Raw genomic sequence first — 144,179 nt, forward strand, 5'->3', positions numbered from 1 at the left:
ACTGCTCTATATTTCTTTCTTATAGAGTACTTGTCCAATTCTTTTATTTTATTTTTGAGATTACAATTACATCATTTACCCCAATTCTTTTTGTTGTAGAATGGGTGTGGGTTCACAAGGCTCTGTGGAAAGAAGACACAGGACACTTTAAGGATGATTTTAATCCTTTCCAGCTGCAATAGTGCTCAGCCTCTCCAGATTGAGACCTAGGACTAAGCCACTTTCCCATAGCCAAGGCCTTTTTAATTGTTCTCCAACTTACACCTTTTTAGGTTGATTTCCATTTCCCCTAAACATCCTAACTGAATTTCAAAAGGGACAATGCCAAATGCAAATTCTCAATCAAAAAATATCACAGTGTGCTGCATTTTTCCCAATCAGGTTTTGCATAGGATTTGTACCCTTGGGAAACTCTCAAACAGGACTCGCATATGTTAAACTAAAGGTACTGTAGACAAAGTGCAGATTAAAGCTACATGCCATTCCAGACACAGTTGTAAGTATGTAGGAGTTCTCCATATACCTTTCCTCTCTTCAAACCCTTCCACATATCCCTCTCCACTTTCCTTCAAATTCATGGTCTCTTTTTTTTTTTTTTCCAACTGAAGTATAATTTTAATGTGTGTTTCTCTGGTGGCTGCAGGTATTGAGGGTTTTTTCCTCCAAGACACTTCCCAGCCATTTGTATAACTTCTTTTATTTATTTATTTATTTATTTATTTATTTATTTATTTATTTATTTATTTATTTATTAAGGATTTCTGCCTCCTCCCCGCAACCGCCGCCCATTTCCCTCCCCCTCCCCCGATCAAGTCACCCTCCCTAATCTGCTCGAAGAGCAATCAGGGTTCCCTGACCTGTGGGAAGCCCAAGGACTGCCCACCTCTATCCAGGTCTCCTAAGGTGAGCATCCAAACTGCCTAGGCTCCCCCAAAGCCAGTACGTGCAGTAGGATCAAAAACCCTCTGCGATTGTTCTTGAGTTCTCAGTATTCCTCATTGTCCTCTATATTCAGCCAGTCCGGATTTATCCCATGCTTTTTCAGACCCAGGCCAGCTGGCCTTGGTGAGTTCCGGATAGAACATCCCCATTGTCTCAGTGTGTGGGTGCACCCCTCGCGGTCCTGAGTTCCTTGCTCGTGCTCCGTCTCCTTCTGCTCCTGATTTGGACCTTGAGATTTCTGTCCCGTGCTCCTCTGTCTCTGTCTCCTTTCATCGCCTGATGAAGGTTAATATTTATGAGGATGTCATGGTCTCTTTTTACATTAATTGTTGTTCTATAAATACATGTATATGTATTTGTATATGTAGTATACACACACACACACACACACACACACATACACACATTCCTAAATATAATCTAGTCAGTCTGTATGCTGTTACTTGTATGAATGACATCATTTACTTTTTCCTTTTCCTCTCTCCGTACCATCCCATATACCACTTTCCACTTCTCTTAAAATTCATGGTCTCTTTTTATACAGATTGTAATATATATATATATATATATATATATATATATATATATATATATATATATATTTCTAACTATAACCTATTCAGTTTGTATAATGTCACTTGCTTGTATGTTTTTACGATTGATTGCTTAGTATTGGTTAATCAATTGCTGTACTCTTTTCTTGGAAGTCTATTTCTTCTTCTCCCATTACTCCATAACTGCCTGCAGTTCTTTGTGTAGGGTTGAGGCCTCATAGGCTTTCCCTTGTTCACTTTGGCATGTCTATTTTTATTGATCAGTTTATGTTTAGGCAGTCATTTTGGATGTGACCTTACGGGTGTAGCTTCTGACATTAGTGGAAATCACAATTCCTCAGCAAAATTCCTGAGTTTCTGACTCTTACAATCTGTCTCATTCCTCTTCCACAGTGTTCCTTGAGCTTCATGTATGGGAGTGTTTTGTACATGTATCTATCTATTGGGACGTGGCTCCTCAACCCTACACTTTGGTTATGTTTCTCTGTACTGCTTTTGGTCTACTGCAAAGAGAAGCTTCTTTGATAAAAGATAGGTATTGCCCTTATCTGTTGGTATAAAAGCAAATGTTTAAATTTTTGCTAGGAATTATGTTGGTTTAGTAAAGTAGTGGTTATTGGTTCTCCTCAAATAACCATGCCTTCACTAGCCCTGAGAGTCATAAGCTAGATTTCTAGGACCAATAATGGTTTTCTATTATTGAGCAGGTGTTAAGTCCAACTAGAGAGCTGTTGGTTACTGTAGTAATATGGGCGGCGGGGCTGCGTCCCCAACACCCCAGCTGCCTGCTCGGCTAGTTTATGCCCCGAAATAACAACACACAAACTGTATTCATTTCATCACTGCCTGGCCCTTTAGCTTTTGCCCTTACTGGCTAATTCTGATATCCCGATCAACCCATCTCTAATAATCTGTGAGCACCGGTCTTACCGGGAAGATTCTAGGTCGGAGCTTCATCGCGTGTGTCTGTCCTGGAGTGGGGCATGGCGTCTCTCTGAGGTGTCTGCTCCGGAGAGGAGAGCTGTCGAGTCTGACCTCACTTCCTCTTCCTCCCGGCATTCTGTTCTGTTTACTCCACCTACCTATGTCCTAACCAATAATATGGGCCAAGGCAGTTCCTTTATTAGCCAATGACCTTCCTCCATCATTTCCCCTTTTTCGGTTTAAAAAAAAAAAGGCTTTAACTTTAACATAGCAAAATTACATATAACAAAACAGTTATCAAGTAAAAGTTACAATAATCTTTATCATAACTAAGGAAAACTATAACTATAGCTAACTATTCTTAACTCCATCAAAGACTCCAGAAAGATACAATACTACATAAGCAAACAAGAAAAAAGCAACTTTTAAAACTCTAGAAATGACAGAGACATCTCACTGCCTGGACAGTCACCCAAAGTTCCTCTGTACCGTTGGGGCATCCATCTTCAGCCTTCAGGCCCATGGTATCCAGCAGACATTTCCATAAAGCAGGAAAATTCAAAGTCAGTTCAGTCACTATCTGTTGTGTCCTGCAGAATGTCTCGCAGACTCTTTCATGAATCAGGAACCCCGAAAGATCATCTCACCTTAGGCAAGTTCAGTAGTCCTCTCTCTGCGGGTTCTCTGTGTCTAGTTTATGCAATAGTCCAGGCAAGAGCAGTTTCTTGCCCAAATGGCTATCAAACTCCATAACGGGCCTCTTTGATGCCCATCTTCCTTTTGAAGTAGATTGGTGCTGCCAGGAGCAGAGTGTCTCATTGTCATGAAAAGTTCTAAGTTATTAAAACATTAAATGTCCTATTCTGTAATCTTTGAAAGACATGAAGAATGTCTATCTAAAATATATCTCTATATATCTAGAAAATCCAACTAACATGACTACAAGCTTTACTATTATCGATGATTATCCATTAACAACCTATATTTCTTAATTATACAGTACATATTTAAATGAACTACACAATCACAATACCTTAATCAAAATCAGAAACACTTATACATATAACAAAATTGACCTTAAATCTCTATCAATAAAGCAAAATCTATACTAATGCAAATTATTCATATCTATATCATATCCCCCTTTAAATGTAAAAGAACATTTATAAACCATAATTGGGAACATGGACGCAGTTTTTTCTCTCCAAACTGCTTCCTGCTGAATGGGGGCGTTGTTAATTAGGTCTTTCATGGTATAACCTGTGTGCTAGTTTCATGTCAGTTGGCAGTTGAGCGAAGCAATTTTCTGAAGGTGTTCACACCAACCCTTCAGGAGGGCGTGGTCCATCATACCAAATCGGGATAAATGCAATCCACAAGGTCTGATCCTCTGTGAAAACAAAAGAAGACCCTCTCCAAAGCATCATATCCTTAGACCCAAATTCCGAAGTCAAGATTCCTTTAGAACATATGTGTAGGTTCAGCTTAGCCGCCCATATAATGAAATGTCTCTCTGTACTTAGCTCCTTCACAGTCAAAAAATTTAAAGAAAACACAATGTACATAATCCAGACTCTCTGTGAATTTTCCATTTTTACGTGGCTTATTTTTCTTTATTTCTTTTAATCTCTTAACTATCTGTACTCTGTCTCTTTAAAGACTTTACCTTTTTTTTAACATTAACTTTATTTTCTATATTCTTTTTCTTCTCTCTCCCAAGCCTACGTACATTCATCCAACAGTGTGACTCATTTAGTGGTCTGAATCTGTCCTATTGTGAATCTGCAATTTTTTACTATCCAGGAGCACTTTTGATTTGCGCCTTTAAATCACTAGGCGCTTAAGAATCTAAGCTGTGACATTCCTAGCTTAACTTTTTGCTTTTTGAGCGTATATCTTTGACCTGGAATAGCTCTGTAGACCAGTCTGTCTTTGAACTCTCAGAGATCCGCCTGTCTCTGCCTCCCAGGCATTGGGATTAAAGGTGTTTGCTACTACACCTTGAACTCACAGAGATCTGTTTGTCTCTGCCTTTTAGGCACTGGGATTAAAGGCGTGTGCTACCACACCTTGAAGTCACAGAGGTCTATCTCCCTCTGCCTCCCAAGTGTTGGGATTAAAGGTGTGTACTACGACACACAACAACTCTCTTCCTTTTTTTGTTTTTTGCTTTAAGAACTTCAACTTTCAGCTTGCATATATTTTTAACACACTTTAAACCATTCACAAATTTTCTCTGTCTTTGAATCTCTCTTTACTGTATATCTCTCTTTTTCTGACCACATGAGTCTTTAATTTACCAAGCAATCTCAGTAGGACTAAAGGCGTGGCTTTGACGGCTAGATGTAGCCCATTCCTTAGCTTTCCAGCCTCATGGCTGAGGTACTGGCTGTAGCCATGTTTATACCCACAACTGGCGTTTCAAGGTCCCTGCCAGCCAGCAAGCTACGACAGACAACACTCAAGTCCTCTCTCGGTAGCCGGCCCTCCTGCCTCAAACAGTCAGAGTTTGCCTTGGCAGGATGGCCCAGAAAGCCGGCATTTTTAAATGGCGCAGCTTTTTCCTGCTACGGCTGAAAACTGAAAAGCATGCTTTCAGCTTTTCGTCAACACCGTTTAAGTGTTTCGTGGCAGGACCTCTTAATGAGCTGCAGGGTTTTGCAGCTGAAGCTGAGTCAGGAAGCCTCTCTTATATGAGAGCGCTTGCTTGCCTCTAGCAAGAAGAGCAGACCCAAGAAATTGCCATAAGAAACATGCTTTACTCTATTCTTTTCCAAGCTTTCTCAGGCTTTCTGTGGACTCAGTTAGCCACACGTCTGGGCGTCATTTGTAGTAATATGAGTGGCGGCGGGGCTGCATCCCCAACACCCCAGCCGCCTGCTCGGCTAGCTTTACCCAAAATAATTACACGGAAACTGTATTCATTTAATCACTGCCTGGCCCTTTAGCTTTTGCCCTTACTGGCTAATTCTGATATCCCAATCAATCCATCTCTAATAATCTGTGAGCACCAGTCTTACCGGGAAGATTCTAGGTCGGAGCTTCATCACGTGTGTCTGCCTGGGAGTGGGGCATGGCGTCTCTCTGAGGCGTCTGCTCCGGAGAGGAGAGCTGTCGAGTCTGACCTCACTTCCTCTTCCTCCCGGCATTCTGTTCTGTTTACTCCACCTACCTATGTCCTAACCAATAATATGGGCCAAGGCAGTTCCTTTATTAGCCAATGACCTTCCTCCATCAGGTTACTACCAAGGTATGAATGGCACTTCTGCACCCTTAGGGTTATTGCGCATGACTGTTGATGTGGTTCATAGGAATCACCACTGGGTAGGACCATTGGTTGCCTTCTGCCTTTGGAAGCTTGCATGATGTCTTCTGATACCATGAAATCTAGTTGTCAGGTAAAGGGCATTGGGGTTAGCCCAAGGTCAGGATCTTTGGGCCCTGCTTCCTAAGTGCATGGTGTTCAGCAACAGGGATTTGTCTTCTACCTCTGAGGGGCAACTAAAAGCAACAGATGGCATGTTTGGGAGTCTTTTGACAACCTTGATCAGCAAATCATAAAAGCCTTCTCATGCTTAGTGTTAGAGATTTCATTAGGTGGTCTTTGACTTTGGAGGGAGCATTGTCAGCCCAGTTGAGAAAAGCTACATGAAACTATATATTATATTTATACAAATAACTACATGCATTATAGGTGTCTTCTTAGTAATATGGTGCCTTGTGACTTTTCCAGACATCCTTATTGTTGTTTTTCCCCTCCCAACTTCTTCTGCATGTACGACTTCCCTCTTCATCAAGAGTTCCATTTACCTGATTAGGTGACTTTTGTTTCACTATACCCCTTTCTACTGTTCTACAAACTCCATTTCCTATCAATGATCTTATATTACTATCCTAGTTTCTGCTGTTACCCCAGGATATTTCTCACATTTGAAGATTTGCAACTAGGAGCCTCTGATGAGAGAGGACATATGACATTAGTCTTTCTGAGTCTAGGTTACCTCATTCAGTAAATCTTTTCTAGTTCCACATAGAATTTGCCTACAGATTTTACGATTTCATTTCTTTTACAGGTAAATAGCATTCTGTAATGTATATGTACTACATTTTCAATATCCATCCATTGGTTGAAAGGCATTTATGTTGTTTCTGCTCCTTAGCTATTGTGAATAGAGCATCAGTGAACATAGCTGTGTACCAATTCTCAAAAGAAAAATCTTGGCCATCCAAGATTTCAAGTAAGTTGTAATTCTCTTGTCTAGGAAATAGAGCAAGGCTAGCCTTTTGTTGTTGAAGGTGTAGCTATCCGTAGGGTCTATCAGGGAGGATGAACTGGAAACCTGATCCTATTCCACTTAGCGAGTGCTTAACATTTCTAATTGCATATCTATTTATCTATTTCTGTTGTGCATGTCCACGGGCACACATGGCATTGCACATGTGTGGAAGTCGGAGGACAACTAGCAGCATCAGTTCTCTCTTCTGATCATGTGCATCCGTGACTGAACTCAGATCCTTCACTTCACAGCCGATGCCTTTACCCTTGAGACCCTTCAATAGCAAGTACTGCTCTATAAAGCACAAAACTGGCTGTGATGTAGCACCTTCTTTATCAGTTAGTTGCTAGGTATTGGAAGTGATTCATTCTACTGTTCTTTTAATTTTTTTTAAATTTTTTTTATTGATAAAAGGAGAATAAAGAAAAGAAAAAAAAACATATTTCCACCTCCTCCCATGCCTCCCATTTCCCTCCCCCTCCTCCCACTGTTCTCCCCCTCCTCCCACTCTTCTCCCCCTCCTCCCACCCCTCTCCCCTTCCCCCCACCCCTCTCCCCCCCCTTTCCAGTCCAAAGAGCTGTCAGGGTTCCCTGCCCTGTGGTAAGTCCTAGGTCCTCCCCCCTCCATCCATATCTAGGAAGGTGAACATCCAGACTGGCTAGGCTCCCACCAAGCCAGCACATTAAGTAGGATCAAAACTGCGTGTCATTGTCCTTGGCTTCTCATCAGCCCTCATTGCTCGCCATGTTCAGAGAGTCTGGTTTTATCCCATGCTTTTTCAGTCCCAGTCCAGCTGGCCTTGGTGAGCTCCCAGTAGATCAGCTCCACTGTCTCAGTGGGTGGGTGCACTCCTCGTGGTCCTGACATCTTTGCTCATGTTCTCCCTCCTTCTGCTCCTCATTGGGACCTTGGGAGCTCAGTCCAGTGCTCCAGTGTGGGTCTCTGTCTCTATCTCCATCCATCGCCAGAGGAAGGTTTTAGGATGATTTGCAAGATATTCGTCAGTATTGCTCTAGGGTAGGGTCATTTCAGGTTCCCTATCCTCAGCTGCCCAGGGAACTAACTGGGGACCTCAGCTTGGGCACCTGGGAGCCCCTCTAGGGTCAAGTCTCCTGCCCACCCTAAAGTGGGTCCCTTAACTAAGAATTGTGCTTCCGTGCTCCCCTATCCAACCTTCCTTTATCCCGATCCTCCTGTTGTCCCAAGTCCCCCCTCCTTCCCTTCTACCTTTTCTCTCCCCATCTCCCCTAACCCCCATCCCACCCCACCCCCAACATCCCACTTTTCTCCCCGGCAATTTTGTCTACTTCCCTTATCCAAGAGGATAACTATATGTTTTTCCTTGGGTTCACCTTCTTACTTAGCTTCTTTAGATTCACCTATTGTAGACTCCGTGAACCCTATTTATGGCTAGAAACCAATTATGAGTGAGTACATCCCATGTTCATCTTTTTGGGTCTGGGATACCTCACTCAGGATAGTGTTTTCTATTTCCATCCATTTGCATGCAAAATTCGAGAAGTCATTGTTTTTTTACCGCAGCATAGTACTCTAGTGTGTATATATTCCATACTTTCTTCATCCATTCTTCCATTGAAGGGCATCTAGGTTGTTTTCAGGTTCTGGCTATTACAAATAATACTGCTATGAACATAGTTGAACAAATGCTTTTGACATGTGTTAGAGCATCTCTTGGGTAAATTCCCAAGAGTGGTATTGCTGGGTCCAGGGGTAGGTTGATCCCGAATTTCCTGAGAAACCGAAACACTGACTTCCACAGTGGTTGCACAAGATTGCATTCCCACCAGCAATGGATGAGGGTACCCCTTCCTCCACAGCCTCTCCAGCAAAGGCTATCCTTGGTGTTTTTGACTTTAACCAATCTGACAGGTCTAAGATGATATCTCAAAGTTGTTTTGATTTGCATTTCCCTGATCGCTAAGGAGGTTGAGCATGACCTTAAGTGTCTTTTGGCCATTTGAACTTCTTCTGTTGAGAATTCTCTGTTCAGTTCAGTGCCCCATTTTTTAATTGGGTTAATTAGCATTTTAAAGTCTAGTTTCTTGAGTTCTCTATATATTTTGGAGATCAGACCTTTGTCTGTTGCGGGGTTGGTGAAGATCTTCTCCCAGTCAGTAGGTTGCCTTTGTGTCTTAGTGACAGTGTCCTTTGCTTTACAGAAGCTTCTCAGTTTTAGTAGGTCCCATTTATTCAATGTTGCCCTTAATGTCTGTGCTTCTGGGGTTATACCTAAGAAGCGATCACCTGTGCCCATCTGTTGTAGGGTATTTCCCACTTTCTCTTCTATCAGGTTCAGTGTTTTCGGGCTGATATTGAGGTCTTTAATCCATTTGGACTTGAGTTTTGTGCACGGTGATAGATATGGGTCTATTTTCATTCTTCTACAGGTTGACATCCAGTTGTGCCAGCACCATTTGTTGAAGATGCTTTCTTTCTTCCAATGTATACTTTTAGCTCCTTTATCGAAAATGAGGTGTTCATAGGTTTGTGGGATAAAGTCCGGTTCTTCTATACGATTCCATTGGTCGACTTCTCTGTTTTTATGCCAGTACCACCCTGTTTTCATTACTGAAGCTCTGTAATAGAGTTTGAAGTCAGGGATGGTAATGCCTCCAGAAGATCCTTTATTGTATAGGATTGTTTTGGCTATCCTGGGTTTTTTGTTTTTCCATATAAAGTTGATTATTGTCCTCTCCAGATCTGTGAAGAATTTTGATGGGATCTTGATGGGGATTGCATTGAATCTATAAATTGCCTTTGGTAGAATTGCCATTTTTACTATGTTGATCCTCCCAATCCAAGAGCAAGGGATGTCCATCCATTTTTTGGTATCCTCTTCAATTTCTTTCTTCAATGCCTTAAAGTTCTTGTCAAATAGATCTTTCACTTCCTTGGTTAGATTTACTCCAAGATATTTTATGCTGTTTGTGGCTATCGTGAATGGAGAAGCTTCTCTGATTTCCCTCTCTGGTTCCATATCCTTTGAGTATAAGAGGGCGACTGATTTTTTGGAGTTGATCTTGTATCCTGCCACATTACTAAAGCTGTTTATCAGCTGTAAAAGTTCTTTGGTGGAATTTTGGAGGTCGCTTATGTACACTATCATATCATCTGCGAATAACGAAAGTTTAACTTCTTCCTTTCCAATTCGAATCCCCTTGATCCCATTATGCTGTCTTATTGCTATTGCTAGAACTTCCAGCACTATATTGAAGAGGTATGGCGAAAGTGGGCAGCCTTGTTGTGTTCCTGAGTTAAGCGGGATGGCTTTGAGTTTCTCTCCGTTTAATTTGATGTTAGCTGTCGGCTTGCTGTATATAGCTTTTATTATATTTAGGTATGACCCTTGTATCCCTAATCTCTCCAAGACTTTTAACATAAATGGATGTTGAATTTAGTCAAATGCTTTTTCAGCATCTAATGAAATGATCATATGGTTTTTTCTTTCAGTTTATTTATATGATGGATTACATTGATAGATTTTCGTATGTTGAACCAGCCCTGCATCTCAGGAATGAAGCATACTTGATCATAATGGATAATTTTTCGGATGTGTTCTTGGATTCGGTTTGCCAGTATTTTGTTGAGGATTTTTGCGTCGATATTCATGAGTAAGATCGGCCTGTAATTCTCTTTCCTGGTTGAGTCTTTGTGTGGTTTTGGTATCAGAGTAACTGTAGCTTCATAAAAGGAATTTGGTAATGACCCTTCTGTTTCTATATTGTGGAATACATTGAGGAGTATAGGTATTAGGTCTTCTTGGAAGTTCTGGTAGAATTCCGCATTGAAACCATCTGGCCCTGGGCGTTTTTTGGTAGGGAGGTTTTTGATAACAGCTTCTAGTTCTTCGCGACTGACAGGTCTGTTTAGATTGTTCACCTGGTCCTGATTTAATTTTGGTAAATAGTATTTATCTAAAAAAGTGTCCATTTCTTTTACATTTTCCAGTTTGGTGGCATACAAGCTTTTGTAGTAAGATCTAATGACTCTCTGAATTTCCTCTGTGTTTGTGGTTATGTCCCCCTTTTCATTTCTGATCTTATTAATTTGCAAATTTTCTCTCTGCCGTTTGATTAGTTTGGATAGGGGTTTGTCAATCTTGTTGATTTTCTCCAGGAACCAGCTTCTTGATTCATTGATTCTTTGGATTGTTTTCTGTGTTTCTATTTTGTTGATTTCAGCCCTCAGTTTGATTATTTCCAGTGTTCTACTCCTCCTAGGTGAGTCTGCTTCTTTTTTTTCTAGAGCTTTCAGGTGGGCTGTTAAGTCTCCAATATGTGCTTTCTCTGTTTTCTTTAAGTGGGCACTTAGTGCTATGAACTTTCCTCTTAGGACTGATTTCATAGTGTCCCATAAGTTCGAGTATGTTGTTTCCTTATTTTCATTGAATTCAAGGAAGACTTTAATTTCTTTCTTTATTTCTTCCTTAATCCAGGTATGGTTCAGTAGTTGACTGTTCAGTTTCCATGAGTTTGTAGGCTTTCTGGGGGTAGCATTGTTGTTGAATTCTAACTTTAATCCATGGTGGTCTGATAAGACACAGGTGGTTAGTAATATTTTTTTGTAGCTGTGTAAGTTAGCTTTGTTACCGAGTATGTGGTCAATTTTCGAGAAGGTTCCATGAGCTGCAGAGAAAAAGGTATATTCTTTCCTCTTTGGGTGGAATATTCTATAGATGTCTGTTAAGTCCATTTGCTTCATTACCTCCATTAATTCTCTAATTTCTCTGTCAGGTTTCTGTCTGATTGACCTGTCCATTGGTGAGAGAGGAGTGTTGAAGTCTCCTACTATTAGTGTGTGCGGTTTGATGGCTGCCTTGAATTTTAGCAATGTTTCTTTTACATACGTGGGTGCTTTTATATTAGGGGCATAGATATTCAGGATTGAGACTTCTTCCTGATGAATTGTTCCTGTTATGAGTATAAAATGCCCCTCTCCATCTCTTTTGATTGATTTAAGTTTGAAGTCAACTTTGTTAAAAATTAGTATGGCCACACCTGCTTGTTTCTTAGGTCCATTTGCTTGATAAGCCTTTTCCCAGCCCTTTACTCTGAGTAGGTGCCTGTCTTTGTGGTTGAGGTGTGTTTCTTGTAGACATCAGAATGTTGGATCCTGTTTTCGTATCCAGTCTTTTAACCTGTGCCTTTTTATAGGTGAGTTGAGCCCATTGACATTAAGTGATATTAATGACCAGTGGTTGTTAACTCTGGTCACTTTTTTAGTAGTAGAGTTTGTGTGTTTTCCTTCTTTTAGTTGCGCTGGTGAAGGGTCTCTAGATGTCTGAGTTATTGAGATCTTTGTTGGACTCCTTGGTTAGTGATTTTCCTTCTATTATTTTCTGTAAGGCTGGATTTGTGGCTACGTATTGCTTAAATTTGTTTTTATCCTGGAAAATTTTGTTTTCTCCATTTATGGTGAACGAAAGCTTGGCTGGATATAGTAGTCTGGGCTTGCATCCATGGTCTCTTAGTTTTTGCAGTACATCTATCCAGGACCTTCTGGCTTTCATGGTTTCCATAGAGAAGTCAGGTGTAAGTCTGATAGGTTTACCTTTATAAGCAAGTTGGCCTTTTTCCTTTGCGGCTCTTAATATTCTTTCTTTATTCTGTATATTTTGTGTTTTGATTATTATATGGCGAGGGGATGTTTTTTTTTGATCCAGCCTATTTGGGGTTCTGTATGCCTTTTGAACCTTCATAGGTACATCCTTCTTCAGCTTGGGAAAGTTTTCTTCTATAATTTTGTTAAGTATATTTTCTGGACCGTTGAGCTGCACTTCTTCTCCTTCTTCTACTCCAATTATTCTTAGGTTTGGTCTTTTTATTGTGTCCCATATTTCCTGAATGTTTTGTGATGAGAGTTTGTTGGACCTGCTGTTTTCTTTGATCAGTGCGTTTATTTTCTCTATGTTATCCTCAGACTCTGAGATTCTTTCTTCTATCTCTTGTATTCTGCTGGTTATGCTTGTTTCTGTAGTCTCTATTCGTTTACCTAGATTTTCCATGTCCAGCCGGCCCTCTGTTTGTGTTTTCTTCTTTGCCTCCATTTCATTTTTCAAATCATGAACTGTTTCCATTATCTGCTTGATTGTTTTTCCTTGCTTTCCTAGGGTATCATTCACTGATTTACTCAATTCCTCGAACTTTCTGTTATACTTTTCATCCATTTCTATAAGGGCGTTTTTTATATGCTGTTTAAGGGCGTCAATCCCTGTCATGGAGTCAGTTTTTTCTCCTTCTTCTTGATTAAGGTGTTCATGTCCTCCTGTTGTGAGGTCGCTGGCTTCTGGTGGTTTCGTGTTGTTTTTCAGATTGTTGGGTGAATTCTTGCATTGGCGTCTCCCCATCTCTTCCTCCCAATATTCTCCTATGAATCTTCTTTTACAGGATCAGGTCTTCTTGCCAACTGATGTACCTTCCCAGTGATGTCACTCCCCCGTGATGTTTCTCCTGGAGTCCAGTTCGGATCTCCTTGCTGCTTGGTTAGCTTGCAAACAAAGGGCCCACCCTGCTTGCTGCAGGCAGGTTGTGGAGACAAAGGAGCTACCGCCTTCCCCTTTGCACTCACCTTCGGGTTCAGTCCCAGCGCCCAGGCAGGCTGAGCAGGGAGGTACTCTGCCCCAAGAAGGGAGGGTTGGAGGGAGACAGGGGGTAGGGGGATCTGGATGTAAGCTGGATGGGATAGGAAGAGAGAGGAGGTACCGTATAGTCCCGTAGGTTGATCAGGAAGTGTAGGCGGGCTGTTCCCGGGTGCAGCAGCACTCACTCACCACAATGATGTTTCACTAGGTGCCCTGATCGAAACTCCTTGCTGCTTGGTTCGCTCGCAGACAAAGGGCCCACCCTGCTTGCTGCAGGGGGCTATGGGGACAAAGAAGCCCCCGAGCTCCCCTTTACCCTCCGTTTTGGGTTAGGACCCAGCGCCCAAGCAGGCAGAGCAGGGAGGCGCTCTGCCACCAAGGAAGGGAGGGGGGAGAGAAACAGCTGTTCTTTTAATTTTTATTATGATTATTTGCAACTGTATGATTAGTAGACATACATTTTCATCCTCATCTGTAGACATCTATCAGGATAACATGGCAAATAGAAGTTTAGTTTCAAATACTGATATGTGGTGTTTCCTTTTCTTTTTTTTTTGAAAATTTTCAACCTAATTTATTTATTGTTATCTTTGGTAATTTCACACCATGCACCCCAATTCTGCTCACCTCCAATCCCTCCATATCCTCCCTCCTGCAGCAGCCTTCCATATGAAAATTAAAAAGAACAAAACCAAACCAAAATAAGGAGACAAACAAGCAGAGAAAAACAAAACAAAATCCCAAAATAACAAAAACAAAAGAACAACAACAGTAAAATAACCCTCTTCCCTCCAACACCTCTTCATTAGTCCTGGTGCCACTGGGAGCCATGTCTGTCACACAGTCTACCACTTTGTCCAGTCAGCTTTACTTGCAAATGTTCATTGCAATGAGTCACTGGTTTGTTTTAAAGCCTCTGGTTTCTGGTACACCATCATCACAAGATCCTGTGACTGTACCAAGTCATGGGGAGTCTAAGGTTGTTGACTCACAGCAGGTCCTAGAGAAGGCAGACATTAGGATGGACCAACTCCAGGCCCATTGTGGGCCAGGGTGGTAGTTGAGTTGGTCAGTCCAGGCCACTGGGGCCTTTGGTGAAGGGCAGAGCCAGCTGCCCTCTGCCTATGCCATCAGGATCAGCAAACCCCTGCCTGTGGTGAGGGGTGGGGCCATGTCTCCCTAGTGCAAGGGGTCAGCTCTTTCCTGAGGGTTGGGGCAGCACTCTTGCTGCAGTGTCCAACAATGGCAGAACAAGTTATCCCAGGGTCAGGGCCAGAGAAGGGCAGGGCCTGCTCAGTAAAGTCCTCTCATTTCATCACTGAGTAGTTCCCATGGCCCAGTGAGGAAACCAGGGTCACTACCATCAGCACATATCCCAGTTGTAGCAGGACAACAGACCCAGACACGGCCCTCGGCAGCAGCTTGGGCCTGTATTTGTTGTTAAAAAGAAATCTGGAAAATGGAGAATGGTGACAGATCTTAGAGCTATGAACAAGGTTATTTGACCTATGGGCCCTCTACAATATGGCCCTCTGCCTTCTCTGTTACCAAAAGTATAGCCAGGCCACACAAATCAGCATGGCTCTGGTGTTGGCATAGCTCCCAGACACCAGCAAGACCACAGGTTGTGGCCTAGACCTCAGAGTTCCATGTTACCTTTGGTGGCAACGCAGACCCCATCTGTGGTGGGAACATAAACCCAGGCATGTTTCTCAGTAACAGCCTGGATCTGGATGCCACCATAGCCCCAGGTTGCCATGCAGGTCACTCAGATGGGCACAGCCTAGTGGCAGTGTGGTCTTCATACACTAATTTAGCCCTAGATCTTGGGCATCCATATGGTCTCTGTTGGTAACAGGAACCTTATACAGCAGCACTGACCCTGACTTAGTAGGAACATGAACCCAGACATGGCCCTCTGCTGTAGCTCTGGCCCTGATATTACCATGGCATCCAGTAGCAGTGCAGGCCTAGCAGGTCTGCATGCCCTGGATGTAGCTTGTCCCTTGGATACAAACATGGACTCAGGTGGCAACCTGACCCTGGGCATCCACATGGCCCTTGGTGGCAACATAGTCCACGGACTTCAACACAGACCCTGGCTATAATAGGACCACCCACTCAGACATGACTCTTGACAGCATCCCGGGTCTGGATGTCACCAGGTGGAGGCACAGGCCACTCAGATCTGTATGGCCCTGGCTGCAGCATAGGCCCCCAGACTCCTTCAAGGACATAGGACCTCCTTGTGGTCTCTTGTTGTAACATGGTCACGGACTTAAACACAGACTCCGACTGCGAAAGGACCACCGACCCAGACATGAACCTCGGCAGCAGCCTAGGTATGTATGTCACCATGGCCCCAGATAGCAGCACAGGGCACCCAGATCAGCATGACCCCAATGGCAGTGTGGCCCTCCCACACAAATAGAACTCCAGGTGGCAGCCCAGACTCCAGTAATCCACATGACCCTCTTGGCAACAGGAGCCATGGATATCAACACAGATCCTGGCTGCTGTAGGGCCACGGCCCTTGGCAGCAGCCTGGGTCTGGATGTCACCCAGTTTCCAGCTGGCAGTTTTCTTGTGACCTCACCATCTGCTGTTTTAACAGACTGTGCGTGAATTGGTCATCTGCCACCTGCTGGTACTAACTGGTAATGCTAGTCGTTTGACAGTATGCTATGATTTCACTTTGGGGTTTAATTTTTATTTTTGTGGGACCATATGATCTTTTTCATGCTCTTATTAATTTTTAATATCTATTCTATGAAATTCATTTTCAAATATTATATCTGTTTTCGTTTTTTTGTTTCTACTTTTGATTTTTCACATTTCTTTATGTATTTAAATCTTTGGCTAGATAACTTCAGGAAAACTTTCTCTTGATTTGTAGCTTGATATTTCCTTTTCTTAGTTGTTTTCTCACTGTATCAAATTTCATGCTTCAATTAAATATATTTAATAATTATTTAATTATTTGATTTAATTAACTAACTAAATATTTCTTGCCTAACCACTGCCATGCAGATGTTTTGGTATGATTTTCTAAGAAATCAGTAATTCTTCTTACAGTAAATCTATAACCTACTTTTCTTTAATATTTGCCTTTGTATGAGATGATAAGTATTCTCTTACTGCATATTTCAGCTAACTATTTTTCAAGCAACATTTATTGAAAATGTCTTTTATTTCCTACCAAAAATTTTTACCAAAAACTAATAACAGTTTTATTAATAAAATAAAAGATTATTTTTACCAAAAACTAATAACAGTTTTGTTATTAGTTAAGGATATGAATGAAGCTGTTTTGGGACTTCATTCTACTGTAAAACACTGCAAAGAGAAAAGAAAAGGAATCTAAATGAAAGAAGAGTTATTACATATTCAAGAATTGGAAAAAAGTGCTTTGAACTAAAAATGAAAATATCTATGCATTGATTTTAGTGCCAATGAAAATTCTAGCTTTTATAATTAATTTTATGTGGTTTTAAATTTTTCTTCAGAAGTGCAAAAAACCAGGAGTAGCTGAATAATTTCTTAAAGATGATAAAATGAGAGGAATCAAACTATCTACCTTCAAAACTTACTATAGAACTCTAGTAATCAACAGCATACATTTAGTTTTAAAGCTTACTTGTAAAATCAGTAGGGTAGTTTTGCAGGGTATGTAACTAGATTTCTATGATATTGCTGTCTGTCATAGCCACATTACTGTCGACTTCAATCTTTAAATTTCATCTCTCTCTTTTATTTCTTGTTCTTGTAGGACTGTGTTTACAGCAGGTTTGCTAAGTGATTTTATTTATTTATTTATTTATTTATTTATTTATTTATTTATTTGGTCTGTGACTACACATGAGCCCATTTTTAATTGTCATGGGCTTGGCAGTTTTAGAATGCTCATCAATTTTTTCACATGCTTTGATTCCATCTAGATTCGTGTGATGCTTATGTGGGAGCTATAAATTGCTAGAGAAAATCAAAGAGGTAAAGCAATAGTTTTAATTTGCAAGTTCATTACAGAAAAGTGATTTTATATAAAAAGAGGTAAAGTTATCTTTTAATGACTTTATTTTGAGTTGCAAGAAATCACAAAAGAGGGACTTGTTACAAATACTGACGTGGACTGCTTTGATTTTCCCTCTCAAAGTCCATCATATTATCTATACTATAATGCTACTTGATCTTTCCTAAATGAGCTTTGCCTAAACTTATTTTTCTGGATAATATTATCTTTCCAGTGAGTAGTGCACATACTTGAGAAAAGCCTATAGTATGGAAATTTATTTTTAAAGCTATGGTTAATATTTTATTCCTATAATGCCATAAGGACTCGACTTTTAGTTCTCTTCACTAAGCAAGTTTCTTTCTTTTAAAGCCAAAGAACAATGCAAACCCATCACAGTGAAGCTACCCTTTGGGTTTATCTACTCTCTATAACTATGCTACAAATGGACATTTCTTTCCGAAAACTCACCTGGGCTTTGTATTACTGGGCTTAGGGAACTCCTCAATGGTTTACAATGTAAGGTCAATGAAAGCGAAAATCTGAGCACAAACTGTATTCTCAATCATATCTACCATTATATGTTTTTCAGTTTTCAATGCTACCATTAGTGACAGAACTCCATTCCAACAGGGAAGAAAATTTTAACTGTTATATGCTAGGAATATGGATATTCCAGATGTAAAAATAATTTGTTATTTCACAATAAAGATGCTTATTGATAAATAAAATGTTATCAGCCTTAGCTGGCCAGTTATCTCAGTTAGTTAGAGTATGGTATAGATAGCAGTGTTTTTAAGAGTGAATATCTTAAATGCTTTATATAGCTTTATATTCCAGAATCCCAGTAGCTGTCAGTGGATAATAGCCCTGGTGCTTTGACAATAGAGCTAGTCTTCCACCATGTCCATAGGTGTGTGGATTTTTGTCTGGGTCTTCCATTTGATTCCATTGATCAACAGTGTGTTTTTATGCCAATACAGTGTTGTATTTATTACTATTCCTTTGTAGCACAGCTTGAAGTTGGAACTGGTGAAACCTCCAGGAGTTCTTTTCTTGTTCAGGTTTTGTTAGAGACATCTTTATCAGAGTTTAATAAGTGCAGAAGTTACATTACTGCTCCCAGTTGATCTAAGGATAGCAAACAAAATTACAGACAAATGGAATTAAACTATATTCACATGTTACTTTCAAAAATCTCTTGCAAATATTTGTTGTTAAATATTGCTTTCAACCTGACTGCAAATTATTGCCACAACATACACATACACACATGCATTATTCAGGATCACTATAAGAGTATATAACTTAAGATGGAGATGTATTTAGGGTTTTTTAAAAAAATATTTATTTATTTATTATGTATACAATATTCTGTCTGTGTGTATGACTTCAGGCCAGAAGAGGACACCAGACCTCATTACAGATGGTTGTGAGCCACCATGTGGTTGCTGGGAATTGAACACAGGACCTTTGGAAGAGCAGGCAATGCTCTTAACCTCTGAGCCATCTCTCCAGCCCTCTTTTAGGTTTTAAAAGCTGGTTACAACTCTTGGGAATATACCCAAGAGAGGCACTATCATACAACAAAAGTATATGCTCAACTATGTTCATGGCAGCATTGTTTGTAATAGCCAGAACCTGGAAACAACCTAGATGCCCTTCAACGGAAGAATGGATGAAGAAAGTATGGAATATATACATATTAGAGTATTACTCAGCAGTAAAAAACAAGGACTTCTTGAATTTTGCATACAAATGGATGGAAATAGAAAACACTATCCTGAGTGATAAGCCAGACCCAAAAAGAGGAACATGGGATGTACTCACTCATATTTGGTTTCTAGCCATAAATAAAGGACATTGAGCTTATAATTCATGTTCCTAGAGAAGCTAAATAAGAAGGTGAATCCAAAGACAAACACATAGGCATCCTCATGAATATTAACCTTCATCGGGCGATGAAAGGAGACAGAGACAGAGACCCACATTGGAGCACCAACAGAAATCTCAAGGTCCAAATCAGGAGCAGAAGGAGAGAGAGCACGAACAAGGAATTAGGACCGCGAGGGGTGCACCCACACACTGAGACAATGGGGATGTTCTATGGGGAACTCACCAAGGCCAGCTGGCCTGCGTCTGAAAAAGCATGGGATAAATTTGGACTAGCTGAACATAGCGGACAATGAGGAAGAATGGGAACTCAAGAACAATCGCAGTGGGTTTTTGATCCTACTGCATGTACTGCCTTTGTGGGAGCCTAGGCAGTTTGGATGCTCACCTTATGAGACCTGGATAGAGGTGGGCGGTCCTTGGGCTTCCCACAGGTCAGGGAACCCTGATTGCTCTTTGAGCAGATGAGGGAGGGTGACTTGATTGGGGGAGGGGGAGGGAAATGGGAGGCGGTGGCAGGGAGGAGACAGAAATCCTTAATAAATAAATAAATTAAAAAAAAGAGTTATCCCATAAAAAAAATAAAAGCTGGTTACATCGGAAATTCCAAGGAATACAAGTTTGGGTATATTAAAGTTTTCAATATTTTTAGATTATAATTATGTGACTTTCCATTTCCCTTTCATCCCTCCAACTATCATGCTCATATGTGTGTGTGTGCGCGTGTGTGTAGATGTATGTATTCCTAAATACATAAGTACAGCCTTTTACATCTATGTAATGTTACTTTCATGTATGTTTTCAGGGTGACCATTTTGTTTTGGATAGGCAATTGGTGTGCTCCCCCTGAGGAAGAGGATCTCTCCCTTTTCAGCATCCTTCATTGCCTATAGTTCTTCGGGTAGGTTTGAGACCTCCTTGGATTTCCCCTCTGACATTAGTGTGTCTACTGCTATTGCCCTTGTTCAGCTTATATGTAGGCAGTCGCGGTAGTGAGATTTTATGGGTGTAGCTTCTGACGTTCCCAGGAGATGCACTCTCACAGCAAACTCCTTGTTGCGTTAGATCTTCAATCTTTCTGCCCCATCTTCTTCAAGTATCCTTGAACCTAAGGTGTGGGAGTAGTCTATTGCTTTCTTAAAATCAGGTTAAACTTGAACAGGCTGAGTCCACAGAAAGCAGGCTAAGTACATAGATTTAAATGTTCTCAAAGCATATTACTAATTCGGTGACAAGGCCTGGAAAAAGTTCATTCTCTGTAAGATTTATTTTCAGACGTATACTACTACAGACTATAGGGAAAATTGTTTTCAAAACATAACAAGGCAGTTGTACATAGGAAGTTATAGCAGTTGTGACAGCAGACACTAGAACTCATGAGGTCAAACCAGACTGTCATGAAATGGAGAGGGGAGGTGGGCATGCAGTACTAATCTATGGGACACAATAAAAGCAGTGTTAAGAAGAAAGTTCATAGCACTAAATGCCTACATAAAGAAGCTGGAAAAAAACCCACACTAGTGAATTAACAAAAAATTTGAAAACTTTAGAACAAAAGGAAGCAATCTTAACCAAGAGAATTAGACAGAAGGAAATAATCAAATTGAGAGCGGAAATCAACAAAATAGAAACAAAGAAAACAATACAAATAATCAATGAGACAATGAGTTGGTTCTTCGAGAACAAAATAGACAAACTTTTATCCAAACTAACCATAAGGCAGAGAGAGACTATCCAAATTAACAAAATTAGAAATGAAAATGGGGACATTATAGGTGGGGAACCATACAGGAAGGAGAGGCAGGGCAATGAAACAGGAAAATTCTGGGAAGAGGAAGAATCATTATGCAGTTATGATCCAGCTGCAGATGAAGCAAGATGTGACTGCCTCACTGAATAAGGTACGAAGCCACATGGCTAGCATAGACAAGAATATGGGCTAATATAAGTTATAAGAATTAAAAAAAAAACCCTGAGTTACTGGGCCAATCAGTTTTATAATTAATGTAGACCTCAGTGTATTTCTTTGGAACTGAATGACTGCAGGATTGGGTGGGATACAAACCCCTGTCAACAGGACATAACACCAGACATGGAGGAAATACAAGAATATCAAATTTGGAGATATGCAAGATATTCATCAGTATGGCTATAGGATCGGGCCATTTCAGGCTCCCTCTCGTCAGCTGCGCAAGGAACTAGCTGGGGACATCTCCCTGGACACTTGGAAGCCCCTCTAGAGTCAATGCTCTTGCCAACCCTAAGATGGCTCCCTTAATTAAGATATATACTCCCCTACTCCATATCCACCCTTCCTTTATCCCAATCGTCCCATTCCCCCAAGCTCTCTCAAACCTCCTCTTCTTACTTGTCTCTCCCCATTTCCCCTTACCCCCATCCCACCCCACCCCCAAGTTCCCAATTTTTGCCAGGCAATCTTGTCTACTTCCAATATCCAGGAGGATAACTATATGTTTTTCTTTGGGTTCACCTTCTTATTTAGCTTCTCTAGGATCACAAATTATAGGCTCAATGTCCTTTATTTATGGCTAAAAACCAATTATGACTGAGTACAGCCCATGTTCATTGTCAGGAGCCAATTTCCTCCTAAAATCATTACAGGAACCATCACCCTGGGGAGTCTGCAGAGAACCCCACACCCATAATTGTGTTAGGAATCGTTCTATTGACAAAGCCTACCCCACACCCAAATTGGCTGTTAATGAGAGCTATCTGTTAACGGAACCCACCCCACATTCCAAACTATCTAGGGAACTAGGTGCGTCAACTTCCAGACCTACTGTGACTTGACCGAAGATAACCTCCTGCCTACGTGACCAACGAGGACCATGTGACCAACGTGAACCACGCGGCAAGAGCCCAGAACCCTGTGCCCATCCCCCCAACTCCTTACCCTATAAAAGGTTGTATCTCGTCCCTAATAAACGGAGGCTCTGACAAACCTTGCATGGCCTTCTTCCTGTCTCCTAGCCCATATCTTCCAGGTAGTGCCTCTCCGTGACCCTGGAATAACTGAACTGCCAGGCGGGCTACTAACCCTAGACTAAGTAGCTCGCCAAGGCAATCGACAGTTCATCTTATTGGGTCTGGGTTACCTCACTCAGGAGAGTGTTTTCTATTTCCATCCATTTTCACGCAAAATTCAAGATGTCATTGTTTTTTTTTTTTTGCCTCTGACTAGTACTCTAATATGAATATATTCCATACTTTATCCATTCTTCCATGGAAGGGCATCTAGGTTGTTTCCAGGTTCTGGCTATTACAAATAATGCTGCTATGAACATAGTTGAACAAATACTTTTGTAGTATGATAGGGCATCTCTTGGGTATATTCCCAAGAGTGGTATTGCTGGGTCCTGGGGTAGGTTGATCTCGAATTTCCTGAGAAACCACCACACAGCTTTCCAAAGTGGTTGCACAAGTTTGCATTCCCACCAGCAATGGATGAGTGTACCCCTTACTTTACATCCTCACCAGCAAAGGCTGTCATTGGTGTTTTTGATTTTAGCCATTCTGACAGGTATGAAATCAATATAGAACCTTCATCTGGCTATGGATGGAGATAGAGACAGAGACCCACATTGGAGCACCAGACTGAGCTCCCAAGGTCCAAGTGAGGAGCAGAAAGAGAGAGAGCATGAGCAAGGACGGGATCAACCTACCCCTGGACCCAGCAATACCACTCTTGGGAATATACCCAAGAGATGCCCTATCATATGACAAAAGCATTTGTTCAACTATGTTCATAGCAGTATTATTTGTAATAGCCAGAACCTGGAAACAACCTAGATGCCCTTCCATGGAAGAATGGATGAAGAAAGTATGGAATATATACACATTAGAGTACTACGCTGTGGTAAAAAAACAATGACTTCTCGAATTTTGCATGCAAATGGATGGAAATAGAAAACACTATACTGAGCGAGGTAACCCAGACCCAAAAAGATGAACATGGGATGTACTCACTCATAATTGGTTTCTAGCCATAAATAAGGGTCACGGAGTCTACAATTGGTGAACCTAAAGAAGCTAAATAAGAAGGTGAACCGAAGGAAAATCATATAGTTATCCTCTTGGCTATGGGAAGTAGACACAATTGCCGGGGAGAAAATTGGGATCTTGGGGGTGGGGTGGGATGGGGGTAAGGGGAGATGGGGAGAGAAAAGTGAGAAGGGGAGGATGGGGGGAACTTGGGGAAACAGGATGATTGGGATAAAGGAAGGTTGGATAGGGGAGCACGGAAGCACAATTCTTAGTTAAGGGAGCCACCTTAGGGTTGGCAAGAGACTTGAACCTAGAGTGGCTCCCAGGAGCCCAAGGCGATGTCCCCAGTTAGTACCTTGGGCAGCTGAGGATAGGGAACCTGAAATGACCCTACCCTATAGCAATACTGACGAATATCTTGCATATCACCATAGAACCTTCATCTGGTGATGGATGGAGATAGAGACAGAGACCCACACTGGAGCACTGGACTGAGCTCCCATTGTCCCAATGAGGAGCAGAAGGAGGGAGAACATGAGCAGGGAAGTCAGGACCACGAGGGGTACACCCACCCACTGAGACAGTGGAGCTGATCTACTGGGAGCTCACCAAGGCCAGCTGGACTGGGACTGAAAAAGCATGGGATAAAACCGGACTCTCTGAACATGGCGAGCAATGAGGGCTGATGAGAAGCCAAGGACAATGGCACGGGGTTTTGATCCTAGGTAATGTGCTGGCTTTGTGGGAGCTAGCCAGTTTGGATGTTCACTTTCCTAGACATGGACGGAGGGAGGAGGACCTTGGACTTTCCACAGGGCAGGGAACCCTGACTGCTCTTTGGACTGGAGAGGGAGGGGGAGAGGAGTGGAGAGAGGGAGAGAAGGGTGGGATGAGGGGAAGAAAAAGGGAGGCTGGGAGGAGGCGGAAACTTTCTTTTTTCCTTTTCTCAATAAAAAATAAAATAAAATAAAATAAAAAAAGGAAAAAAGATCGTTCAACAAGAAAAAAAACTTTGTCATTTTCTTTTGTGTCTCTCTTTCAAAAAATACACACACTATCAAATAAAATAAACAAAACAACAAAAATAATATATGAAAAGACCTCTAAAAATACAAGTGAAAATCAATACAAACAACTAAAAACCCAATAAGATAAAAATGCCCACATAAAACAAAATGAGACAAAAAGTTCACATCAATATCACTGAGTTTGATTGATTTTCATCAAATGCTCCTGGGTTTGGAGCCTGCCTGCAGTGGAGATAATACACCCAGCGGGACTCCATTGGGATGGAGCTTGCCTGCAGTGTAGATAATACACCCAATGGGACTCCATTGGAAAAAAAAATGATTTTCCTTGGACAGAAAGTATCAGTTGCAGACAGCTTCTTTTTTTATTGATTTTCATTGAGCTCCACATTTTTCTCTGCTCGCCTGCATGCCTCTCTCCTCCCCTTCAACCCTCTCCCATGGTCCCCATGGTCCTAATTTACTCAGATCTTGTCTTTTTCTACTTCCCATGTAGATTAGAACTATGTAAGTCTCTCTTAAAGTCCTCATTGTTGTCTAAATTCTCTGGGATTGTGATTTGTAGGTTGGTTTTCTTTGGTAGACAGCTTCTTAGTTTTGCTTGGGATACTGTGTCCAGTTTCCCCCTCAGGACTAGGACCCTGTCAGGCTTGACGCTGAATAGATCTTGTGTACAGCCACAGCCTCTGTGAGTTCTCATGTGCATCAGCCCTGTTATGTTTCTCAGGTATTCTTTCTTGGAGTTATGTTTCAACTCTAGATCTTACAATCTCTCAGCCTCCTCTTTAGCATAGCTCTGAGTCTCAATGAGAAGGATTTGATGAACATGTGCCATTTAGGACTGAGTGCTCTTAGATCTCTCCCTGTCTGCACTTTGTCCACTTGTAGGTCTCTGTGTTAATCCCCATGTACTATAGAAGAAGCTTCTCTGATGCAAGTTGAGTAAAGCACTGACCTATGTGAATAGCAATCATTTTATCACCATGTTTCTTTATTACAGTAGTGGTAATAGGTGTTCCAATAGGCCCAATTCCTATCTAATATCAGATTCTTGGCCTTTTCTTAGCAGTGTCAGGTATGGATCCACTCATGGAAAGGGTCTTAAACTCAATCATGAAGTGTTTGGTTAATCCTACAACATTTGTGGTATGATTGCAGCTGTACAACTTGCAGGCATGTCACTGTTACAGGTTATAGAGTTTGTAGCTGTGTACTCCAGGTTTCAATACTAATATTTGTGATTTGTATTTGTTTTTCAATGATCAACAGAAAAATACAAAGATATAATGGAAAAAGAGTAATAATATAATTTGAAAAATTTAGGTATTTTTTAAATTTTCCCCTTATTTGTGTGAAAATCTTTTCTGAATCCATGGCTTTGTTCTGAGCAAATGTGACTGATTTTTTCCAGAAGAGAGGCTATTTAAATTGCTCTACTTTGGCATCCTTAATAATTAATGAAGGTTGATACAATGAAAGTCAGCAAGGTTGTCCCATAACTAGAGTGGGTAAAAACATCTATTTAAACTAATTTAAGGTAGCATGTATTTGCTGGTTGAGTTTCCCACTCAGTTCTTCTAAAGGACTCTGTCACACCCAGAAATACTAGCATCTCCTCCTAATAACACTTTTCCCAAGTCACTAAATATTTAAACGCATATTAGAAATAATCAAGTATGAAACAGGTTTTCGTATGGTTACTGATTTTATCATACATTCTCATGCTTAGCACATTATGTTTAAGCCGAAGAAATCACAGGAGAAAAAGGGTTTTTTTAGAAGAAAATCTTCAAATATTGAGATGTTAATTAATTAGATTTTACTTATTTCATTTTAAAGGTAGAACCTTGAAGATGGTACCTAAATTGCCATTAGGCTAATGTGAAATTTGTGTGGCAGTGCTAGTGTTCTGTGTGTGGCAATTTATTTTTAATTTTTCAAGTCATCAAGTACTTCTTCCTTTGTGATTTTGGTCCATGAATCTGGAATAGTACCTAAAACTGTAAATTTTTTTCCGTATTTCTCTTCTAGCTCTGATCTGAAGTGACAGACAAACCATTTCCAATATGGCTGGACAGATGAGTCTGGGGTGATGCTCCATGTGGCAAAATTACCTCCTGCTGTCCGATATTTTTTATATGGGAACCAATCGACATCATTTAAAGTAAATGACCTATCACTTGCTACAGAAGTAGTACAGCAGTTAATGGTAAAGTAGTCTGTTTTATGATAATGCCATCCATTGACAGCTTGAGGACGGTGGAATTGCACACTGTGGTCTCCATCATGTTCGGGAATGGTGTTGGTACAAATTGCTTTACAAAAAGGACACTGTTTCCAGCAGCCACAGAGATGCTCAGAGAGAATTTTCTCAATGTCAGGAACCATTTCATCTATGGGCTTACTTGAGCAGTCCTTTTCAACTTTCCTCAGTGCAGGATCCAAAGCTGCACTCATGGCTTCTTTGAGAAACTCAGTGTCCTTTATCTCCAGGTGCTCGATGCTTATCAGGTCTCTTTTTGGAAAGATCAGGTGGCTCCCTAGATGACCACAGAACAAATCCAACCAGCGAGAAGCAGTGCTGCTTTCATTTGCTACTTCTGTGGTCTTATGAATGGCAGAGAGGATGGCCTTCTTTATGTCTCCTAAACTTATTTTTAAAAGAGTCTTTATTTTCTCACCATCTTTTTCTGAACAGTATCTTCTAATATGGTCTCTAATGTAATACCTGAAAAAGGATTCTGGATGATGAATGTACTGCCAATAATTATCAAAGTTTTCTTTTTCTGCCAGAGAAATGAGAACATGTCTCTCCAGGTTAGCTCTGTTTCCATTGAATGCAGGGCATGTGACTCCCATGTCCTCAGCTACTTTAAGGCCCATTTTTTCCCATATAGTGGCAGAGATAGCAGGAGTGAGCTTGAGCCACAGGAAGTCCACAAAAGATGTGATGGATGTGGCACCTTGGCAGGAGATCTTAAAACTCATGAAAAAATCGTCTTTCTTGCTCTCCAGATAATTCACAGGATCATTTGCTCTTTTAAATGCCTTATGCATTTCTTTGAAACTCTCAGATGCCCTTTGGAATAAGCACAAGGATAAGTCAATGGTGTAGTCTCTGGTAAATGTGTAGTTTTCCATAGGGGAAACAGATTTCAGTTCATTTTCTATTATCATCGGGATTTCATGAAAATCATGCTGGCTGTAATCACGCTTTTGCTTCCGAATATTTTTAATTATTTCATCAAATCTTAAATAAATTTTGTTGGTAGTTTCATTAATTGACTCTTTATGGCAAGTTTCTAACTTTTTTGAAAATATAAAACATCTTTTTTTCATTTGGACATGCTTGTCATAATTGATGTCAAACATTTCTCCATTGTTTTTCTTTAGTCTTTCTGTAATATTTTTGTCCTTTTTGAAACACTGTAGGAAAATGTTTTCAGCGTCTGAATCAATGTTAGGCTCAATGACAAGGGGTACATTAGAAGACACTTTGTAGATCCAACTTGTCCAAACTTGATCGAATTTCTCACGCAACTCTTCATCACTTAATTTTTTACCCTTCACATCTAAAGCCAACTCTCGGCTCCTCTCTAACAGTTCATTTTCATATTGTGACTTTTGGTTATCTAGTCTTTCTTGGCTTTGTTTAAGACTAATGAGCTCATTGCATTTCTTTCTGGTGTCTGAAATAAGTGCATCTTTAAGCATTTGTAGCTTATTTTCAAAATTTGCTTTCCATTGAACCAATGTTTCACTATCTGGGTCTTCTTGAAAATACTTGTCAAATTTTTGCTTGATGGTTTCATATTTTGTACTGACTGGACCCTCCAGTGCATTAGTTGTGATTGTCAGGATTTTCCCATTCTGAATCTGATTGTTCAACTGATTCTGTAAGTCCAGCACATGACTCCTCAGTTCCCAGGTCCAGTGGTTATACATGGTTTCCAGTTTACTCATGACTATGACCTCTTGGGTGTTCCTGAAACTGAAAATGAAGTTCTCACTGACCAGGGCTTTCCACAAATCCTGAACTCGAAATTTTACATCTGAGATCTTCATGATCCTTCCTCTGGATTCATGCTGAGCAGTCCTAAGAATCCCAGCCTTCAACTCCTGGACATTGTGGCTATAGTGAGGATTGGGAGGAGCCATAGGGGGATTGCCATCCCAGAGGTGAGCAAAGTAGTAGACATGACTATTGACATCAAATCTAATTACATCACTGAAGCGGGTTATGTCTGAGCACTCTTCCTGTTCTGCAGCTAATTCTGTCATCTCATCCAGTCTCTGCTCTAGTCTCCTTCGTCCTTCCATAGTTTGGTCTTTAGCTGAAACTTCTCCCACATTCTGATGGACAAAGAAACAACTGGGGGAGATTTTCACTTGTTTCATTCTCAGAAAGGCCTGGACAACAATTTGTAGGATATCCTGCATCTCTGATGGATTCTCCCCAAAAATATTGATCAGAGTCAAGTTTCCAAGGCCAATGACAAATGTAGCCAACTCATTGTCCCAATGGTGGGATTTGTTGTTGAGTTCTGGAGCCCGAAGCCCTTCTGTGTCTACAACAAGCACAAAATCAAAGCCAAGTTCTTTTGTGAATGTCTCTTCCACCTTCAGGAGCTGCATGTATGCCCCCTTGGTGCACCTGCCTGCACTGGCTGTGAACTCTAACCCAAACAGTGCATTCAGTAGGGTGGATTTCCCTGAGCTCTGTAGGCCAAGGACAGAGAGAACAAACAGTCTTTTGTCTCCAACTTTCTCTGAGATCTTGTCTAAAACAGCTGCCACCCATTTTAGAGGAACATATGAAGCATCTCCATCCATCAGCTCAATGGGAAGACCAGCTACCATCAAATCTGCAGCAATCTGGGGGAGGAAGCAAAAAAGACTATCTCTAGAGGAGAAAGTTTCTTTCAGAGCTTCATACATCTGGGCAACTTCTCGGAGAAAGTGCTCAAATCCTAAAGTGCAGTTGAGAATCTCAGTAGAGATGGCTTCTATCTGCTCCTGCCAGAGTGTCAGGGAGCTGCTCTTCTGTGCTTTCTGCTTTTCTGCCTGTACCTGTGACCACAAATATTGTTGTTTTCTATGTAAAATCTCCAAGTGTTCCATAGTTAGATTTTCCAAAACCACATTTAACCAGTATAAGAAGTAGAATTTGAGGTCATTTTCTGAGTCTTCTTCGAGAATTTGTAGGACAGATTTCATGAAACCATTGAGAGGGAAGGCCTTTTTAAACTGCTGCCACCGTATTTTTTGTTTTTCTTTCTGAATGTCACTCTTGTGTTGTTCAATGCTCCGATGCCCTTTTTCTCGCAGATGATAGAGTTCTTTGTCTTTCCTACACCAATGGTGCCACAGTTGTCCCTGAAGAGGCAGCAAGTTTTCTTTTATCTGAGATACCTTAGATTGCTCTAGGAGTTTCTTATTTGTCAGTGCTTTTTCTTTGGCCTCCTTCAATGCACTTTGGTATTCATCAATCATGAATCCTTGTGTCTGAGCCATATGTGAACAGTCTTCTATACTGAGAGCAGTGCCAAAGACTTCTAGTAAATGTTTAATGGCAGTCGTGAGTTCTTCTGTTAATTCTGCTTCATTTCTATTTCTAATTCCAATCCTCACCCTTCTGCCTGAATTCTTAGTCATGATTTTTTCTTTGTCATCAATCAGACAGATCACAGATTTTGATGACTGCCACAGGTCTCTGACAAGGTTTTTGTTTTCTTTATTGTCATCAGAAGCTGACATGAGAATCACAATGAGGGAAGAGATATCCTGCAGGAAGCTGAGTTGTTGCCTATGTTCTTTGGCATCTCCATGAAGATTAGTGAAGGCCACACACTTGTCAAATCTGTCCTCACCTTGACCTCCAGGACAGAACCAGCAGACCTCCACCACTCCTTCCATCAGTACACAGTGTTTGCTGCTTCCTCTGCAGTGTCTGTGAAAAAACACATCATGTTTATGTCTACTGAGGAGAGAGTTCATGATCTGAGATTTGGAAGCAGAGAAGTCATTTCCAACTCTAATGAAGGACACAATGGGGGTAGAGACACAGCACATCTGCTGATTCCTGTGACTGTAGCTCTTGTCCTGTGATGATTTACTTGACTCTTGCCAACTTTTCCTGATTTTTCTGAGAGACCAGAGAGAGAATTCCATCTGAGAAGTGTTGGGATTTGGCACCACAAGGGGGAGTGCAAATTGACAAATGGAAAGTTTGGACAAAATGTATTGCCTGGCAAGATCATCTGCACAGTGAAAAATGGCCATCTGGATGTCCATTGGGTGAATGTGGGGCCGGGACTCAGTGGGTGAAGAATTAGTGACTTCATCACTGTCATCAAACAGCTCTTCGTATGGATCAATAACATAATATTCCTGGTTTGAGGGAGTGTCAGAATCTTGGGCATCTGCATTTCCATCATTTTTGAAGATCAGATATCTGAACCCACAATCTAGCATCAGTAGCTTTTGTAGGAAATAGAAAGGAAGTTCCTGTTCAGATCTTGGCTGTGTATTATCCACAGAAGTCTTATAGATCAGATGGAAGTCTGCTCTACTCATCTTTTTTGGGTAGTGATGTTCTATACCCAGTCGTTGGAGTAAGTCTAGAAAGGGTCCTTTTTTAATCACCTCTTTTTCATTGCTATCATCATTTTGTTGTTCTTTCTTTTTAATCTGGAGACTTTGCAATTGCTTTTCTATCTCATCCATTTGCAAAGAAGAGATGGCATCTTCATAGTTCCCATCAATGAGTAATCTCAAATTATTCTCTAGATTCACCCAATCATGATTGGTTCCAAATTTTGTGAGGAGATGTGCAACTTTATTAGATAGTAAGTGTTCCATATGCTGCCTTGTTAATGTCAAGCGTTGTGCTTTTTCTTCTGGAGAAATGGCTGAGGGTCCAACTGTGGCCGTCAGTGCTTTGAGCACTAGGAATGCCTGTGCCCTGTCAGTGCAGATAGTTTTGAGCTCCTGATATCTGTGTTGGACAGTTTGTATTTCATCCAGTAGGAAGTTTATCTCAGCGCACCCCAGGAGAGGCTGGAAAACATTGCTTTCCAGCTGATAACCTACACCAGCTGCAATGCAGAGTAGTAGCAGCTGCATGTCTGGCTGCTCTGCTTCTCTGAGAGAGTTCAAGAAGGAGCTAAGAGCTGTGGTGACATCACAGGTAGCCTTTCTTTGAGCATCTTCCATTACTTTTGGGGACTCAGATGCGATGTTTGCTTCTGTGAGAGATACTTTGATTTCTTTTAAATTTTTAAAGAATTCAGAGAATTCAGTTATTTTGATTTGCTGTTCTTCTGACTCTGTCTGGTCCATCCACTGCATGATTGACTTCACCTGAGGAAAGTTTTTCACTTTATGTACATGGGGTTCTAAAAGGCAGCGGAATTGAGATTTAATAAACTGAGTATTTTTAATTGAAGATTTTTTGCAAAAGTTGACAGTGTTTATAAGAAAATTCTGTAGATTACAATTTGTAAGGCATGTATTAATCCAAACATCATAACCTTTTCTTTTGTTAGCCAGTGTTTGCATAAAATCCATCAGGTAGTTAAGCTGTTCTTCAGGGTCTGAGACCTCCCAGGATTTCACATCATTTAGGAAAAGTCCTGCTTCCTTTATGATACTCAGCATATCTTCTCCAGCCTGAATGTGGGCAGCAAGGCCTGTCAGAGCAGTATAGTTTTCTGCCAGGCAGTTAGCCACCAGAAAGGGATCTTTAAAATTGCTTCTGTGATTTGATAGGATGATGTCCCAAATGGGCACCAGCTGAAATTCTCTGTCAATGACATGCCAGGTTTTGTTGCTGGCAAGAAGGCCAGTTGTCCACTGAACAATTCCATTTGCTTCTGGTGGGCCACCTATCTGGGCCATAGATAATTGAACTTTGATTTGGAGCTGTTGATTAGTTGAATTTTTGTAGGAGTTTGCTGAATGTGCATCTGATGCAGTCGTCCCTCCCCCAACTTCAACTCCAAAGCTACTGTAGCTCCCTCTTACATAACTATCCAAGGCCTCTGCTGCCTGCTGCTTCACATAATCCAGATGGCCACTTTCGAAACCCTCTGAAATGGCCTTCCAGTAGAATATTCCCCCGAAATGCACAGGGCCTTGATTAGCATGAGAGCCAAATCTGTTGAAGAAGTTTTCAGTCCTTTTCCTCACTACAAGGAATCTGTCTGGTCCTTCTGTGTGTTCCAGTTGTTCCTCTATGATTTTCAGTTCCTTGAGAGCAGCAGTGGAGAGCTGGAGCTGATCTTTGCAAAAATGGAAGGAGGCTAGTGGGTTGTAGCTAAACTTCGATGAGCAGAAATAAGTGTGCTTAGAATGTGATTGATGGACTTCTTTGGATTCTAAATGCTTGACTTTATCCATTCCACCTTCAAAATTAAATCCCCAGCCTCCAGCCTTGGCTAAAAGTGTTAACCGGAAACCGAACTTCTCCACAGTTTCAGTGAACAGGGATTCTTCTTTAAAAGATGTGAATTCTTTTGTTTCCATCCGTTTTCCTTGCTCAGACCCAAAGAGGAACAATTCCCTGGGGACCCTGAGTAGTTCTTCTCTCCTTGTTGCCAAGTCCTTTTGGTGGCTGGTCTTATAAATTCCCTGCAGGACCAGTCCACCGGATGTGAATCTTAGCAGTTCTCTATCTGAGAAGTTTTGACATTTTATCATTGTTGCTTTTATGTGACTGAGATGTCTGTCCATTGTTTCAGTGATATCATTGAGGGGTACTTCTGGCCCTGGCCAGCACTCTTCGGGGATTTCCATTGCTTGCCTCAACTCTGCTTCTTTCATCCTTACTTCCTTTTCCTGTCTATGCTTCCCTTCTGACTGCAAGGCCCTCAGTTCCTGCAGTGCCTGTCCTGCCTGCTGCTTTCTGCTCTCTATCATCTCCCCTGGAGTATCCTGGAACTCTGCAACACTGTTTGGCTGTGAGAGGTCAAGCAGCTTCTCCAGAGCCTTTTCTTCCCATGTGTATTGTGTCTGGGACTTCAGCTTCTGGAGGTCTTGTTCTTCTAAGTGTTGTAAGGCCTGGGCACAGGTCACACCCATGTATTCCTGAAGCTTAGGCAGCCAGTAGTCAACAGACAACCCCACTTCTGTCAGCTTTTCCTGGAGATCTTGCTTTCTTCTGGTTCTGGATGGAGGCTCATCAGGGATGAACTTTGCTGTGTCCATTGCTCTGGAAAAATAGATATTTATTTATTCTGTGTCTCAACTGTAAGATATCTTATCCACATTATTCAATATGTAAGTGTTTTTAAGAGATGAGTCTCCAAGGTTTTTCATGCCTTCATCTAATTGCTTTATTTACACTCATGTAAAATCATTGCTGTATTATTTTCTGTTTTATGAATATAATTTATGTATCTAGCTATCATTAAGAACTTTAATGTAGTAGACTGATTTTATACCTTTCCTCCTACATTGACTCAACATCAGAACCATTAAGTTAATGATTAAATTTTAATACAAATTAGGTGACAACTAATTTTTTATCTTAAAATAACAGTGATTTCTATATCTTAATTAGCTTTTCTGTATTTGTTTCTGTGAAACCTATGTTTATTGCTTCCAATGAAATATCTCTGAATAAATCTTAAGTTGTGTAGTATTGATTTGACCTGCTATCATAAACAAATTTCTACTTTGTTTATACTGGTCGCTTACTTCTAACTTTTTCATTTTGTTCTAGGATACACTCTTAGAGTATTTTCTATTGAAATAAAACATTATGTCTAAGACAACTTTGTTTAATTTGAAGCTTATTATTTTAGATGGTTAGAGTCTATGATTATGTCAGGAGGCTTGGCAGCAGTCAGGTAGGCCTTGTACTGGAACAATAACTGAGAGCTCACATTTTGAAACACAAGAACAATTCAGAGAGAAAGCAAAATAGTCTTTGTGTCTGTGTGTGTATGAGAGAGTGATAGAGGAAGACAGAGACAGAGAAACACAGAGAAAGAGAGATGGGAGAAAGATGAGGGAGGGAAATGGAGGAAATGGAGGGAGAGATTAGAAAGAGAGAGAAATAGAGAGAAAGAGAAAAAGAGAGAGACTGGGAATGTCTTGAATCTTTTGAAGCCTCAAAGCCCACCTCTAGTGACATATTTCCTCCAACATGGCCATAGCTCCTAATCCTTCACGGGGAATTCCACCAACTGGGAATTAAGCATTCATAGATATGATCCTATTGTCTTTCTCATTAAAACCATGTAACCATGTTAGTGAAGACTGTTTGTTAGTTTCCTAGACCTGAATAATCACACAGAAGCTATATTAATTACAGCACCTCTTGACATATTATCTTAGGCTTCTTATTAACTAGCTCTAAAACTTAAACCAACCCATCACCATTAATCAATGTATCACCATGTGTGGGAACAGCCACCCCAATTTATGATATTCCTGCCCCCATTTGAGGTGTTTAACTGCAAAGAAAAACATGTTTGACATAAAAATAGCATCTGCTCCTGGAGAAGGGGAAGGACTCTTGAGTGCATGGTGACCGTTCCTTGAACCATGTCAGGCTCAGGTCATAGCCCCTTCAAGGCCCCGTACTCATTTGGCACCATGGTATGAAAGCCAGCCCTAGCAGAACAATTAAGAAGCTGTTCCACCTCAACCTCATGCTCTGTGCATTCATTCAACCTGAATTTTTGGTCTTCAGGACATGCAGGTGCGGCATTTGGAGGTCCCCGTCGAGATATTGGAAAGAGAGGTGAGTGGACAGGGTCATCCCTTTACCTGGCAGCGACGTATTGGGGAAGAAAAAAAGAAATATGGGAAATACCCCCAGTAAATCAGAGATAAATTTTCAATTAAAGAGATTATTGAAAGAGCAGGAAACAGCTGTAAAAACTAAGACTTTAGAAGATTTTCTCAAAACTATTGAGACGTGAAGTCCCTGGTTCATCACCAGTGGGGCTCTCAATATTTCTGAATTGTAACATGTCCGAGGGGATCTTCAAAAAACATTGAGAAAGGAGGGACCTGAGGTCCTGCCATTTGCCACGTTCTCCCTTTGGTGACTGATCAGGGATGCTCTGCTTACAGAGAAAGCCTGGGTTAAGTAGGCTTTGGAGGCAACAAAAGAGGTCTTGTCTGAAATTCAAGAAAATTAAACTGAGGGTTGGAGAGATGGCTCAGTGGTTAAGAGCACTGCCTGCTCTTCCAAAGGTCCTGAGTTCAATTCCCAGCAACCACGTGGTGGCTCACAACCATCTGTAATGGGGTCTGGTGCCCTCTTCTCTCCTGCAGGCATACACGCAGACAGAATATTGTATACATAATAAAAATAATTTTTTTTAAAAAAAGAAAATGAAACTAAGGCTTCGCTTTGTTCTGATATTGCCTCCGACACGGACGTGGAACCATTCTACCCGGTAAGGTAGAGGAGAGAAAAACTTATGAGACTATGAAGGGAAAACCTCCAGAGACCGGGGAGGGAAATAAATCCTGGGACCGAGTTTCCCCTCAGAGCTTAGGGGTTCATCCCAAGCAAAATTCTTCAGAGCAAACAGGCCTCTACCCTTCTTTGTCTGATTTTGAATAGGGCTTGGGGGAATCAACAGACTTAGAAGAGGAAACTCTGGAGGGAGAAATCGCAGCTCTGCAGTGAGAATTATGCAGGGCCTATTTAAAAGAAAAAACAAAAGGGACCTCTGGGGAGCAGAACAAGCCTCCTCTCTACCCTCTTTCTGACCCATTCAGGACCCCTCCGGCCCCTCCCACTTGGTTGGGCTAGGAGGAGGCTCCTTGGGGAGGCGTTAAGTGCTGCCCAGTGGTTGTCCCTGTTATGGAAATTCCCGACCCCAACAATCCAGGGCAGGTTATTCGTCTTCAAGAACCTCTGGCCTTTAAGGATTTAAAACAATTAAAGGAAGCTGCCAGCCAATACAGCATGCAAGCCCCATTTACATTGTCTCTGATGGAGTCCTTTCTGGCCCTCAATCTCACCCCAAGTGATTGGTAGCAGATCTGTGGCACAGCACTTAGTAGGGGAGACTTCCTTATAAGGAGAGGAGAGTTTGAGGATAGATGTACCCAGACTGCTGCTCAGAATGTACAGCATGGGCAACTCCAGAGAAATGCTGACATGCTGGCGGGGACAGGTGCTTTTGGGACCATCCAGCAACATCTTCAGTACGATCTGGCAGTGTATGCCCAGGTGGCAACTGTGGCCATCAGGGCTTGGAGGGCCCTCCCTCTAACTGACGGTGGAGATCACCTGTCTAAAATCCTTCAGGGACCTTCCAAACCATTTTCAGATTTTGTAGATTGACTCACACAAGTAGAAGAGCGACTTTTTGGAGGTGTAGGAAACACCATGCCTATAGTAAAGCAGATAGCCTATGAGAATGCCAATAGGTATTCCAATAGGTATTACCAATAGGTAAGGAAGTCCTCCGTCCCCACTGGAAGAAGGGTCTTAATGACTATATCCGGATATGTCGAGACATCGATGGGAATTTTATTCAGGGACAGGTCTTGGCCGCTGTACTAGGGCCCCAAAAAGGCCAAGGGACCGAGGACTTGCTTTGGTTGTGGCCAAATTGGACATTTTTTTCTCAAAGAGTGCCCCCAAAATTCAACTAAAAATCTTTGTTGCCCGGCACTGTGCCCCCGGTGCAAGCGAGGATACCATTGAGCCAATGATTGTCGCTCTAAGACAGATGTGGAGGGACAGCCTCTTCTTCCTCCTACCAATCAGGGAAACTGGAAGAGGGTCCAGTCCCAGGGCCCCAAATCCAGTGCGTATGGGGCCATGACCTCCCTTCCAGGGAGCGGCAGGATTCGTTTTGTCCCCCAGAGCAGCCCCTTCACATCTTAGACCTCGTCTGGGGAACCCCAGGGAGTGCCGGACTGGACCTCAGTCTTGCCGCCAGAACAGTTTTGACACCCAAAATGGGAATACAGGCCCTGTCTACAGGGGTGAGGGGACCCCCCACCTCCAGGTACTATGGGCTTACTGTTGGGACGTGCTAATGTGTTCCTTAGGGGCATCCGTATACATCCCGGACTGGTGAATCCTGACTCTGAAGGGGAAATTAGGATTATGGCCTCTGTGGAGAGGGGAGTGACAGTAGTGCCAGCTGGGGAATGAATCGCCCAATTAATCCTCATACCAGTGGTCCCCTATGACACCTCTGTGTTAAAAGAGAATTGGGAAAGGCAATGCTTAGGGGAAACTGGGGCATCTGCGTTTTGGGTAGCCACCTTGAATAAACGCCCTCAACTCACCTTAAAGGTAGAGGATAGACCCTTTATAGGAATTCTGGATACAGGGGCGGACGTCTCCATTCTGGCTGAAAAACATTGGCCTAAAGCATGGCCTAAGAAGGTGGGGACTGCCACCATTCGGGGGATTAGCCAGGCGATACCCCCCAAAAGTGCAAAAATTCTAAAATGGCAGGATCCAGAGGGATAGACAGGCTATTTCCAACCATATGTCCTCCTGGGACTCCCAGTTAATTTGTGGGGTATGGACATTTTGGAAAACATGGGGGTCATTCTCACAATGCAGGGCCCCTCATCATCCCAGAAAGCCACCAGAATAATGCAAAAGATGGGATGGACTCAGGGCAAAGGCACAGGAAAGTCAGAACAAGGTTTAATGTGCCCGATAGTGAACCTCCCGACTGATACCTATGCCCCCAAGGATAGAAGAGGCTTGGGTCATTTTTGATGAGGGTCACTGTTGCGCCACCAGCGCCCATACCAATTAAATGGCTTGATAACATTCCAGTGTGGGTAGAACAGTGGCCTTTGTCTAGAGAGAAGCTTCAGGCGGCCCATGAGTTAGTTGAAGAACAATTGTAGGCTGGACATCTCGTCTCCTCTACCTCTCCATGGAATGCTCTCATCTTTGTTATAAAAAAGTCCTCTGGCAAGTGGTGACTGTTACAGGATCTGTGTGCCATTAATGCCACCGTGCAACCTATGGGACCCCTTCAGCAGGGCTTGCCCTCCCCGGTGGCAATTCCCCAAAAATGGCACTTGGTTGTTATAGACCTTAAGGATTGTTTTTTTCTCTATACCCCTGAATATTCAGGATAGCGCTCGCTTTGCTTTTAGTCTTCCCTCCATTACTTTTCAAGAGCCTGTCCTGCACCATCAGTGGGTCGTTCTCCCCCAGGGCATGGTCACCAGTTCTTCAATTTGTTAAATGTATGTGGCAGCTTGTTTGGATCCACTTCAGAGTAAGTTTCCCTCATTCCATATTGTCCATTATATGGATGATATACTTCTGGCAACACCAATAAAAGAGGAAAGTTTATCAATGTTTGCAGAGTTACAGACCCTTCTGGAGGGACATGGGTTCATTTTGGCCCCAGAGAAGGTGCACATGCAGCCCCCCTATTCCTATCTGGGCTTTCAAATCCAATCCATTGGGCTTCATTCTCAGAGCCTGCAGCTGGATTGCTCCCATTTACAGACCCTCCATGACTGGCAGAGATTATTGAAAGATGTTCAGTGGATCCGTTCCTCCTTTTCCCTTCCTACGGGAACTCTTAAGCCCCTTTATGACATACTGCCTGGGGACCTTTCCCCTGCCTCCCCCAGGATCATGACTCCAGCAGCAAAAGAAGCCCTATATGCCTTGCTTAATGCTCTTGAGCAAGCACATCTTCGCTGCCTCGATTTTGCCCCCCCTTTTTATTTCATGGTCTTTTCTTCACAGATTTCACCGACCGGCATTTTTTGGCAAGGGGGACCCATTTATTGGCTACATTTACCCACTTCCCCCGAGAAGGTGGTGACCCCATATTATGAAATGGTGCTGCAGCTCCTATGGAAGGCATATGATTTTAGTTTACAAGTTTTTGGCAAGATTCTAAATAAATTTCTGATCCCTTATCAAAAGGAAGAAATAACAAGGCTACAGAGGGTTCAAGATGGATGAACCTTGTTTATCGCAACCACTGGAGCCATTTTTGATAACCATTATCCTGATTCCCTTTAATTTTCATTTTAAAGAATCATCCTGTTATCTTTCCAAGAATTATTAACCTCTCCCCTCAAGGGAGTGCGCTCAGTGTTCACCGGCTGTTCTTCCAAGGGCTATGTGGTGGTGGTCTCTGATTCAATTAAAGAAAAGCAGCCCTTCCAATTCCTCAAGGGAGTGCGCTCAGTGTTCACCGGCTGTTCTTCCAAGGGCTATGTGGTGGTGGTCTCTGATTCAATTAAAGAAAAGCAGCCCCTAGGTCCAATTTCTGCCCAAGGTGCAGAATTCATGGCCTGCATTATGGCCTTTTCCCTCTTCAAGGATCAACCCTTTAATTTGTATACTGGATAGTATATATGTGGCAAGTATTGTTGGGCCATTGGAAACCTCACCATACATATTTACCTACCTCTCAGGTTTTTCACCTTTTGGTTCAGCTGCAAAGTCTTATATGCCAAAGAGTTTTTCCTGCTTTTGTTGGCTATATTCGGGTCCACACTGATCTGCCAGGGCCTTTGACAGAGTGAAATAAGCTTGCTGATACTCTCACCCACCCAATGGCATTGTTCCTTTCTGAGGAACAACGAGCCTGTCATCTTCATGAAAAGTATCATTTAAATGCCTCTTCTCTAAAGTTTCACTCTGGCTGTTCTCTAGCCATGGCTACTCAAATAACTTCCCAATGTCCAGCTTGTGCTCCATTTCATAATGCCCCCAAAGAGGGTGTTAATACTCAGGCCTCTGTCCTAACCACCTTTGGAAGATGGATGTTCTCATTTTTATCATTCTGCCTGTGTGACCCTTATGGAAGTGAAAAATATGTCTTTTGAGATGCAGTGCCTTAATGCTTACCTTAGGGGGCCTTGGAATGATTCCTTTGTAAACTTTACCCGCTCTTTGGTACATCAAATTATTGCAATTAATGAAACTTGTGCTAAACCTGTATCTGCTGAGGGATGGTGGAATACCATGGCCCAGATTGGGGGTTGGGTGCAGCAATGGGGAGGTGCCTTGTCCTTGGGGATCTTGGGACTAGTAGAGGTGGTAGTAGGCCTGCTCCTCTTAAAACGAGTCCTAAACATCTTTACCCTGACTGAGTTTGTCCACCGTCAGGTGTTACTCAGTCTGGTGCATGACTCTCCCAGAAGTCATGAGGTGTGGCTGCAGATGCTGAAAAAAATGAGTGTCTCCAAGGACAGGCAACCTTTGAGGAGACCCCTACCTAAGACAGGGCATCGGGGACCCTATGATGAGTAAGGGAAGGCACTTCCCTTGCAGGACCTGAGACAGGAACCCTTATTATAAAATAAAGAAGGGGGAATTGTGGGAACAGCTGCCTTGAGTTATGATATCCCTGCCCCCTTTTGAGGTGCTCAACTGCAAAGAAAAACATGTTTGACATAAAAATTACCCTCTGCTCCTGGAGTAGGGGAAGGACTCTTGAGTGCATGGTGACTGTTCCTTGAACCCTGTTGGGGTCGGGTTACAGTCCCTTCACAGCCCCCTCCTCATTTGGCACCATGGTATAAAAGCCCAGCCCCAGCAGAACAATAAAGAAGCTGTTCCACCTCAACCTTGTGCTCTGTGCATTCATTCAATTTGGACACCCTCCACTGATTCTTGGTCTTCAGGCCATACAGGCACGCAACCATGAGGGACTAGCAAGGTTCCAGCATCTTTCTCCTTTGGCAGCTGCATGGCATCTCTTTGAGTCCATTTACTCTCTCTCTCTCTCTCTCTCTCTCTCTCTCTCTCTCTCTCTCTCTCTCTCTCTCTCTCTCTTTCTCTGTTCTGATTTTTGCGTCTGACTTTACTCTGCTAAGCTGTTGGCCCAAACAGATTTGTTGATCAACCAATAAAAGCAACACATATACAGAAGGACATCTCATATCATGTCTGTGTGTGTGTGTGTGTGTGTGTATTGTTAGTATGAGTCTTTTATACACAACTCATACCACAGGAGAGATCAAGTTGTACAGGATTCTTTGTGGAACTACAGAATCAAATGAGTCCATGAAACACACCAGCACCTTGGAAATCTCTCAGAGGTTTACAATATGGGTCAGGTACTCATTCCCAACTTGGATTGAAAAACCTGGATCTACTTCATAGGGATAAAAGGTCACGTTATGCAAATTAGCTGTATTTCTACTGTTTCTTTGTCTTCAAGCTCTATATAAACTAGCCTGTTACCCCAATAAACAAGCTGTTCTGGTCACAGACTTGCAAGCTCTTCTTTTCTCCTATGTGCTCACAGCCACCTATATCTTTGTTTCTGTCCTCCCCTGGGTCTTCAGACCACAGGCAACTTGAGTAGTCTGGCAGCCAGGGGAAGGAGAACAATCCGCTTCCTACTTCAGGCCTCCACAAGAAGTAGGCATACATGCAATGCCCATATACACATACAGCAAAACACTCATACACATAAATAAAAATAAATAAATCTTAACAAAATTTTGTGGAGAACAAAGGAGACAAAGTGATAGGAGGTGGAAAAGGTATGTAGTATAGGGAGTATATTTAGAAAGGACCACACCATTTTGCAAAGTTTTTTCATTAACTTGTTTTTCTAAATTTTTGCTCTTTCCACCCTCATAACAGATTTTGTATATAGGTCTCAGGCTGAAGACTCGTTTCCTTCCTTACAACCAAGTATCAGAGATAGCCTGACAGCAAGCATGCACTATGGAGTGCTCATCAGTCATTAGTATAGAACATAAAGCTTCCTCTAAAATATATGAGAACGGACCTCCACTTTGCCTTACAGTCATGATATTTGTCTAGTGTTCTTACCATGTTGCTGTCTGCTTGTCTGCCTAAGGCATCAGCAACTTTTCTAATATTATATGAAAAGGACAGACCCCTTGGATCCATGACATGAAATATTTCAAAATAATAAATAAATTATTTTCAAAGTACTAAATTAAATTATATACTTGAACAGAAATATCTATAAAAATTTATTACTATCTATAATGTATATGTGTAAATTTTAGGGAATTAGTAAGAGGCCATGGGTGACATTTAAAGGGAGGAGAGATATATCACATTGATTTGAATTCATTCAAAAATAGTAAGGGAGTTTATGTGTGTGGTATAAGTATGGGGGGAGATGGAGAGGACAGTAAAAATTAGGGAAATATGGAGGCATAACTAACACTGAAGACCCTTCAAAAATGACATTAGGAAACCTACTTCTGTAGATGCTTTCTAAGACATATATGTGCATATATTTTTAAACAAGTTAAAATGGAGTTACTCTATTTATGGGTGATTATTCTCTTACTAGATATCACAGTTAACATAAAAAGATGAACAGTGAAAGAACTGCATTATCCTTTTTAGAAGTGTTGGCCAGTGTGAGACTCCCAAACTTACAAGTTGTGGTTAGTTCTCCTGTTCTCATCCTAAAACTTGATGGTAAGACCTTATTGTTGAAGACACTGCATACTTGAGTCCTAAAATGCTGGTTCTTGCTTGGGAGTCTCTATCCCTACTGGCTAGCTTTCACAGTGGTGGAAGTTGCTACATATGCTGCTGGATTCTGTCATCTGCATGGCTTCAGGTATTGAATTAAGCTGACCAGTGAAAGAGAAAGGACAGACACACGTACAGAAAAGCTAAGATCGGGTAAGCTATGCTCACTCTGATGAAAGGTACTAAGTGCAGCACAGAAACTCATTGTGTTTATTTTATATTTCTGAAGGAGGAAGCAGACTTAGCTAATTTTTGTAGCAGGTCTTTGAAAGGGAGCAGTCTCAGGATTCCCTCATCCAGGAGGAAGATGCTCAGGTTGATAGGTCTTGTATACATTGTTAATCTTTTCACTTAGACCAGTGGAAGGCTTTGGAATTGCCTTCTGAGCTTCAGTGGCAGAAGGCTGACCCTTCTGCGTGTCTAGGGAATTAGTGTCCTTGACTCACAGTAGTGCCACGTCAACAACATGCATCCACTCAGAACATCATTGGTTCCCTCAACATCCAATCAGGGCTTTATCTGCTTCACACAAAAAGCTAATCATAAATATTTCCTATCTGAGAATTTGTAACCCACATTAATGACCTGTCTGTCATCATAGCAAGGCATGCTTCTGTTGCATTAGTGATGTGAATATAACAGGAGTAATAAATCACTTTCTGTTAAGATTTAAGAACTTTTCAAGTTGATACCCATGCCTCTTACTATTTCTGCAAATGATGTCTAGACAGTTTATATGTTTTCAAGAGCCTACCCCTACTATTCTGTTAAATCGACAGTATTTCACTGATTCTTGCTGACTTATCATTACACCCATAGGTTAGTGAATCACCTAAGTCTCATCAGAGAAGCTTATTTTGCAGCAAGCAGCAATTTAAAAGGAGATTCACAGCTTGCCAGGGTTCAGAAAATAAGAGACTGTGGAGTTCTCAGCCATATTTGGGACATCTATCTCATACCTCCACCTCCCATGGCTCTTAATTCTTGCAGAACATTTGGCAAAAAGATTGTAAGAGCCAAAGATGGTGGATAATTACTAGGAAACAGTGTTTTCTCAACAGAAAGGAAAAGGTAAGTATGTGAACGAACACAGTCATGACAGCATGTACTAAATTTGCACAAATCCAGGCCTGACAAAAATCTCAGCATGGGGAACAGAAGTAGATATGACGACCTGCTCCTTCTTAGCTGAGGTGCTGTTGGTATTTTACAGATACTGGGAGAGTTAGAGTTAGTTTTTCTAAAAGGTGTTTCCCTTGTCAGATTGTCTAGGCTGCAGTGAATGGCCACACATCCAAGAATATATGGGCAGCACAGACTGAACCTGGAGAGTGTGGAAAAAATAAAAAATTAAATTAAAAAGGGATACAAAGTTCAGTCAGTAGGGTAGGGAGATGAGAAAGGAAAAGATGGCAGAATTAGATAAATAGGATCAAAATATATTGTATGAAATTCTCTAAAAACTATCTCACAAACATTTATATAACAACATGTTTAAATGAACTATGAAATTAAATGCAAAGCATAAAACTCCTATCTTTTCAAAAGTAAAATAGAAGAAATCCTAGATAAAATCCTGGTATGATTATAGCATTTTAGATAAAACCAAATTGAATAAAGCATTTATTAATGTTATAGTTTGTTTCTAAACTGCCTCCCAAAGTGACATATTAAAAAGCTTATTACCAATTTGTTGCTCCTACTGAGAGATGGAACCAGCTGGTCATGGAGTGAATTCTCAGATACTATAAACATCATCAAGTTTTCCTCCATTAAGTTCATTTTCTCAGGTATTTAGTTACAGTGATAAGAAACTGACTAGTATCATTTCACTCAATTTAAAAATCTCTGCTTTGTAAAATGCAAAATGAAGAGAACAGGAAGCTGATCCATAGGCTTGGAGAAAACATAGAATATGTAATAAAGTAGTGTCATTGAAAACACAAGCAACCTTTGAAAGCCAAAAGCATGAAATTGAACAGCACACTTGAAGACTGGGTCAAAGATGGAGGTAAATAAGCTCTTCACAAAGATTTACAGATTGCTTATAAGTTTAGAAAACATTTCTTTTTTTTTCCAACGTGATGTGCCATTTTGGAAATGCAAGTGAAAGCAATCAAGAATTATTATTATTATTATATTGAGTAACATCTGTGTTCTTGACAATACTCCATACTTATGAATTCCAATAGGCTACCACCATTTATGAAGACTGGATTTCTGCACAACTATACATTTGTGCGTATGAATATGCAATCATATCCCCTGGTATTTTCACAAAGGAATTGCAAAGTAATATTCACAGAAACATATGCACACTGGTGGCTTTAAAGCTTTTTCATGTTTGCTAACTAAGATGGAGGTAAATAAGATACCTATTGTGTCCTTGAATCTGAAATGTTTTTAATGAGCTCCTGTATTGGGACACTTGTGTTCCAGTTGGTGGCGCTGGTGGACATAGAAAGGGCTTTTAAGAAAACTAACTCTAGTTTTGCCCACAGTAACTGAAACAGGATCTCTGCCTTCATTGTGTGTCTGTACTTGGCCTGAAGTCACAGAGGTAAGTTATTGTCCTCTTGAGCAGTATTGAATCCCAGAAGAGGAAAACTCAGAGGAATAACCTAACTACCTTTTAGATGAGATTTTTTTCATGAGGGCAAGGTTCCATTTCCTGTGACGGGTAAAAAGATGTCCAATTTAACAATTATGGGACCACCTTTCATGGGTGACCACCTTCTAGTTTCTGAGACTTTGATGAATCCATGATGTGCAGAACCACATCAGACCAGGATGGCTCAATCATGCATCCATTTTTTTCTCTCTCTTTGAATCTAAGTCTCCCATGCTAATACCCTAATGACAAATTTTAGTACCACTGATTCTCCTGCAAGTGTTCATCCCAGCCTGGCCATGTAGAGCAAATATCCTGTATCTTTTTATTTTTTTAGCCACTATACATTTCTTTAACTGGATGCCAAGAATCTTTGGAACTGTCGTATTCCTGGTTTTCATCCTAAAACCTTTGGTAAGATTCCTAGTGTCAAGCTTTACTCTTTACAGATTGACCTTACTTCCTAAAGTGTATTAAGAATATAAAATACTGAATAAAGAATCATGCAAAAGTTAGACGAGACCTAACTTAATCATGTAAAATTTAGCTCCATCCCTTTTAACCAAAGTCAGGCCAGAAATAGCCCATTCAGATTCCAGTTCATTGCCTCATAAAAGGTTAGTGTAATTATTTACTCATGATGATTTATTAAAATCAAAATAGTAAATGAAAGCTTTAAATTTTTCCTCTTCCTGAACTTTGTCTGACTCTTCACCAGAGATATGCTATAACTAACTCTTCTTTTTCCTCTTCTAGCTCAATTCAGAAAAAAACATTCTTTAAGTAGTTGATTGGCTCCTATTGGCCTCTTCCTAGTCATATCCATCCTCCTATATAAAAAAGATCCTGTTCTGGGCCAGCAATATGGCTTAGTGACTACTTGCCAAACAAGCCTAACAACGTGAATTTGAACCCTGGGTCCCATATAAACTTCAAAGGAGAGAGGATAGTCCACGGAGCTGTCCTCTGACCTCCTCTTGTGAGTTGTAGCAAGTATGCTTTCCCCATCATGCAAAAGCCACACATTAACAACAAAACATTACAAATATAAGAAAAGATCCCTTTTCCCCATGGCATTTATTATGATTATAAGATGTTACTATTGCATTAGTTTTTCTGTTGCAAATGTCCTTTTATATTTTCTGCACTAAATTTTCAAAAATGACTTTCTCATTACTTGATTTTATTTGGTCACACAAATGTTCAAGTTAGTTTTTGTTTACCATATGTCTCCATTATCTTCACATAATTTTAGATTAATTATTATTGTAATAATTTTAAGAATATTCAGAAATTTGGACTTACTTTTTCTCCTTAGCATTTTCATTTTGTGAAAATGAGAAAGTTGTTGGGATTGTCCTCTCTTTCTCCCTCCTTTAAATGGCTAGGTTTCACTGTAGGTCTGCTTTCTCCTGCTATGACATATGGAGCTGAAGCTACTGTTTTTCCTTCTAGCTCAAGCTATTTCCCTCCCCTTTCAGTGACCCTTCTCTTTTGCACAGTATGCTAATGTCTAAGAGTGGCACAGGTGCCCTCTCCCTTCACTTCAGATTGCCTTGTCACTTGAAGACATGTAATGTGCTTTTCTGAAAAGAAAATGCATCAACTGGCTCCAGAGGAGAAGGTCTTAGGTCCAACTAAAACTCATGAGAATGCAAGAAACTTTGCTCACAGAGGAATACTGCCCAGTGAGAAGTTTTCTTTTTTATCCTGGGGTTACATTAAAACGTCCTCTACATCGCTAACACTTGAAGATGGACGTCATAGACAGTAATGTCTGTTTTCCTTGGGGTTGGCTTCATTTCATGTTTTCAGTGGAGCAGTTGGCAATGTGAATTTGAGATTCAGTACCGAATTATTTTTGTAGTACCAGCATGTCATAATCACTGTGCTTCTAATGGCTCTTTTAACTTTTCCATCAATTTCTATTTTGTATTATCTATTCAGTTTCAAACTTACTGTCCACCCTGTTTCCTACCTATTCTTCCACTTACTTGTCTCCTTGAGGCAAGTCTGCTGCTCCAGAGAGAAGTGCAGGAAGAGTGGGATCCTTCCAGGAGGAGGCAATGCTGCAGACTGTCAGCTACCTCTCTGACAGGGGGCTTTATCTGAGGGTAGGTGCTCCATTTACTCTGAGCATGGCAATCCTCAAAGTCCTTCTTGCTTGGAGGAGTCTTCTGTTATTTCTGTTTATACCATGAGTTGTGTCTCTAGGGAATGCAGAGTACAGTTTATCAATAACTAATCTCACATAAAAAAATTAAAGTTTTTTTTTTTTTTTGGAATGAGGGAAAACCAAAACGGGCAAGACAGCTAGATATCTTAGTAGCTTTTATGAAGAGAAAGCTAGATGAGAGTAGAAAGCCATGCTTTTTGAATCAGACGTCACAAAATCAGGCAGGTGCTGGGGTGATAACTCTGTGGATAAAGTGCTGACTATGTAAGGATTAGGACCAATGTGCACATCTCCAGAATACACATAAACGTTAGGCATAACAATGGTGTCTCTGATACTAGCACATAATAGACAGCAACAACTAGGAGCAAGATAACTAGCTAAATTAACCAGAATTCCTTAGTTCCAAAGGAAAATCATCAGAGTTAAAGTTTGGAAGAGGATTTGAGGGGAAGCTGGATACTTTTTGCTACAAAGTAGTTAGAAGAGAAATGAGCATTTATCTAAGTGATTGTTGCTTGCAATGGACTATGAGTTTATAAGTAACTTAAATGTTCTCCTTTTAAGAATATGGTTGGATTGGAAGAAAACTTTAAGAAATTATGACAAATAGGAAGTTGAAATACTCCATGAAACCTCAAGTAATCCTTATGGGAATATCATTTTAAAATACATTCTTTTGAAATTTATGGTTGAAGACCTTTGATTTGAATGTAAGAATACTTTTCCCTCCACACTTACTTTAGGAGATGATTCAGATATTTGTCTATAAGACAGATAACCACTTTTCTAGGGAAAGAGTGTAGTTTTCTAGGGAGTAAGGAAGGAACTTGACTGTCAGCAGAGAATGCTCCTCCTTGCTTCTCACCAGCATTTGGTCTGGTTATTTGCACAACTATTGCTTAAAGTGACCCCAGAGACTCAATCCACTCCAGGATAGCTGGAGTAAAGTAGCTTTTTCCTTCCATCATGGCTCCACTGCACACAGTAAGCAAGTCTCCACACACAATACTATTGATGGCTGGGGAAGCTTTCCCAAGGCCCTGAACATACACACACACAAAAATGACTGTGTTATCAAGTCTTCTTACTTCAAAATTTCAATGGAGCACAAATTGGGAAATGACAGCACAAGAAAAAAAAAGAAAACGAAAAAGGAAAAAATTTTTAAAAAGCTTGCTAAAAACACTGGTTAATCAACAGACACACAGTAGACTTACAACTCTCCTTTCACCCATGAATGAATATAAATAAGCATTTTTGAGAAAAGGGCTTTGAGTGAGAAATGAAACTGAAAGCCTCTGTTCAGTAGTGAGGCAGGGCTGATTAAACGATAACAGGAAACTATTAACTATGTTTTGGGATGAGGGGAGGCTGAACCTACACTAAACTTCCTACAAGGCTGACTTACTAGAACTCCAAATAGTTTGGAGAGTTGGAATTCTGCATGTCACACGTTATCTTGGGCTATCTTAGCCCCTAAAAAAGTTTTTTTTTGTCTGCTTTTTTATTTGTCCTTCTTGCAGGGAGGAACTGCTTGTTCACCTTGGCCACCAGGTTAGCTTAGCCCCGAAATAACCATACAGAAATTGTATTAATTAAAACACTGCTTGACCCATTTGCTCTAGTCTTTTATTGGATAACTCTCAGGTCTTGATTGAACCCATTTCTATTAATTTGTATATCGCCATGTGGCAGTGGCTTACCGGGAAAGATTCAGCATGTCTGACTCTGGTGGCTCTCTCCTACTTTGCCTTTCTTCCTCCCAGCCTTTAGTTTTTACATATATTCCCCTATCGCATCCTCCATGTCTCAAGAGATCTTAAAGTTATAGAATGTTACTTTCCAGCAAGAATTGGCCAAAGTCAAGCTTCCTTTTGGTTACCAGGCCTGCTTTTGTATAAACAAAAATAGAAGGGAGAGGCAATACACAGAGTTAACATTTAGGTGTTAACCTCGCAATACAACTCTGGATAGAAGTGGCATCTGTACCCTAGAAAACTTGGACAGATTGCAGAGGACTCTTGTATCCCAGATGCTCAGTAGGGATATTCCCAAAGGGTTATAAGCATAGTCAGACCGATGTGCTAGGACATGCCCAAAGGACTATTGCTAGGAATGAGGCTGTGCTACCCATGTAAACAGGTGAAAGTTCTGAGATTACACAACAGCAAAGCATAACAGCAGAGTAGAGAGCAGAGAGGAAATGTTCCTCCAAGCCAGAGGCCACAGAGGCTGTGTCCTAGTTAGGAATGTAAAACAGACTACAAAATACATGTGAAGGTTTTAAAATTCATTTTGCATTCCATCCACAGTTCCCCTCTCCCACCTTCTCCCTCATTTCCTATCCACTTCTCAAAGAGGGTAAGGCCTCCCACAGGGTGTCAACTAAGCCTGGCAAATCTATTTGAGGCAGGACCAAATCTCTCCCCCATTGCCCTTCTCCCACACTGGGCATCAAGGCTCTGCAAGGTATCCCACCATAGGGAATGCCAGAGACAGAGAAGCTGTAACCCAGGAAGGAAAACCAGAAAGTGAGTGACCTCAGATGGTTACGTATGTGAAATCTTTCTGGGTTTGCAGGGATCCAGGAAATGGGAAAACACCCAAATGCAATCATTTTGCATCCAGGAGTTGTTTTTTTCAGACCTGGAATTAGAGGGACCTCCAGTCCCAAGCTGCAGGGGGACTTCTAGGTAATTTCTATTAGATAGAAAGTGTCAGTGCTGTCTTGTCACACACATTACTAGAACATCAGTCCTTTTGCTTGTGTTTTTTGATTTAATTTTATCATATATATTTAATATATATAATCACACACTAATTTAACCAAATCCAAAGTCTATACACGTCTTTGAACCTCTATACAGTCAGAATGTGCTTTATGAAGCTATGGATAGATTCATGTCTATCTGTCTATCTGCCTGTCTGTCTGTCTATCTATCTATCTATCTATCTATCTATCTATCTATCTATCTATCATCTATCTATCTATTTATCATCTATCTATCTACAGTTTTCATTATCCATTCACTTGTTGATGGACATCTTGATTGATTCCAGTTTTTTTTTTGCCCTACTGAATACAGGAGTGGTAGATGCAAAGGTGTGGTGGAAACTGAAGAGTATAATGTTGTAATTATAATGGATTATATTCTCAAAAATTAGAAATAATTAAAAAAATTCTTGGAAGTGAAAGTTTCTTTTGTAGGGTAAGGAGCTCTCTGGATATATGTCCAGGAGTGAAACAATTGAGCCATATGATAGTTATATTTTTAAGTTTTTGAAAAACATCTAAACTGATTTCCACCTGGCTTTATTTTTGCCCCTACCAATAGTGAATGAAGAGTCTTCTCTCCCCACATCCTGTCATTTATTCTCAGATTTGTTGATGAGAGTCATTATGACCCCAATCAAGTGCTCTCTCAAAGTGGTTTTCATTTGCATTTCCCTGATGATTAGTGATATGAAATTTGTCATTTCTCTTGATACTCATTGATCACTTTTCTTTCTATTCTTTCTTTCTTCCTTCCTTTCTTTTCTTTCTTTCTTTTCTTAAACTGTCTGTTCACTTCATGTGCCAGCTTGTTGATTGACATTTTTATTTCACTGGTACTAAAGTCTTTGTTCCATATCAAATGATTTTTGTATGATGGATGAAATGAATCTACACTCATTCTTTTGCAAATAGAATCCAGGTTTGGCAGCACCATTCACTGAATAGACTGCCTCTTTTTATTGTATATTTTGCTTTTCTTGTCAAAAATTAACTGGGCATAGCTTTGTCACTTTATTTTTGGATCTTTATAATATTTCATTGGTTTATTTGTCTATTTTCCCATGCTACTACCATGTTGTCTTTATTACCGTATCTTTCATTATATTTCTGTTTTTCCCTTCACCATCAAAAGATTTTTTTTTCTCACATAATATATGCTGATTATTTTTCCCACTCTCTCTACTTCTGCTGCTTAATCCCTATTTCTACCCCCATTTGGATCCATTCCTTTTTGCCTTTCATTAAAAAAACAGACAGGTTTCTAAAGGATTATAATATAATATAATGATAATAAACGGATATGAATGCATTGGGATTAATAAACAGAAACAAAGGAACTCAAGAAAAGGCACAAGAGTCAGAGATGTACTTGTTTTGTACACTAGGGAATCCCATAAATATACTAAACTATAAATAATAATTTTATGTTGAGGGCCTTGATTCATTTGGGGTTGAATTTTGTTCAGGGTAATAAGTATGGATGTATTTGGATTCTTCTTCTTTATCTTTTTTTTTTTTTAGTTACCACACTGTTTGGACCATTAGCTTAGGCTTCATATTAACTAACTCTTACATCTTAAATTAACCCTATTATTTTTGTATCTCCACGAGGCTGCGACTTGCTGGGTAAAATTCCAGAATGTCCTGTCCTTCTCCTTCAGCAGCTACATGGTATCTCCCTGACTCTGCCTACTCTCTATATCTCTTTCAACCTGGCTGTATTTAGATTTTTCCACAAAAATCCATCTAGTTTGACAAGCACCAGCTGTGGAATATATCTTTTTGCCCAATGTGTGTTTCTGGCTTCATTATAAAAAAATAGTTGTCACTAGGAATTTGGATTTATGTCTGGTCTTCATTTTGATTCCATTGATTGGTATGTCTGTTTTTGAGCCAATACAATTCAGTTCCTATAACTTTAGCTCTGTAGTACAGCTTGAAATCAGGGATAGTGGATACTTCCAGCTAATGCAGCTAAAAATAATTCTTTTATTATTCAGGACTGGTTTAGGTATTCTGTGTCTATGTATTTCCATATGAAGCTGAAAAGTTTCTTTTCAAGAGAATCTTTAAACTACACACTATTCAAAAGACTTAAGTCTGAGAAGACTGAATTACTCTATAGAGATTTCCTATCATATCTCCATGTAGGGCACGTCATAAGAATAAGAACAAAGGCAGTTAGTCATCCAGAGCGTAGTCCTGTCAGGTGCCCAGCCTTATCTTTGAGATTGGTAGTGTTGGTGCCTCTCTCACTCTCTTGCTCTGGACTTGGCACACACCACTATCTCTGTGCATCTGGGTTTGCTAATTCTTATGACTGCTGAGTCTTGTTTCCCTCCAGTCCACATCACCTGCTCTAGGTGATCTGCAACTCAGAACTAAGAGAAACATTTAGTAGCATGTCCTTATGGGGCTGTTCATAATTTTTACCTGCATATTTTTTTAGAACTTGAAGCAGAAATGTGTCCTAATAGTATAGAAGATAATTGTGTCTCTTTCCATATACTTTTTTCCATCTAAATATCCTGTAATTTTTACCAAGAAATGGATATCTTTTTCCAGATAAATAAAAGACAAAGACTTTTTTATGTTTTAATATGTGAACAACAACCTTTTTAAAGTTCAGAATTGACATATTCAGAATTAATTATTAACTACTATTGAAAAAATGACTGAATGAAAAGATTTTTTTATGTTTTCTCTATAGAGAAATTTTAAACTGATGCACATATATAATTATTTCTTATTTTAATGTTTTGTTGCTTAAAGACTCTTCTCTAAGATACAACTTACAGAAGGTCGCAATAGACTTTATGTAAAAACCATCATTTATAGATAATTGCTGTCACACTAAAATACTAGCTTCCAAACATTATGATATTAGAGCTCTTTCTGCTCTGAGAGACACAATCACTCAGTCTTTCTCCCTTGCACTGCAACAGATTACCATCTACAGCCTCTCTTCATTTTTGCCCACACCTCCTGTGGATCCTATAGACCATCCCCTCTAACCTCACCCACCCCACAAACACTTGTTGCAGTATCCCAGACCCCAGTTCCAGCAGGCACCTCCTGCTCAACATAGGCCATGCCAGGCAGAAAGCCAAGTAGGCTTCCCATAGACCTTCTCCTCTCTCCCTCTTTGGTTCCCTAGACCCCATCTCTCAGTTTTGTCCCTAGTGCTATAACAGATCACCAGCAACAGACACCCTCCATCCATGTTAACAGTTCCTGTGGACTGCAGGAACCATACCCTTCTAACCTCCTGCCACTCATAACTATATCCCAGCCTCTAGCCCAGCTAGCGACCATTCCCTGTGAACACACCTGCTGAGCAGCCCTGAAAACACAGGCAACTGACAGCCATCATGCTCTCTGAGAACTCAGAGGGGAAACAGAAACCAGGGAACAAAGCACCTGCCTATCATAGACAAGCTCATAAATTAGTGCCTAGAGCTACTAGCATCCCAAACCTAGATGTCAAGACAACAAAATAAAAAAATAATCAATAGAGTTCTCCAGGGAGAGACCACTATGTTACCACAGCAGAGCCTGAATATTTCAACATAAATGAAGCTCAAGAAAAAGACCTTAAATCTAACTATATGAAGATAATAGAGGTCCTGAAAGAAGAAATTGATAAACCCCTAAAAGGAATCCAGGAAAACACAATCAAAAGAAATAAATAAAATAATTCCTTAAAAAAGCCAACAAAATACAAACCAATAGATGAACTCAATGAATAAAACTGTTTGATACCTGAAAATGGAAATAGAAGTAATAAGGAAAACACAAACTGGGGGAATCCTGAAAATGAAAAATTAATGAACTCAAACAGTAACTACAGAGACAAGCTTCACAAACAATACAAGACGGAAGAGAAAATCTCTCTTAGGTATTGAAGATACAATGGAAGAAATAGATAATCAGACAATCAAATGTTAAATCTAAAGTAATACTGATATAAAATATAGAAAAAATATGGAACACTAAGAAAAGACCAAGCCAAAGAACAGTAGGAATAGCAGAAGAAGAATCCCTGCTCAAAAGCCCAGAAAATATTTTCAACAAAATCATAGATGAAAATTTTTCTAACCTAAAAAAGGAGGTGCCTATCATGGTATAAGAAGCATACAGAACTCTCAATAGATTGAACCAGAAAAGAAAATCCCCCTGCTACATAATAATCAAAACACTAAACGTACAAAACAAAGAAAGAATTAAAAAAAACTCAAAGGGAAAAGTACCAAGTAACATATAAAGGCAGGCCTACTAGGATTAAACCTGACTTCTCCACGGTGATTCCAAAAACCAAAAAAAGCTTAAACAGATGTGCAATAGACTCTAAGAGACCATAGATGCCAGCCCAAACTACTATATCCAGCAAAGCTTTCAATCAACATAGTTGGGAAAAATAAAATATTCCATTTAAGATATATTTAAATAATATCTATTTACAAATACTGCCACACAGAAGGCACTAGAAAAACTCCAACCAACGGAGGTAAACTATGCCCATGAAAGTCTATGAAATAATGTCACACCAGCAAAATCAATAGAAGGGACACACACACAGAGACACACACAGACACAGACACACAGACACAGAAACACACACACACACACACACACAGAGATCTTGCACCACTGCCAACAACAATAACAACAAAATAGTAAGTACATTAGTTTCTTTTGCTGTTTTTACAAACAGTCCTGGAAAAAACTTATTCTCAGGTGCATCTAGAATATACACTTTAAAAATCATATCATTATTAATTCTTTGAGAATTTAAAACCATGCAGTTTTTGCCTTTCTCTATCCTTATCTCCCCTTTCACAGAATGTTAAGTCGTCTCCTCCTCCTCCTCCTCCTCCTCCTCCTCCTCCTCCTCCTCCTCCTCCTCCTCCTCCTCCTCCTCCTTTTCTTCCTCCTACTCTTATTTCTCCTATGGAACCCAGTTGGGGCTGTCTAAATACTCCTGGGAATGTAGCCTGCCCTAGAGTGTGGTCACACTGCTCCCTCTCCTAGGAGCTATCAGAAGCTAATGGTGCTCAGCTAGCAATGTGCTTTTATGCCCAACTTTTCCTGTATGCTGTAATGTTGTCTGGCTTGGGCTTGTGTAAGACTCATACATATCCAGATTCATAGAAATGCCCATTCTAACCAAAATGAGCCAGATATTTTTTGAGTAAATGTTCCTGTAAATGGTTTTCTTCCCTAAGTATTATTGTTTCTTGTTTATATTTCATTTAATTTTACCTTCACTTTCTAAACTTAATACATCTTTCTTTGCCTTAATACACTGAAGTTAAAGAAACTCTCCAACTATCTTTAAGAGTGCTCAAATGATCTTGCTCCCATCCAGCTTTGGCACTGGGATGAGAGTATAGAAAGATTAAATATCTAAGACAGGGCCTCCACAATCTCAGAGGTGATGGTGATATTTTAGGGTATTTGTCTGTTTCCCACTAGGCTGGGGCTTGGTTTTGCTGAGAAACAGAAACTGAATCATTTCTCAGAAAGCATTAAGTGCTGACTGAGCACTCCTGACTGCATCTGTCTCCTCTCTCTGACCAAGTTCCTACATTAACCCATGTGGCAATTTCAGCATCTGAGCTCCATGGACATGGAAAAATACAGTGTTAAGTGAGGAAGCACAAGTTCAGAATGAGAAAACAAAATGCTCTCCCTCACATGCAGATCGTGGCCTCCAATGTATATGTGAATAGATGTAGATAGGTGAAAGTGTAGGTAAAGTCTAAAGAAAAGATCTCTTGAAAACGACTGGCATTAACCAGTGATCAATTATGTTTGCAGGGATGAGATAATGATCTAGTTTTGTTCTTCTACATGGAACTATGCAAATAATCAGACCAGTTATTAAAGATATTATCTATTCTCCAAGGTTTATCTTTGGCCTCTTTGTCAAGAGTCAGGTGGCTATAGGAGAGTGGGCTTATACCTATTCTCAGTTCTAATGCTTTGATCCATGTGTCTGATCAGTGTGCAGTGTTTGGCAGTTATAGTAGTGCAGCTGTACACATGAAGTTGAAATGATTGGGACTACACGTGGAACCCTGGATAAAATTGAGCCAGCCAAACTCCCAGCATGGATCACGGTAGGAGGTTGGACTCGTGATGTCCTATCTCCTGGTGAGAAGCTATTAGCAGTTGATGATTGCTGCGGGAGAGTCAATATTGTCTGTATGTGGGCTATGAGAGGCTACCCATACTCCCACATCAATGCATATAGAGGTTAAACTAAATGGACTCAGAGCATAATATTTTTAATTAAGGCCGTACATGATATTGGAAGGAAAATGTAATAGTGGGGATTAGAACTGAAAAGGAGAGAATGATGGAGTAGATTTGATTAAAACATATTATATACATGGGAGCCATTATGGGGCTAGCAAAAAACCTGTCACTAGTAAAATTCCCAGAAATCCACAAAGATGACCACAGATAATACCCTAAGCAATAGTGGAAAGGTCCCTGAACTGGCCTTCCCTGTAGTCAGACTGATGACTACATTAAATGTCACCATAGAATCTTCATCCAGCAACAGATGGAAGCAGATGCAGAGTCAACCATGGAGCATTGGACTGTGTTGCAAGGAAGAGGGTGCTTGCTGGTCCTGGTGACATGGCTACCTTAGCCCCGAAATAACCACACAGAGACTATATTAATTAAAACACTGCTTGGCCCATTAGCTCTAACTTTTTATTGGCTAATTATTACATCTTAGTTTAACCCATTTTTATTAATCTGTGTATCGCCCTGTGGCAGTGGCTTACTGAGAAAATTTGGCATGTCTGTCTCTGGCGGCTCCATGGTGTCTCTCCCTTACTCCACCTTTCTTTCTTCCAGCATTCAGTTCTGTCTTCCCCACTGTCAAAGTTCACTTGAAGAGTAGAAGGAGTGAGAATACCAGCAAAGATGTCAAGACCATGATGGGGATACCTTCTAAAACAGCTTACCTGATATAATAGGAGCTCACCAATCCCAGCCTGACAGGGAACCAGCATATTACCAAATTAGGCCCTCTGAATGTGGATAACAGTTTTATGACTGGGGCGAAGTGTGGAGCCACTGGCAGTGAGTCCAGGATTTATCCCTATTGCTTATGTGGGTTTTTGGAAGCTATTCTCTTTGGAGGAATACCTTGCTCAACCTAAAAACAGTGGGACGGGCAGGGTTTTTTGGTTCTACCTCAAAACAATGTGCTGGACCTTGGGAATCCTCACCCTCTCTGAGGAGTGAATGTGGAGTAGGGTGGGGAGAAGGTAGATGGACTGGGAGGGTGGAGGAAGTGGGGACTTGGATTGGTATATATTATGACAAAAGATAGTTTTTTTTTAAAAAATTAATTAATTTAAAAAAATTAAATTTTAAACTTCATTCACTGTTTTCATTTCTCCTTTTGAGGTCTATCTGTTCAGTCCATTGGCTCATTTATATGCTGAAAGATTTGGAGTTGGAGATATTTAATTTTGGAATTTTTATACATTCTCAATATGAATAAGCTATCTGACAAAGACTTTTTTCTTATTATGTAGGTTGTCTTTCATTATGGTGTTTATTTTCTTTGCAAGGCAAAAGAATTTTTAATTTCATGTCAACAAATTTGTCAATTTTTCAGGTTATTTCCTGGATTAATCCCCGTCTTTCCAAAAGTTCCTTTCTTTAGATTTTAGCGTTACCCCTTTACATATATACATGTATACATTATAGGTCAGATCTGCAAATGAGAGAGATAATATTGTTTTCCCTTTCTGAACTTATGTAGCTTCATTTAATTTTATCTTTTCCATGTCCACTGAACTCTGATTTTGGAATATCCAATTGGGTTAGCCTGGGGACTTGGTCATAGAGAAGAGACAGGTCAGCCATGGTCAAGAGCATTCACATATGGTTACTGCACTGAGGAGTGTTCAGATATTATTTAAAGGCTTTCTGAGAAAAAATTCAGTTTCTGTTTCTCAGGGTAAAAAAACAAGTCTTTTAGCATGGCCAAACCCTGCTGAGAGTTGGACCATCTCCCTAAAACATTGCCATCAGCACTGCCATTTTAGAGGCCCTGTCTTGGAACTGTAACATCTCTATACACTCATCCCAGTGCTAAAGCTGGATGGGACATGGATCATTTTAAACCCTCTTAAGACATTTGGAAGAACTTCTTTAAATAAAATGTATCAAACAAGTCTAGAGTTTTTCAAATAGGATTTAACCTTGGAAAGTGAGAGTAAGATGAAGAAGAAGATGATGAAGAAGAAGACAACTGACAATTACAACCACAACAACAGCAACAACTAAACCATGGCCTGGGGGTCATACAGTTTATAAGAATGTTCATTACTCAAATAAACACCTGGATTACCTGTGGTAAGAATAAACATTTCTAAAAATTGGATAAAGTATGAGTCTTATACTAGCTCTAACCCGACAAAATCATAGCATAGCAGGAGGAGTACTAGCTGAAGTGCCACTGGCATGTTATAGCATCTGGGGGAGGGAAACCAACTCCAGTTCAGGTCCCACTCCCAAGAGTAATTAGGTAACCCAAACTTGACTCAATGGGGAAAAGAAGAAGTAGAAGGAAGAGAAGACAGCACTTCAAAGTTAGTTGAATAGGGAATTAAGGACAGAGAACATGACCTGTGAAAAATTGAGATCTATAATATGATCAAAATACATTATGTTAAATTCTCAAGGAATTATTAAAAATATAAATTTTAGAGTTGGATTTGTAGCTCCACCTGAGAGTGATGCTTTTATTGCTTTGAGCTACTGATTTTCATAATTTATAATAACAGCTGAAAGAAACCAATATGCTTAACTAATACTCAACTAATGGGAAAGGCACTGGAGGTCAAGCCAAGGTCCTCAAGAATGCTAGGCCAGTAGTGAAACCTAAGCTTTTTTGTCAGTCGTTCCCTTCTCCTTTTCTGTTTTGCTTTTATTTAAAAATACTGCATTTTTGATTCAGGCAGACACAGACACCCCCCCCCCCCCCACGTTCAAACACAGGCCACATATTCCATGAGACCAGTTAGGCCATTCGCTTTCAACATCCCCACTCTCCAGCTTCTAATAGAAGTTAATCCTCCCAGGCTCCATGATTACTGTGTCCCAACCCCCAACTCAGGCAGATATTTCCTGTTCAAACACAGTCATGCCCACGAAAGGACTATGTAGGCCACTCACCCCAAGACCTTCTCCACTCCTGTTTCCCCCAGATTGAATCCTCAGGGTAATCCCTAGCCCAACAACAGAACACCAGGGGGAGCTTCTTCTCCCACCCCCATCCATGATTCTTGATGCTCTCACAGGCCAGTGACCTCTGTATACTCCTCCCCTTAGCTTCCAACAATCTCCTAAAATCCAGAGAGGAAACGAAAACCAAGGAAAAAAACACGTTCTATACAGCTGTAGCATAAGAAAAAGAATTAAAAACCAACGGTAAGAAGATGATAGAGTTCTGTATAAAGGAAATGAATAAATCCCTAAAGGAAAGTCAGGAAAACACAAACGAGCAATTGGACAAAATGAATGAATCTCTTAAAAAATGCCAAGAAACTATAAACAAACAATTAAAGGAAAAGAATAAAACTGTCCAAGACCTGAAAATGGAAATAGAAGCAATAAAGAAAGTCCAAACTGAGGGAATGCTGGAAATGAAAAATGAATGAACCTGGAACAGGAACTAACAGATGCTTTGCCAATAGAATACAAGATACAAAATAATCTCTCTCAGTCGTTGAACATACAATATAAGGAATAGATACTTGGTTAAAGAAAATATTAAATCTAGGAAAACACAACTTGCTATCATACAGAGGGGACCAATAGGTGAGTGACCAATCACTTGGCAGAACACCCACTTCTCTAAAATTTTCACAGTGAGGCAAAATCCCCGGCCCCTCTCCCAACTGCCTCGCTTTTCTAGCCAGCCACCAAGAGAGTTTCCTGCATGTAGGCTGCCCAAATACCCACCCCCATCCACCAGACCTCACAAGCTACAAGTTGAATCCTGTCCCCAAACTCACCTATTCTCCTGTAAGGTTGGTGGAACTCTGAAACACAGCTTGCTACAATACAGAGAGGACCAAGGAGTGAGTGACTAGCCATGCGACTAGACACCTCACATTCTAGGACCTACAATAGTAGGGCAAAACCCTGAGCCCCTATTCAACCCCTGCAGCTTATCTAGTCAGGAATCAAGAGAGTTTCCTGCAGGTAGGCTGCCACAATACCCACCACCATCCCCCCATCCCCCACCACAAGCTACAAGCTACATCCTGCCCCCAAACTTACTTCTCCTCCTGCAACCACAGTGGAACTCTAAAACACAGCTTTTTACAACATTGAAAGGACCAAAAGGTAAGTGACCAACTGCCTGGAGGGAACTCCACTCTCTAGGACCTTCATAGAGGGGCAAATCCTCAGGTGCCTCTCCCCACCTGCCTCAGCATATCTAGCCAGCCCACAGGCAGGAGAGTTTCCTGCTAAGAGGCCCAAAAGAGAGGGCCAAGAGAGGTACTCTAAAGCACAAGCTGTGACTGCACAGACTGAACCAAGAGAGCAAACTAGGAGAGAAGACCAAGAGAGCAGGCTAAAAGAGACCTCAGTGGCTCCCTGAGATACAGACATTGACAGTACAGAGTAGACCAAGAACAATTCCCAAAGACTCAGACAGCCACTACAAGGATTGGACCAAGACACAAAGACACTGCCAGCATCAACTGAAGGAAGAGATGGGTAGGCACCAATGCAAGAATTCATCCAACAACCTAAAAAGCAACATGGTAACACCAGAATCCAGTGATCACACAACTTGATGATCCTAATTCAGAAAAAGCAGAAGAAAATGGCTTTAAATATAACCTTATGAAGATGATGGAGACCTTTAAAGAGGAAATGAAAAACTCCCTTAGAGAAATGGAGGAAAAGACAAACAAAAAATTGGAAGAAATTAATAAATCTCTCAAAAAAACTCACGAAAACCAAGAAAAAACAATAAAACGGGTGAAGTAAATTGTTCAAGACACGAAGAGACAATAAAAAAATGCAAATAGAGGAATTCCGGATATGGAAAATTTGGGTGAATGAATAGGAACTACAGAGGCAAGTATAACCAACAGAATATAAGAGATAAAAGAAAGAATATCAGGTATTGAAGATACTATAGAGAAAATTGATTTATTGGTCAAAGAAATATTAAAGCTAACAAATTCTTAACACAAAACATCCAGGAAATCTGGTACAGCATGAAAAGATCAAACCTCAGAGTAACAGGAATAGGAGAAGAAATCTACCTCAACGACACAGAAAATATATTCAACAAAATCATTGAAAAATACTTTTCCAACCTAAAGAAGGATATTCCTATAAAGGTACAAGAAGTTTACAGAACACCAAATTGACTGGATCAAAAAAAATAGTTCCCTCACCATATAATAATCAAAATGTAAAACATACAGCATAAAGAAATATTATTAGCTGCAAATGAAAAAGTTCAAGTAACATATAAAGGTAGGCCTATCAGAATTAAACACTCAGCATCTCAATGGAAACCATGACAGCCAGAAAGTCCTGGGCAGATGTGCTGCAGACACTAAGAGACCACGTATGCAAGCCCAGACTACTATACACAGCAAAGCTTTCAATCACCATCGAAGAAGAAAACAAAATATTCCATGACAGGACCAGATTTAAACATTATGCGTCAGAAAACCCAGGCATACAGATAGTAAGTACTAGAAGGAAAACCCCAACCCAAGGAAGCTACATGCATCCACAAAAACCTAGGCAACAGATAACCTCCCACCAGCAAAATTCAAAGAAGAGAAGCCCACAACCATTATTACCAAAAAATAACAGGAATTTGCAACCACTGGTCATTAATATCTGTTAATATCAATGTACTCAACTCACCTATAAAAAGACACAAGCTAAGAGAATGGATATGAGAACAGGATCTAGACTTCTACTGTGTACAAGAAACACATCTGAATCTCAAGGATAGACATTTCCTCAGAGTAAAGGGTTGGGAAAAGGTTTACCAATCAAATGGACCTAAGAAACAAGGATGTGTAGCTATCCTAATATCTAACAAAATAGACTTCAAACTAAAATCAATCAGAAGAGATGGAGGACACTTTATACTGATAACAGGAACAACCCATCAGGAGGAAGTCTCAATCCTGAACATCTATGCCCCTAATACAAGAGCACTCTTACATGTAAATGAAATGTTACTAAAGCTTAAGTCACACATCAAACCCGACACACTAACAGTAGGAGACTTCAACTCTCCATTTAAGCTGAATAGACTGGTCAATCAGACAGAAACTTAACAGAGAAATAAGAGAATTAACAGATGTCATGGCTCAAACGGACTTAACAGACATCTATAGAACATTCCACCCAAACATAAGAGATTATACCTTCTTCTCAGAACCTCATGGAACCGTCTCTAAAACTGACCACATACTCAGTAACAAAGCAAACCTCCACAGATAAAAATAACCTTGGAGTAACCCCTTGTATCTTATCTAATCATCATGGTTTAAACTTAGAATTTAACATTCCTACTCTCAGAAAGTCTACAAAGTCATGGAAATTGAGCAGTAAAATTTTGAACTATCATCATGTCAATGAAGAAAGAAAGTCATGGAAATTGAGCAGTAAAATTTTGAACTATCATTATGTCAATGAAGAAAGAAAGAAATTAAAGGTTTCCTAGAATTCAATAAAAATGAAGGCACAACATACCAAAACCTATGGGACAGTATGAAATCAGTGCTAAGAGAAAAGTTCATAGCACTAATTGCCCACATAAAGGAAGTGGAGAATGCTCACACCAGTGACTTAAGAGCACACCTGAGAGCTCTGAAACAAAAATAAAATGCTAAATCTAAAAACATTCATGACACAAAGCATGTGGGAAATTTAGGACACTATAAAAAGATCAATCCTAAAAATAATGGGAAAAGAGAAAGGGAAAGGATCCCATTTCAAAAGCCCAGAAATATTTTCAGTAAAATCATAAAAGAAAATTTTCCTAACCCATACGAGGACATGCCTATTAAGATACAAGAAGCATATATAGATGTAGATATATAGATATAAGAAACATATATATATATATATATATATATATATATGTATGTATATGTATATATATATGACCAGAAAGAAAGCCACAACAAAAAAGACCAAGCAACATACAAAAGCTGACTTTTTATACCTAATTTCTCAATGAGACTCTAAAAACGAGGAATGATTGGACAAATGTTCCACAGATTCTAAGAGACTACAAAATCAAACCCAGACTATTATACTCAGAAAAACTTGCACTCACTGTAGATGGAGGGTCTCAGGTAGGGTTTTTATTGCTGCAACAAAAACAAGTTGGGGATGAAAGTGTTTATTCAGCTTACACTACCACATCAGTGTTCATCACCAAAGGAACTAAGGACAGGAAATCATGTAGGGCAGGTACCTGGAGGAAGGAGCTGATACAGAGGCCATGGAAGAGTGCTGCTTGCTGTCTTGTACCTCATGGCCTATTCAACCTGCTTTGTCGTAGAAACATGGACGAGCAGTCTAGGATTTCTACTACATACAATGGACTGGAAACTCCTTTATTGATCACTAATTTTTAAAATGCCTTACAGCTGTATATTATGGAAACAGTTTTTCTTGAAGCTTCTTACTATCTGATGACTTCAGCTTGTGTCAACCTGACATGAAAAAGACTATACATACAGAAAGACATGATAATCCATAATAAAGTCAAATGTAAACAAAATCTGTTTTTAAATCCTCCACTCCTGAAGGTTTCAGAAGGAAGTTTTCATCAAGGAGACTAACTACACCCATGAAAAGACAGAAAATCATTTCACATCAGTAAAACGAAAACAAGAGAAGAAACACACACACATACACACGTAGATGGAGCTGTGGGCAGGCCTGCTTTTTGTCCTACCCAGCTCCTGCATGGTTAGTTTAACACCAGAAATAACAACACACAAATTGTATTCTTTTAAACACTGCCTGGCCCATTAGCTCTACCCTCTTCTTGGCTAACTCCCATATCTTGACTAGCACATTTCTAATAATGTGTGGCTCACCGGGGAAGATTCAGCATGTCTGACCTGGTGGCTGGATCCATGGCATCTGACCAACTATGCTTTCTTTCTCCCAGAATTCTGTTCTGTCTACTCCACCTATCTAAATCCTGCCCTATCAAAAAGCCAAGACAGTTTCTTTATTAACAAATGAGAGTAACACATAGACAGATGACCCTCCTCCATCACACACACACACACACAGACAAAACAACAACAGCAAAATAATAGAAATTAACTATTATTGTTATTGATACATCTCAATATCTACAGTCTCAATTCACCCAATAAAAGGGCACAAACAGGATGGTTGTGAAAACAGAATCCATTCTTCTTCTGCATACAAGAAATGGCTTTCAGCATCAAAGAAAGACACTTCCTGAGGATAAAGGACTTGAAAATGATTTTCCAAGTAAGTGGAAATAAGAAGGAAGCTTGTGTAGCCTTGTTAATATATAGCAAAATAGAATTCAAACCAAAATTATGCAAAGGAGATGGAGAAGAACACTCCATACTCACCAAAGGAAATATCTGCCAAGGTGACACTTTGATTCTTAACATCTGTGACCCAAGCCCAGGCCACCCACTTTTGTAAAAGAAATGCTACTACAGATTAAGTCACATAATAACTCTCAAATTCTGATAGTGAGAGACGTTAATACCCCAGTATTACCAATGGACAGGTCATCCATAAAAAAACTAAACAAAGAAACCCTATAGCTAACAGACATTATAGAACAAATAAACCTAACCAATATCTATAGAATATTGTGCCCAAACACAAAAGAATACACCTTCTTCTAAGCACTTCCTGGATTTTTCTCTTAAATTGACAAAATACTCAGACACAAAGCAGGACTCAATAAATACAATACCTCCCTTCATCCTATCAGACCACCAGGGATTAAAGTTGGATTTCAACAACAAAAATATGGAGAACTTATAAACTCATGGAAATGAAACAACTCTCTATGGAATGAAACTGGATCAAGACAGAAATAAGAAAGAACTTAAAGACTTTCTAGATTTCAATGAAAATAATGCAGAACATACCCAAACTTACAGGGTACATTGAAATTAGTGTTAAGAGAAAAGTTTTTAGCACTAAGTGCTGACATAATGAAATTTGAGAGATCTCATACTTACAACTTAACAGCAAACCTGAAAGCTCTAAAACAAAAAGAAGTGGCATACCCAAGAAGAGCAGACAGAAAGAAATAATCAATTCAGGACTTAAATCAGTAAAATAGAATAAAATAACACTTCAAAGGATTAGTGAAACAAAAAGATTGTTCTTTAAGAAAATCAACAAGATAGTCAAAGCCTTATCTAAACCAAATAAAAGGCAAAGAAATACTACACAAATTAAAAAAAACAGAATTAAAGAATAGAACATAATAAGAGACACCAAGACAGTCCAAAGGATCCTTAGGTCATACTTTTAAAACATGTAGTTCACACAATTGGAAAATCCAAATTTTCCCCTTACTCTGCATCCTGTCCAGCATAAGCTATCATTGCTGATTTTGATCTTAGCCATTCTTACAGGTGTAAAATGGAATCTCATAGTAGTTTTGATTTGCATTTCCCTGATGCCTAAGGATGTTGAACATTTCCTTAAGTGTCTTTCAGCCATTAGAAATTCTTCTATTGAGAATTCTCTGTTTAGTTCTGTACCCTGCTCTTAATTGGATTATTTGATATTTTGATGTCTAATTACTTGAGTTCTTTATATATTTTGAAAATCAGTCCAATATCTGATGTGGGACTGATGAAGATCTTTTCCCATTTGATAGGCTGTCTTTTTGTCTTATTAATGGTGTGTTTTGCTTTACAGAAACTTCCAGTTTCAGGGGGTCCCATTTATTTATGGTTGCTCTCAGTGTCTGTGCTACTGGTCTTATATTCAGAAAGTGGTCTCCTGTGCCCATGCATTGAAGTCTACTTCCCACATTTTTCTGTCATGTTCAATGTGGTCAGACTTATATTGAGGTCTTTAATCCATTTGAACTATAGTTTTGTGTATGGATATAGGCATGAATCTATTTGCATTCTTCTACATGCTGATATCCCAGTTATGCAAGCGCCATTTTTGAAGATGCTTTCTTTTATCTATTGTGTAATTTTAGCTTCTTTGTCAAAAATCAGGTGTTCAGAGGTATGTGGATTAATATCCAATTCTTTGATTAGAATCCATTGATCAACCTCTCTGTTTTTATGCCAATGCCAAGCTGTTTTCATTACTGTAGCTCTATAATAGAACTTGATATCAGCGGTGGTGATGCCTCTGGAAATTCCTTTATTATACAGGATTGTGTTGGCTATCCTGGGTTTTTTTGTTTTTCCATATGGAGGTCATTATTTTTCTTTCAAGGTTTGTGAAAAATTGTGTTGGGATTTTGATGGGGATTGCATTGAATCTAAATATTATTTTAGGTGGGATTGCCATTTTTATTATGTTGATCCTACCTTTTCAAGAGCATGGAAGATCTTTCAATTTTCTGTTATCTTCTTCAGTTTCTTTCTTCAAAAACTTAAAGTTCTTGTTTAACAGGTCTTTCTCTTCCTTGGTTAGTATTACCCCAAGGTATTTTATGTTACTTTCAGTTAATGTGAAGGGCAATGTTTCTCTAATTTCTTTCTCAGTCCATTTAGCATTTGTATACAGGAGGGCTACTAATTTATTTTGAGTTGATCTAGTATCCTGCTGCATTACTGAAGGTGTACTAGTTCCTGGTAAAATTCTCGGTCATGTATGTATATTATCATATCATCTGTGAATAGCAAAACTTTGACTTCTTCCTTTCCAATTTGCATCCCCTTGATCTTTCATTGTCTTATTGCTCTAGCTATAACTTCAAGAATTTTGATGAATAGATATGGTGAGAGAGGACAGCCTTTTGTTGTTCCTGATTTTAGTGGTATCACTTTGGGTTTCTGTGCATTTAATTTAATGTTGGCTGTTGGCTTGCTGTATATTATTTTTATTATGTTTAGATATGTTCCTTGTAGCCCTGATCTCTCCAAGACCTTTATCATGAAGGGGTGTTGGATTTTGTCGAATGCTTTCTCATCATCTAACGAGCTGATCATATGGTTTTTATCTTTCACTTTATTAATATGGATTACATTGATATATTTTCATATATTGAACTATCCCTGCATGTCCGGGTTGATGATTATTCTTTTGATGTGTTCTTTGATTCAGTTTGCCTGTATTTTATTGAGTATTTTTACATCAGTTTTTATGAAGGAGATTCGTCTGTAATTCACTTTCTTGGTTGAGTCTTTATGTGGTTTTGGTATCAGGATAACTTCAACCTCATAGAAAGAATTTGTCAATGTTCCTTCATTCTATTCATTCTATTATGTGGAACAATCTTAGCAGCATAGGAATTAGTTCTTCTTTGAAGTTCTGGCACAATTTTGGGCTAAAACCTTTGGGCCCTGGGCTTTTTTGTTGGTAGGCTTTTGATGATAGCTTCTATTTCCTTGAAGTTTATAGGCTTATTTAAATTTTCACCTGTTCTTGATTTTTGATATGTGAAAACCTATCCAGAAAATTGTCCATTTTTTTTACATTTTTCCAATTTTATGGAATACAGGTTTTTGTAGTATGACCTAATGATTCTCTGGATTTCCTCAGTATCGGTTGTTATGTTCCCCTTTTCATTTCTGATTTTGTTAATTTGGATGTTCTCTCTCTGCTTATGGATTAGTTTAGATAACAGTTTGTCTCTTTTGTTGTTTTTTCAAAGAACCAGCTCTTTGTTTCATCATTGTATTGTATTGTATCTTATGATTATTCTTTAGAACTCTTTGTCTGGGATTTTATCGAATATACTCTCATTGCCATAGGTTTTTATGGAATTCATTATATTTTTTAGAATGTCTATAGACTGTAATTTTTTATGTCTTGATTTCAAGTTTCTTTGGAAATTTCATCTCTAGAATTAGTGACTTGCATTTGCATATCAAAATTATCCATTTGTTTTTAGTTTTAGTTTTACAGTGTCCAAGCATGACTAGGATAGGTTGAAGAATATAATTAAGAGCACTATTCTTTGACTATTTAAGAATAAATGTGCATAAATGTGGTTATTTAGAAAAATTAAAACTTTACCATTTTGTTCCAAAATAGTCATATAACTGAAGAGATGAGGGAAGGGAAGGGTCTAGAGGTAGGAGGCCATAAGACATAGAAGCAGAGGTAGGTACAGCAGGCAGAGAAGTTACACAAAGAAACACCATCTGAACAGTCCTCAATCCAAGTCTCACTTTCTACCTATGTTAGATAATGGTCACCCCCTAACTTCCACACACTAAATTAAATTGTATTTTGTGGGGTGACTTTATGTGTGTTTCTGATATTAAATTACATTTTGTACAGCTGAAATGAGATTATTTCAATATGTGTGCATACTGTTTAATTTATTAAAATTTCCAGTTTGCCTTGCAAAATAATACTAGGTAACGAGATAAAAGACCACTTTTCCCTCTCATTCTACTGAAGTTAAAATCTCCTTGAATTGAAAAAAAAAGGACTATAGTGGTATATTATTTGTGTTTTAATAAACAAATTTTGTCAGAAGATCAATGCAAAGTAGCCACATGAGTCAGCCATACATGTCAGGCAGTTGTTACATACACCTTTAAATCCAATGTCCACACTAGTTACCCACAGAAGCCAGGTAGTGATGGTACACACCTTTAATCACAGATTTTATGAGGAAACAGTTACCCTGATATCTAAACCACATAAAGACCTAACAAAGAAAAAGAATGACAGACCAATTTCTCTTATGAACATACATGTAAAAATGCTCTGTATAATACTTGCAAACCAAATTCAGTAACATATCATCCACCATGGTCATCTGGATACATCTTAGAAGTGCAAGGATGGGTCAACAACTGAAGGAGGGCAAGGGGTGACAAACTAAATAGGAAGATGTTGAAAGTTTATTGCAGATGATACTTAGTTTACATAAGTGACCCCAAAAAATACATCAAGGAAATTCTACAGCTGATAAACATTTTCAGGAATGTATCTGGATACAAAATTAAACCACAAACATCAGTAGTCCTCTATATCCAAATGACAAACAAACTGAGAATGAATCCAGGATAACAACATCTTTTACAATAGTCTCAAATCATATAAAGTATCTTAAGGTAACTCTAACCAATTAAATAAAAGTTGTATATGATAAAAACTTTAAAATATTGGAGAAAATAGCTGAAGAAGATACTTGAAGATGGAAAGATCTCACATGTTCTCGGATTGATAGGATTAAAATATTAATCATGGCCATTCTACTAAAAGCAATTTACAGATTCAAGACAATCCCCATCAGAACACAATTCTTCACAGACCTTGAAAGGAAAAACTTTAGGAAGCATCACTAAACACTATTCCCAATTTCAACGTGTACTACAACACCATAATAATTTTAAAATACATAATGGAATTAGCATAAAAACAGATATGCTGATAAGGGAGTTGAATTGAAGACAGATATAAATTTATACAGCTACTGATACCTGATTTTTAGTAAAGAAGATAGGAACACACACTGGAAAATAATACCATATTCTTCAAATGGTGGTGATCAAACTGGTTGAATGCATGCAAAATAATCTAAATAAATCCATGCTTATCACCTTGCACAAAACTCAACTTTAAGTGGCTCAAATATCTCAATATAAAACCAGATATACTCAACCCAATAGAAGATAAGTGGGAAATAGCCTTGAATCCATTGGCACAGAAGACAACTTCCTGAACAGAAAACCATTGTAATAGGCAGTAAGATCAATAAGTAATAAATAAGACCTCATGAAACTGAAAAGCTTCTACAAGGCAAAGGACACTGTAATTCTGACAGGGCAGCAGCCTACAGAATGGGAAAATACTTTCACCAACTACACATCTGAAAGATAGAGGATTAATATCCAAAATATATTTAGAATTCAAGAAACTAGATATTAAGAAATCAAACAACTCAAGTAAAATTGGGATATAGTTCTAAATTGAGAATTCTCAATAAATAAAAATCAAATAGGTGAGTAACACTTAGGTGTTCAGTATGCTTAGTCATCAGGGTAATGAAAAGCACAACCACTCTTAGGTATAAACCCAAGCTCTATCTACTACAAGGAAACTTGCTCAGTCATATTCATTGCTGCTTTATACATAATAGCTAGAAACTGGAAACTGGATGTTTGGCAATAGAAAAATGAGTAAAGAAAATTAGGAGACATTTACATGTTGGAGTATCACTCAGCCATTAAAAATTGACATCACAAAATTTGCAGGCAAATAGGAGGAACTAGAAAAATCACACTGAGTAAGATATCCCAGACCCAGAGAGAAAACTATGGTATGCATTGACTTATATTTGGATATTGGTTGTTAAATCAATGATAACCAAACTACAATTCATTGCACCACTGAGAGTAAGGATAAATGGTACAGATAGATCTTGTTTGAAAAGAGACAGAGTAGCTACTTCTGGATAGATGTGCTTGGGAACTAGAACAGAAGAAACAAGCTGGAAGAAGGAGAGAAGCAAATGAAGGACAGTATAGGGGAAAAGACAACAAAAAATTAATGGTCATTTGAGAGATAGTATGGAAACCCAAGAAAGTAGAAGTTTCTAAAATATGTATTTACATGAAGGTGACATAAATGAAATTGCACAATAATGAGGGAGACAAAGTCCCAACTAGATATCTCTTGTCACCAAAAAAAAAAAAGAAAGAAAAGAAAAGAAAACCTCCTAGTACTAGAATTAGATGATATCTAATTGAATTGTTGGGCAAAGGAGGAGTACCATGGGAATCCCCAAACAACCCAAGCTGTTTCCAAGACTCTAAATTATTCTCCACAAACTGACAGCAATGTTGCCTTGCTAAGACAACCCCGACACAACTCGTTGAATGTGGAAAAGTAAAGCTGCTGCCTACATGAGCCTTCAACACCACATTCTAGTGTCTTTGGTATAGGAAGGTAATTGGCAAGCTACCATGTATGACCACAAACCCTTTGAACCCAGTGATGACAAGCCATATGCACTTTATAGTCAATTTAATGTCTTTATTTCAGGGATCTGGGATTATATTCAAATATTTAGAGATCTAGGTAGGGTTCAGAATGTCCAGAACAAGTAGTTTATGAAGGCAAGACTATGTCATGGCATCTCTCTCATCAGTTTCGTGGGAAGTGATGGGTAGGCTTCACATATGGCAGTAGCTAGGATAAGCTGTTAGCTGTAGGAGGTTATGCACAAGCAGGCTAGGACATACTAAACTTTAGTTCAAACAAAAAGTTGGGTAATTTTCCATGGGATTCTCAATCAGGAAGATCAAATTCTAGTTAAACTTTAAATGGTTTCCAAAATAATGCAAGATGGAGGAAACTTTTCATTATCTTGCCCTGGCCCACAGGGACCTAGTATAAAACTAAATATTGCTAGTCTAAAAAAATGTAGTAATAAAATGCTTTGAAATGGCATGTTGTTATATTCATAGATCAGTGCCTTCCTTAGCAATCACCATAGAAGCTTCCTCCTGCTAAAGATGGGAACAAATACAGAAAACATCAACCAGCCATTATTCAGAGGGCAAGATCTTGGATCATTCAGCCTTGACATGTCTCCTTCAAAGTCCTCTGCTAAGGGCTCTAGAAGCACCATGAAAGTGGAATCAGAAAGACTGTAAAAGTCAGAAGTAATGTAAGACACCAAAAAAAAAAAAAACCCAAACAAACAAACAAAAAAAAAAACACAAGAACTTGTAAACTAACATAGCCAAAGCTCAGGCATTATCTTTTGAGTAGATATTATGGTTCCAGTTCAGTGTTTTTATGGGATTTCTGGGTATGTTAACAGTGGGTCTTTAATTGTTGTGCCAAATCCTGGGCACTTTTTATTCTCTTGGTCTGTCCTGTCCAAATCTGAAGTAATAGCTTCTATTTTATTTTAGTATATTTTATTTTGTTATTATTATTCGTTAGAAGTCTATTCTTTTCTAATGAGATACAGGAAGGAATGAACCCAGATGGTATGGAAAATGAAAAGGAACTGTCTCACCTCTCTCTCTCTCTCTCTCTCTCTCTCTCTCTCTCTCTCTTTCTCTCTATCTCTCTCTCTCTGCACATGTGTGTTTATGTGTGTTGTGGGTCCTGTAATCAGGGCATATTATGTGAAAAGACTCTATTTTCAATAAAATGAAAAAATAAATGTATAAAATTTAATTTTAAAGATTAGAATTTTTGCTCTTTTTCTTGGCACGTCCTAGGTGGTCGGCTGTGCGAAGATGAAGCTAAAATCTCCTTCTCTGCCACCAGCTGCCAGAAACTCATCGAAGTGGATGATGAACGCAATCTTCGGGAGTTCTATGAGAAACGTATGGCCATGGAAGTGGCTGCCGATGCCCTGGATGAAGAGTGGAAGGGTTACGTAGTCCGAATCAGTGGCGGCAATGACAAACAAGGTTTGCCCTGACCCATGGCAGAGTGTGCCTGCTGTTGAGTAAGGGGCATTCTTGTTATAGACCAAGGAGAACTGGAGAGAGGAAGCACAAGTCTGTCCAAGGATGCATTGTGGATTCCAATCTGAGTGTTCTCAACTTGGTTATTGTAAAAAAAGGAAAAAAGGATATTCCTGGACTGATAGATACTACTGTGCCTCATCGGTCGGGACCTAAAAGAGCAAGCAGAATCCGAAAGCTTTTTAATCTTTCTAAAGAAGATGATGTCCGCCAGTACGTTGTCAGAAAGCCTTTAAACAAAGAAGGTAAGAAGCCCAGGACCAAGGCACTCAAGATTCAGCGTCTTGTGACTCCACGTGTCCTGCAACACAAACGCCGGTGTGTTGCTCTGAAGAAGCAACGAACAAAGAAAATCAAGGAGGAGGGTGCAGAATATGCTAAACTTTTGGCCAAGAGAATGAAGGAAGCCAAAGAAAAATGCCAGAAACAGATTGCCAAGAGGCGAAGGCTGTCCTCGTTGCGAGCTTCTACTTCTGAGTCCAGTCAAAAATAAGTCTATAAGGGTAACAAATAAATGATCAGACCTTGAAAAAAAAGCTTAGAATTTTCATTGGCTCTGAAATCAATGCAAACATACTTAAATTTATGGTTCAAAACCGAGTTTTGCAAATCATGAATAAGTAGTAGTTCTCTATTCATTTAGATGCTTTTTCATTTCTCTTTGCACTGTCTTACAGTAGAACAAAGTCCAAAAACAGCCTCATTCATATCGTTATTCTATGGCAAAACTGTCCTAAAATATCAGAAAGAAAAGATAGTGTTTTCAGTAAATGGTGCCTGAAACAATAGGTAGGTGTAATGAACAATAAGAGGATCCTCATTTATCATCTTGTACAAAGGCAAATATTAAATAAAAGTAGATCACAGACCCTTTTTGTGCAAAGAATTATGATTTCTTAGAAAATCATGCCAAAAAAGGAGAGATGCTTAATAAACTAATTCATTAATTGGTTGATTAAAACTAAACAATGAAATCATGAGATTTAAATAGATGTAAAGAACTAAATAAGTTTCATTAAAACATGAAAATTGTTACAGTGAGAACATCAGCTAAGAAAAGGAAATTTCCAGATACAGATCAAGAAAAGTTTTTCATGAATTTGTCTAGCCAAAGACTTAAAATACATAAAAGAAATCTGGAATAAACAAAATAGAATAACAGCCAAAGAGAAAACAGATATAATATTTGAAAATAAATTTCATGAGAAAAGGTATGTTAAAATAATAAGAACATGAAAATGTATTCAACATGGCCCCAAAATGATGCAAATTCAAACACAATTGATGATCATATCAAGTTTACTCAAACAACTAGCAGTGTAAGCGATGACCACGGCACATGACCAATTCACATACACTGTGAGGATGAAAAACGTTTCAGTTACTTCAGAAAACACGTCTCTATTTGAAGGTAAACTTCTGTAGTCAGAGACTGCTTGTTCATTCGCAGCTGCCCAGACTCAATATAACCACACAGAAGCTGTATTAATTAAATCATTGCTTGTCTTATTACCACAGGCTTCTTATTAACTAACTCTTACACCATAAATTAACCCATTTCTATTATTCTATGTATTGCCACAAGGCTTGTGGTTTACCTGTAATGTTCTGGCATCTGTCTCCTCCAACTGCTACATGATGTCTTGCTGACTGCCTACTCTCTCTATATATCGTATTTCCTGCCTGGCTATATTGTGCCCTGCTAAAGGCCTGAAGCAACTTCTTAATTAACCAATCATAATAAAATATATTCACAGCATATAAAGGGAAATTCTACATCAAATGTCCATTTACCATGTCATCCTAGATAAACCCTCGATATGTTTATACATGATAGCTACATATTCAAGATCAAAAGCCTAGATCACAAGATATTTTGTAGACAGAAGAAAATAAATTACTAGGAAGATTTTAATTTATTCAAGTTTCTTTTGAGAAAAGGTGTTCAGCCTCGTTCTTTGTCTCTCTATTCATAACAGTTATGAAATAGAAATATTGTAACTATCCTTCAACCAATAAATAGATGATGAAAATGTCATACATATACACTATGGGATGCTATTGAGCTAAAGAAAAATGAAACCATGAAATTTGTAGGTAAATTAATAGAACTAGAAAAGATCATATTGAATGAGGTGATCCTGACTCAGAAAGACAATGTCACATGTTCTTTCCCATGTGAGGCTCCTAGATCCAAATCTTCAGATGTGAGAAATATCCTGGAGTAACTACAGAAACTCAGATATTAAAATAGATCTATTGTCACGAAAAGGGTCTGGTGAGCAGCAGAGTCGGGGAACAGCAAGGTAAATATGGTCTGATCAGGTAAATAGATAAGGGCTCTTGATGGATGGGGAAAGAAGGAAACACGGAAGAGAAAGGGGGTGACAAAGGGGAATAGCAGTGTACAAATGATTTCATAGGAGAAATGGGGAAATGGAGGGTTTTCTAGAAAGGGAAAAGGAGGTAAATACAGAAGTAAGAGAGAGGGGTAAAATAGCAGTAATGACGTCTGTAAATGTCATAAAGAATCATACTACTCACTATCGAAGAAAAACCCTAAAGTATATAAGTATATGTAATTCTTGTCATATATATGACAAGAATTACATATATATATATGTATATATATATGTATATATATATATATATATATATATATAGTTTTAATAGACTTTTCTCACCTGCACTGATAATGTTCTCTTCAAAAGTCAAAAACCACATAACAAAATCCCCAGAACCAAGCAGAAATGTTGTCTTTTGACCTGTTGGACAAAGTTATCCATGAGACTTTCAAACATACAGCCTACTGCTATTCCCTTGCTTTCCTCCCTGAGTGAGATGAAGTCACCCAAATTTAAATCATTATTACTGAACATACATACCATGCACTTAAGAAACAGGGCCCACCTGGCCCATATCTGGAACTGTCATGAAGGTACCCTTCCTGAGGACTAGTTTTCATGGTATCAGAAGTCATAATGAAGGCTTCCAAAGGAAGGAGGCAACCAATTGTCCTACCCACTTGTGATATTCATGGACCACATTAACAAGCAGCATAGTACAATAACCATGAGTGTGGTAGTGACATACATACCTGGGCAGTAATCACAGATCTCTAATTGAACTTAAGATCTATGCAACAAGAGGGAAACCTTGACCGGTACTAGAAATCTAGCTAACAATTCAGTGCTGGTAACGTCATGCTTATTTGAAAAGAATCCACAACCACTACTTTACTCAACCAGTTTAATACCTAGAAACAATTTCAACATTTTCCCATATTCCAACAGCCAATGTCTTCCTCACCCCTCATTAAGGAACTTTCTCTTTGCATCAGATAAAAATCAACACAGAAATCCACTATCAATCAAGATGCAAAGTTGTGGAGTCCAGTCCTGATGTATACATCTACAAAACATTCCCAAACCTGAGTCTCAAAGAACTTTGTAGAAGGAGAGTTAGAAAGATTATAAGACCTGGGAGTTCAGAGTTTGCTATGACATTGTTTCTCCCCAAAATGTCAAAAGCTATACTCATAAATTCACACCAATATGACTGCCTAAGCATGAGTTAAGAATGAAACCAATAGGCATACCAAAATGGGCAAGGAAAAGTTGAAGAGGCCTTAGCCCTACATGAAGAGTTATAGGCAAATAAGGAAGAGAGAGAGAGAGAGAGAGAGAGAGAGAGAGAGAGAGAGAGAGAGAGAGAGAGAGAGAGAGAGAGAGAATATTTTTCTATGGAAGAATACACCAATGGTCAGGATCCCAGAAACTGCAACCTTGACTCCTATGAGGAAGCACTGGCTCCAGCCCTAGACTGGCTTTGCCAACTCCACTCCTGAACAAGGATACAGAACTGAAGTTCCCTTTCTCCTTGCTGGAGCAAAGATGAACAGAATGCTCCTGTTGTTTCTTCATTGTAGACCTGAAAACATCAGGCTATAGTATTCCCACCTCCTTCCTTTCTGGATGAGTAGTGTGAACAGCTATGAGAAAGGGAGATAAGAGAGGTAGCAAGAAATTTCAATCCAGCTACTGAACACTGAGACTTGGATGTTCTCATATATGCACTTACTACAAACTCTCGAACAATTTTATAATTGTCACAAACACAAACACACACACACACACTCAGAGAGAGAGAGAGAGAGAGAGAGAGAGAGAGAGAGAGAGAGAATCCAAGGAGTGTGGGAATCTCTGTCAGTCTTTCCCAGGGATATATTGTAACTAGACATAGACCGAATATGAGGGGAAAGCCAAGCACCAATGCCAAGCCCCAACAATGCTAATGAAAGTTAGGTGAGGCTGCACTGTCTACACTGCCCCTGGCAGGAATGTACGCTGAGTGTGTGAACTCTCCTCAACCCCACCGCACTGCTGTGTGCCTGCCTATCTGCTCTCATAGATCTCTTTCCTAAGCAACAGTCTGCCTCGGTTTCCTCTTTTCATAAAGCTCTGAGCCTGGGAGAAGACTTGTGGAGGGAGATTGTTCCTTGGGGCTACCTCTATCCTTGCTGTGCTTCCTCCACCACAAGAACTGTCTCTATGCACCATTATGGTGAGGGAAGTTAGTTCGCCAGTAGCTCTGTCTTCTACCCTGAGATCCTTCACTGAGGCACAAGAAAAGACATTCTAGGGATATGTACAAGGCCCAAGAGAGTGGGATTACAAATGAAAGAAGTTTACAGATGGATGAGAAACCCAAAGGTGAAGACAGAATGATATATCTGTACAAAGGAAATCCATCAGAACTAGGGTTTGGAAGAGGATTTTGGTGGTGGTGGTGGGGAACTGGATACCTTTTTCTACAAGGTAGTTAGAAGAGAAAGGAGCATTTATCTGAGTAATTGTTGCTTGCAATGGACTCTGAGTTTGTAAGTGAAAGGCCCTCACCCAGTTGGGTGCAGGCCCAAGAAGGAGAAGTCCCATGACTCAATTAACCAGCCCAGAAGATGCAAGAAGCAAGGTTATTGCTCTATTACAATAACGCCACCGGGTGTCTCTAGTCTCCAAAGAGGTAGAGCACACCGAACAGCAATTCCAGCAACTTTTTATAGGCAAAAACCACAACATTATAATAATGGGTATAAGGTACAGAACAATGGGATACAACATTTAGCATTTTGGATCAATTTTAGGCCATAGCTATTTCTTTTTTCTATTTCCCAGAAATACAATAAAACCCCAAACCCTGTCCTGGAAAGTCCCCAAGCCCTATCATGGGTGCTAGGTGTCTCTTTGCAGGTTGGTGGTAGGGTACTGTGGTCAGGGTGCGAGTTTCCTGGCAGGCAGGTGGTGCAGGGTACTGTGGTCAGGGCTATTTTGCAAGTTTTGTACTATTCCATTGCTAATTACCATCAAAAAGCAAGCAGGCTTTTTGAGTTAGGTCTTATTTGAGTTGGGGGTCTCACAATAAGTAAATTAAATGTTCTCCAATTTAGACTATGGTTAAATTGGAAGAAAACTTTAAGAAATTATAACAAATAGGAAGTTGAAATACTCCATAAAACTTCAAGCAATCCTTATGAGAATAATATTTTTAAATACATTCTTTTGAAATGTGTGGATGAAGACATTTGGTTTGAATGTAAGAAGATTTTCCCTCCACACTTACTTTAGAAGATGAATTCAGATATTTGTCCATAAGACAGATAACCACTTTCTATGGAAAGAGTATAGTTTACCAGGGAGTAAGGAAGGAACTTGACTGTCAGCAGAGATTGCTGCTTCTTGCTTCTTAGCAGCATTTGGTCTGGTTATTTGCACAACTATTGTTTAAAGTGGCCTCTGGAGTGCAGCAGCTTTTGACTTCCATCCTGGTTCCACTGTACACAGCATGCCAGTGTCCACAAAAAATACTATTGAGGGCTGGGGAAGCCTTCCCAAGGCCCTGAATATACAGAAAAAAAAGACTGTGCTACTAAGTCTTCTTACTCAAAATTTCAATGGTACAAATTTGGTAAATGACAGCATAGGAAAAAAAGGAGAAAGAAAGAAAAAGGAAAACATAAAAAAAATACCTTGCAAAAAACACTGGTTAATCAACAGACACACAGTAGACTTACAACTCTCCTTTCACCCATGAATGAATATAAATAAACATTTCTGAGAAAAGAATTTTGAGTGAGAAATGAGACTAAAAGTCTCTATTCGGTAGTGAGGCACGGCTGGACTCAACAATAAGAGGAAACTATTAACTGATGTTTCGGGGTGTGGGCAGGCTGAACCTACACTGAACTTTCTATAAGGCTGACTTACTAGAACTCCAAATATTTTGGAGAGTTGGAATTCTGTATGTCACAAGTTATCCTGAGCTATCTTGTCCCCTAAAAAATATATTTTTCTCTGCTTTTGTATTTGTCCTAACATTCATGTAACTATGAGAAAAGTATTTGAGAAAACACAAACAACCTCTACCTTCTACCAACTCAAAGGTTAAAAAATGTCATCAGATAGGATCTGAGGCCCTAAACAGAGATTCCCTCACTTTGATAGCCACAGCCTCCCTCATGTTTCTGCCAATGTGTTGAAAGTGAGTTGATTTACGATTTTCATTGTTCTATGACTATGAAAATTCAACAAACTTCTACCATATTGGAACATAGTATTTGCAGGAAGCTCCTTCGTTCCTGGGCCATGGTCACTCACATTTAGCTACAGAAAAAATTATCTTATTTCAATGAGGTAAGAGAATTTGTTTTGCTTTCTCTTTAGCTGGGTCTTTGTTTGTTTGTTTTACATCAACAGAGCTGTACTGTGCAACGAAGTCTTTGTCTAATTCATAAAACACAATACCGTGGTCCCTCCATCTATAGTCAGTGCTGCCTCACTCTCTGTAATCTGCAGTAAGACAGATCCTAACTCTTATTACATAACAGCACATAAATAGCACAACAACACTAATGTAAGACTTAGCAGAAAGTAAAATGATAAACAATTCTAGAGCTAGGGAAAACAACTGGAAAATTTCACCTTTATTCATTCAAGATTCAATGGTTCACTGGAATTATCTGGGAAGAGTGGAGATTTTAAAAGTTAGTATACACATTAATATGCAAACGAAAGAACTACAGGTTGGGGAAAATCATAGAAGATCAATGGCTTTCGGGTAAATAAATAATATTATTTACAAAATTACATAATCTACTTTCCTTTTTAATTACATACTTATTGTTTTTCTCTGTCCCTCTTTCTTTCTTTGTCTTAATCTGTCTCTTTATATCTGCCTCAGTCTATCTGCCTGTCTGTCTCCCTCATTGATTTTTTTTGGGGGGTGTACTTTCCTGTAGTTTAATATTAAATTACATAGAGTTCACAGCCAGGGTAATAGACAGGCTTAAATGTCTAGTTCAACGAGTTTTCGGAATATTGGGTGGGACATCTTAGAAAACAGTATTTTTTCCAGGCAGTATCTCATGCTTTTAACTGCAGTGTGAATAGATAGGAAATGGAAAGGCCTATGTTTTTGTTTTTGATTGGCAGAGGTCAAGAGATGAGGAATATAAGGATATCATAATGCAAAAATGCATTCAACCCAACTTAAAATGTTCCCACAATCTATCACAGTCTCAACAATGTTTAAAAGTCTAACGTTCAAAGTCTCTTCGGAAAGTCATGAAATCTCTTAATTATAATCCGTTATAAAATTAGAACAGAAAAGCAAATCACATGTTTTCAGCGCATAATGACACAGGATATACATTAAGAATTCCAAAACATAGGCAAGAGAGCATAATGAGGAAATACTGGATGAAAAACAAGACTGGAAACCACGTGGGTAAACTCCAAACTCTGTATCTCCATGTTGATGTGTAGCTAGGAACTAAGAGAAACATTTAGTAGCATGACCTTATGGGGCTGTTAATAATTTTTACCTGCATATTTTTTAGAACTTGAAGCAGAAATGTATCCTAATAATATAGATGATAATTGTGTCTCTTTCTATACACTTTTTTCCATCTAAATATCCTGTAATTTTTACCAAAAATGGATATCTTTTTCCAGATAAATAAAAGAGAAAGACTTTTTTATGTTTTTGTTTTAATATGTGAACAAATTTTTTAAAGTTCAGAATTAACATATTCAGAATTATTAACTACCATTGGAAAAAAATGACTAAATAAATTTTTTTAATGTTTTCTCTGTAGAGACATTTTAAATTGATGCACATATATAATCATTTGTTATTTTAATGTTTTGTTGCTTAAAGACTCTTTAAGACACAACTTACAGTAGGTTGCAATAGACTTTATGTAAAAACCATCATTTATAGATAATTGCTGTCACACTAAAATACTAGCTTCCAAACATTATGATATTAGAGCTCTTTCTGCTCTGAGAGACACAATCACTCAGTCTTTCTCCCTTGCACTGGAACAGATTACCATCTACAGCCTCTCTTCATTTTTGCCCACACCTCCTGTGGATCCTATAGACCATCCCCTCCTAACCTCACCCACCCCACACACACTTGTTTCAGTATCCCAGACCCCAGTTCCAGCAGGCACCTTCTGCTCAACATAGGCCATGCCAGGCAGAAAGCCAAGTAGGCTTCCGATAGACCTTCTCTTCTCTCCCTCTTTGGTTCCCTAGACCCCATCTCTCAGTTTTGTCCCTAGTGCTATAACAGATCACCAGCAACAGACACCCTCCATCCATGTTAACAGTTCCTGTGGACTGCAGGAACCACACCCTTCTAACCTCCTGCCACTCATCACTATATCCCGGCCTCTAGCCCAGCGACCATTCCCTGTGAACACACCTGCTGAGCAGCCCTGAAAACACAGGCAACTGATAGCCATCATGCTCTCTGAAAACTCAGAGGGGAAACAGAAACCAGGGAACAAAGCACCTGCCTATCATAGACAAACTCATAAATCAGTGCCTAGAGCTACTAGCATCCCAAACCTAGATGTCAAGACAATAGAATAAAAAAATAATCAATAGAGCTCTCCAGGGAGAGACCACTATGTCACCACAGCAGAGCCTGAATATTTCAACATAAATGAAGCTCAAGAAAAAGACCTTAAATCTAACTATATGAAGATAATAGAGGTCCTGAAAGAAGAAATTGATAAACCCCTAAAAGGAATCCAGGAAAACACAATCAAAAGAAATAAATAAAATAATTCCTTAAAAAAGCCAACAAAATACAAACCAATAGTTGAACTCAATAAATAAAACTGTTTGATACCTGAAAATGGAAATAGAAGTAATAAGGAAAACACAAAATGGGGGAGTCCTGAAAATGAAAAATTAATGAACTCAAACAGTAACTACAGAGACAAGCTTCACAAACAATACAAGACGGAAGAGAAAATCTCTCTTAGGTATTGAAGATACACTGGAAGAAATAGATAATCAGACAATCAAATGTTAAATCTAAAGTAATACTGATATAAAATATAGAAAAAATATGGAACACTAAGAAAAGACCAAGCCAAAGAACAGTAGGAATAGCAGAAGAAGAATCCCTGCTCAAAAGCCCAGAAAATATTTTCAACAAAATCATAGATGAAAATTTTTCTAACCTAAAAAAGGAGGTGCCTATCATGGTATAAGAAGCATACAGAACTCTCAATAGATTGAACCAGAAAAGAAAATCCCCCTGCTACATAATAATCAAACCACTAAACGTACAAAACAAAGAAAGAATTAAAAAAAACTCAAAGGGAAAAGTACCAAGTAACATATAAAGGCAGGCCTACTAGGATTAAACCTGACTTTTCCACGGTGATTCCAAAAACCAAAAAAAGCTTAAACAGATGTGCAATAGACTCTAAGAGACCATAGATGCCAGCCCAAACTACTATATACAGCAAAGCTTTCAGTCAACATAGTTGGAAAAAATAAAATATTCCATTTAAGATATATTTAAATAATATCTATTTACAAATACTGCCACACAGAAGGCACTAGAAAAACTCCAACCAACGGACGTAACCTATGCCCATGAAAGTCTATGAAATAATGTCACACCAGCAAAATCAATAGAAGGGACACACACACAGAGACACACACAGACACAGACACACACACAGACACACACACACACAGAGAGAGAGAGAGAGAGAGAGAGAGAGAGAGAGAGAGAGAGAGAGAGAGAGATCTTGTACCACTGCCAACAACAATAACAACAAAATAGTAAGTACATTAGTTTCTTTTGTTGTTTTTACAAACAGTCGTGTAAAAAACTTATTCTCAGGTGCACCTAGAATATACACTTTAAAAATCATATCATTATTAATTCTTTGAGAATTTAAAACCATGCAGTTTTTGCCTTTCTCTATCCTTATCTCCCCTTTCACAGAATGTTAAGTTGTCCTCTCCTTCTACTACACCTTCTCCTTCTTCTCTTCCTCCTCCTTTTCTTCCTCCTACTCTTATTTCTCCTATTGAGCCCAGTTGGGACTGTCTAAATACTCCTGGGAATGTAGCCTGCCCTAGAGTGTGGTCACACTGCTCCCTCTAGGAGCTATCAGAAGCTAATGGTGCTCAGCTAGCAATGTGCTTTTATGCCCAACTTTTCCTGTATGCTGTAATGTTGTCTGGCTTGGGCTTGTGTAAGACTCATACATATCCAGATTCATAGAAATGCCCATTCTAACCAAAATGAGCCAGATATTTTTTGAGTAAATGTTCCTGTAAATGGTTTTCTTCCCTAAGTATTATTGTTTCTTGTTTATATTTCATTTAATTTTACCTTCACTTTCTAAACTTAATACATCTTTCTTTGCCTTAATACACTGAAGTTAAAGAAACTCTCCAACTATCTTTAAGAGTGCTCAAATGATCTTGCTCCCATCCAGCTTTGGCACTGGGATGAGAGTATAGAAAGATTAAATATCTAAGACAGGGCCTCCACAATCTCAGAGGTGATGGTGATATTTTAGGGTATTTGTCTGTTTCCCACTAGGCTGGGGCTTGGTTTTGCTGAGAAACAGAAACTGAATCATTTCTCAGAAAGCATTAAGTGCTGACTGAGCACTCCTGACTGCATTTGTCACAGGCTGATCTGTCTCCTCTGTCGGACCAAGTTCCTACACTAACCCATGTGGCAATTTCAGCATCTGAGCTCCATGGATATGGAAAAATACAGTGTTAAGTGAGGAAGCACAAGTTCAGAATGAGAAAACAAAATGCTCTCCCTCACATGCAGATCGTGGCCTCCAATGTATATGTGAATAGATGTAGATAGGTGAAAGTGTAGGTAAACTCTAAAGAAAAGATCTCTTGAAAACGACTGGCATTAACCAGTGATCAATTATGTTTGCAGGGATGAGATAATGATCTAGTTTTGTTCTTCTACATGGAACTATGCAAATAATCAGACCAGTTATTAAAGATATTATCGATTCTCCAAGGTTTATCTTTGGCCTCTTTGTCAAGAATCAGGTGGCTATAGGAGAGTGGGCTTATAGCTATTCTCAGTTCTAATGCTTTGATCCATGTGTCTGTTTTTATGTTGGTGCCATTCTGTTTATTTCTGTAGCTCTATAGCATTACAAATGCCCCAAGTTCCCTCTTCTGTGGATGCTAGATTTGAACATTTAGATGTACCCATCTTACACTTAAGTGCCCATAGAAGGCAAAAACCTAGTAAGGTGCTAGGAGGGTGAGCTTTGAAGGGAAGTGAGAAAGAACCCAGGTAGTATGAAAGGGATAAAATGGTGGGGAGAGGAATGAGAGAGTAACACAGAGAAAGAAATATGGGAAGAAATTAAAAATACTGAAGCCCTTTGAAAATGTCATATAGAAACTTACTACTGTAGAAGCATCCTAAAGGCATAGAATTACATATAAAATCAGTTAAATGGAGTTATATTATATAAGAGATATTGATTTTCCAAATACCATAACTTTTCCACTGTAAATCTCAGTGCGATATATGAGCTAACTCTTTATCAAGTTGTTTTTCAGTAGGTCCACACCAAACATTCTAAACATTGTGATCTATTGCCATTTGTTCTGCTTATCTACAGAACTTGGTGATAAGATACTATTTGGTAAAACAGTACACACTTGAGTCATAATTACATGGCAAAATCAAGCTGGTACTGATTTGGAAGCATAGTCTCAGATCTGTCAGATTCTGGCTTCTGAATGCTTGGAATAAAGGTCTTTACAAGTACACCTGACTATAAGCTTTTCTTTAATTCCTTTTCACAAGTTAGACAGTTATCTTGGTGGAATTTTACCCTGAGATCACCACTTTCTGTATTCCATTTCTTAATCCAATTATCTTCATTTATACATTTAACTCTGTCTGCTTCCTAGCGTCCCCTTTGTCAATCTCTGTACTTTGTGCTTCTATTTGCTCAGCTTGATCCATTTCATTAAAAATCTTCGTTAGAGTCGATACTGGACTGTTTTGAGATTATCTTTGCCAATGGAATTAATCAAAACTTTTCACTTTAGCCTCAGGCACACTTTTTGGGCAAGGGAAAAAGCAGGCATAGTCCTCACCAAAATATCACAAGAATCTTCTCTGGGCAGCATACTAAAATTCTTCTCCTCTGAAATCTCTTGAGCCAGTCCCCAACAGTGTGAATAACTCTTAGCGCCACTGTCTTCCATGTTCCTATTGGTATAGTAGGAGCCATTAAACAGCGCTGTAAGTATTACCCTGCTTTCCTAAATCAAAGTAACAATATCCAAATTCCTCCAAACAAAAACATGCTTAGGCCTATTACAGTAATATCCTTTTCCCTGTCCCCACTTCTGTTTTAGGGTTTCTACTGTTGTGAAGAGACTCCATGATCACAGTAACTCTTTTAAAGCAAAACATTTAATTGGGAGGGTTCACTTACAGTTCAGATGGTCAGTTCATTATCATCATGATGGGAGATGATTGCAGATAGACAGACATGGTACTGGGGAAGTTGTCTGTCTCATTCTGTGGTATCTTGAGCATATAAAAGCCTGCCTCCAATGTTATATACTTCTTCCAATAAGGTCTTATCTACTCCAACAAGGCCAAACCTCCTAATAATGCCACCACCTTTGGGGGCATTTTTTCAAACTACCACAAAGACCACAAAGGTTTAGAAATTTTAGAATCAGGATCTTCAGCCATATTGATCTTTGGTGTCTGTTGTTAAAGTACTATATCCAATGAAAAAAAAGTGTCTTACTATTACTCCTGTTGGAGTAGTCAAGATTACTTACTAAGAGCAGTGCTATTTGAGCTGTAAATTTGGAAAAAAATGGAAATGAAGACCCAGTCACAAAAGTAGAGTTCAGGAGACTACAGGATGGTGACAAATTTAGGAAGGTTCTTATGAAAGAAAGATTGTAAGTGCATCTAATCATATGTATGGAGACCACATATCAAGTAATAAGGGAGGTTCTAGAAAAAGGTCTGTGTAGCAGAGATGCCCTACAATGTGCATGAAGGGACTGAGACCAAGGGGATTCTCAGGAAGACCTCATGTGCAGGAGAGAAGTGGAGCGAACACCTGGTCAGAACACTTTGGTATAATACATTATTTTAGCTAAGTGTTGCTTCAGGAGAGTGTTGATGTATCCTACATTTCCTTAAGACTGGTATTCTACCTTTTTTGAAGACTGTGGTCTATAAGGAATGTAAAAAGAACACTTAGAACATGAAGTAGGAGAGTGATGTTGAGTTATCTTAGAAATAAAACTGGGTCTGCTATCAGATTGTAGATAGCTGGAGGTAGGCCAAAATGAGAAGCTATGTAAGAAAGTCTATGAGGAACCTCTTTCTTGTGCTCCCTCGGACTTGGTAGAGAAGTTAATAGCCAATCCGAGAATATGTATACCAGTGTGAGATGATAGCAGATTCACTAAGGAGGTAAAAGGCAATCGTCCAGTCTTGTGGAAGATGATGTCAGGCACAGTTGTGGGGAAGGGGGATGATCTGAGAACTCCGTGGGTGACAGATTGAGAGCAGATGATACTTCACTGAAGTTTGGTGATATAGGCAGCCTGATACAAGGTGACAGAAGAGCTAAGTTTTGAGTAAGGTGAGAATACATTGCTATCCCACATGGAGCTCATCATATGATGTTGAAGGGGTACCTGGTCTTCAGCAGGAAAGGAATAAGATAGTTACTGCAGATATACCAGGAGTCTTTGAAGATTACTTCCCTTTTTGTCTAGTTGGAGATCCTCCTCATGAAGTTAGACAGACTAAAATGAGACAAGAATAGAAAGGTAAGTTAATTAATAAAGAAGGAGCAAGACTAAGGATGTGTTGAGTTCAGAGAGTTGGATGGATAAGAAGTAGAGGCCAATGCTTCTATTTAGCATTTGTATCAACTCTAGAGCTGCCTTTGGATAGCTCTGCTATCTGCTCAGAAATGTCTTGGTGGCCTCTGCAGTAGATGACAAGGTAAGTTGTAAGTGATTGAGAGTTAGTTTGCTTTTAAGTAAAGGAGTCTGCTGTGAGGTGAAAAAACCTTGGTATTACCATATTAAATCATTCGATTGGAGGATGTGGCATGCATTTTCATGGCCCATGTAGGCATTAACATTTTGGTTTTAGGCTTGTGGAAGGTCAGTAAATTCTGCCTATTGTGAAATGGCACATGGACTGCTATGGTGGTGTTTTCTGTGAAACAAAATAGCCTTCAGCTGGATGCAGTCTTTTTTTAAGGTCCAACATTTCTTAAACAGAAGAGGACACAGGACCACTTTAATCATGGATCATAAGAGCTGAGTGGGTTGGGAAAGACTTAGAGGAGACCATGAATAACTTGGTAAAGAATTTTAGTTAGGATCCCATGTTTTGGGATCCATATACAAATGTAACCCACTAGGCCAAGAAAAGAGAAATGATCATGTTTGTTCTAGGAGTAGAAGAAATAGATCTTGTTTTACCGGTTTGCAGCTTTGAGGTATGTTAAAAAAAGAGGAATTAGAGTAAGTCTATGGTGTGGCTAGCTGGTCGTTTCAGGGGGATGTCTGATATGATAGTTAGTCTTGTTTGTCTATTTGACTGGTTCTGGGATCAGTTCAAAAACAAATACAGATAAAAGTGAAATACAAAAGAAATTTTTTTTGCCTCTTCATCTTAATGTTAATTGACAGCTAATCTATTCTGTTGCTGCCACTAATGCATTTTCATATATTAGAACTAGCTTGTTTGAGCATCCAGCATAGTCTGAAAACTTTAAGAATCATCTAAGTCTTCAGGGACAGTTTGAGATTGTTGAGATATTCAGCTTTGTAGAACGAGAAACTACCAGATTCTTGGCCTCTTTGGTATGATACAACCATTGTTGAATTATCCAGAAAATGTCATGTAAGCAAATATAACAAATTCTCATTCAATAAACATTCATGCTATAGATTCTGTTTCTAATATTCCTGACTTTCATGATCAGCCAGAAAATTAAAGAAGAAACAGTTCTGTAGAGATGGCTCATGGGAGGTGATTGAGAAAAGATTATCTATCTACACATGAAAATGCTGAGAGTAAGACTGAGGATTAGCATGTCATGTGGGAGGGCCTGGCCGAAGAAATGAGGACCATAACAAAATCCTGTTGGAAGTGTTACCCTACTGCAAGAAATGAAGATGTTCTAAAGAGACACTTTTACCTCAATCTGACTATCAGACTGTAGAAACTATGTTCACCAAAGAAATGATAATTTCCCCTAGGACACTCATCCTGGAAGAGGTAAAGGGTATCAGCCAGAGGGAGATCTTGTCTCCTTGAAAGAGATTTCTCTAAGTTCAAAAAATTTGTCAGGCCACTTTGGAGCTGAGACTGAAACCCAGACAATGATAGGTCAATGGTAGGTAGAATAGTACATTGATAAGGACTGCTTAGATGTTCTTATCCTTGACCCCTGATTTAACTTTGATCTCATCTCAGGATTCTGAAGGTGGACATGAGGTATTTGTTGGATTTCTTTGTGCATCTTCCCAAAGGGGCCACATTAAATAAATCTCTCACCTTTATTTTATTAATATGAATCTTTTAATTGATTCATTGATGATGGGTGTGTAGACCCAGTTTGGAAAAAAGTTATGAACTCTAAATTTGGTAACAGAAAGACTATCAATATCAGATGAGTTGATTTTTGGATGTGAGTTACTGCTCATGACATAATGGGGAGGTTTTGACAATGTGATATAAAGGGAATAGTAAAGAAAGCATCTTTTAGATCCAGGACTGGGAAAAGAGAGGTGAAACAAGGACTGGGGGGAAGGGGATAGAAGGTTGAGGACTACCAAGTAGGTAGAAATTATAACTTGCTTAATTAGGCATAAGTCTTAGACTCAGTGGTAAAGTTATCTGGATTTTAGACTGTCACAATAGACTGTAGTGGGGAGAGTTAGTAGGACATAAAATGTAGGATTTGAAGTGTCTGATAATTATAGATTTATGTGCCCCTTTCCCTCAGGAATTAGTGAATATTGAGTCTGACACACAGAAGAGTAAGAGATCTACTATTAATTAGTATTAGAGAATGGTAGAGAGCACCAGTGGGGGAAGACGAACCTGGGGATAAATTGATGATAGGTGAGTGGAAAGAGAGTTCCTGGAAATCTGTGAATCTGGAGGACAAAGTATTAGGAAGGAAGTTGAGTCACGGGAACTTTGTGATTCAATAAATAATATGATACAAATAATAAAGTAATGGAATTTTCTAAAATGTCATGTCCCATGAGTGTGTGTGTGGGGGGAGAGTCAACATTCAGAAATGACTAGAAAGGAGCAGAAAAAATAAATCTCCAAACAGATTACACAGTAACAGATCAGCCTTTTTGGGTGTAGTAGAAATTTCGTCCCATCCCATAATAGAGAGAGGAAAAAGCCATTCGCATATAACAAGCATGAGAAATGCTTACCAACAACTGACAAAATTACCAGAGTTTGGTGATGGTGGTGGGTATGCGAGCAGTGAATCCTGAGCCCATCAGTCTTTGACAGTTCTCAGCCTCAGCAAGTTTAGCAAGGCTGGTTGATTGGGACCTGGCAGGGACAAAAAAGTTCATGGGAACAGGTATATTCCTAAATACAGTATATGATTCCTGATGTTATCACTCTCTGGAACAAGATTGTCATATCAATTAAAATGCATGGCTATAAATGTGAGTGTCTGGATGGTATATTAAAGCCCAGATAAATACATTAGTGCTATATAGACTTAGGCAATCTAAGCTTCTCAAAATCTGTTAAAACCATATATTTATATCTACTAAATGCTTTATAAAAGCTTAAAATGGCAGTTGTTTTTACAAAAAAATATGCATTAAGCGCATAAGAGAAAAGTTTGATTAAGGTACGAAATACAATGGTTTTTATAGACATATATATGTACTTTATAAGATATCCTTCTAAAGCAATTCTGTAGGAATAGAACAAATTAATATAAAATATTAATCAAAACAACTCTTAAAAATATATCTTAAAATATTACTCATCACCAGGTGGCATGAGGACCTGGAAAATTTTATGAAACTTTGCTTGATCAGGAGCTGGTTAAGACAGTGGGTTCAATTAACTTTGCAACATCAAGAGCTAGTTGAAAACAGAAACCTTTGCAAAAGTATAAACCACAGAATGTTCCTAGCAGCTAACCACCTGTCGACACCCAGCTTTGTGGTGTAGACAGAAGCAAGAGTGACTGCTTGGGGGCTGGGGGCATGCACAGAAGCTAAGTAGCAGCATAAAGGAGGAAGGGAGATATGCAGAAGTAGCCCACACCCTTTGTTTAGCAAAACCACCCCCCCCGAACCTAAATGAACCTGGCTTTCAGTTTTTGCCTATATATGTCAACCCCAAATGTGGAATGGGAGCTCTCCGCTCTGTACTGCATTGTGAGTGGTGGCTTTGAGCTCACAGTTAGTTAGACTATGCACGCAGAATAAACCTTGCTCTTGCATTCTGGACTTGATTGGATTCTGGTGATCTCTCTGCAGGTCTCACGTTGGGCACAACTGTGGTAGTGGTGCACACCTTTAATCCCAGCACTCAGGAGGCAGAGGTAGGCAGATCTCTGTAAGTTCAAGGCAAGCCTGGTCTACAGAACAAGTTCCAGGATAGCTAGGGCTGTTACACAGAGAAACCCTGTCTTGACAAACAAAATAAGTAAATAAATAAAACAAAAGAAAAGTCAGTCATCAAACTGGTGAAGATTTATTTTTCAAAAATATTCTTTTTTTGATGCAGCAGTGGTGAAGTTTACCCTTACAAGTGGTATCACATAGGATCTTACACATATGATGGAGCTGTGATGATATTAACCCTTACAAATGGCATCAAATAGGATCTTACACATACGATGTGTTCAAAACTGTCAGATATTTTGGTACTACAAACAGTAGTTTCAAGTAGTCTATATTCTTGTATAAATTAATTGAAAGATCTGAAAATGCATTCAGCTTCATTCTTTGAGTTCCCCACACTTTCCACAAAACCACTCAATTGCTAAGCACAATTTTTATTGCACTGGGTGTCCATTCTCTAAGAAGAAACCCTCTCTCCCCTAAAACCCATAACATCATTAAAATTTTTGGTGTGCAATAGAGATGCATGGTGGGACACTTGTTAATAAGGGGACACCTCACTATTGTGCCAAACAGTCATGATATACCCAACCAACATAGCCAAAATATTTCGTAATTCTTGGCCTATAAGTTTTGTCACACTTTTTCACTGCCTTGAATTCTGCACCATCTCCACCATTTTGAATCATATGCACCTGAAAAAGATGTAAATTAAAACTTAATTCTGCTTGGTTGCCATTTTTCACCCTTCTCTGATCTGCCTAGAGCCCCTTACATTCTGCTACCAGCACATGTTCAGTGATGTCTGTCTGTCTGTCTTTTTGTACTCTCTGTTTCCCCTCCATGCACCCGTATTTCCTTGTGTTTTATTAATCTCTGTAGTTTTCCTGTCTCTCCTCCTACAGTACCTTAACTATAATACTCAATAACCTTTTTTTCTTTTTTTAAGTTTTGAGACAGGGTTTATCCATAGCTTTGGAGCCTATGTTGTAGTCCAGGCTGCCCTTAAACTCACTAAGATCCACCTGCTTCTGCCTCCCAATGCTAGGATTAAAGGTGTGCACCAATACTGCCTGGCCTAACACTCAATCAATTTTTATAAATACATATTTGAATATCTTTTCTGATTCCATTCAATGTAAATATAAAACTTATCCCTGAAGTTGATAAAACTAATTATAATATAATGACATCTTACTTTATGAAGAAGAAAATTAGTCTTTAACATTAATGAGTTATAAGGTAGTAAGAATGATAATTACAATTGATCACTATAATACAAAGTAGTGGTTTTCATTTATACTTTAATAAATATAGCTCGCCTGAAGATCAGAATGCAAAGCAACCACACTAGTCAGTCATACAGGCTAGGCAGTGGTGGCACACACCTCTAATCCCAGCAACCATACTAGTTAGCCATAAAGGCCAGGTAATGGTGATGCATGCCTTTAATCCCCGCACATTTATAGAGATGAATATAAGCCAAGATGAGACAGAAACCACTCTCCTTCAGTCTGAAGATTTCATAGAGGTCAAAGCTCTCTAGTGGATTGGCTGCTTTGTTTTCTTGGTCTTCAGGTTGAACACCAATATCTGTCCCTGGGTTTATATTATTCAAACTACAATACATCACACAATTCAATGTCTTGTTTTCACCTAGGAAAGAAACAAAACATTTTTTTTTTAAATAGAGGCCAAGTTCAACAACCAAAGAACGCCTGTGTTCCAAACGCCCCCATAGATCTCTCCCAAAGCCTACAGTTTCATCTCAAAATTTCATAATCAAAATCAGCAGATATAACAACTGCTTATCTGTTTATCAAATAGTACAGAGAGAAATATTCTTAATATTTAAGGACTCAATAAGTGTGTAGCACATACTATATATATATATATACACACACACACACATATAAACTTTCGGTATCATCATTCCTTTTTCTGGTGTGATTTCAAGACATAAAATAGCAGCCAACAGAGGCAATCAAAATCAAAGTTTTTCAAGTTCTGATATTGTCCAGTATAAAATAAAGAGAGAAGATGTATTTTGAAACCAGCTTCTTCTCTATGTGTAATAATGCTCTGTCAGGGCCTTTTTTCCCTTTAAAATATGTACATTATGTATTATAACGTATATATTATGGTTTCTGGTTTTGTGTTTTTTTTTTCTTTTTTTTTCTCTTTTTTATTTATTTATTTATTTATTTATTTATTTATTTATTTATTAAGGATTTCTGCCTCCTCCCCGCAACCGCCTCCCATTTCCCTCCCCCTCCCCCAATCAAGTCACTCTCCCTCATCTGCTCTAAGAGCAATAAGGGTTCCCTGACCTGTGGGAAGCCCAAGGACCGCCCACTTCTATCCAGGTCTCCTAAGGTGAGCATCCAAACTGCCTAGGCTCCCCCAAAGCCAGTACGTGCAGTAGGATCAAAAACCCACTGCGATTGTTCTTGAGTTCTCAGTATTCCTCATTGTCCTCTATGTTCAGCTAGTCCGGATTTGTCCCATGCTTTTTCAGACCCAGGCCAGCTGGCCTTGGTGAGTTCCCGATAGAACATCCCCATTGTCTCAGTGAGTGGGTGCACCCCTCGCAGTCCTGAGTTCCTTGCTCGTGCTCCATCTCCTTCTGCTCCTGATTTGGACCTTGAGATTTCTGTCCCGTGCTCCTCTGTCTCTGTCTCCTTTCATCGCCTGATGAAGGTTAATATTCATGAGGATGCCTATGTGTTTGTCTTTGGGTTCACCTTCTTACTTAGCTTCTCTAGGAACATGCATTATAAGCCCAATGTCCTTTATTTATGGCTAGAAACCAAATATGAGTGAGTACATCCCATGTTCCTCTTTTTGGGTCTGGCTTACCTCACTCAGGATAGTGTTTTCTATTTCCATCCATTTGTATGCAAAATTCAAGAAGTCCTTGTTTTTTACTGCTGAGTAATACTCTAATATGTATATATTCCATACTTTCTTCATCCATTCTCCCGTTGAAGGGCATCTAGGTTGTTTCCAGGTTCTGGCTATTACAAACAATGCTGCCATGAACATAGTTGAGCATATACTTTTGTTGTATGATAGGGCCTCTCTTGGGTATATTCCCAAGAGTGGTATTGCTGGATCCAGGGGTAGGTTGATTCCGAATTTCCTGAGAAACCGAAACACTGCTTTCCAGAGTGGTTGCACAAGTTTGCATTCCCACCAGCAATGGGTGAGTGTCCCCCTTTCTCCACAACCTCTCCAGCAAAGGCTATCATTGGTGTTTTTTATTTTAGCCATTCTGACAGGTGTAAGATGGTATCTTAAAGTTGTCTTGATTTGCATTTCCCTGATCGCTAGGGAAGTTGAGCATGACCTTAAGTGTCTTTTGGCCATTTGAAGTTCTTCTGTTGAGAATTCTCTGTTCAGCTCAGTGCCCCATTTTATAATTGGATTGATTAGCCTTTTACGGTCTAGTTTCTTGATTTCTTTATATATTTTGGAGATCAGACCTTTATCAGTTGCGGGGTTGGTGAAAATCTTCTCCCAGTAAGTGGGTTGCCTTTTTGTCTTAGTGACAGTGTCCTTTGCTTTACAGAAGCTTCTCAGCCTCAGGAGGTCCCATTTATTCAATGATGCCCTTAGTGTCTGTGCTGCTGGGGTTATACGTAGGAAGTGGTCTCCTGTGCCCATGTGTTGTAGAGTACTTCCCACTTTCTCTTCTATTAGGTTCAGTGTGTTCGGACTGATATTGAGGTCTTTAATCCATTTGGACTTGAGTTTTGTGCATGGTGATAGATATGGATCTATTTTCATTCTTTTACAGATTGACATCCAGTTTTGCCAGCACAATTTGTTGAAAATGCTGTCTTTTTTCCATTGTATACTTTTAGCTCCTTTATCGAAAATCAGGTGCTCATAGGTTTGTGGGTTAAAGTCAGGGTCTTCTATTCGATTCCATTGGTCAACTTCTCTGTTTTTATGCCAATACCAGGCTGTTTTCAATACTGTAGCTCTATAATAGAGTTTGAAGTCAGGGATGGTAATGCCTCCAGACAATCCTTTATTGTATAAGATTGTTCTGGCTATCCTGGGTTTTTTGTTCCTCCATATAAAGTTGATTATTGTCTTCTCCAGATCTGTGAAGAATTTTGATGGGATTTTGATGGGGATTGCATTGAATCTATAGATTGCTTTTGGTAGAATTGCCATTTTTACTATGTTGATCCTCCCAATCCAAGAGCAAGGGAGGTCCTTCCATTTTCTGGTGTCTTCTTCAATTTCTTTCTTCAAAGACTTATAGTTCTTGTCGAATAGGTCTTTCACTTCCTTGGTCAGGGTTACCCCTAGATATTTTATGCTATTTGTGGCAATCGTGAATGGTGATGCTTCTCTGATTTCCCTCTCTGTTTCCTTATCCTTAGTGTAAAGGAAGGCTACTGATTTTTTGGAGTTGATCTTGTATCCTGCCACATTACTAAAGGTGTTTATCAGCTGTAGGAGTTCTTTGGTAGAATTTTTGGGGTCACTTATGTATACTATCATATCATCTGCAAATAACGAAAGCTTAACTTCTTCCTTTCCAATACAAATCCCCTTGATCTCCTTATGTTGTCTTATTGCTATTGCTAGAACTTCAAGCACTATATTGAAGAGGTATGGAGAGAGTGGACATCCTTGTCGTGTTCCTGATTTTAGTGGGATGGCTTTGAGTTTTTCTCCGTTCAATTTAATGTTAGCTGTTGGCTTGCTGTAAATAGCTTTTATTATATTTAGGTAGGATCCTTGTATCCCTATTCTCTCCAAGACCTTTATCATGAAGGGGTGTTGAACTTTGTCGAATGCTTTTTCAGCATCTAATGAAATGATCATATGATTTTTTTCTTTCAGTTTATTTATATGGTGGATTACATTGATAGATTTTCGTATGTTGAACCAGCCCTGCATCTCTGGGATGAAGCCTACTTGATCATAATGGATAATTTTTCTAATGTGTTCTTGGATTCGGTTTGCCAGTATTTTGTTGAGGATTTTTGCGTCGATGTTCAGGAGTGAGATTGGCCTGTAATTCTCCTTCCTGGTTGAGTCTTTGTGTGGTTTTGGTATCAAAGTAACTGTAGCTTCATAGAAGGAGTTTGGTAATGTCCCTTCTGTTTCTATACTGTGGAATACATTAAGGAGTATAGGTATTAGGTCTTCTTGGAAGTTCTGGTAGAATTCTGCATTGAAACCATCTGGTCCTGGGCTTTTTTTGGTAGGGAGGTTTTTGATAACCTCTTCTAATTCTTCGCGACTAACAGGTCTGTTTAGATTGTTCACCTGGTCCTGGTTTAACTTTGGTATATGGTATTTATCTAAAAAAGTGTCCATTTCTTTTACATTTTCCAGTTTTGTGGCATACAGGCTTTTGTAGTAAGATCTAATGATTCTCTGAATTTCCTCTGTGTCTGTGGTTATGTCCCCCTTTTCATTTCTGATCTTATTTATTTGTGTGTTCTCTCTCTGTCGTTTAATTAGTTTGGATAGGGGTTTGTCGATCTTGTTGACTTTCTCCAAGAACCAGCTTTTTGTTTCATTGATTCTTTGGACTGTTTTCTGTGTTTCTATTTTGTTGATTTCAGCCCTCAGTTTTATTATTTCCAATCTTCTACTTCTCCTGTGCGCGTCTGCTTCTTTTTTTTCTAGAGCTTTCAGGTGTGTTGTTAAGTCCCCAATGTATGCATTCTCCATTTTCTTTAAGTGGGCACTTAGTGCTATGAACTTTCCTCTTATCACTGCTTTCATTGTGTCCCATAGGTTTGAGTATGTTGTCTCTTTATTTTCATTAAATACAAGGAAGACTTTAATTTCTTTCTTAATTTCTTCCTTGACCCAGGTGTGGTTCAGTAGTTGACAGTTCAGTTTCCATGAGTTTGTCGGCTTTCTGTGGGTAGCATTGTTGTTGCCTTCTAACTTTAATCCGTGGTGATCAGATAGGACACAGGTAGACACTGATATTTTTTTGTATCTGTGGAGGTTTCCTTTGTTTCCAAGTATGTGGTCAATTTTTGAGAAGGTTCCATGAGCGGCAGAGAAGAAGGTATATTCTTTCCTATTTGGGTGGAATGTTCTATATATGTCTGTTAAGTCCATTTGCTTCATTACCTCCAATAATTCTCTTAATTCTCTATTAGGTTTCTGTCTGATTGACCTGTCCCTTGTAGAGAGAGGTGTGTTGAAGTCTCCTACTACTAGTGTGTGTGGTTTGATGTCTGCTTTGAGTTCTAGTAATATTTCTTTTACATAAGTAGGTGCTTTTATATTGGGGGCGTAGATATTCAGAATTGAGACGTCATCCTGATGAATTGTTCCTGTTATGAGTATAAAGTGACCATCTCGGTCTCTTCTGATTGATTTTAGTTTGAAGTCAGTTTTGTTAGAAATTAATATGGCCACACCTGCTTTTTTCTTAGGACCATTTGCTTGAAACACCTTTTCCCAACCCTTTACTCTGAGTAGGTGCCTGTCTTTGTGGTTGAGATGTGTTTCTTGCAAACAGCAGAATGTTGGATCCTGTTTTCGTATCCAATCTTTTAGCCTGTGCCTTTTTATAGGTGAATTGAGCCCATTAATATTAAGTGATATTAATGACCAGTGGTTGTTTACTCCGGTTATTCTTATTGCTTTTGGTCGTAGAGATTGTGTGTCTCCCTTCTTTGAGATGTGCTGGTGAAGGGTCACTAGATGCCTGGGTTATTGTAGGCAGTGTTGGCAGTGTTGAATTCCTTGCGTTGTGATTTTCCTTCTATTACTTTCTGTAGGGCTGGATTTGTGGCTACGTATTGTTTAAATTTATTCTTATCCTGGAATGTCTTGATTTCTCCATTTATAGTGAACGAAAGCTTGGCTGGGTATAGTAGTCTGGGCTTGCATCCATGGTCTCTTAGCTTCTGCAGAACATCTATCCAGGACCTTCTGGCTTTCATAGTTTCCATAGAGAAGTCAGGTGTAAGTCTGATCGGTTTACCTTTATAAGTTACTTGCCCTTTTTCCTTTGCAGCTCTTAATATTCTTTCTTTAACCTGTATATTTTGTGTTTTGATTATTATATGGCGAGGAGATGTTTTTCTTTGATCCAGTCTGTTTGGTGTTCTGTATGCTTCTTGAATATTTAAGTGAATATCTTTCTTTAAGCTGGGAAAGTTTTCTTCCATAATTTTGTTGAATATATTTTCTGGGCCTTTGAGCTGTGACTCTTCTCCTTCATCAATACCTATTATTCTTAAGTTTGGTTTTTTTATTGTGTCCCATATTTCCTGAATGTTTTGTGTTGAGAATTTGTTGGTTTTGCTGTTTTCTTTTATCTGTTCGTTTATTTTCTCTATGGTGTCCTCAGCATCTGAGATTCTTTCTTCTATCTCTTGTATTCTATTGATTATGCTTGTTTCTGTAGACTCTGCTCGTTGACCTAGATTTTCCATATCCGGCTGGTCCTCAGTTTGTATTTTCTTCCTTGCCTTCATTTCAGTTTTCAATTCTTGAACTGTTTCCATTACCTGTTTGATCGTTTTATCTTGGTTTCCCAGGGTATCATGTACATATTTACTCATTTCTTCAAACTTTTTGTTATACTTCTCATCCATTTCTATAAGGGCATTTTTTACATGTTGTTTAAGGGACTCTATTGCGTTCATAAAGTCAATTTTTTCCACTTCTTCTGTGTTAGATTGTTCAAATACTTCTGTTGTAAGATCCTTGGGTTCTGGTGTTTTCATGTTGTTTTTCAGATTATTGGGTGAGTTCTTGCCTTGGCGTCTGCCCATCTCCTCCTATTAATCCTATCTAATGGGTCTTTTAAAAACCGGATCAGGTTTCCCTGCTGGCCCAGGGCTCCGCTTACAAAATGCCCTCGCTCTGTTTCCTGGTTCCTGCCACAGGCCAAGAACCCTCTCACCCCTCTGAAGGGCCTTCCGGACAGGACCAGGCTCCCCGTTTGCCAGTGACCTGGCCAAACAAAGGCCTACCTCTTTGATTTGATTGTAGTAGGGCGATCTGCTCTCCTTATTGCCCGCCTGACCCTGCCGCTTGCGTCTGCTGCCGCGCTGGTCTCCCAAAGCCTCTTCCTGAATGCGGTGTCGCTCCGCCGCGTCTGGGCGCCGCCGCTCCGCCGCGTCTGGGCGCCGCCGCTCCGCCGCGTCTGGGCGCCGCCGCTCCGCCGCGTCTGGGCGCCGCCGCTCCGCCGCGTCTGGGCGCCGCCGCTCCGCCTCTGTGCGTCTGGGCGCCGCCGCTCCGCCTCTGTGCGTCTGGGCGCCGCCGCTCCGCCTCTGTGCGTCTGGGCGCCGCCGCTCCGCCTCTGTGCGTCTGGGCGCCGCCGCTCCGCCTCTGTGCGTCTGGGCGCCGCCGCTCCGCCTCTGTGCGTCTGGGCGCCGCCGCTCCGCCTCTGTGCGTCTGGGCGCCGCCGCTCCGCCTCTGTGCGTCTGGGCGCCGCCGCTCCGCCTCTGTGCGTCTGGGCGCCGCCGCTCCGCCTCTGTGCGTCTGGGCGCCGCCGCTGCGCCTCTGTGCGTCTGGGCGCCGCCGCTCCGCCTCTGTGCGTCTGGGCGCCGCCGCTCCGCCTCTGTGGTTTTGTGTTTTTATGAGATTTCTGTGTGTGCAAGCATGTGTGCCCCTCTGTCTTTATGTGTTTCTTGCGATTTATCTTTGGCTCATTTTCTTCTATTTGTTTAGGGATTTTGTCTTTTTCTGGTTTCTTTTAGTTTAGTTCAATTTAATATTTTAGATGCATATTTGTTCTAGAGAGAGAAAGGGTGTGAATTTGGATGTGAGGGGAGGTGGGGAGGGTCTTGGCAGAGTTGGGGGTGGGGAACCAGGAATCATAATATACTGTATGAAAGAAACCTATGTTCATTAGAAAAACATGTGTTAGGCTTAATTCAACAGTTTGTTTGCTGGTTCCACTTACTCTACAGCAAACATTAGGAATTGATTTTTGGTTATCACTTAATAACTTTGTATTAAATATATATTTAATATATATGTCTTATATATATGTATCATATATTGTATCATTTTTGTCATAAAGAAAAGAAATGCTGGAATCAAAATCAAGGTTTCTAAGAATGAGAATGCAGAGAGAGGTAAAAGGAAGTTATAGAAAAGACAGAGAATGACAAAGGCAAAATGCATGAATATATGGAAATACTAGCATGAGTTCTCAACTTTTAATTTGTAATAACCATTGACAAGTATAAATAAATATTTGTACAGACAAGGACAAAAATATTAAAGTGTTTATATATCTTATAGAATTTTTCTCATTCAGTATAATTTTCACAAAAAGAAATCTAATTTTTTAATTTCCAAAATTATTTCAAATCTCCCCAAAGAAGCTACATTCAGGCCTACTTCTTTGTTAAAACAAAATTTCTTCTTTTTACTTAAAAATAAGTAAAAAAATTAATTGGTTCCAATCCATTGGATTTATGTTGCTCCTGATATTAAAAATTCAGGGAAAAAGCTTACAACATTATCAGATGTTTCACAATTTATAGCTTAAATTCCATTTACCTCTCTTTTCTAACCCATACCAAAGAATGGGTTAATTTGTCTTTCCCAAATGATACAAACACATCAGTCTCTAACAATAATATTCATGATGTTTTGTATCTTTTCCCCATTTGATTTCTCTGAGACAGAGTCTCACTGTGTAGTCTTGGTTGTCTTGGAACTTTCTATGTAATCTAGGTTGACCTCAAACTGACATAAATCTGCTTGCCTCTGACTCCAAAATTTGGTATTAAAAGTATGTAGCACTAGGGCTCACTAGCTGGTTTGAAGGAAATGGCCCCTATAGAGACTGGCACTATTAGGAGATGTGACTTTGTTGGAGTAGGCGTGGATTTGTTGGAGGAAGTGTATTACTGTGGGATTGGCTTTGAGGTCTTCTTTGCTCACACTGTATTCAGTGTGACACACTTTGCTTATCCTGCCTGTGGATCAAGATGTGCAACTCTCTCCTCTTTCTCAACATGCTGTCTGGAGAATGGCACCTGAGTGCCACCACCATGATGATAATGGACCAAACATCTGAGATTGTAAGTTAGCCCCAGCTAAAAGTTTTTTTTTTTATATATAGGAGTTGCTGTGCTCATAGTGTCTCTTAAAAGCAATAGGAACCCAGACAAAGGAAGGCACTGGCTCATGGTATTTTATGTATTAAGAGCAGATCGTTCTTGGTTTCTAAAGGTGTTCTGTAGTATTTTTCTCCAGAATTTGTAAATATTCATATTTTTATTAATAATTCATATTTTAGTAATAATATTCTTTAAAGAAAATACTTGACTATGTGTAGGGGTTAAATCAGCTCCCTTTAGAGGGCGGGGTTTGCTTCAGGCGAATGCCTGCCAATAAAGGGTGCGCAGAGAGGCGGCTCGCCCCTTTTGTTCCTCGCTACCTGTGCTACGCTGGAACTTTGGTTCAGTAAGTTTAACAATAAACTGGTAAATATTCTTTGATATCTGCATTGCCTTTATTCTGTGCGGGTCCATCTGGCGCCTGCCCCGTGGGGCTTTGCCGAGAACCGGCCCCGAAACGGAGTCTCTTGCACCCCGGGGTCGCTGCGGCGGTCTCTCTGGGCGCGCGCGGAAGAAGTTGAGATTCTGAGCAGTCTCTCTGGGCGCGCGCTGAAACAGCTGAGATTCTGAGCGACTCGATTTTCCCTGCTGCTTGTTAGAGTATCAAGCAGTGAGTTTGATATCGACAGAGCCTTTTTAACAGCGCCTAAGCCTCTGTTCCGAGCCGCCCCGGCCAGATTTCCCGTGTGCTACCACCCGCCGGCGTGCGCGCTGCCTGTGTCTGCTCCCCCACCCTCCCCCACCGCCGCCAGCGCTCAGGTCACGTGACAGCGGCCTGAGAGCCCCGGCAAAAAATACTTATCAGCTTGGTGTCTGTTTCAATTTTGTTTTTGAGTCCTTTTATTTCAGATTTAGGACACGTGGATTCAACTGGGCTCTTTCGCCACCACTGGCAGGAACCAGTTATTACAGGTAAGAGAACTTTTTCTTTTCTAAATAATGTCTGAGAACGTGACCGCAACTTATTTCAATAGGTTTTTTGAGTGCACCATTTGGGAGATCTTACAAGAGGTGTCTACCACACCACATATATGGATATTCCTGGGATTCTTAATTTTCCTTAGCACTATTTGGTTTGATAATAGGAAAATGATCAAATCTCTTAAGGCAGAGGTTGAACGTTTGAAAACTATTGAGAGCGACAACAATCTTCTCAAGAATCAGTTTGAAGTTCTCCAGGAAGAAAACAAATCTTTGTTTAACATGACTCGGTTAACTGAGCAAAATCTAGAAAAAGTACAGGTTGATGTTAAGGAGAAATTCATTACTATGGAAGAAGGAACAGCTGAATTAGATCGTAAGTTTCAGCAGTCCCTTTCTGATGTTAAGGAGAAATTCATTACTATGGAAGAAGGAACAGCTGAATTAGATCGTAAGTTTCAGCAGTCCCTTTCTGATGTTAAGGAGAAATTCATTACTATGGAAGAAGGAACAGCTGAATTAGATCGTAAGTTTCAGCAGTCCCTTTCTGTAGGAACTGAAACGTTAACTGAGAGAATCAAAACTGCTGAATGTGACAATCGAATTTTGTCTAAAGCTTATGACAGATTGGCGGAAAGATTGTCAATACAAGAAGGCACGGTTTATGCCATAAAAATTATGTCCAAAGATGACAAGTTATCTCTACTGGACAAATTTCATACTCTAGAATCCTCAATGAAGGCTTTAGAACATAATTCTGGGCAGGAGATTCAGACATTACAAAAAGCAATGGTGAATAGAATTGAAAAGATTGAGGAATTTCTAAATTCTGATGAAGAAGAGCAAAGGGTAGAAAGGCAAATTTTAACTACATCTGTGGATAAATCCCTCCGGGACAATTTTCACAAAGCTCTACCTACAGCCCTACATGCCTTTCCTGTAATAACAACAGAAAAGGTGGTTGGTTCCAGAAACCCTAGGGTCATCAAGGAAGATACATGGGAGCCTGTCCGTATGAATGATCTCAAAGAAATTAAACAGGCCATCATGTCTTTTGGGATGCACTCCCCTTTTGTTAAAGAGATGCTAAAATCTTGGGCCACAACAAGCAAAGCAACCCTCTTGGACTGGCTCCAGCTGAGCTCCGCGGTCCTTGAGAGTGGACCGCAATTAAAATGGAAATGCTTATTCAGGCAAGAGGCTAGACTTTTGGAACAGCAGGAAAAGGCGAAGGGAATTGACGTTTCCCTGGATAAAATTCTAGGTGAAGGGCTCTTTTCAGACCCTCAGGAACAAGCTAATTTGGATGAAAACATACTCTCCATGTGTACTACAGCAGCCTTAAGGGCTTGGGACAGAGTACAAGACCCAGGACAGAGAATGGAATCATTTGTCACAGTTAAACAGGGTCAGAGAGAACCCTTTAGTGACTTTTTACAAAGATTAACTAAGGCTGTACAAATGGGGATACCTGACCCAGAAGCAAGAAGAATAATAATTGAGTCTTTGGCCTATGAAAATGCTAATGTGGAATGCAAAAGGATCTTGAGGCCTTTAATGTTCAGATCAGCGTCCTTGGAAGAATGGGTCTTGCATACACTAGATGTTGACACATTTGACTATGGCACTGAAGCATGGGTAGAAGAAGCAATTTCCAATGGTAAAAGGAGACACCAGAATACCAAATGTTTTAATTGTGGCAAAATGGGTCATATGAAAAGGAATTGTAAACAACGTGTTTTCAGAAATAATAATAATGCATCTTCTAGAAATAACAGGAATAGAAGGAATCAGCCTTCAGGTTTATGTAGAAGATGTGGGAAGGGCAGACATTGGACGAATGAATGCAGGTCTACAAGAGATAGACAAGGCAACCTGATACAGACAGGAAACGTGAGAGGGGGGGCCTCTCAGGCCCCCATGGCAAACATGGTTCAGACATTCCTAGTTTCTGCAGAGAACATGCCTCGTCAGGACAATTAGAAAGCCACATGCCTACTGTTACAAGCAATAGTAATCAGAAAGATGAGTTACGTGTGTTTTGGCAAACTTCTATAAATGATCAAAGACCTAAGCTGAGAGTGTGTGTAAATGGCATTTTTATTACTGGCCTACTGGACACAGGTGCTGATGTAAGTATCATTACCCCAGAATCTTGGCATCCATATTGGCCTCTTCAGAATGTAAATGTTCAGCTCCTGGGAATTGGAACCCTATCTCGAGTAAGGCAGAGCACGAGATGGGTTGAATGTATAGGGCCTGAGGGACAAATAGGAAAATTAAGGCCTTATGTAGCCAATATTGCAATGAATTTATGGGGTCGTGACCTATTACAACAATGGAATACTCAAATTAACATTCCTGCTACTTCTAGAGCCCATATTTCTGAAAGGAATATTAAAAGTTATTACAAAAGGACAAAACCGGCCATTAGGGCTGTGCAGGAACAAGCAATTGATGTCCCTTCAGAAATACCAATAGCCTTGCCTCTAAAATGGTTGACTGAGAAACCAATATGGACAAAGCAATGGCCTTTAGCTGAGGAAAAGCTACAGGCTTTAGAACAGCTGGTACAAGAGCAACTAGATGCTGGACATATAGAAGAATCTACCAGCCCTTGGAATTCTCCTGTATTTGTGGTTAAGAAAAAATCAGGTAAATGGAGAATGGTGACAGATCTCAGAGCCATCAACAAAGTTATTCAACCTATGGGCCCTCTGCAATCTGGAATTCCGTTGCCCTCTTTATTACCAAAAGGATGGCCTCTCATAGTTATTGATTTGAAGGATTGTTTTTTCACTATACCTTTGCAAAAAGAAGATAGAGAAAAATTTGCCTTCACAGTGCCTACTTATAACAATTCTCAACCTTCGAGGAGGTACCACTGGACTGTCCTCCCCTAGGGTATGTTAAATAGCCCCTCCCTGTGCCAATATTTTGTGAACCAACCATTGCAAATAATACGCAAGAAATTTCCCAAATCTATTGTATACCATTACATGGACGACATATTGTTATCTGATTCAAACATAGATACCTTGAACAGACTGTTTGAAGAAATACAGATACTGTTACCTAAATGGGGATTGCAAATTGCTCCTGAAAAGATTCAGAAGGGAGATTCTGTTAATTATTTAGGTTATAGAATAGGTTTGCAAAAAATTAAGACACAGAAGGCACAAATTCGGAGAGATCGCCTACGGACTCTTAATGACTTTCAAAGACTGTTAGGAGACATTTCCAGTTTACGACCAACTATTGGGATAACACCTGATCTAATAATTCATTTGAACAAGACCTTGGATGGTGATAAAGATTTAAACAGTCCCAGAGAATTAACAGCTGAAGCAGAAAAGGAACTGACAATGATTGAGGAGAAATTACAACAGGCACATGTGGACAGAGTGAATCCAGAGCTCGATTGTATTCTCGTCATATTACCATCGAAAATTTCTCCTACAGGAATTTTAATGCAGAGAGATGATATTATCTTGGAATGGATCTTTTTACCACATAAACCAAGTAAGAAACTGAAAACTTATGTGGAAAAAGTCTCTGAGTTAATTATAAAAGGCAAGCTGAGACTTCGTCAACTAGCAGGCATAGACCCAGCAGAAATTATAGTGCCTTTCACTGCTGATGAACTAAAGAAATTATGGGAAGATAATGAACCATGGCAAAGAGCTTGTGCTAATTTTTTGGGAGACATTAATAACAACTATCCAAAAAGCAAGTGGCTCAACTTCATAAAGAGAACTTCTTGGATCCTTCCTCGAATAGTCCGTGATGCTCCAATAACTGGAGCCCGTACATTCTATACTGATGCCAATAAATCAGGGAAGGCAGGTTACAAATCAGAAGACTTGGGTAAGGTGGAACAAAGTCCTTATGATTCTGTCCAGAAGGCAGAATTATATGCCATTCTTATGGTACTAAGAGATTTTAAAGAACCTATTAATATAGTTACTGATTCACAATATGCAGAAAGAGTTATTTTACATATTGAAACTGCTGAATTTATACCTGATGATACAGAACTAACCTCATTGTTTATCCAGGTTCAAGATTTGATCAGGAACAGGCTTTGCCCTATGTACATAACACACATCCGATCCCATACGGGTCTGCCAGGTCCTCTAGCACAAGGTAATGCAGAAATTGATCAATTATTGATTGGTAGTGTGCTTCAAGCCTCTGAATTTCATAAAAAACATCATGTTAATAGCAAAGGTTTGAAGAAAGAGTTTTCTATTACATGGCAACAAGCTAAGGAGATTGTGAAGAAATGCCCTACCTGCTCTTTCTATAACCAAACGCCACTGCCAGCAGGAGTTAATCCAAAGGGCACTCATAGAAATGAAATCTGGCAGATGGATGTGTTCCACTTTGCAGAATTTGGCAAATTGAAGTATGTTCATCACACCATCGACACTTATTCAGGCTTTCAGTGGGCAACTGCTTTAAGTTCAGAAAAAGCTGATTCAGTAATCACTCATTTATTAGAAGTCATGGCTATCATGGGTATACCTACACAAATAAAGACAGATAATGGTCCTGCTTATGTCTCTAGGAAGATGAAACGGTTTTTTGATCATTACAATATCAAGCATGTTACAGATATACCATACAATCCTACAGGTCAAGCAGTCATAGAAAGATCAAATCGAACTATAAAGGATATGTTGAACAAACAGAAAGGGGTGGAAAACACCCCTAGAAATAGGTTACATAATGCTTTGTTAACCTTGAATTTTCTCAACGCTAACAAGAAGGGAACGACGGCTGCAGAAAGACATTGGATAATGGAAAAGTCTGCTGAACTAAATCAACCAGTTTATTTCAAGGATGTACTGACCTCACAATGGAAGCCAGGAGATGTGCTGCGTTGGGGAAGGGGTTTTGCTCTTATCTCCACAGGTGAGAAAAAATTATGGATACCGTCAAAATTAATAAAGGTTCGGTTTGAGGAAGAGAAGTCACTTGGAAAAGATAAATAACAATTCATTCACAAGGATGACCGACATACAGATGGTAAGGATTACTAATAGGATGGGGGCAGGGTTCCTTTCTTATCTCCACAGGAAAATATTCATCTCCAAAGAATTTGAGGGACCCTGAATATTTAATTACTGATGGATGGAAAATAGATACGACCCATTAAACATCAACAATAAAATTCTATACGTATCGTAAGTATTGGTTTTATATATTTATCTATATTTATATGTTTTATTGAACACTTCTTTATAAATGTGTAGAGCTGGTTTTGGAGTTGGACTATGGCTCAGTCCTTCTTCAATTCCAAGCCTGTTGATAAGAGATATTTCAAAGTTTCTGTCTCAGGTCAGGAGCCATGAAATGGGACAGAATAAGAATAATTTTATACTTGATAAACTTTCTTTGCCTTCCCTCACATCTGTGTCTTTCTTTATATGTCAGTATAAGTCCTTGTTGTTAATGTTTAAATTTCCCATAACAAGCAACATATTTTCCTACAGTAATTTTTGAAGTTTCCAGGATGAAGATGGGGCCCCACAACATCAACTCAATCTGGTTTTTATGACGTCATGAATTTTTTTTTAAGCGCTAATTTTAGACCTGTTTTTTGGTACCAACTGCAAGAGACAATTTCATATGATGCACATTTTTGACAACGCTCTGGCCGGACCTTCTCGAAACACACAGAGACTAGTTATATTTTTCTTAAGTCAAAGGTTAATTTGGGAATTTTACCATCGTTTGCTTTCACAGGGGCCCCTAAGAAGAACGTCGCCCCCATGTCAGCTAGAAGCAATCTAAGAGGATGACGTCCCCTCTCCCAACAGAGTTTGCCCACAGGGTTAGGGACATCTTTTAGTGGTTGGTTTAGGAGTGATGGGATGGGGAGATATTGTATGTAATTAGGGATAAAAAAAAAGGGGGGGATTAACTGGGTTGATGGGATGATTGGTATTTGTGACTTACTGTTTTTAGAAAATTATGTTGGTACTGTTTCTTGTATATTGATATATTGAATATTGAATGTGAGTGTTCCTACCTCTATTTTGGTATAAGAGTATGCTTATATTGTATGGATACATCTATCATATCACAATGTACATTTCTACCTCTGGTACTATTTATGTAATAACATTGTTTACATTTGATAAGTAATGATATTGTTTACAGGTGAAGATCATTGTCTTCATACATTGCACAATTGTTTATTCCCTTAGTTTTCAAATTAGATAGGTATTGAGAATTACATGTTTGTCATATTATTTTTAGGTTAATCAGGTCTTTTAGATACATAGAGATTATTTTCAGTATAGATAGTATAATCTTCAGCCTCTTTGAAGAGCTGTAGAAAATGGCCTTTAATCTAACCTAGAATTCTGTGCCATCGAGACACAATTTACTCCTGGCAACACCACTCTACTCCCGAGAGAACGTTGAGCACCAAAGACACTCCACTGGGAGCTTGTCTTCCTGGCAGAACTGGCCTTTGGGTTAAGAAAAACCCATACCTCAACTACTGACTAAGTTATAAACAGGATTGTCTTATCTTGCCAAGACAGGGTAGGATAATCCTAAGAAAGTTCCTTGCATTTGAGAATGGTATGTCAGTTATGTTAGGCCTTAGCCAAAGTTGGTTGACTCAACATTGCAAACGAGATTTTGGGTGATTGCCCAGGCAGTCAGTTGTCTCTGTCATTTGTTGCACATTTTGGATATCTCTTTTTTGTTAAGTAATATTTACTCCCTTCTCAGATCTTTGATGGAGTTGAAGATTATTTAATTGTAGTTACTCTTTAGCAAAACTTTTGCTCTCAATATTGTTTGTTATATTTATCATTTGTTATTATTGTTATAGTTATATTTGGTTTAGTTGTGTCTTATTTAGACAAAAGGGGGAGATGTAGGGGTTAAATCAGCTCTCTTTAGAGGGCGGGGTTTGCCTCAGGCGAATGCCTGCCAATAAAGGGTGCGCAGAGAGGCGGCTCGCCCCTTTTGTTCCTCGCTACCTGTGCTACGCTGGAACTTTGGTTCAGTAAGTTTAACAATAAACTGGTAAATATTCTTTGATATCTGCATTGCCTTTATTCTGTGCGGGTCCAACTATGTACAAAAATTTACATTTTTCCAATAAAAAATGAAGTAGAGTCTGTCACAGAAACAACAGATAGAGCCCTATTTCCCTTCCTAACTAGTAAAACTAAAGTTATACTTAGTTATATAATTGCTTAGTTAAAAGACATGTTAATCCTGATTTCTACCTAATTCAGCCTTTATAAAGTACTTAGAAAATGGAAAAATACAATTTATTTAAAAGAACATTTGAAAGAATGCTATATTGTTATTCAATTTCCTCTGTAATATCACTATATATATATAACACAAAACAACTCTGAGATTCCATTTTATACCTGTTAGCATGGGCAAGATTAAAAACACTGATGACAACTTATGCTGGAGAGGGTGTGGGGTAAAGGAACATTCTTTCATTGCTCCTGTGAGTGTAAACTGGTATAGTCACTTTGGATATAAGTATGGTGATTTCTCAGAAAACTAGGAAACAACCTACCTCAAGACCCAGTGGTACCTCTTTGGGGTATGTACCCAAAGTATGCTCAGTCATACCATAAGGGCATGTGCTCAACTATTTTCATAGCAGTATGATTTGTAATAGCCAGAACCTGGAAAAAATCTAAATGCCCTTCAACTGGAGAATGGATAAAGAAAAATTTATATGAATACAATGGAGTACTACACAACAGAAACAAATTTAATGACATCTTGAAATTTACAGGCAAATGGATGGATCTAGAAAACATCAAATTCAGTGAGATAACCTAGATCCAGAAAGACAAATATCATATGTACTCACACACAAGTGGATTTTAGACATAAAGCAAAGAAAAATCATCCTACAGTTTACAATCCCAGAGAACCTAGATAACAAAGATGACCCTAAGAGAGATGTACATGGATCTTATCTACATGGGATGTAGAAAAAGCCAAGATCTTCCAAGTAAATTGGGAGCCTGTGGAGCTTGGAATAGGGTAAAAGGAAAGGGGAGAGGAAAAGAGGGGAAAAGATAAAAATACATAGCTCAACAAAAACGATTTTTAAAAATGGGTTACAGAACAGAGAATTCTAAACAAAAGAATCTAAAATGCCCAAAAGACACTTAAGCAAATGTTCAGCAGCCTTAGGCATCAGGGAAATGCAAATCAAAAGGACTCTGAGACACCATCTTACACCATTCAGAACAGCTAACAACAAAAACACCAATACTGCAGGTGGGAATGCAAGTTTGTATAACTACTCTGAAAATCAGTATGGTGGTATCTCAGAAAATTGGAAACCAGTTTACCTCAGGACCCAGTCATACTCAAATATCCAAATGATGCTCAGTCATACTACAAGGACATTTGATTAACTATTTTCATAGCAGCATTATTTATAATAACAAGAACCTGGAAACAACCAAGACACCCCACAACAGAAGAATGGATAAAGAAAATATGCCACATTAGTAGTAAAAACAATGACATCTTGAAATTTGCATGCAAATGGATGGAACTAGAAAAAGTCATCCTGAGTGAGGCAACCCACACCCATGATAAATATGGTATGTAATCACTCATAAGTGCATACTAGCTGTAAAGCAAAGGATAACAAGGCCATAGTTCATGACCCTAGAGAAGCTAAGTAACAAGGTCAACTCTAAGAAAAACTTATATAGACCTAGAAAGGGGAAATACCAAGATTGCCTATAAAAATCAGGACCATGGGGGTGGGTGAAGAAGGGAGTGGTGTAGGGGAAGAGGAGAAGAGAAGCATAGGGGGAGGAGAACTTGAGGGAAAGGGAGTTGAAGGACAGAGATGAGAGCAAGAAAAGAGATATTTGATATTGGCTCTTGACTCTAGAGCCAAGTCTCTTGCCAACCCTAAAATGGTTCCCTTAATGAAGATATCTTTTTCCCTGCTCCTATATCACCCTTCCTCCATCCCAACTCTCCCACTTTCCCAAGCTCTCCCCAATCATTCCCTTCTCCCTTCTCTCTCCCCCTCTCTCTCCCCAATGGTTCCCTTCTCCCTTCTCTCTCCCCCTCTCCCCTTCCCCCCACTCCACCCCTACTCCCACCCTTACACTACCAACTTTTGCCTGGCAATCTTGTTTGCTTCCAATTTCCAGGAGGATCTATATAAATTTTTCTTTGGGTTCACCTTATTATTTGGTTTCTCTAGGCTTGTGAACTATAGGCTCAATGTCCTTTGTCTAGATCCATATCTATCACCATTCACAAAACTCAAGTACAAATGGATTAAAGACCTCAATATAATTCTGACCACACTGAACCTGATAAAAGAGAAAGTGGGAAGTAGTAGACTGCAACACATAGGCACAGGAGACCACTTCCTATGTATAACCCAAGTAGCATAGACAATAAGGGAAACATTGAATAAATGGGACCTCCTGAAACCGAGAAGCTTCTATAAAGCAAAGGACACGGTCATTAAGACAAAAGGGTAACCTACTGAATGGGAGAAGATCTTCACCAACCCCATATCAGACAAAGGTATGATCTCCAAAATATACAAAGAACTCAAGAAACTAGACATTAAAATTCTAAATAACCCAATTAAAAAGACAGGATACTGAACTGAACAGAGAATTCTCAACAGAAGAAGTTTAAATGGCCAAAAGATACTTAAGGACATGTTAAACTTCCTTAGCTATCAGGGAAATGCAAATCAAAAGACCTTTGAGATACCATCTTATACCTGTCAGAATGGCTAAAATCAAAAACACCAATGATAGCCTATGCAGGAGAGGATGTAGAGTAAGGGGAACACTCTTCCATTGCTGGTGGGAATGCAATCTTGTGCAACCACTTTGAAAATCAGTGTAGCAATTTCTCAGGAAATTGGGAGTCAACCTACCTCAGGATCCAGCAATACCACTCTTGGGAATATACCCAAGAGATGCCCAATCATACTATAAAAACATTTGCTCAACTATGTTCATAGTAGCATTATTTGTAATAGTCAGAACCTGGAAACAATCTAGATGCCCCTCAATGGAAGAATGGATAAAGAAAGTGTGGAATATATACACATTAGAGTCCTACTCAGAGGTAAAAAACAATGACACCTTGAATTTTGCATGCAAATGGATGGAAATAGAAAACACTATCCTGAGTGAGATAACCCAGATCCAAAAGGATGGATATGGTATGTACTCACTCATTAGGGGTTAGTTATTTTAAAGGTGAAAATCACAAGCAGAGCAGCCCCTCTGAGTTGTCAGGGGAATTCTGGCATGGGTGCAAGGTCTTTGCTTTCTCTCCTATCCTGTTTAGTCATCTTGTTCTTTGTTTTCAGAGCAAAGCCACCTTGCTCCTGATTCAGGTCATCTTTATTGCCAGCTGACCAGGTGTCCTTGTGCTTTGGAATTTCCCAGGAGGGAGGGGGTAAGGGAAGGCCACTATCTTTCTGGGAACATAAAGCTAGTCTGGGTTTCTAACTTTAAAACATTCTGCTAGGAAATTCCTTCTCTTTCCTTTCAGAATAAGGGGTGAGGGTCTCACATTTCCCCACTTCTTTTGGTCCTAAGGGGGCTCAATTATGAACCTGCTTTGTTATATCTAGTATATTTCATCAGCTCTACTGATATTACCATACATTTCAGTTGTATAAGGTCCAATTAGAGTATACCCCTGTTGCGCCATAAGTTGTGTAGTTCCCAACCTTTGTTTTATATATTTGAGTATTCTATTAATAATACAGGGCCCAAGGTGAGTATCAGGAGGAAGAGTAACAGAGGGCCTATTAGGGATGAGATGAGGGTGGTGAACCATGAGGATTTGGAATACCAGGCCTCATACCAACTTTGGTTGGCTTTATCCCCCCCCCCCTCACTCTTTCTCTCTTTTTGGCTAGGCCTTCATGGACTTTTACCATAGAATCTTTTACTATTCCTGAGTGATCTGTATAGAAGCAGGAATTCTTTTTCCAAAGCTGCACATAACCCCTTTTTTAGGAATAGTAAATCTAGGCTCTCGGCTCCTTCTGTCCTGCTAGTGAAGACAGAGATTTTTGCAGTGCGAGATGGAGGTTTTTATTCTCTGATTGTCCTCATCTATTGGTATGTGGAGATATGCATAAAAACGCTGTTGGGTGACTAGTGAGGCTGCCCCCTCTCCTATTCTCAATCCTGCTATGCTGGTTCTTATCAGGATGGCAAGTATAAGGGCTGTGACTGGCTCTCTCTTTTGTCTAAGAGCGTATTGGGTGGCCTCACTAAGGTTTAACAACTCCTCAGTGGCATAGTAGGTTACCCTGGGAACCAACCAGACATCCAAGGACACAAAACCCCTTGGTTTGATTCAGTAGAGTCACATGGGTGCAGGGTGTTAGGCCAGAGGAACATGCCCGCCAGGTATCATTTGTTGGGATCAAATATCCTGACTGGTTTGTGAGTGGCATAGTGTGATTTCAGAGGGGTAAATAGCAGACAGGTATTGATGTTGTCCCTATACATAGTCCCTGACCTGAAACTTGTTCAAGGGTCAAGGAGGTATTTGACTGCCATTGGCAAGAACCTGAGACTCCTTTTTCTCTCTGGCCGTTAGAATTGTTGGTTGTGGCCAACACAGCTATTCCTTCATAATATGGAGCCCTCATGCTGTAGCAAAGCCAGCAGGAGGCAGTTGGTTCTGGCTTGAAATTATTTATAAGTAAGAATGACTGTTGTAGGACTGTAAACAGGGGGTTTGCAAGTTCAGAGGATCTACTACGTGTAGGGCCAGCATCCCAGCATGTCTTTAGTGCTGGTAAAGCTGAGGCACTGAAGGCAATTGCCGGGGTAGTGGTACTAATAGTTGGCTTAGGAGGAGAGGAAGGATTTTTCTTATCTGAGCTGGGGTTAATTACCTTATTGGGGCCTAATGCTATGGTCACGGGAGGTGCTACAACAACTTGCAGGGAGAACAGGATCCCTATGTCTTCTTCTCCTGGAACATACAATTGTAATCCCCAAATCTTGCCTGTTAAGTTAGCCCTTTTTCCCTCCTCAGGAAAGTTGATATTGATTTTAGATGCTCCTGGTGCCATATGAGTAAAAGAGACTAGGCCTCTCTTGCTAGTTCTCCTCTGGGAGGCACTGGTTTCACATCTCCAAGCACCACAATAAAAAACTTCAGACTGGGCCGCCATCGCCGCCGCTACCCCTCTCCCGGCCGGTGGCTGCCGCTGCCCCTGCCGGTGCCACCGCCTCTAGGGGCCGCGAGCCGAGCGGAGGCCGCCGCGGAGCACGAGCCCGGCCGTCCCGCCGTCCCGCCGCAGGCCCCGGGCTGGCTCGGCCGGCACCCCCCGTGCCCCCCGGCCCGAGCGTCCGTCCTACCGTCCCCGCGGGCCCGGCCTGGCACGGACGCCCGCAGCCGCCGCGCTCCTCCTTCTGCTCGGGCGGCCGGCGGCCCGCAGCCTCCCGTGCCTGTCGCCCCACGCCCCGTGCCGCGCCGCCGCCCTCGGCGCCCCGCGGCGCCCCCCCCCCCCCCCCCCCGGTCCCGCCCGCCACGCCCGGCCCGGCCGCGGGCAGTCGGGCGCGGGTCTATGCCCAGGTGAACAGCCTGAGGAGCAGCGAGTACTGGGACTAAGAAGCCCAAGTCCCGAGCTGGGGTAATCAAGATGATTACCAACTGGTTCGAAAACTTGGTTGGGGCAAATATAGTGAAGTATTTGAGGCCATTAACATCACCAACAATGAGAGGGTGGTTGTAAAAATTCTCAAGTGAAGAAAAAGAAGATAAAACGAGAGGTTAAGATTCTGGAGAACCTTCGTGGTGGAACAAATATCATTAAGCTGATTGACACTGTAAAGGACCCTGTGTCAAAGACACCAGCTTTGGTATTTGAATATATCAATAATACAGATTTTAAGCAACTCTACCAGATCCTGACTGACTTTGATATCCGGTTTTATATGTATGAACTACTTAAAGCTCTGGATTACTGCCACAGCAAGGGAATCATGCACAGGGATGTGAAACCTCACAATGTCATGATAGATCACCAACAAAAATAGCTCCGACTGATTGACTGGGGTCTGGCGTAATTCTATCATCCTGCTCAGAAGTACAATGTTCTCGTGGCCTCGAGGTACTTCAAGGGACCAGAGCTCCTTGTGGACTATCAGATGTATGATTACAGCTTGGACATGTGGAGCTTGGGCTGTATGTTAGCAAGCATGGTATTCCAAAAGGAGCCATTCTTCCATGGGCAGGACAACTATGACCAGCTTGTTCGAATTGCCAAGGTTCTGGGGACAGATGAACTGTATGGGTATCTGAAGAAGTATCACATAGACCTAGATCCACACTTCAATGATATCTTGGGACAGCATTCACGGAAGCTTTGGGAAAACTTTATCCATAGTGAAAACAGATACCTTGTCAGCCCCGAGGCCCTAGATCTTCTCGACAAGCTCCTGCGGTACGACCATCAACAGAGACTGACTGCCAAAGAGGCCATGGAGCACCCATACTTCTACCCTGTGGTGAAGGAGCAGTCCCAGCCTTGCCCAGAGAACGCCGTGCTTTCCAGTGGCCTCACCGCAGCACGATGAAGCCTGGAGAATCGACGGTCTGTTGCGGTTCTTCATACTTTTCCATAAGCAGAACAAGAGCAAAATCAAACGTCTTAACGCGTGTAGCGAGATCACGTCCCGAGAGCAGACACACAATGGTGGCAGGCTTGGCGAGCACGAACTAGACCACCTGAAGGGCAGCCCACCACCGTAAATCAGACCTCACTTCCGAATGTAAAAGGTTCACATGCCTTTGGCTTCCTGTTGACTTCCTCCCGACCCAGAAAGCATGGGAAATGTGAAGGGTATGCAAAAATGGTTGTTGGTTACTGTTGCTCCCCGTGCCCTTGGTCCGTCCCATGGCTGCCTGTTGCTCCAGCAGATCCCAAGGACTAGCTGACCACAGACTCCACAGACGGGATGGGGCAGTGTATGGCATGATGGGCAGTTACATATTATTATTCTGAAAGTATATATTATTGAATAAAATGTTTTAAAAGAAAAAAAACAAAAAAAACTTCAGACTCCCCACACTGGTGAGTTTGCTTACCCCCTTCACCCCCATCCAGCCCAGACAAATATACCAGCCACAATGTCTACATGTCGGATAAGAGTCCCGGAGAGTTCGTTCAGTGTCTTCCCAAAGCACATAGGTCAAAAGTTAGCTGGGGGTACCATGTGTCTATGGGATGAACTTCAGTGGCCAACCTTAAGGATAGTCAGGATCTAGGTTAAGTTCCAAGGTACATAAGGATTTTCAGTACTCCCTGGGTACAAATGAAGTAGCAGGTACCATGTCAGCAATGTGAATTTAATTTTTAGGTTTCTGATGTTGTTTCAGCTTCAGGTGATCAGTGGAGTGCTTGGAGATCTCTCAGGTCCTATCCAGAGGCTTCTTAGCCACAGGTGGGAGTGGTGAATCCAGGTGGAGATACCGTCCACCCTGAGAGGAGTTGGACTGGTTAGGATAACAACATAGGGTCCTTTCCACTGTGGCTCTAGGGACTTGCGTTGGTGTCTGTGGATCAGGACCCAGTCACCAGACTTGAAACTGTGGGGCTCTGGGAAAGAGGAGGATGTATATAGGGGCCACAACTGAGGCCAGATATCTGCCTGTATTGGGACAGCGCCCTTAGGTTCTCCAGAAGGTCCACTTCTTCTGGAGGTGGAATTAACTCATCCTGCAAGCTAGGCACAAGGGGTTGGGGTAGACCATAGTTTATCTCAAAAGGGGTAGTCCCATATGGTATGGTGATATGGAAGGGTCTTCTGTTTGTGTTGATTTCATTGATTAATAAAGAAACTGCCTTGGCCCATTTGATAGGCCAGCCCTTAGGTGAGTGGAGTAGACAGAACAGGATGCTGGGTAGAAGGAAGTGAGGTCAGATGCAATGGAGCAAGCTGCCAGGTCAGACATGCTATATCTTTCCCGGTAAGACACCACCTCATGGTGCTACACAGATTACTAAATATGGGTTAAGTAAGATATGAGAATTTGCCAAGAAGAGGCTAGATATAATGGGCCAGGCAGTGTTTAAATGAATACAGTTTCCGTGTTGTTATTTCGGGTGTAAAGCTAACCATGCGGGAGCCAGGCGGGATGAAAAGCAGGCCTGCTCACCTCATCACAACAGTATGGGGAATTCCTCACCCTGTACCAGGCATAGGGGAGAAGAGTCACCCAATCACAACCAGTCTCCAAGGCTAATTTGGTAAGTGTCTCTTTAGGGTCCAATTTATTCTCTCAAAATGTCCTGAATACAATTCCATTCAGCCCCCAGTGCAGTGGCTATTCCCTGGCTTACTTGAGAGACAAAGGCAGAGCCACTGTCTGACCCTATAATGTGTGGGAAGCCAAACCTGGGAAGGATCTCTTCAAGTAATTTCTTAGCCACCATATAGGCAGTCTCGTGTTTGGTGGGATAAGTCCATCCTGAAAAGGTGTCTATAAAGACCAACAAATATTTATATCCATATTTACCTGGTTTGACTTCTGTAAAATTTGTACCTTGGTGAGTTCCTCTCATTCAGCCACCTCTTTTTCTCTGTTTTATAGGAGTTTACCAACTGGCATGCTTTGCAGTCACTTACAATTTTTTTTTAAATCTTTTTTTTTTTTTAATTGAGAAAATGAGAAAAAAAAACAAGTTTCCACCTCCTCCCAGCCTCCCATTTCCCTCCCCCTCCTCCCACCCTTCTCCCCCTCCTCCCACTCTTCTCCCCCTCCCCCCACTCCTTTCCCCCTCCCTCTCCAGTCCAAAGAGCAGTCAGGGTTCCCTGCCCTGTGGTAAGTCCTAGGTCCTCCCCCCTCCGTCCATATCTAGGAAGGTGAACATCCAGACTGGCTAGGCTCCCACAAAGCCAGCACATTACGTAGGATCAAAACCCCTTGCCACTGTCCTTGGCGTCTCATCAGCTCTCATTGTTCGCCATGTTCAGAGAGTCCAGTTTTATCCCATGCTTTTTCAGTCACAGTCCAGCTGGCCTTGGTGAGCTCCCAATAGATCAGCTCCACTGTCTCAGTGGGTGGGTGCACCCCTCGTGGTCCTGACTTTTATCAATAAGACAGGTTGCTTGCCGAATCTTTAGTGGAGATCCAGAGAGTAGTTCTTTAAGTTTTCGGGTTCCCAAGTGGGAGGTTTGGTGAATTCTTTGGAGTAGCTGCTTCCCTAATAGTCTTGGAAGGAGCAGCTTTCCTGTTGGAAGTCTTCACCATTGATACCTTTTATAGACTCCCCCTATTTCGGCAGCCCAGGTTTCTTCATCTGAATTATAGTTTGGCTGGAGAGGCAAGCTACGAGGATCTGGATCAGTTAGTATGAGTAGAATCACTGTAGTTGTGATCAGGGCTGCCTTCTTTGCTTTTTGGTCTGCAAGCTTGTTTCCCCTCGGGGTAGCATCTTTTCCCTTCTGGTGTCCTGGGCAATGCATTACTGCTAACTTCTTTGGAAGCCAGAGTGCTTTTAACAATTCTAATACTTCCTGTTTATTTTTGATAGTCTATCCCTCCATAGTGAGCAGCCTCCTTTCCATGTAAATAAATCCATGGATGTGAAAGGTGGCGAATGCGTACCTGCTGTCTGTGTAAACGTTGATTCTTTTGTCTTTTCCTAGCTGCAAGGCCTTTGTTAATGCTATCAGTTCAGGACAAGGTACCAGTGCGCAGGGCCTCCACCCAGACTACCACGTGGGCTGTTGTCACTGCAGCCCCTGCATACCTATGTCCCTTGAAACTGCTCCCATCCAGGAACCAAGTTTCTTCTGCATCTGTCAATGGCATATCACAGAGGTCAGATTGAATGCAATATGCCTGAGCTAGAATTTCAGTGCAGTCATAGAGGGGAACCCCTGAGTCAGGGTCAGTCAGCATGGTAGCTGGGTTCAGGGTAGTCGCTGTCTGAAAAGTTATTCTGCTAGGGTTTAAGAGAAGAGATTGGTAATGAGTTATTCTGGCATTACTTAGCTACCTGTCAGGAGGTTGCTTTAAGATAGATTCTAAAGCATGTGGGGTACATAATTCAAGATTTTGTCCCAAAGTCAGCTTATCAGCATCTTTAACCAGTAGTGCCACAGCCGCAATGATGCGTAAGCATGGAGACCACCCAGTGGCCACAGAGTCCAGTTTCTTAGATAAGTAGGCAACCGGCCTTTTCCATGGTCCAATGTTCTGAGTCAATACTCCCTTTGCTATTCCCAGATTTTCATCCATATATAAAAGGGATGGTTTATTGAGGCCAGGGCGGCCTAGGGTGGGGCCCCAACAGTCTCTGGTTGATGGTATTAAAAGCCATCTGTCTCTCTGAGTTCCAAGTTAATTTTTTCTCCTTTGTGGCTTCATAGAGAGGGTGGGCAATTTCAGTGTACCCTGGAATCCAAAGCCTGCAAAATTCTGCAGAGCCTAGGAATTTTCTGACTTGTTTCATTGTCTTAGGCACAGGGTTTTTGTTATCATTATTATTACAAATTTTCCCCTCCTCCCCTGCTCCCATTTCCCTCCCCCTCCCCCCATTCCTCCTCCCCCTCCCTCTTCAGTACAAAGAGCAGTCAGGGTTCCCTGTCCTGTGGTAAGACCAAGGACCTCCCCGCTCCATCTGTGTCTAGGAAGGTGAGGATCCAAATAGACTAGGTTCCCACAAAGCCAGTACATGGAATAGAATCAAAACCCAGTGCCATTGTCCTTGGCTTCTCAGTCAGCACTCATTGTCAGCCACGTTCAGAGAGTCTGGTTTGATCACATGCTCCATCAGTCCCAGTCCAGCTGGCCTTGGTTAGTTCCCATTAGATCAGCTCCACTGTCACAGTGGGTGGGTGCACCCCTCACGGTCCTGACTTCCTTGCTCATGTTCTCTGGCTCCTCATTTGGACTTTGGGCAGTAGAGAGAGGGTGCATGAACTGGCCCTTCCCTATAGCCACACTGATGAACATCTTGCATATCACAATAGAACCTTCATCTGGCGATGGATGGAGATAGAGACAGAGACCCACATTGGAACACTGGACTGAGCTACCAAGGTCCAGTTGAAGAGTAGAAGAAGGGAGACCATGAGCAAGGAAGTCAGGACCACGAGAGGTCCTGACTTTGCGTCCACCCAAAGAGAGCATGGGAGTGATCTAATTGGAGCTCACCAAGACCAGTTGAACTGGGACTGAATGAGCATGTGATCAGACCAGACTCTCTGAATGTGGCTGACAATGAGGGCTGACTGAGAAGCCAATGATAATGGCACTGGGTTTTGATTCTACTGCATGTACTGGCTTTTTGGGAGCCTAGTTTCTTTGGATGCACACCTTCCTAGACCTGAATGGAAGGGGGAGGGCCTTAGACTTCCCACAGGGCAGGGCACCCTGACATGTCTTAGGACTAGAGAGGGAGGGGGAGGGTGATGGGGAAAGTGGGAGGGAAATGGGAGGATGGGAGGAGGTGGAAATTTTTAATAAATATATAAAAAAGAAAAAAAGGAGACAAACACAGAGAGAAACAAAACCAAACCCCCAAACAACAAAAACAAAACAATAACAACAGTAAAATAACCCTCTTCCCTCCAATACCTCTTCATTAGTCCTGGTGCCACTGGGAGCCATGTGTGTCACACAGTCTACCACTTTGTCCAGTAAGCTTTACTTGCAAATGTTCATTGCAATGAGTCACTGGCCTAGTTTAAAGCCTCTGGTTTCTGGAATGCCATCAACACAGGATCCTGTGACTGCCCCAAGTCATGGGGAGTCTAAGGTTGTTGACTCACAGCAGGTCCTAGAGAAGGCAGACATTAGGATGGACCAACTCCAGGTCCAGTGTGGGCCAGGGTGGTAGTTGAGTTGGTCAGTCCAGGCCACTGGGGCCTTTGGTGAAGGGCAGAGCCAGCTGCCCTATGCCTATGCCATTAGGATCAGCTCTCCCCTGCCTGTGGTGAGGGGTGGGGCCATGTCTCCCTAGTGCAAGGGGTCAGCTCTTCCCTGAGGGTTGGGGCCAGCAATCTTGCTGCAGTGTCCAACAATGGCAGAACAAGTTATCCCAAGGTCAGGGCCAGAGAAGGGCAGGGCCTGCTCAGTATGGCCCTCTGATTCCATCACTGAGTGGTTCCCATGGCCCAATGAAGAACTGGGGTCACCACCATCAGCACAGATCCCAGTTGTAGCAGGACAACAGACCCAGACACGGCCCTCGGCAGCAGCTTGGGCCTGGAGGACATCCTGGTTCTGGGAGAAAGCCAGGCCACACAAATCAGCATGGCTCTGGTGGTGGCATAGCTCCGACACCAGCAAGACCACAGGTTGTGGCCTAGACCTCAGAGTTCCATGTAACCTTTGGTGGCAAAGCAGACCCCATCTGTGGTGGGAACATAAACCCAGGCATGTTTCTCAGCAGCAGCCTCGATCTGGATGCCACCATAGCCCCAGGTTGCCATGCAGGTCACTCAGATGGGCACAGCCTAGTGGCAGTGTGGTCTTCATACACTAATTTAGCCCTAGATCTTGGGCATCCATATGGTCTCTGTTGGTAACAGGAACCTTATACAGCAGCACTGACCCTGACTTAGTAGGAACATGAACCCAGACATGGCCCTCTGCTGTAGCTCTGGCCCTGATATTACCATGGCATCTGGTAGCATTGTAGGACGAGCAGGTCTGCATTGCCCTGGATGTAGCTTGTCCCTTGGATACCAACATGGACTCAGGTGGCAACCTGACCCTGGCCCTTTGTGGCAACATAGGCCATGGACTTCAACACAGACCCTGGCTATCATAGGACCACCCACCCAGACATGACTCTTGGCAGCATCCCAGGTCTGGATGTCACCAGGTGGAGGCACAGGCCACTCAGATCTATATGGCCCTGTCTGCAGCATAGGCCCCCAGACTCCTTCAAGGTCACAGGACCTCCATGTGGTCCCTTGTGTTAAAATGGGTCATGGACTTCAACACAGACTGCGACTGCAGCAGGACCACCGACCCAGACATGAACCTCGGCAGCAGCCTAGTTATGCATGTCACCATGGCCCCAGGTAGCAGCACAGGCCACCCAGATCAGCATGACCTCAGTGGCAGTGTGGCCCTCCCACACAAATAGAGCTCCAGGTGGCAGCCCAGACTCTAGTAATCCACATGACCCTCTTGACAACAGGAGCCATGGATATCAACACAGATCCTGGCTGCAGTAGGGCCACGGCCCTTGGCAGCAGCCTGGGTCTGGATGTCACCCAGTTTCCAGATTGCAGTTTTCTGGTGACCTCACCATCTGTTATTCTCATAGGTTGTGCATGAATTGGTCATCTGCCACCTGCTGGTACTAACTGGTATTGGTAATCGTTTGACAGTATGTGCTATGATTTCACTTTGGGGTGTAATTTTTATTTTTGTGGGACCATATGGATTTTTTCATGTTCTTATTAATTTTTAACATCTATTCTCCTACGAAATTTATTTTCAAATATTATACCTGTCTTCGTTCTTTGTTTCTACTTTTGATTTTTCACATTTCTTTATGTATTTTAAGTCTTTGGCTAGACACCTTCAGGAAAACTTTCTCTTGATTGGTAGCTTGATATTTCTTTTTCTTAGTTGTTTACGCACCATATCAATTTCCATGCTTTAATGAAATATATTTAACAATTATTTAATTTAATGAACTAACTAATGAATTTATTTATTAAACATCTCTTGCTTAACCACTGCCATGCAGATGTTTTGGTATGATTTTCTAAGAAATCAGTAATTCTTCTTACATTAAGTCTATGATCTACTTTTCTTTAATATTTGCCTGTGTATGAGGCGATAAATAAGGATCCTCTTATTGCATATTACAGCTAACTATTGTTTCAAGCAGCATTTATTGAATACATTGTTTATTTACTACCAAAATTTTTGAACAGTTTTGTTATAGGTTAAGGATATCAATGAAGCTGTTTTGGGAATTCATTCTACTACAAAACACTGCAAAGAGAAAAGAAAAGCCATCTAAATGAATGAAGAGTTATTACATGTTCAAGATTTGGAAAACAGTGCTTTGAACTAAAAATCAAAATATCTATGCATTAATTTTAGTGCCAAGAAAATTCTGTTTTAAAATGAATTTTAAGTGGTTTTAAATTTTTCTATATAAGTGCAAAGAACCAAGAGTAGCTGAATAATTTCTTAAGGATGATAAAATGAAGGGAATCAAGCTGTCTACATTAGAAACTTACTATAAAACTCTAGTAATCAACAGCATATGTTTAATTTTAAAGCTTATTTGTAAAATCAGTAGGGTAGATTTGTGTAGTATGTAGCTAGTTTTCTATGATATCAGTGTCTGTATAGCCACATTACTGTTGACTTTAAACTTTAAATTTCATCACTTCTCTCTTTTATATCTTGTTCTTGTAGGAGTGTGTTTACAGCAGGTTTGCTAAGTGATTTTATTTCTTTTGGTCTATGACTACACATAAGCCCATCTTTGTTTGGTTTTAGTTTTAGAATGCTCATCAATTTTTTCACATGCTTTGATTCCATCTAGATTCCTGTGATTTTTAGGTGTGAGCTATAAATTGCTAGAGAAAAATCAAAGAGGTAAAGCAATAGTTTTAATTTGCAATTCATTACAGAAAAGTAATATTAAATAAAAAGAGGTAAAGTTATCTTTTAATGACATTATTTTGAGTTGCAAGATATCACAAATACTGACAAGGACCGCTTTGATTTCCCCTCTCAAAGTCCATCATATTGTCTATACTATAATGCCACTTGATCTTTCCTAAATGAGCTTTGCCTAAACTTATTTTTCTGGATAATATTATCTTTCCAGTGAGTAGTGCACATACTTGAGAAAAGCCTATAGTATGGAAATTTATTTTTAAAGCTATGGTTAATATTTTATTCCTATAATGCCATAAGGACTCGACTTTTAGTTCTGTTCACTAAGCAATTTTCTTCCCTTTAAAGCCAAAACACAGTGTACACCCATCACAGTGAAGCTACCCTTTGGGTTTATTTACCCTCTATAACTATGCTACAAATGGACATTTCTTTCCGAAAACTCACCTGGGCTTTGTATTACTGAGCTTAGGGAGCTCCTCAATGGTTTACAATGTAAGGTCAATGAAAGCAAAAATCTGAGCACAAACTGTATTCTCAGTCATAGCTACCATTATATATTTTTGAGTTTTCAACATTACCATTAGTGACAGAACTCTATTCCAACAGGGAAGAAAATTTTAACTGTTATATGCTAGGAATATGGATATTCCAGATGTCAAAATAATTTGTTATTTCATAATAGAGATGCTTATTAATAAATAAAATGTTATCAGCTTTAGCTGGCCAGTTATCTCAGTTAGTTAGAGTATGGTATAGATAGCAGTGTTTTCAAGAGTGAATATCTTAAATGCTTTATATAGCTTTATATTCCAGAATCACAGTCACTATCAGTAGATGGGTAGCTCTGGTGTCTTCCACCATTTCCATAGGTGTGTGGATTTATGTCTGGGTCTTCAATTTGATTCCATTGCTCAACAGTCTGTTTTTATGCCAATACAGTGTTGTATTTATTACTATTCCTTTGTAGTACAGCTTGAAGTTGGAAATGGTGAAACCTCCAGCAGTTCTTTTCTTGTTCAGGTTCCATTAGAGACATCTTTAACAGAGTTTAATAAGTGCAGAAGTTACATTACTGCTCCCAGTTGATCCAAGAATAGCAAACACAATTACAGACAGATGTAATTATGCTATATTCACATGTTACTTTCAAAATCTCTTGCAGATATTTGTTCTTAAATATTGCTTTCAACTTGCTGATTGCAAATTATTGCCACACCATACACATACACACATGCATTATTCAGGGTCACTTAAAGAGTATATTACTTAAGATTGAGATGTATTTATCTTAGGTTTTAAAAGCTGATTACTTGGGAAAATCCAAGGTATAGCAAGTTTGGGGACATTCTTCTTTTTTCTTTTAAAAGTATTCAATATTTTTAGATTATAATTATGTGACTCTCCATTTTCCTTTCATCTCCCAACTATCATGCACATATATTATATATATATATATATGTGTGTGTGTGTGTGTAGATGTATGTATTCCTAAATACATAAATACAGCCTTTTACATCTGTGTAATATTACTTGCATGTATGTTTTCAGGACTGACCATTTTATATTGGATAGGCAATTGGTGTGCTCCCTCTGAGGATGAGGATCTCCCCTTATCAGCATTCTTTCATTGCCTTTAGTTCTTTTGGTAGGTTTGAGACCTCCTTGGTTTTCCCCTGTGACATTACTGTGTCTACTGCTGTTGCCCTTGTTCAGCTTATATTTAGGCAGTCGCACTGGTGAGATTTTTATGGGTGTAGCTTCTGACATTACCAGGAGATGCACTCTCACAGCAAAATCCTTATTACTTTAGATCGTCAATCTTTCTGTCCCACATTGTACAAGTATCCCTGAACCTTAGGTGTGAGAGCAGTCTATTGTTTTCTTAAAATCAGGTTAAACTTGAACAGGCTAAGTCCACAGAAAGATAGCAGGCTAACTCCATAATTTTAAATGTTCTCACAGCATATTACTAATTCGGTGACAAGGCCTGGAAAAAGTTCATTCTCTGTAAGATTTATTTTCAGATGTACACTACTACAGACTACAGGAAAAGTGTTTTCAAGATGTAACAAGGCAGTTGTACATAGGAAGTTATAGCAGTTGTGACAGCAGACACTAGAACTCATGAGGTCAAACCAGACTATTATGAAATGGAGAGGGAAGATGTGCATGAAGTACTAACTTTAGGTGAGGCACAATTATTAAATCTGGGAGGAGAGTCAGTTCTTTTAAAAGATATGGTGTCTCTAAGGTCGACCATGCACCAGTGGATGGCCACTCCCCTAGGAGTAATACAGGCAGTGCAATTGGACTCACTAATTTAAAAACTACACAAAGCTAATTGTGTCGAGAAGCAGGATGGGTCAGGAAAGAGTTGGAGAGGGGAGAACATGACTAAAATATATTGTGTTAAATTTTCAAAGAATCAAAAAAGAATATCTTTAAAAACACTAGTACTGAAAAGTAAAAACAACACCAAAAGTACAAGACAGAAGAAAATGTGAGAACCATAAACAAAACAAATGAAAAAGAAGAAATAAGTACTAAGAAAGAAATAAATACCCAGTAATAGATATGTCAGGTGTATAAACAAGCCTAGTTGAACATAAGAGGGGCATAAACATAAAGATATTTTGATTCTATAATATCAAAATAGTGTCAAACATATAGTAAAAAGGAAAAGGACACACTGGAGTGTAGCAAAGTATTTAAATAAAACAAAATAAAGTTTGGTGTGTCTTTCTTCTAGCTTCTAAAATATTGGAGTCTGCCAGTTTTGTCAGAGTTGGGCAGAGTTTCAGTTGAACAGTTGAACATGCACTTGTGTTTTCTGTGGTTTAAACTCTTTCTAAGTTTGTACTGGACAACTTTGCGATGTCTGCCAGAGTTGTTGGCACTTTAACCCCTTCTGCCAACTCCCTCTGCTGGTTACTTTTAGTCTGAAATCTCTGACTTGAGTAGGTTCTCTCATTCTCCTGAGATTCCCCAAATCATCTGTAGTTAGGGTTACTGGTGTTTCAGTTGGGTGGCCTCTCAAGTATATTGGAATGTGGGAGGTAACAGTACTAAAATATGGACAGGCAAAGGACCTATCTATCTCTGTGTTCTCAACCTTTACCCTGCTGGATGGAAAAAGCTGTGTACCAGATCCATCACGTGGATGTCATGGTTCTCAGATTCTATAATAATCAGGGAGCAACAGATACAGCTTTTATTATTCACAAGAGATGTAGTCACCTGCTGACTTCAGGCTCAGCACTGACTAACTCTAGGACTTTTATTAGGTATGATTTAGTCTGTTTTATCTTGTGCACACCTTAATGCCTGAGCCTATCCTCCTATAACTGGCACTTTTTGACTTGTCAGTGTTTGGCTCTCCTGTTCTCCACAACTACCTTCCTAGGTCTTCCCTTACTCTGGGGCTGTGGCAGGACAAATTGAGTCTCTGAAGCCTGTGGTTGCTATTAGTACTCAAGCCATGAAGGCAGCTCAGTACTTGGCTGCTGGCCTCCTGATGATGAAGTGGGATTTCTTCCACCCTTGATGCTGTCTCTGGAGGAATCCTTGTTTACCTAGAGATTTTAGTCCCTCCCCCCATTTTTCTAAAACTGTCCCCCAGGAAGGTGAGGGTAATGTCATATTTGAGGCAACCAGTGTCTTTTATAGGACTCCCTCTCATTCACTGTGTTTGAACAACAGACCACCGGATATGAGAGTGTGATTTGATGACTAAGACTATGGACTTTTAAGGCAGACTTCCTCGCTTGTGGTACAGATACTTCCATTTTCAAGCCATGTTCCTTTAAGGAGTGTTACACTATTTCTGTCTCAATTTTCTTATCTATAACTTGGTTTAAGTGTTAAATTATTTAATATAAAAAAGGATTTTTTTTAGGCCTGAGGCAGGGGCCTCCACAAGAGCAGGATTGAGCCATCAACCTGCGATGGTGAACTCCACAGGAGTAGGAGTGGATCCGGGCCAGGGACATTTGCAAAAGGAGGCCTGGGCCAGCAACCTGGGCGAGAACAGACCTGAGACAGCAAACTCCACAGCATCAGGTACAGAGGAGCAACCACTGAATGAGTAGGCCAGAACCAGAGACCATTGTGGGTCCAGGCATGAATTTGGGATTCAAAGGAGTAGACTTCAGCCAGGACCCCTGAGGGTCGGGGCATGAGTCTGGGACCTCCAAGGAACTATGCCTGAGCCAAGACCTCTGTGGGTCTGGGCATGGGTCTGGGACATCTGAGGAAATAGGTCTGAGCCAGGATCTTTGTGGATCCAGGCACGGGTCTGGGACCTCCAAGGGAGTAGGCAGGAATCAGAAACCTCTGTGGGTCTGGGCATAAGTCTTGGACCTCTGAGGGAGTAGGCCTGAGCCATGTCTTCTGCAGGTCCAGGCACACCTAAGTCTGGGACCTCTGAGAAAGTAGATCAGAGACAGAGACCTTTGCAGCACCAACCCCAAGCCAGGACTTCTGCATGAGTGGATCCAGATCAGGGACATTAGCAGAAACAGGCCTGGGCCAGCAACTTAGGCCAGATCAGGCCTGAGACAGCAAACACCAAGGGAACGGAGTTCACCCCAGGAGTGCTGATCAACCTCAAAAAACACAGAGTAATCAGAGGGATAACTAGAACCGTGGCAGTGACTGTACCATGAAGAACAACCATCTGAGCCTTGGATCCACTGTAACCTAGAAGATTAATCACCAGAGTCACAGACAGTCCCAACCACACCAATTAGAGGAAAAAATGAATAGACAAGGTAAGAACACAGGCAGCACCACAAAGAGGAGCATGGCACCAGTAAAATATAGAGACCCTACAACAGCAACACTTGAACAACCAAACACAGATGAAGCAGAAGAAATGACCTAAAAGATAACTTCAGGAGAATGCTTAAGACTCTTAAAGAGGAAATGAGAAATTCTCTCAAAAAAAATGGAGGAAAAGACAAACAAAAAATTGGAAGACATTAGCAAATCCCTTAAAGAAAACAGAAAAGGCAATCAAACACGTGAAAGAAACTATTCAAGATTTGAAAACTGAAATAGAGACAATAAAGAAAACACAAGCTGAGGGAATTATAGAAATAGAAATTGTGAGAAAAAGATCAGGAATCACAAATGCAAGCATAAACAGCAGAATATAAGAGATTGAAGAGAGAATCTCAAGCACTGAAGATACAATAGAGGAAATAGATTCATCAGTCAAATAAAACATTAAATCTAGCAAAAGCTTAATACAAAATATCCAGGAAATTAAGGACATCTTGAAAAGACCAAACCTAAGAATAATAGTTATAGAAGAAAAAGTTCAACTCAAAAGCACAGAAAATATATTTAACAAAATCATAGAAGAAAACATTCCCAGCCTAAAGAAAAATATGCCTATGAAGATACAAGAAGCTCACAGAACACCAAATAGACTGGATAAAAAAAAGTCCCCATTTAATGTGGCAACATAATAACCAAAATATTAAACATACAAAGTAAAGAAAGAATATCAAGAGCTGCAAAGGAAAAAGGCCAAGTAACATATAAAGGCAGACCTATCAGAATTACACCTGACTTCTCATTGGAGATAATGAAATCCAGAAGGTTGTGATCAAGTGTTATGTAGACACTAAGAGATCACGAACTACTATACTCAGCAAAACTTTCAATCACCACAGGAGAACATAACAAGATATTCCATGACAAAACTAGATTTAACCAAAACTTAGCCACAAACCCAGCTCAACACATAATACTAGAAGGAAAACTCCATCCCAAGGAAGTTGGTTGGCTACATTAACAAAAATAAAGACAATTGATGATCCTACATCAGCAAATCTCAAAGAAGGGAAAAACACAAATTAACATCACCAACAATGAAAACTAAATTAACAGGAGATAGCAATTACTGGTCATTAATATCCCTTAATATAAATGGTCTCAACTCACCTATAAAAAGACACAGGCTAACAGATTGGATATGAAAACAGAATCCATCCTTCTGCTGCATACAAGAAACAACCTCAACAACAGACATTGTGTCAGAGTAAAGGGTTGGGAAAAAATTTCCAAACTAATGGACCTAAGAAAGAAGCTGATATAGCAATTCTAATATCTAACAAAATAGACTTCAAGCTAAAAATCAATCAAAAGAGACAAGAGGAACCTTTCATATTAATCACAGGAAAAATCCATCAAGAGGAAATCTCAATACTGAACATCTGTGCCCCAAATAGAAGGGCATCCTCATATATAAAAGAAACATGCCTAAAGCTTAAATCATACATTAAACCCCACACACTAATAGTGGGAGACATTAACAATCCCCTCTCATCACTGGACAGGTCAGTTAGACAAAAAAATTGACAGAGGAATGAGGGAAATAACATATGTTATGACTCAAATGGACTGAACAGACATCTATAGAATATTTCATCCAAACATAAAAGAATATACCTTCTTCTCAATACCTCATGGAACCTTCTCAAAAACTGACCACATACTCAGTAACAAAACAAACCTCAATATATACAAAAAATTAGAACAACCCCCATGTATCTTATCAGATCACCATGGTTTAAAACTAGAATTCAACAGCAATACTAATTCCTGAAAGCCCACAAACACATAGAAATTAAACAATGTTCACCCGAATTATCAATGGGTCAAGGAAGAAATAAAGGGAACATTGCCAAACTCTTTTTTGAGGCTACAATTACTCTGATATACAAACCACATAAAGACATTACTAAGAAAGACTAATCTCACTCATGAACATTGAAGCAAAAATACTAAAGAAAATATTGGCAAATCAAATCCAAAAACACATCAGAACCAGCATCCACCATGATCAAGTCAGCTTCATCCCAGAAATGCAGGGACAGTTCAACATATGAAAATCTGTCAGTGTAAGCCGCCATACAAACAAACTGAAAAATAAAAACCACACAATCATCTCATTAGATACTGAAAAAGCTTTCTACAAAATATAATATCCCTTCATGATAAAGGTCTTGGAGACAGCAGGGATATAAGGAACATACCTAAATATAATAAAGGCAATATGTTGCAAGCCAATAGCCCAAATCAAACTAAATGGAGAGAAAAATCCAATGATCCCACTGAAATCAGGAAGAAGACATGGTTGTCCACTCTCTCCATATCTAGTCAACATAGTTCTTGAGGTTCTAGCTAGAGCAATAAGACAACAAAAGGAGATCAAGAGCATACAAACCAGAAAAAAGAACTCAAACACTATTTGCTGATGATATAATAGTTTACATAAGCAACCTAAAAAATTCTATCAAGAAACTTCTACAACTCATAAACACTTTTAGTAATGTAGCAGGATATAAGATTAACTCAAAAAAAAAAACCTGTAGCCCTCCTTTACACAGATGATAATTGGGCTAAGAATGAAATCAGAGAAACATTACCCTTCACAAAGACACGAATAGCATAAAATATCTTGGAGTAACTCTAACCAAACAAGTGGAAGACTTGTATGACAAGCACTTCAAATCTTTAAAGAAGGAAATTAAAGAAGACACCAGAAAGTGGAAAGATCTCCCATGCTCTTGGGTAGGCAAAATTAACATAGTAAAAATTCAGTCTTACCAAAAGCAATATACAGATTCAATACAATGCCCATCGAAGAGAGAGAGAATCACCATCAACAATTTTTTTTGTTTGTTTCTATTTTGTGGAATAATTTGGAAAGTGTTGGCATTAGCTCTTCTTTGAAAGCATGGTGGAATTCTTTGTGAAAACCATTTGTTCCTGGGTTGTTTTGGCCAGAGACTTTTAATGACAATAAATAAAAAATCAAAACAACAGAGAAAGGAACATAGACTAGAAAGATCTAGGCTTTTCTCCCATCAGTGTTTTCTGTGGGCAGGGGATGGGGCCAGGTGAGAGGTGACTCTCAGAGAGGGAGGACAGCTTGGCTCAGCGGGAGTGGAGCAGACTCCTGTCTGCTTCAAATATGTGGAGATGACACACAAGCTTGTGGAGGTGAAGGCAAACTGAGTGAAGGTGAAGGCAAATCAGAATAGATGGATGCACAGGTCCCCTTCAAATACAATCTGGTCCTGGACTGGCTGGATGCAGGGGTGTAGGGCTGGTAATGTCCACCTTCTCTTCTGTGGCAACTAGAACAGAGAGGCCTAGCATTTTGCTAAGATTCTTACTCAGCCTTTGGCCCACAGGTTTGGTGATTAAAGCAGATAAAGAGAAGAGACCTAATTAAGTGTATAGCAATGCCTCAGCCACACAGGGGCTCCAGAAGGAGGGAGAACCTGTAATTGATATAAAGAAACTGGTCTGGGAGACCAGGATTCCCTGTGACCACCTGTCAGATTTTCCTAGCAGGTTGGGGGCGGGGGGGCAAACATCCTTCATCTGGCCATCCCACATCAAAGGTGGGCCACTATATTTCACAGAGGTTGTGGAGCTTCTGGAGTGAGAGCATAGCCCCCAGTCCTCCTTACAGAACTCCTGCGAATATTGCAGCATGCAGTTTAGGTACAATGGGGCTCTGCTTGGTTTGGTTTCCATTCCTGCAACAAAACTCAAAAACACAAATCCAACAGATGACGGACACTAATATAAAAAGACAGTGCACCAACACAGCAAGGAGAGAACAAACAAAGTCAGGAGATATAGTCAGACAGTGTCCACCTTCATACCACATCAAAACCAGAAGGACAAAGGTCTATGATTGCATCCAATCTCTCTCCGTCTCTTAAATGTCTGAGATTCAGATGGACACTGGCCAGCAGTGTGTACTTCATTTGGTTTCAATTTCCAAATTTTCAGTGGTCATAATCTGGCCTCTCCAGGGGCCTATGACATTCACTTTGAACTTGCTCCCTCAGGGCTTATTCTCTATTAGGACCACTAATTTGTGACAGTATGGTTGCAGACTTTCCAGGTTTCCAATATCTTAAGGCCTATCCCTTTTTATGGCCTCCTAAAGAAGGACCTCTCCCTCTCTGGCTTCAAGGGCCTTTCACTTTTTTACAGGCTCCCCAGGTAGGGCATATCCATTTCAGGCTCTCCTGACTTAAAGTCTTTCAAGGCCTATCATCTTTTGCAGGCTCTTCAGAAGAAGTCTGTCCTAGATGCCTGGCTTTGAGTTTGAGGTCTCCTAGGGACCTCAGTGGAATCTCCAAATATACTGGCATTTGAATCCATTAAGAAAGACCAAAGACTTAGATTCCATTCAAATTTAGATTAAATGAATTTATTCTTACTCCTGGCAGAAGGATGGCAACCTTAGAGCTAAACAGCAAGCCATGCAGCAGGGTACTAAGGGAGGGTTTACAAAGGTGGGTATCAAAGCTGTGCATTGCAATCCACAGCTGGGTGAGACAATTGTTTCACTCCCCTCGGTTGTTTCTCCTTCTCATTCTGTAGTAATAAAAAGTCTACTTCATCCCTGTTCTACAGTGAAGAAAATTTACAAAAGTGAAAAATGAACTGTTAAATACTTCTGTGGTGGTTTGAAAGAAAATGTCCCCCAAAGGAAGTGCACTATTAGGAGGTATAGTCTTGTTGGAAGAAGTGTGTCACTGTGGAAGGGGGCTTTGAGATTTCATACATGCTCAAGATTCTGCCCAGTAACTCAATTCACTTTCTGTTATCTGAAAGATGTAGGTCACTTGGCTACTTTTCTAGTTCCTTGTCTGTCTTCATGCTACTATGTTGTACCATAATGGCATGAACCTCTGAGACTGTAAGCTGCCACCCTAATTAAATGTTTTCCTTTGTAAGAGTTGCTGTGGTCATGGTGTCTCTTTATAGCAATAGAAATCCCAAGAAAACCTCCTATCACGAACACCATTATCCCATTTTTATCTCATGTGCAGGTGACTAGGATCTCATAGGCATTCCAGGCCCATAGAGGATGCCTGGTTCCACATTAAGTTTTTTCAGGCATCATAGGGCACCTGTGTAAATTCTTAGTCAGGTCTGAGTATTTTAATGACTTGGATATAGATGTTCATTTCTAGGTAGTCAATAACACAGTGCCATCAGATTAGGACTGGCTGTAATGTCCTCACAAAACCACCCACTTCTCAGATAACAAGAATCATTCATAAGGATCACCTTCTGTGATTAGCAGATTGACATTTTAATAACTTACGGGGTCATCCTGCACAACAAACCACCTTATAGGGTCGCAACTTAAACAAGAATGGGTCAGTGATAGGTAGGACCATAAGTTGACGAGGACTAATAAATTATGCATAATTTATGTTGGTTAATAAATCTAAACCTTGTGTCAATACCCTGAAGATGAACTTGGTGGGAAGTCTGTAGACTCTTACTTATTCTTCCCAGTGTGATCTGTGCTGGCTAATTTTATGTCAACTTGACACAAGCTAAAGTCATTGGAGAGGAGGGAACATCAAAATTCCTCTATAAAATCGGAGTGTTGGCAAGACTATAGGGCATTTTCTTGATTAGTGATTAATGTGATAGGGTACAGCCTATTGTAGGTGGTGCCATTCCTGGGTTAGTGGTCCTGGGTTCTATAAGAAAGCAGGTTGAGCAAGACGTGGGGAACAAGCCAATAAGCGACACTCCCCGACAGCTCCTGAATTGATGTTCCTGACAGGTTTGATTTACTGCCCTGATTTCCTGTGGTGATGAACAGTAATGGAGAAGCATAAATCAAATGAACTCTTCCTACCCAAATTGCTTTGTTCATGATGTTTCCTCACATCAATAGAAACCCTATCTGAGACCACACTGAAATCTTATTCTTTCTTCAATTTGTATTACTATGTTTAATTGCTTTATAAATACTAGTATCAAATCTAGCTTCTTTTGGCATCTAGAACCCAGGATTTTATTTAAGGCAGCTAAAAAGACTTGCTACAAAGAGTAAGTCATGATAGAAAAACTTCTCTTTGTATTCTGGTTTAAAAAATAAAAACTATGAAATACCAAAAAAAAATCACTCCTCTCTTTAAGACCTAGATCACCCCATATCTCTTTAAAGACAGACCAGACACAGATATTTAAAATTTCAATTTTTCTTCCTAAAAGATTAGTGTATTTATTTATTACCATCAATCTATTATAAATAAAACATTTAGTAACTGCCAAACATTAGCTAACTATCTCTTACCTCAAGACTCCTGAGTTCTATCTGGCTTTCCATCAGATCCAGCATACAATTCCTTGATTTATAGTAGAAAAATCTGTTGGCCTCAGGGAAAACATTCCATTAATATCCCACTACCCCTTTCTAATGACAAGTTAGTCTATGGACACTTATCTGTAACAATTACCTCTTTCCACTTGGCTTTGATTTTTCTGTTTTGTTTTTAGATTTATTTTCTTATTTTTATGTATATGTGGTCTGTGTGTATGTAGGTGTGTATGAGTGCCAGTGGCTTCCAGAGACATCATATCCCCTTGGATCTGGGGTACCAGATCTTTGTTCCTTTAACTTTGTCCCCAACTTAGGTGCTGAGAGTTGATCTTAGGTCCTCTGAAAGAGCAGAATTACAGTCTTAACTGCAGAGTCACGTCTATAGCCCCTGCTCTTCAGTATTTATTATTGGTTTGTTCTTTCTGTTGCAAATGTCCAGGGCCCAAGACAATCCTTTCAAATGAAGGCTCTCATTAAGTCTTGATTAATTTTAACTTGATAATACAAAAACATCAATTTATCTGTTTGTTTAGCATATGTGCTTCCTTTTCTCCAACATCCATAGCTAGCCTTGGAGCAATGCTTGTAACAGGGTGGAATGAGGAATGTACAGTATCTGCTTAACATTTGCTAGTCATGTGAGAAACTAGAAAGTTATCGGAATAGTTGTTCTCCAAAAAGATGGTTCAGTTTATGGTTTGGCTGATCTAGGATGATGTAAAAGAATAGGCAAAAATGATTACCTTTTTATTTTTTACTAGTCCTTTCTCTGGTCTTTAAATACTTATAATTTTCTTTTCTTTTCTTTTTTTTGTGTGTGGGGTGAGACAGAATCTATGTAGCCCTGACTGTCCTAGGACTTGTTATGAAGACCAGGCTGACCTAAAGCTCACAGAGCTCTTTTCCTACTTTTTCCTCCCAAGGGCTAGGATTAAAGGTGTGCACCACTACTCCAGGATATTCACCTTCCTTTTCACATGGTATTGTCGGTTCTTAAGACAGGCATCTTCAACATACCTCTCCTTCAGCTCAGCTCACCTAAACTGAATTGCCAAGAATAATGTGTTTGTCTTAAAAAAAAGTGCGTGGCTCCTGGAACTGGGTGTAAAGGTCTTGTATAGGTCTGCCTATAGGTACTGTAGGAAGTGTTACAGGCAGTGGTTACCTGCCCACTGGGGCCTCTCTTTTCTGGTTGCGGGATTTGATTTCTGGTTTCTGTTCAAGCAGAGGATTCTGATTTGTGAGTCTACCCCTAAATAAATAACCAACTATTTCTCAATTCTAAGCTAGTGTGGGATTTCTTTTAAGCATCCTCCCACATAAAGAAAGTAGCCCCTTAGGCATATACTAACAAATAGTGTGGTTTTGCATATAATAATATGAAAACAGTAACTGTTTGCTGCTTCTCCTGGCTTTACAGGCAAACAAATGCCTTTTCTACTCCAAATTGTGATAGCAGGGTTAGCACATAAATATTTCCAGCTCTCTGTACATCTTTCTGTTTATACCTTGTCTATGGTTACTGGACATTTAGTATCTTGGCCAGGTCTCATGGGACAGACTCTCAGATTTTTATAAAATAGAGAAAAAAGTGTGTAAATGAGCCTTAGGAAAGTCCAAGGGCTGGATGGAGCTGGAGAGATGTCTCACTGTTTAAGAGCACAGACTGCTCTTCCAGAGAACATAGGTACAATTTCCAGTACCAACAAGGCAGTTTACAACCCTCTGTAATTCCACTGTCATGGGATCTGACACACTCACTTCATGTGTGTAGTGAACATCCATACATGCAGGCAAAACACATAGGCACATAAAAATAAATAATTTTCTTTAAGAATCCTTTCTCCTCTTTTTGATAGTGGTACTATTTTCTTGCCTGGGGACCCAGCCTCTGATAGCGCTGGAATCAAAGGGAAACCATGGAGTTGGCACCTACTTAACACTTTTCTATCTGAGTAGGTAGGAAAAAGGCTCTCACACTCTCCCTTGATGGTTCCCTTCTTTATTCTCTATCCTTATGCATTTTTCTGTGTTATTTCTGCTGTATACTTTAATTCCTACAGATTATATGTTCCAACAAACTTTTCAGATAATATATGAATTACAATATGGTTACATTCTATTTTTCAAGTGAATGATTATAATGAATTCAGGTAAAATATGTTTTTCATTTCCCTTACATGATTTAACATTTTACATGTTATAGGTGAAAAATGAATTGTTCCAAGAACCCACAAACATTCATACCCAAGCGTTTTGTTAGAGATTAGCTGTGTAGGCAAGCAAGATAATCTTCTCAGTTAGGTCTTTTACTAACAGGTTACATTTTGTAGTTAAAATAAAGGGCCAATTACTTTATTATTTATCTTGAAAGGTAATCTTATAAGGAATCTTAAAGGAATCACAAACCTAAACTTTTTATATATGGAAAAGAATCAGTCATTTCTGTTTTAAATTCTTAGGGTACATACTCGCTCATCAGTAGTTTTTCATATCAGGAGACAGACGACAGAAACAGACGACAGAAATGGGTATAAAGAATTAATCATCACCTTTGGTCATCGACCAACCCAGCAAGGTAAGTACATCAGCTAATGATAATTGGGTTGCTTTGTTCTTGTTCCCTGACTGTTGTAATGGGGGTTGCGGGCTGCTTCCTGCCACCCTGCTAGCTTTACCCGAAATGATTACACGGACACTGTATTCTTTTAAACACTGCTTGGCCCATTAACTCTAGCCCTTACAGGCTAATTCTCATATCCTGATCAACCCATCTCTAATAATCTGTGTAGCATCAGTCTTACCGGGAAAGATTCAGCATGTCTGACCTGGCAGCTTGCTTCATGGCGTGTGCCCCCGAGAGCTGAGCTATGGCGTCTGTCTGAGGCGTCTTACCTCACTTCCTCTTCCTCCCAGCATTCTGTTCTGTTTACTCCTCCCACCTATGTTTTAACCTATGAGGCCAAGCAGTTTCTTTATTACTTAACCAATGACCTTCCTCCATCACCTGACCTTAATGAGTTCTGCATTCAATTACGTGCCTTTCTAAAACTTTAGGTTATCTTCTTGTTTTTTTTTTAAACTTCAAAGCTATTTGACAAGATCATTTTAGTCTAACTTTAAGTTGTTTTCAAAGCTTTGTTTCTGTTGCGATGCACTCCAAAACCTGTGAACACATCTCCCAACATTAAGTTTTAAAAAATTTAAGCCAGCTGAACTACCGGGACTCAATTGTTTTTCTTATTCATTAACCTAAGCCACAGACTATTTGGCTCCTCAATAGAAACTCATCTGTTCTAGCTGTGTGACACTTTCTTGTTTATATTTTTATCATCAAAACTCTAACAATATTATTATCAATAGGACAGTATAGCTTAGGAAGGAACCATATTCATAACAATCCACAGGTAAGAACGCACAGCTGAATGGGATGTTTCCATGAGATAAACACACTATATTACAGGTGGTGGGGGTCTCCCCACATCCATTCATACCATGCCAGATACCAAAGAAAGACAGCAGCAGCAAACATGCAAAGGCACAGCAGAAGCAAAAGACATTCTGAGTCTATGGTCTTGATGTCTTTCCTATCTGAGATTCACCCATCATGGAGTTTGGTCCTTTATATCCGGGGGGTCTACGTCAGACCCACCAAGCTCCCTGATTATTGGGTCAGTCTCTTTGAATCCCTATGAGCCCTGGTTAGTTGACTATATGAGCCATGTTCTTTTGGTGTCCTTGAACTCTCGGCCTCATACAATACTTCCTCCTCCTCTTTTGGAGGATCCCCCAATTTCAGCCTAACATTTAACTGTGGGTCTTTGCATTTGCTCCTATCAGTTTCTAGATAAAGTCTCTCTAATGACTATTTGTGTTTGGTCTATGAGTATAGTAGAGTAACATTAGGAATCATTTCATTGATTTTGTTTTGGCAGTTGTATTTGGTCCTATCCTAGGTCTCTGGGCTATCCAGCCCTATGGGTTCTGTGCTGTGGGTCACTTGAGCCCACAGGTTGAGCCAGTCATTCGTTGGCCACTCCAACAAATTTTGTGCCACTTTTACCTCAGCACTTGTTGCAGGCAGGTCAAATTGTGGGTAGAAGGTTTTGTGGCTGGCTTTGGTCCCTCTACTAGAAGACTTGCCTGGCTATAGAAGGCTGGTTCAGACTCCATATATCCCATTACTAGAATGCTTCTTGAGGGTCAGATCACCCTCTTAGATTCTAGGGAGTTTCCATTGCATTAGGTTTCAACCTGGCTTCAGAAATTCCTAAATTCCCATCTTCCCTTCCAGGATTCTCTCCTTCTATCTTGCCATCCTTCTTGTTCCCATCTGTACCTGCCCCTAGTCTACCTGTGGAATCTTTTCTATTTCTCCTTCCTAGGAAGATCCATGTGTCCTACCTAAAGCCTTTCTTGTTAACTAGCCTCTCTGGGTCTGTGGGTGGTAGCAGGATTATTCTTTACTTCACAGCTAATGTCCCCTTATAAGTGAGTGCATACAATGTTTTTCTTTCTGGATCTCGGTTACCTCACTCTGAATTTCTCTAGTTTTATCTATTTGCCTGCGAATTTCAGGCTGTTATTTTTTTTTTTTTAGGCAGCTGAATAATACTCTATTGTTCAAATGTACCACATTTTCTTTAGTCATTCTTCCATTCAAGGATATCTAAGTTGTTTCCTGTTTCTGACTTTTATGAAGAAAGCTACTGAGGACATAGTCAAGCAACTCCTTGTGGTAGAATGGCATGTCCTTTGAGTATATGTCCAGGGGCGATATAGCTCTCAGTCTGGAGGTAGATCAATACCCAATTTTCTGAGAAGTTGCCATATTGATTTCCAGATTGGTTATACAATTTTGCTCTCCCACTAACAATGAAGGAGTGTTCTCTTCCTCCACATCCTTTCCAGCATGAACTGTCACTTGTATTTTTGATCTTCGCCATTGTGACAGGTGCAAGATGGAATCTCAGAGTGTTTTTGATTTGCATTTTCCTAATGGCTAAGGATGTTGAACTTTTCTATAAATGTTTCTCAGCCAATTGAGATTTCTCTGTTGAGAATTCTCTGTTTAGAACTATACCCCATTTTTAAATCAGATTTTGGGTTTGTTGATGTCTAGTTTCTTGAGTTTATTTTATATTTTGGATATTAGCCATCTATCAGATGTAGAGTTGGTGAAAATCTTTTCCCATTCTGTGGGCTGTCATTGTGCCCTGTTGATAGTTTCCTTTGACTTAAAGATGATTCAGTTTTATGAATTTCCATTTATTGATGGTTGATCTTAGTGCCTGTGCAGAGCCACATGTTATATCCCATTGAGCCAAGGTTTCTGAATTTCACACACAAAGGAAAAACTACTTCTGAATTTATAAAGAACTTTGTGTTTGTGTGTCTAATTAATAGAGGATTGTTTGTATGTTAAGGGTGTTTGGTCCCCAAATATTCAATATTTCTATGCAAATCTTAGGAGAGAGTGGTTTCCCTCTCAGTCTCCTCCACAGTAAATTATTAGATTGATAGTCATTGTCCAGATCATTTTTATATGCTCATAAAAATGGAGTATTTTTTAAATAAACAGAAAAAAGATAGAATAGGAGCTCATCAACTCTAGTCAGACAGGAAAGGAAACAGCATAGGCCCAAACTAGTCCCTCTGAATGTGAGTGACAGTTGTACGGGTGGGCAGACTGCGGGGCCACGGGCAGTGGCACCGGGATTTATCTCTATTCCTTGTACTGCCTTTTTTGGAACCTATTCTCTTTGGATGATACCTTGCTCAGCCTAGATATAGTAGGGAGGGCCTTGGACCTTCCCCAAAGCAATGTGCCTTGTCCTCTCTAAGAAGTGGCTGGATGGTGTGGTAAGAGGGTTAGGTGGAGGGAAGGGGGGAAGGGAGGGAGTGGGAACTGGGATTGGTATGTAAAATGAAAAAAAAAGATTGTTTTATTTTTAAAATAAATAAAAATTTTAAAATAAAATAAAAAAGAATTTAAAAATTAAAAATTCTCAACAAATTTAAAAGAAGGCGAGAAAAACTGAAGAATGAATAGGTAGCAAAATAGAAAAGAAAGACTATATATTGATACTTAGCCACGCTAATAATTGCATTAAATATAAACAGTCTCAACTTCCAAGTTAAAAGTCAGATTTACAATATTATATAAAATTATATGCAATCTATAAGAAATCAATTTCAAACACAAACACAATGATTCAAAAGTGAAAGAGGTTTTTTTTTTCTTTTTAAAAAAAAAAGGTACCTGAACGGTCCTTGCCCCACTATCACGCTGATGATTATTATCTCGAATATCACCATAGAACCTTTGTCAGACAAAGGATGGAGATAGAGACAGAGACCCTCATCAGAGCAAGGACTGAGCTCCCAAGGTCCAGTTGAAAGGCAGAAGGAGGGAGAAGACGAGCAAAGAAGTCAGGACTGCGAGGGGTTGGTCCACCCACTGAGGTAGTGTGCCTGTTCTAATGGGAGCTCATCAAATCCAGCTGGACCGGGTCTGAATAAGCATGTGATCAAACCGAACTCTCTGATTGTGGCTGACAATGGGGGCTGACTGAGAAGCCATTGATAAAGGCACTGGGACTTGTTTTTACGGCATGTTCTGGCTTTTTGGGGCCCTAGTCTATATGGATGCACAGCTCCCTAGGCCTGGATGTAGGGGGGAGGGCCTTGAACTTCCCACAGGGCAGGGTTCCCTGCCCTCTCTCAAGCAGGGTGGGAGAGGGAGGAGGGTGTGTGGAGGAGCGGGAGGGGATTGGGAGGAGGGAAGGAAGTCTAAATAATTGAATGGAAAAAAAAGCCAGGCAGTTGTGATACATGAAGTCAGGGTAATCCTGGTATATAGAACAAGTTCTAGGACAGCCAGGGTTACACAGAGAAACTCTGTCTCAAAGAATCCAGAAAAAAAAAGAAAGAATATACATAATACAGTAAAATTAAGAAAAGACTGTAATAGGTTTTGCAGACAAGGAAGATTTCAAATAAAAAAATACTATAGGTTAAATGAATGATTTATAGAAATGCTTGTGTAATCACCTCAAGTAGACATAATGATCTAAATACTAATCCACCTGGCACAGATTCAAAGAAAAACAGGCAAAGGGAGATAAAAATTTAAGCAGAATAATAGAATTTTCAAAATCTCTCTTATTGGGTGAAAAACCAATAGACAAAAAAAATGTTCAGGTGTGTAGCACACACCTGTGAGCCCATGCTCATCAGTCTGAGGCACAAGGATCATACAGACTGCAGGCCAGTCTGCAACACTGAAAATAATATCCTTAAAAAGAGTCAACCAGGATAAGCAAAAGCCTGGACAACTGTATCAATCAGCTTTACCAAAACATGGCATCTAACAACAGAACGCTCACTTTTTCCCGCATACGTGACATGTTCTAAGATGGAGGATTTTCTCAGCCATTATACAAGGCTCAATATGTTAAAAAGTCATTTAGATCATCAAGGGATTTTCTCTGACACAGCAGCATTAAACTGGAAATCAGTAACAGAAGAATGACTAAAATATGTCCAAATATTAAAGTACAAGCTTACTTTGTAAATGAAACATGAATTAAAGAAGAAACCAAGAGGGAAACTGGAAAGCATCTAAATGATTGCAATTGTGGATATGACCTCTCAGGGCTCAAAGGACGCAGCCAGAGCAGCACACGGAAGCAAGTTCATAGCGTCACAGCTGCTATAGCAAGGACCACCAGCAGCCTCAGCTTCAGCTTAATAAATGAAAAAATCATGAAGAAAATGGGAAACATTGACATTAAGATAAAAATAGGCAAATTAGAAAATAGAAAATCAATATTAAATTCTGAAATGTTGTATTTATACTCTCAGATCAGAAATCAGAGAGATGGTTTCATTAAATAGTTCATATACAGTAAAAGTATAATGAGTGGGTATTATGAACAAATCCACCCCAATAAAACTAACAAATTAAATGAAATACACCAAAAAATGTGACTTAGATTATGTAAAAAATAATACAACTCAATGAGAAAAACAACCACAACTCAAAAACCAGCAAAGGTCGGCAAAGTAGAGAAGATTAGATCCATGAAGATAGTCATCATCAGTCATCAGGGAAGACAAACACACAAGGACTGGTGAGATGGCTCAGTGTGAAGGGGCCTGTACCATGCCTGACCACCTGACTTCAATCCCTGGAACACACACCATGCGAGAAGAGAACTGACGTCGACAAACCGTCTTCCGACCCTCACATGTACACACATATACATGCTAAATTAATTATTCAATTAATTATACATTTTCAAAAACATACATCAGAAAATGCTAGTATAAGTCATGAGAATAGGTAAAGGTGAAGACTAAATGTAGCAACTGCTGTTAAGAATATGGAGTGCCTGAGCTGCTCACTCACTGTGGCAGGGACGTAAGGAATGTAAAGTTGTACTTTGTGAAAGTTCAGCAGCCTTGCAAAGTCAAGCATACATTTGTCCTCTAAATACCCCATTTCCTCTCATCTGCTTATCCAGGAGACAGAACAGCACAGGAACACACAAAAATGGAGCAGCCTCACTTGTAATAAATAATTCAAAAACAAACTCAGAAAAACAGAAAAAAATAAATGGACAATCAAAGGCATATTGATAAAATAAGAACTATTCCACAATTTTAAAAATAAGATATTGGCATGCACATGACTGAATCTCAAAACAAATCCCTCTAGTGAAAGAAACTCTAGAAAACAGAACATATACTGCATGATTCCACTAATCCAAAGTTCTATAAAGTGCAGACTGCACCATGATAGCATAGCAGTGACAGCCTGGGTCAGGCAAAGGAGCAAGGGTGAAGACATACTGGTAATAATGAAATGTTACCTTGCTGTGGAAATGGCTTCATTCCTGTGTCCCACCTCAGTTTACCTAGTGATTCATACAATTTATTGTATATCAATTACAGTTCAATAAAGCTATCAAAACCAGCATGCTCAGGTGGCATTCTATGCTTTATCTAACATTGCTGCTAGCTCAAGCACAGCCCAGGGTGTCAGGAATCTCACAGGTCTTACTTCATAACTGTTACAACACTTTCACAGGTCTTCCCACAGTCAGTGGGACTGAGAGTTGTGAGCTAATACCGAGAAAAAAACCTTGAGTGCATTGTGCCCTTATACTATGCTAGTGGCAGCTGTCACTCAGTGAAGTGGAGAGGGGGAGATGCACATGGAACACCTAAATACACCTTGATCCACAGAGGAATTTTAAAAGTTACATTCACTGTTTTGTTTATTCTTAAAGTACAAAGGTATAAGAAGCTAAGATGTGAAATATTAATAAATGTTAGCTTTCTCATACGATATTCAAATTTTTAAGATTTTTAGCACACAAAAACCGTAACTGATTAGACCATATATGTGGGATATAGAGTTCA

At 39.9% G+C, this 144,179-nt stretch overlaps 2 protein-coding genes and 1 pseudogene across 3 annotated transcripts; 2 read left to right on the top strand and 1 right to left on the bottom strand.

Annotated features, from left to right (window-relative positions):
* Positions 1–25,920: 25,920 nt before the first annotated feature.
* Positions 25,921–114,436, bottom strand: LOC142849530 (interferon-induced very large GTPase 1-like). Of its 2 annotated transcripts, none has more exons than XM_075971803.1 (3): positions 114,331–114,436; positions 47,294–47,509; positions 25,921–33,445 (listed from the first exon to the last, which is right to left on the bottom strand). In XM_075971803.1, exon 3 carries the CDS (start codon positions 33,439–33,441, stop codon positions 26,164–26,166), a length of 7,278 nt encoding a protein of 2,425 aa, XP_075827918.1. In that variant the 5' UTR covers positions 33,442–33,445; positions 47,294–47,509; positions 114,331–114,436; the 3' UTR covers positions 25,921–26,163. The 2 variants fall into 2 exon arrangements, with proteins under 2 accessions (XP_075827918.1, XP_075827917.1); XM_075971802.1 differs by lacking the exon at positions 114,331–114,436 and adding an exon at positions 60,307–60,438.
* Positions 36,714–73,438, top strand: LOC142851304 (small ribosomal subunit protein eS6-like). Its single transcript, XM_075975179.1, is given in 4 exon segments — positions 36,714–37,016; positions 39,290–39,488; positions 72,694–72,894; positions 72,897–73,438. Coding segments are annotated over 4 exon segments (1,245 nt in total).
* Positions 113,037–116,010, top strand: LOC142851305 (casein kinase II subunit alpha' pseudogene; annotated as a pseudogene).
* Positions 116,011–144,179: the final 28,169 nt, after the last annotated feature.

Source organism: Microtus pennsylvanicus, chromosome 5, assembly GCF_037038515.1.
Source record: "Microtus pennsylvanicus isolate mMicPen1 chromosome 5, mMicPen1.hap1, whole genome shotgun sequence".
Classification (NCBI taxonomy): Eukaryota; Metazoa; Chordata; class Mammalia; order Rodentia; family Cricetidae; genus Microtus; species Microtus pennsylvanicus.

Excerpts from the sequence above, each read along its gene's own strand:
- LOC142849530 (XM_075971803.1), bottom strand. The coding sequence starts at position 33,441 with ATGGACACAGCAAAGTTCATCCCTGATGAGCCTCCATCCAGAACCAGA.